This window comes from Sminthopsis crassicaudata, chromosome 2 (genome assembly GCF_048593235.1).
Source record: "Sminthopsis crassicaudata isolate SCR6 chromosome 2, ASM4859323v1, whole genome shotgun sequence".
Lineage (NCBI taxonomy): Eukaryota > Metazoa > Chordata > Mammalia > Dasyuromorphia > Dasyuridae > Sminthopsis > Sminthopsis crassicaudata.
Window position 1 is genome coordinate 498017105 of NC_133618.1, and position 138511 is coordinate 498155615.

At 45.6% G+C, this 138511-nt stretch overlaps 8 protein-coding genes across 30 annotated transcripts in view; 4 read left to right on the plus strand and 4 right to left on the minus strand.

Annotated features, from left to right (window-relative positions):
• Positions 1–208: 208 nt before the first annotated feature.
• On the minus strand, positions 209–14011 carry PTRH1 (peptidyl-tRNA hydrolase 1 homolog). Of its 6 annotated transcripts, none has more exons than XR_012486866.1 (8): positions 13214–13439; positions 11607–11826; positions 11279–11378; positions 11027–11072; positions 10123–10446; positions 1648–1834; positions 916–974; positions 209–398 (listed from the first exon to the last, which is right to left on the minus strand). XR_012486866.1 is itself a non-coding variant. In XM_074293716.1 (5 exons), exons 1-5 carry the CDS (start codon positions 13301–13303, stop codon positions 10255–10257), a joined length of 648 nt encoding a protein of 215 aa, XP_074149817.1. In that variant the 5' UTR covers positions 13304–14011; the 3' UTR covers positions 7882–10254. The 6 variants fall into 6 exon arrangements, 2 of the variants coding, with proteins under 2 accessions (XP_074149817.1, XP_074149815.1); XR_012486864.1 differs by adding an exon at positions 6840–7312 and having other exon boundaries at positions 209–974; XR_012486863.1 differs by adding an exon at positions 2410–7312 and having other exon boundaries at positions 209–974.
• Positions 1175–10030, plus strand: LOC141557684 (cilia- and flagella-associated protein 157-like). Its single transcript, XM_074293712.1, has 9 exons — positions 1175–1379; positions 2271–2542; positions 5787–5940; positions 6330–6597; positions 6962–7092; positions 7544–7694; positions 8909–9090; positions 9526–9676; positions 9823–10030. The coding sequence occupies exons 1-9, from the start codon at positions 1234–1236 to the stop codon at positions 10006–10008; spliced, it is 1641 nt and encodes a 546-aa protein (XP_074149813.1). The 5' UTR covers positions 1175–1233; the 3' UTR covers positions 10009–10030.
• Positions 13552–28055, plus strand: TTC16 (tetratricopeptide repeat domain 16). 11 transcript variants are annotated; one of them, XM_074293704.1, is made up of 14 exons: positions 13552–13681; positions 14893–15045; positions 15388–15478; positions 15862–16005; positions 16411–16511; positions 16615–16741; positions 18199–18413; positions 20400–20647; positions 21949–22090; positions 24664–24829; positions 25323–25459; positions 25741–25855; positions 26518–26641; positions 27695–28055. In XM_074293704.1, exons 2-14 carry the CDS (start codon positions 14903–14905, stop codon positions 27769–27771), a joined length of 1830 nt encoding a protein of 609 aa, XP_074149805.1. In that variant the 5' UTR covers positions 13552–13681; positions 14893–14902; the 3' UTR covers positions 27772–28055. The 11 variants fall into 11 exon arrangements, 9 of the variants coding, with proteins under 9 accessions (XP_074149805.1, XP_074149806.1, XP_074149804.1 ...); XM_074293705.1 differs by lacking the exon at positions 13552–13681 and adding an exon at positions 13875–13962; XM_074293703.1 differs by lacking the exon at positions 13552–13681 and adding an exon at positions 14256–14349.
• TOR2A (torsin family 2 member A) lies at positions 28018–34114 on the minus strand. Its single transcript, XM_074293713.1, has 5 exons — positions 33853–34114; positions 31214–31479; positions 30068–30243; positions 29319–29446; positions 28018–28983 (listed from the first exon to the last, which is right to left on the minus strand). Exons 1-5 carry the CDS (start codon positions 34097–34099, stop codon positions 28733–28735), a joined length of 1068 nt encoding a protein of 355 aa, XP_074149814.1. The 5' UTR covers positions 34100–34114; the 3' UTR covers positions 28018–28732.
• Positions 34115–38852: 4738 nt separating this feature from the next.
• SH2D3C (SH2 domain containing 3C) lies at positions 38853–65799 on the minus strand. Of its 4 annotated transcripts, XM_074293697.1 has the most exons (12): positions 65674–65799; positions 61925–62462; positions 53995–54034; positions 49539–49667; positions 48183–48631; positions 46769–46893; positions 44355–44923; positions 43816–43931; positions 43232–43403; positions 41854–41965; positions 40758–40964; positions 38853–39696 (listed from the first exon to the last, which is right to left on the minus strand). In XM_074293697.1, exons 1-12 carry the CDS (start codon positions 65708–65710, stop codon positions 39521–39523), a joined length of 2670 nt encoding a protein of 889 aa, XP_074149798.1. In that variant the 5' UTR covers positions 65711–65799; the 3' UTR covers positions 38853–39520. The 4 variants fall into 4 exon arrangements, with proteins under 4 accessions (XP_074149798.1, XP_074149801.1, XP_074149799.1 ...); XM_074293700.1 differs by lacking the exon at positions 61925–62462 and having other exon boundaries at positions 65674–65772; XM_074293698.1 differs by lacking the exons at positions 61925–62462; positions 65674–65799 and adding an exon at positions 60554–60686.
• A 20817-nt stretch (positions 65800–86616) lies between these two features.
• Positions 86617–94345, plus strand: CDK9 (cyclin dependent kinase 9). Its single transcript, XM_074293717.1, has 7 exons — positions 86617–86803; positions 87713–87794; positions 89357–89447; positions 89836–90002; positions 91789–91960; positions 92548–92696; positions 93171–94345. Exons 1-7 carry the CDS (start codon positions 86712–86714, stop codon positions 93537–93539), a joined length of 1122 nt encoding a protein of 373 aa, XP_074149818.1. The 5' UTR covers positions 86617–86711; the 3' UTR covers positions 93540–94345.
• A 7232-nt stretch (positions 94346–101577) lies between these two features.
• FPGS (folylpolyglutamate synthase) lies at positions 101578–124497 on the plus strand. Of its 5 annotated transcripts, none has more exons than XM_074293723.1 (15): positions 101578–101726; positions 111386–111514; positions 111638–111691; positions 111782–111846; positions 111926–112040; positions 112333–112410; positions 112698–112759; positions 112971–113073; positions 114935–115012; positions 115817–115964; positions 116695–116784; positions 121038–121188; positions 122004–122079; positions 122609–122675; positions 123275–124497. In XM_074293723.1, the coding sequence occupies exons 1-15, from the start codon at positions 101706–101708 to the stop codon at positions 123691–123693; spliced, it is 1656 nt and encodes a 551-aa protein (XP_074149824.1). In that variant the 5' UTR covers positions 101578–101705; the 3' UTR covers positions 123694–124497. The 5 variants fall into 5 exon arrangements, with proteins under 5 accessions (XP_074149824.1, XP_074149821.1, XP_074149825.1 ...); XM_074293720.1 differs by lacking the exon at positions 101578–101726 and adding an exon at positions 101954–102180; XM_074293724.1 differs by lacking the exon at positions 101578–101726 and adding an exon at positions 108634–108832.
• A 1295-nt stretch (positions 124498–125792) lies between these two features.
• ENG (endoglin) overlaps positions 125793–138511 on the minus strand; it is a 36841-nt gene continuing 24122 nt past the window's right edge. The window contains exons 4-15 of the mRNA XM_074293718.1: positions 135495–135660; positions 134162–134324; positions 133887–134025; positions 133219–133396; positions 132750–132892; positions 131852–131992; positions 130292–130330; positions 129715–129831; positions 129290–129538; positions 128719–128776; positions 126839–126940; positions 125793–126557 (exon numbers count right to left, since the gene is read on the minus strand). Coding sequence (XP_074149819.1) covers positions 126439–126557; positions 126839–126940; positions 128719–128776; positions 129290–129538; positions 129715–129831; positions 130292–130330; positions 131852–131992; positions 132750–132892; positions 133219–133396; positions 133887–134025; positions 134162–134324; positions 135495–135660 — 1614 coding nt within the window. The 3' untranslated portion in view covers positions 125793–126438. The remainder of the gene's footprint in view (positions 126558–126838; positions 126941–128718; positions 128777–129289; positions 129539–129714; positions 129832–130291; positions 130331–131851; positions 131993–132749; positions 132893–133218; positions 133397–133886; positions 134026–134161; positions 134325–135494; positions 135661–138511) is intronic.

Below are 138511 nucleotides of genomic sequence, written 5' to 3' on the forward strand. Positions count from 1 at the left end.
CCTCCCCCCCCAAACACTAACTGAGCTCCTTGCTAACTTTCTGGGTTCAGTGGCAGTCTAGCAGACATGCTCTAAAATAATCTCAGAAATTAATATAAAAATATTTAAAATTCTCTACACTTGAACTCCCACTTTTCCTCATGGGCTGGCTCCCTCCTCCCCACCATCTCCAAACCCCCCCCCAACTCTTGGATTACACAAAACACTGTTAATAGTCATATAATTTATTAGCAGTTTAAGATAGTATTGAAAAGTAGGCATTAAAGCAATGTATAGCAAGCATTCCTGATAATTTCTTTCATTCCCTGTTCTCCAGCACCCTTCCTTCCCATTCATCAGAGGGGGATGAGAGGTGGTCTGCTAGATAAAGGAGGCCCAGAGATTCTTGGTTCAGAACCCTGGGAAGGAGCGGGGAGAAAGAAGCCAGAGACTGGACATCAGTAATTCACACTGACCAAAGCTGCTAGTTGGACCTAACCTGCCCCCAGCCCTACCACTTGATTCTGGTCTGCGCCTGTAAAATTCTGTGCTCTCCCCCAAATCTCTTCACCATGACACTGCTACCCCACCAAGGAACACCCAGTGACAGCTGGCTTTCCCTGCCTTGGATTGTAAGAGGTAACTCACTGATCCCATAGCTTCCATCCTTCAGTAGAAGCTTGGAAAGCACCATGGTCTGTGGTCCTCTTCTGTCTCAGAAATAATGTGCAGAAGGAGAACCAGGAAACTTGTGCGCGTTCTAGTCACATGTCCCCTCTAGGAGGCTGTCCTGGTCGGGAACACGTATTCCCATCCCTGTGAGAGGAAGCTGCAATTCTGGTCCCACTGTAACACATCCAGGCTGGGTGGGCCTGGGCAAGGCCTGGCACTGACAGGGAGTTCCCTGAGACTGCCGATTGCAGGGCAGGTACTGACCTGTGGCTGCCAAATGTTCTCTCTGGGACTTCCTTCACACCAACGAAATCACATTTGAACTGAAAAAGAAAGAAATTTATGTAGCACTTTAAGACTCTCCAAGTCCTTTCTTCCTTACAATCCTGTGAGGTCAGAAAAGGAAAAGGGAGTAGAGCCAAGGTACTGTTCTGGGAAGGGGCAGGGCTCCTTTAAATCCATCTCCTCACTCTATGCCTGTTGCTATGTATAGAACTCGGTGGGGGTGGGGAGCAGCTTCCTTAGCAACAGCTTGGCCTTTTAAAGGGGCAGCAGTAGCCAAACCTCAAGGCCCTAGCCGCCATGGGGCCCAAAAAAGGTGGGGAGGGTGGGAAAAAGAAAAGCAAGAAGGGTGGTCTACTATCACCTAAAGTAGAAGAGGTCATCACAGAAGAGATCCGAAAGTTTTATCAAAACCAGATCCAGGACCTGGAGAAGAGGATCATTCAGTCAGTGAGCTGGGAGGCCCAGACAACAAGCAGCCAGGGATCCATAGTGTGTTAGGGCACAGGGGCAACAGACCCCTACCCCGAGAGGGAGGGAGTGCTCTGGGTCCCCAGTGGCTCTGGTGGGAAGGACTCTGGATATGGAGCCGAGAGACCTGCGCCTTAAGCCTAGCTCTGCCTCCCACCAACTCTGTGATCTTCAGCAAATCTACTCCTGCTCCCACCCCAGCTTCCCCATCTGTAAAACTTATGGGGTTGGGATAGGTGGTACCTCTGGGTCTTCTCAAGTCTAACAGTCTGAAGAATAGACAGCTTTGAGCTCCAGGAAGCCAGAGTCCTCGGTCATTGTTCAGCTCTTTCTTCTCAGTCCCTCTGTCTCCTCTGCCCAGAGTCATTGAGTAATCTCAGCTTTCTGAAAAGCTTGGATCCATAGAAGTGTAATGGGCCTCCAATGAGGGCTGGAATTGAAAGGGTGGGGTGTAAGTGGGGTGGGGATGCTTAAGCAAAAGAGCTAAAAGGGCCTCTCAAGATATCTGGGGGAAGGATAGACTTCTGGGTGCTGTCCTCAAATACTATCACCTAAGTGGCTGCTTGATAGTGATGTGAATCCGATTTAGCTCGATTCTTTCCAAACATGCTTCTAAAATCTATCCCTGAGGCCTCCCATCCACCATTAGTATCTGTTTTGTAATTAATCATAGCATGGATTTTGAATGCCCCTAAAGCAGGAATCAGAGTAAGCTGATTTGCAATTTTCCCAGAAAGGTAGTCAGCGGTGGTTCCATTCCTTAGACTTTCTGCTCAGATCTTAAACCTTTTTTCCAGCCAGCTCTGGGGGGGGGGGGGGGTCATCCAATCCAGCCCCCTGAAACTTCTGACCCTTTACTACCCCAGCTATCAAAGGAAGTGGGATGAGTTGGTGGCGAATGATAGACTCTTCCGGGCTAAGTTTGAACAGCTGGCTCAAAATAAAAAGGAGATTGTCGCCTTCCTCAAATGTTCCCTCAACCAGCGAGTGTTTGAGATCACAGACCTCAATGAACAGCTGCAGGGATTACAGATATCCAAGGAGATAGAGAAGGATGCCTTTGAGTCCCAGCTGGCCCAGGTGCGCCATGAGTTCCAGGAGACTAAAGACCAGCTCGTCTCGGAGAATGTTTTGCTGGGTAAGGGAAAGGCCCAAATCATTCAGTACATCAACACATCTTTACTGAGCACCATCTATGTGCCCAACTCTGGCTAGGCTACACTCTGGAGGAGACAGGAGGAAGAAGGAACATGTCGATGCCTACCTTTGGTGAGCTTAATAGTTGAGGTGGGAGATAAGATGTAGCTGTATTGTACTGACTAGGCAAGAAGATTATGGAATTGATGATTATTTAACAAATTAACCAGAACCTAGATGTCCCACAGTGTTTTTTTTCCCTTCCCTTCCTTCTTTGCTTCCTCTCTTCCTTCCTTCCTCTTCTCTCCCTACCTTCTTTTCTCACTCCCTTCTTCCTTCTTTCCTTCCTTCCTCCTTTCTCTTCTTCCTCTCTTCCCTCCCTTCCTGTCTTTTCTCCTTTCTTCCTAGCTCTAGTAGAGCTGTTAAGACAAATACAGAGTTCTGAAATCAGATGAAAGAAAAGGCACTTCCAGCTGGGAGGGATGAGACATTTTCACCAAGGTGGTATCTGACAGAACCTTGAAAGAAGGTTAAAATGTCAACAAGGGGAAATAAGGTTAAATGAAGTCATACTTTGTATAAGGAGAAAAGTGAATAAAGATGAAAGACAGGAAGACATATTTACAGGCCAGCAACTGTCATCTGTTTGGAGCATAAAGTACATGAAGTGTGAATTAGGCCAGAGAGATAGGGTGTCGGACCTTTACTGCCAGATTATGGACTGAGTAGGCAGTGGGTAGTCCATGAAAGCATTTGAATTAAGGAGTGTATGATAAGACCTATAGGCATTCCAAAAAGGCAGCCTTTGTGCAAAACATTTCCAGATTCCTGTTTGGGAGCTGCAATCAAGAGCCAGTTTATGAGTCAGAAAATGAGCTTTAATGATGAGTCACACCCTATTTGTGATCCAGCTTAGTCACCCACATTCATCATCAGACTTGGCTGGGAATGACTTGTGGCTCATTCCAAAAATCAAATCTACCATCCAAGGAAGCTCATATATTTCCTTTTTGCTAAAAAGTCAAGAAAGCAGAGGCAGAATAGGGTTCTTCTGATGCAACCTCTAGTATGGTAGTACCTGTCCTAAATAAAGATGTCAGCCAAATTGGAATGTTTTTTAATCTAACTACAGATATAATCATTTCAGTAAAAATATTATATGAAGCTTTGTTTGGAAGGGAAGGTGATATGGTGTATTGGAGGGAGTGGTAGAGTTTGGAGGCAAGAAGACCTAAGCTCAAATGTAACCTCTGAAAACTAGTGTCGCAGAGGCTCAGCTTCCTCATCTATGAAAGGGGGCTAATATGAGTTTCTTCCCCACAGAAATATTGTGAGGCTCAAATAAGATAATGTACTAGGAAAGCATTAGACAGGAGGGAATTCTTTTTTTTTTTTTTTTTGGATGAGGCAATTGGGATTAAGTGACTTACCCAGGCCAGGGTCACACAGCTAGGAACTATTAAGTGTCCAAGGCTGGATTTGAACTCAGGTCCTCCTGACTTTAAGGCTGGTGCTCTCTCTACTGAGCCATCCAGGAGGGAACTCTTCAAATGTACTTCTGTATCTCCTTATGCTTTCTGCCCTTAATAACTTTATTGTCTCATGTCACTTTGTGTAAATTCCTCTCAGACAGATGGCTCTTTAAAGGAAGGAACCATGTTAAAATTTTTTAACCTTTATTTTCCAGTTCCTAAGATCAATGCCCTGTATTTTTTTTTTCTTGAGTACATGTCAAGAGGACATTGAGTCAATTAACATTAATCACCTATTATGTGCCAGGCACTAGGGATATAAAGACAGAAATTAGATAGTTCCTGACTTAAAGGGGCTTACAATCTTAACAAGGAAGACAGTGTGTACATACATAATACAGGCCATCTCCAGTCATCCTGATCTACATCTGGCCATTGGGATCCAGATGGCTCCAGACAAGGAAGTGAGGTTGGTGACTTTGCCCAACCCCCCCTCACTTAAATCCCACTCACTTGCATGTCATAGCCTCCTCTCCCTGATATTACCTTTTTTCTTTGAGAATGAAGGATCAACAACAACAATATGTACAGAACAACCACAAGATCATTTCAAGAGGGAAGTACTAATTACCAGGATGGGGAAAGATTTCAAGTAGATGGCACTGGAGATGGAGGAACAATTTGTATGGAAACTCCCTCTGCCTACAATTCATCTGTAACTTAATGGTATTATGGAGGTGGCCTGGGAGCACTGACCTGCTCACAGTGGAATAGCCAGTATGAGCTCAGGAGGACCTGAGCCAAGATATTCCTGGCTCTGAGGCTAGTCCTCTATTAGGCTGAGGTATCACTCATTTTGGCCACAGAAGGAACTTAATATGTATTTATTGATTTGATTGTTGAAAGGATGAAGTTATTTAAAAAGAATGGGTCACAGACTTTGAAGGTTATTTCCAAAGAAAAGTTCCCCAAATGCCTTGAACTGCTTTAAAGGGAAATAGTCCTCATTTGGATATCTAAATTATGGTCTGTTTGTTAAATAGTCATTCCTATGATGTTATAGTTTTTACATAAATGCTCTAGGATTTCTTACAAGGGAGACATCAATGTACAATGGGACAGACAGGGAGGCCTTGGCAGAAAGAGGTGGGATTTGAAGTGGGTCCTGAAAAATGAGTAAAATTTAAATAAATTGAAGGAAGGAGGGAGGGTGATCTAGGAGGAGAGCTCTTCCTGAGCTCAAGGGCCCAGAAAGGTTCTCACATGGAGAGTACCATTGTTCCATGTAAGGAATATTAGAAGCAAGCAGCCTAGATCAGAGACAAGCACCTTGGACTTAGTATCCGTATACCTGACTTCAAATACAGTTTCTGATACTTACTAGTTGTCCATGGATAATTCACTTAGATTCTCTGTTAGTTTCCTCACAGGCAAAATGGGGATAATATGACTTAAATTTCCTACACTACAAGATTGTGGGCAGAGCACTGTATAACCCTTGAAGTGCTCTATAAATGTGAGTTATTAAGAATGAGGATGATGACCTAAGGGAATAAAGCTGTGGAAAATAAGCTTGGATCCATAAGTTACAGGTCACAATAGAACTTGATGGAAGGGGGGAGGGACTGGGGGTAGTTTCAAGAGATGGGGGCCTTAGAAACATATGGCTAGAGGTAGAGCACTGTACATCCCTCTCATGCAATCCCTCCAGGCCTGCTGAAGTCCTCTGGGAGTGTTGGGGGTCTGCTGGCTCACTAGGACTTCTCTGGTCAGGGGGAAGGCTAGCTGCCCTCGATGAGTACCGGATCCAGAAGGAAGAACTCATGGCCAAATTCACGTTGCTGGAAGAACAACTGAAGAAGGAACAGGACGAGTACAAGGACTGGATTTACTCCCTGGAGAAGAAGGCTGTGTTAGAGAAAGACAGGTCTGAGCTCCTTACTATCAAGTCCATTCCCCAAACTGGTCAGGGCTGGGAAGGCCAATGGTGTAAGGGATCACAGGATCTCCCGAGGATGCAAGGATCATTCACTCAGAAGCTATTGGAGGGATCTATTAGCCATTTGACATTGCCTGTGTCACTTCCCCTCTCATGTTCTCAGTTTCTGATTCTGTACAAGAATGGTGTGGGATTAGATCTCTAAACCCCCCTCCAGCTCCTGCTGTTGTCATTTATAAAGCTGAAAGGCTTGGGGGAGGGAATAAATCTGATCCACTATCAGGGAATGTGATTTAGGAGCAGGAGGGTTTGGGAAATTGCCTTCTGGGGAGAGCTAGAACTGACCCCTAGGAAAAATCCCCCTATCCAAACCCCAGAATGAAAAAGGAAATTGTCCAGCGAGTGAACAAGGTGGCAATCGAGTTTCGCAAGATGTCCGCTTTCCAGATGTCGGAGACAACTAGGAAGGTAATCCAAGAGAACGTGGATATGACTCAAGAGTTGGCCAAAGTGTCCAACCAAAGTGTAGGATTGTTCAGTGAGAATGAGGAGCTGGTAGAGGATACAAGGCAGATGAGCAAGCAGTTGGACATGCTGAAGAGCAACAAGAAGATGCTGTCTAAGGATAAACTGAATCGCCTTAAGGTAACATTGAGCCCATCCGAGTACCTAGTAGGTAATGTGCCTTTCCCAAGGGAGGAGTCACACATCCTGAGATTGGAATTCACCCTTGTAGATATGGGGAGACTGTGGGGAGTGGAAACACTTTTGGTAAATAAAACATTCTCCTCCTACCCCCTCATGACTTGTTTCTGAAAATGGTGGGAAAGTGGCTGGAGCATGGGAGTCGGGAAGATCTGAGTTCCAATCCCATCCTAAATACTTACCGTGTAATCATGGGCAAAGCACTTCAGCTCTGCCTGTTTCCTCATCTTCATGGATCTCTCTATGTAAAGAGACTCATAGGTCTTAAAGTGCTGTGGAAATGCTACTGTTATTGTCACCCCAGATGATATGGTTTCTGGTCGAGAAGTGTGAGGAACAGCAGCAGAGAATGGAAGAAGTGGAAAAGAGAAGGGTCATGTTGGATCAGGTAGAGATGGCTTTCCAGCAGATACAACAGGACAACCACGACCTCAGGTAGGCTGTCCTCAAGGCCTGGTCCAGGGAAAACTCAATCTGGAGAGTTCAGCCCTCAGCCTCAGGCCAGTGTTGCAGATGTGGCCACCAAGGACACTGACCAAGTCGGGACTCTGCATGTCACCGTGGAAGTACATGTCTTAATCCACATCTGGGGTTAGATGGCCTGTGGCCCTAGTCCTGGCTCTCTAATGCCACCTCTCTGGTCCTCAGCCTCTGTCTGTAAAATGGGAGCAGAAACAAATGGTGTCTTGGGGCTCCTCGTTTGGAAGATCAGAGATTTTAGAATCTTAGTTCTTAAATGTGGTAGAATCTGGTTCTTGGGGGAACAATCCAACCAATTCTAGGATAATACAGTCCTGCCTTAGGCCTCCCTCCTCCTTCTGGACTGATGGGAAAGAGGGGGTTGGGGAAGAGGGTGAGCAGAACCCCATGATCAGACCCTCTCCAGGAATGATGTGGAGGAACTAACAATGAAGGTCAAGTTCAACCAGCTGGAAGCAAAGAAACTGACAGAGGAGCTGGAGAATGAGCAGAAGCGAAAGCAAGATGTGGAACAGGTGCTGACCCAAGCCAGGTTCCTGCTCCGGGACCTGCTTTCGGTGAGGTTTTTCTACAAGGCACAGTGAAGTGACCACAAGCTAATGGCTGTAAGGGGTGGTGGGAATTGAGAAAATCATGCTTTCTGCCTCTTGGCAGAGGTGAAGAACTATAGCAATGGTGTCAAGCTAAAATAGGAAAAAATCCCCCATGGCCTCAGATCTACCTAGAAAAATACAAATTGATATGCCATATTGTATATTTATTTTATTAAACATTTCCCAGTTACATTGTTTCACAGTTCTAGACTTCAGATGCAGGATGATACAGCTAGCCAACAGATATTTTGCTTGATTGTACTTATTTGTACAAGAGAATGCTTTTATACACAAAGATCAATGGAACTTTAAAAAAAAATACTAAGAGAAGGAGGAAATTCAAAGGAACTTCAGACAATTAGGGCAGAGGTGAAACATGTTAAATCTGAAACATGAATTTAAAAAAAAATTTTTTTCTCATATTGGAGACCTATAGTTTCATAATTTCATATGCTAGCCTCTTTTTCTGTTCCCCCTATGGGGAAATGTCTTATTTGCAGATATTTAGAAAGTTCATCATAATAAAGCTTTTTATTTTTGGCAAAGCAGTAAAGCAGCTCCTAATGCTTCACCAGTTCCCGAACTGTACACAGTCCCATCAAGGATGAACACAATGGGGAAGACCTGGGGCACCTAGGCTATGTATACAGATCTTTACATAAGCAAGGCCCCACATTTCCTATAGCTTCCATTTCCAGTAAACATGGTTCCTTGGTAGGATTCCCTGGAGGAAACAAGTTTATAAGCTTCAGAGAAAGGAAATGATGTTCTAGGCTAGACCTTTTTGCACAATAATTCTGTCTATATCAAGGTGCTTCTCTGAATTTAGGAATTTTCACTTCATAAAGTATTCACTACAAATTTTCTTTCCGGTATGGAACTTCTTTAACAAAAATGTGGTTTTTTTGAAAGTCCCACCTGGGAATCGGGACCCTGGGGCTCTAGGCCTAGCTCTGCTATGTCATCTTGGCCAAGCTGCTTTCTCTCTGGCTTTTATTCTCTTCCTGCCTTCACCCCTTGGCCAGGGTGGCAGAGTGGTCAATGGGCTTACATTGAACGAGCTAAATAATTTCAGGGTCTGATTAACCCCACACAATACAACTGGAGTGTATGTGCACATGTGCGCATGCACACAAGCAAGTCTGACCACTTGTGCACTCTTGACTTGCTTCCCCTAGATGCAACCTGAGCGCTTTGAGGATGGCCAGTTTAACGTGCTCTTCCAGATGGAGCAGAAGGAGATACTGAAACAGCTGATGTCCATGCTGAGCCATGCTGTAGTCCTGGGGCCACATGTGGATGAATTCATCAAAATCCAACCAAAAACTCCCCGATTTCCCATTAAGACACTGCAGGACAAGTGAGCAATGACTAATAGCATTATTATTAATTCACATTCATATTTTGTAATGAAATTTGCTCAAGTGCTTTACCCAAAATTCAGAGGTAGATAGTCTAAGTATTTAATCATCCCCATTTTATGAAAGAGGAAACTGAGACCTAAAAGACTGAATGACTTACTTATGGTCACACATCTAGTAAGTGTCTGAAACAGGATCTAAATCCTGGTTAATCACCTGATTCCAAGTCCTGTGTTACAACTATTGTACTTCACATCAGCTTTGTCTAAAAAGAGATCACTTTGGGGATGGAGTGGTGCTGGGAAATCTTCATGGGAGAGGGACTCTCAAGGGCCTTGAAAAGATGCCAAAAGGCAGGTGAGGGCAAGAGTTGTCCCCACTACAGCATCTCTTCCTTTGCTGGGAGTCACAACCCTGACTCGTTGTCCTCTCAGATATGAGAACCTCAAGCCCATCCATCAACTGTGCAACAGAATACCATACAAGCTGACAGGCCTGACTACCACATTCCGATCAGACCACATCCCCTTCAACCCTAAAGACATTCAAATGCTCTCCCAAACCACTCGCCTCAGAAATTTCAAGGTATTCATCACTCCTGAAGTGCCAAGTGGGGGAAGAGGAGGGGAGGGACGATGGAGCCAGTGGCGGTGGCAGTGGGGAGGGCAGAAAAAGACGGAACAAAGAAGAGGTGGCTCAGGCAGCTCTTTCCTCAATTGTCTTTTTTTCAGGTTTCCCTTCCAAACTCTTTCAGACACTTGACACTGCCTGCTATCACCTTGAAGAAGAGACAACTCTCTTCTACCTCCTCTGTGCCCTCAGAACCTATAGGGAAGGAAACAGAGGAGGAGGAAGAGCAAACTTCATTCTTGGAAGAGAAACCTTTATTTCTTGGGCAGGGACAGAAGAGTAATTAAATGGCTCATAAATTAGTGATTACATAGGTGTGGTGGATCTCATGTGGGAGGGTGGGAAGAGGGCAACAATGTGGGTCAGGAGAACCTGGGCCCATCTTGCTCAGTGCACATTACCTCAAGCTTGGACTGTGGGGCTGGAGTGCCAAGGCTCTGCCCTGTGCGCTGCCCAACAAGGCAAGGAGAGGCTGCCCATGCCCACGGTGGGAGAACAGTTCTTTGTGAGTTGTGGCCAGCATGATGCGTACGTCAGGAAGGGCTTGGGTGTGTGGTCCCTGTCAGGCTCCGCTGGTGGATGTGGCTCAGAAGCAGCTCCGTCGCCTGCTCCAGAACCTGGGGCAGCCGCTCCTGCTCGGCTGCTGTGAACCTGTCCAACACGTACCGCTCCACGGCCCCTGGGTGGGTAGGTCGCCCAATGCCCACTCGGAGCCGGGGCATGACCTGTGAAGTGGAGGGGTGAGTGCTAGAGCCCTGGCAGCTGTACGTTACCTCAAGCTTGGACTGCGGCTCTCCCCAGTGCATGCCAAGGCTCCGCCCTGCGCTGCTCCAGGCAAGGAGAGGCTGCCTATGCCCATGCCCGAGGCGGGGGAGCAGTCCCACATGAGCCGTGGCCAGCAGGGGGCGTATGCCATGTCAGGAAGAGACCCTCTCAGCTGGAGCAGAAGGCTCTGCTTATGATGGTGGCCAGCCTAACCCTCAGTCCCTACCCAGATACACTCTGCCAGGAGCCCCTCAAGGCAATGTGAGGAATGGGCCCAGAAGAAAAGGAAGAAGCACTGCTTTAGGGTAAAGCAAACAGAAGAGCAGCCCTCTGACGGGCAGGGAGTAATGCAGTAGTAGTAACTCCCTTTTCCTCCAGGGTCCCCATGTGGCAGGGGCTGTGAATCAAGGAGGACAGAAAGGGACTACAGGAGGACAGATAGCAAGGTCAGGACACAAAAGGGACAGATGGGGCATATGAGTTCCAGCAGAGATCATTAGACCCAGGGAATGCTACAGTACCCCAGTGCGGAAGACTTACATCTGAGTTGAGACAGCTGATGCAGGATCGAACCCCATTGTGACCCCTTTCAAGACAAAACCCAGTAAAAACAAATGTCAATTTCACTAGCGAAACCCCAAAATGACAGAAATGACAAAGGGGGGAAGATGAGGAGACTCATGACATCACAAGGACGTGTAAGACTCATACCACCTCTTTCCAATCCTGCCGTGGCCCCACAGTGAGAATCTTTGGGGGCGATAAGGGACCCGAGGACCCTAGCTTCCTCACCTCGCACTGCCCCCCAGCTTCATGGCTAGTTTCCCCAGTGGCTTGTCCAGCTCGTCATGCACCAAGTAGATGTCTTCGGCTGCCAGCTGATACACCTTGGCTTCCCACAGAAACAAGAGTAGGATGGATGAGGGTGGGCACAGAGAACCAGGATTGCTCCTTCCCCACCAAGTTAAAACAATCCAGCACCCTCAGGAATCTCTGCCATGAAGTTATCTCTAGGGGGAAATCCAGCATCTAATGAATGTCATGGGCCAGAACCTAGAGAACCAGAACCAAGGGGCAGCAATCCCTCCTCCCCCAAGGCTGGGAAGGGGAAACCTCTCACCAGCCTGGGCCACACTGTGCCCATTGACATTCATGAGCTGGCGCGGTTTGAGAAGCACCAGCTCAGCCTCTCCGAGGCAGGCGATGGCCACATCTGCACAGCACTGGCGCTGCCGCCTCCACTGGTCAGCTACATTCAGGCGCTTGGCCAGCTGGTTCAGCACAGCCATGCCCACACTGTGCCGTGTGCCCTGGAACCCGTAGTTGCCTAGACCAGCCACCTGTGGGTCAAAGAAGAACTGGCTGCTGCCTGCTGCTTCAATACTCGCCTGCTTCCTCCCACCCCTCTGTTAAGTTTCCACTGATCTATCGCCAAATCCAAAAGCTGTTTTATCCCCCAGAGCCTCACTCTTCTAGAATTTTCCCTATTCTGACACTGCTGACTAGTCCTGCTGCTCCGGTGCCAAAAATCCTGTTGATTTTACATTTATGTCCCCCCTTCTCCAGCCCCGCTCCGTCTCTCACCTGTACTGCTGCAAGAGCCGCCTTGAACTTGTCTCAGTGTCTCCTTACTCCCATCCACCCTCCATTTAGCTGTCAAGTTAACCTTCCTGAAGAACTGTGGGGCTCAGTGTCACCTCTAGAATCCAGAGCCTTTCACAAGCCAGCCCCTTCCCACCTTTCTAGTTTCTTATTCTCCCTCCCCCTCAAGGTCTTCAGTGATACATGATACCAGCCCTCCTGCCACCCTCCCACAGACCAGCCCCTCCTGTCTCTCTTCACTGAACAAGTCTGAGAAAAGAAGCCTCTCCTGATCCCCCGTGTATGCGCCTGTATGCGGCTCCCTGAGATCAAGGGCTACCTTTTCCCTTCTCTTCATCAGGCACTTAGCACAGCTCCTGGTGCACAGCAGGTGCTTAATAAATGCTCCCAACTGCCTGCTTCAGGAATCACATTTTCTTTACTCAGAAGCTTTCTTATGTTCTATGTTCTAAAACGAACACCCCCACAGTGGGAAACCCTCCTTCATCTTCTGGGAACTCTAGTTGGAACTCAAAGGAAGCCTTCTGGAAGGGGACAATGACTCTGACGTCACAGAGCCCTGTATAATAACATGTTATTAGATCATAGCTGTCATCTGCACTATTACATGCATCTCAGTTTGTGTTCTATCCTAACAGACTGCTCCACATTCCTTCAGGGTGGAGGCCCTTAACTTTTTTTTTTCTCTGTTAAGAACTCTGATGCTTATAACAAAAATCCAGAACTGAAAGAAATGTCGGATTTCGTTCAGAAACTAGTGATAAAAAAAGCTGTCTTTTCCCCCATCCAAATTCGCGGATCCGCTGGAACCCCCGCTTTGGGGCAGGGATCCTCCAAACTTTGCGACAGCCCTAGCACTGGGGGTTTTCTGTTCACCCCCCCCTTTCCCGTCCCCTCCTTGGGGGGGAGGGGCAGCGGATAAGAGTGGGGGAGCGGGATTCACAGCCCGCCCCTGCTAAGCCCTTAGGCGGCTCAGTCGGAGGCCTGGGGGACTTGCTAAGAATACAGCACCCTCCAGAGCGCGGCCGGTTCTCCCGGCCGTGCCCCGGCACCGGTGCTGGGGACCGGGTCCCTCCGCTGCACCCCGCGGCCCCGTCTCCCTCCAGGCCTCCTTCGCACACTTACCAGCCACCTCTTCCCAGGAGGCCGCGGCTCGGGGCCAGCTCGGCTCATTCCCCGGCCCAGCCGGGTCCACAGCAGCCCCGAGACAGTCATGTCTCCCTCCGCCACCTCCTCCTTTTACTCTCTGGCGGCTCCCATTCACCGTGAGGGTCCCGCCCCTCGACGTCATGAGGCGTCCAACCAATTACGGCCTTGCCCCATTGCTCCCGCCCCGGACGACCTCGGCCGCCCTCCCTCCCTCCCGGAACAGTGCGGAGCAGTCGAGGGCGGCGCCTGCGCACTGTCCTAGGCGGGCTGGGCGCGCGGAGGCTTCTCTGCTCTTGGCGGGAATACTGTGTCGGCGGGAGCGGTGGAAGGTCCGAAACAGTTTGTGTGGCCGTCTATACTGCACGATGCCGTCTCCAAGAGCCAGCTGGCCTCGCGCCGGCGTAAGGGCCTCTCCAAGAGACACAAGCAAGTTTGCAGCCAAAGGTGAAGAGCCGACTACTCCCTCAACTCCGCCCTGGGTCCTCCAGGGTGCGGGTCCAGCCCTCGCGCCGGCCCCCTCGCGGCGGGACCGGGAGGCGCATCCCCGGACATCCCCTGCCCCTGGCGGGAAGCCGGGTGGAGATCCTCCCCCAGCTCTGGGGCCCGCCCGCCCCTGGACGTGAGCTCCCTAAGGTCCCTCCTCCGTAAAGAAGCGAGCGGGGGCGGGGAAACGCTTCCTTCTTCCCAGGTTGCAGTTTCAGGCTGAGACGTCACGGTTCCTTTTAGTAAGTGGTCACATAGTCCGGGACCCACTTCTTCCCAGTCTCGCCCTTTGGGTCCTTCCTGGTCCGCGCGGGCACCCGCCACGCCTCCGAACTCCGCCGGCAGCGGCCTCTGTGGGCTGGAGGACTCTCTCCCGAAGGAATCACACGGTCCTTGGGGCGGGCACAGGTTTTCACTTCTGACCTGGTACCGCCGGCGCGCGACCGAAGCTAGCTCTTGTGGTGCTTTAAGATGTTTAGTGGTACGAAGCTTCATTTGCGACCCCGACTGCAACAGGATCTCGTAATTCTTTAGGGTTTCATGACAATATGATGGATGGCGAAGGGAAGGGGGGTGTGCGCATGCGCACCACAGAGGAAGACTACCCTAAATCTCTTGTTAGAATGAAGGTGAGATATGGAAAAAGTAAAGTCAAAAAAGTGCTATAAAGAGTTTCCCCGCTAGCCTGACGAGCCGCGTTAGACGCCAGACGCCATTACGTCTAAACGTGTGGAATTCGTAGGTGTGGCCAGCGGGGGGCGTGGTCTTCTGTCCTGAGCTTGGTGACTAACTGCCCTCCATTGGGGAGCCGGGCTTGGAACTGGGAAGTGAAGTCTTTTCGGGGGACAGTTGGTTGTCCGGAGTCTGAAAGCCCAGGAAGGCCAGGATTGCAGGGAGACAGTGTGGGGACTAAGCAAGGTGTCCGGGTCTGAGAATCGGGAAACCCGAATTCAGGTTTGTCTCTACCCGGCTGCCCTTGGGATGCTGACACGCCCCCTTCCCCCTCCTGCGGCCGCCGCCTCTGGGACCGGACAGTCGGCTGGCCTGCCGCAGAGTCTGTGCTTCCCAGAGGCTGGAAAGGGGGCGCCTGAAGGCCACGTGATGACGCAGGGCCTTGAGCGCCAAGCTGGAGTTCAGGGGGTCTCCAACGCTTAAGGTTCTCTGCTTCTCAGGTTCAGCATTATGGCCCTGGAGAAGCTGTGTGAGGAAAACGTCGAGGACCCAACCTTGACTCGGATTTTTGGGACGAGCAGTGTTTTCCGGGGACTTGATCAGCCGAAAGTGTCAGTCAAGGGCCTTCTCTTGCCAAATAAAATCAAAGAGCAGTAAGTGCGTTCTCAGGCCCCGCCCATCTCCCCCGGAGCTCCTCGAAACCCCCGGATCTCCAGCCGTCTGGAGGGCTGGGAGCCAGGCCACAGGTTACCTTTTGCTGTGTGACTTTAGACCCTTTTCTGTACCTGCTGCTTTGTTAATGAGGATATCTTGCCTACCAGAAGACGCTTCCCTCCCGAGTTTCGTGATTTCCCCCGAGAAGCCATTTGCCCTTCAGAGTGCAGCTCTCCCTTTCCTGAACCCCCATCGTGTTAGAACACTTCCACTTCTGCCTTGTACAGTTTAATCTTTCTCTTGCCCCCAACCCACCTGTCTGCCTAATTATCTGTCCACAGCTTTCAGCATGGGCAGGATGCCATAGCCAAAGGGGAATGGGAAAAGGCTGTAATCTCTTTCTCCAAATCCATCAACCTCAATCCCCACATGGTGAGAATGGGAAAAAATGGAGAGGGCAAAACTCTTTCCTCCCCCACAAAACCCTTTTGCTCTCCCCTCCCAGCCAAGGATTGGGGCTGACCGTGGGCCTCCCCAGAACCCTAAGGATAAGACAATTTTCTGCCAATCCCCCTATTGGGCCCATGGATTCCTTGGTACCTTCTACACTGGTCCCCATCCCCTATTGGACTTTGTTCCATCTCCTAACAAATCCTCTAGACCATGTTAGACCAGAGGATCTCAGAAGTTCTTCTTTTACGTGGGATTCAGTGAGCCTGGTGCAAATTTTGCAATGTGGGCTGGACTAGATTTGCCTGAACCAAGTAAAAACCAGCTTTCCCTGGGTGTCTTCTCTTCCCTTCCCCCCCCCACAGGTGGAATCCTATGTGTTTCGGGCTGAGGCTTTTCTCCAGCTATGTGACTTCGCTTCAGCTGCCCAGAATCTTCGAAAGGCTACCTTGTTAGCCCCACACCAACAGGAGTTTATGGAGCGATTGTGCTTTGTCCTGTATCTGCAGGTGGGTTGCCCAGTCCTCCTAGGGGACAGGGAACCACCTCTTCTGTCTCCTTCCTGAGAGGCAGAGGGTGCTGGGGACTTCAGGCTTTCTGGCTTGCCTCTCTAATCATCAGTTTCTGTCTCACTCTGTCCTGTGCTTATCACCCTGTTCCACCTCTCACTCTCTCTTAGTCTCTTTCCCCTGTACCAATATGTTTCTTTTTCTCCTTTTCTCGATCTCTTCTCATTTCTCTCTCTGTGACTCTCCTGGTCACCTCTTTGTCTCTCCCCATCTGAGTTTTTGTTCCTTTCAGTCTCTGTGTCTCCTTGCTTCTTCATCTCTCTTTTTCCATTTCATACACCTCTCAGTATATCCAGCTGTCTGGGAGGAGAACAGAGCACATGTGTTTGCCTGTCTCCTCACCAGGGCCAGTGTCTCTATGAACATCATTCGTACATGAAAGCCTTAGACCTGTTCACCCAGGCTTCGGAGCTGCAGCCTCTTAACCCCTCCTACCGCTTTCGCAGGTGACCCTGGGGTTCTTCAGGCCTTGAGGGAGGAGGGAGGCAGGGAATAGGGCCGGGAAAGAAGTCTCCCTCACTGTGGAAGCCTCCCTTCACCTTATTCTAGCATTGCTTGCCTTTTGGCCATGAAACAACATGAGCAATGCCTCCAGATGATCACAAAAGAGTTGAAGCAGAATCCCAATGCTGATGCCTTCATCTTCCGAGCTCGACTCTATAACTACTTCCTAAAGGTAGAACCCAAACCAACCCTCTCCTCCATAGGTGGGATGAAACATCACTTAGCATTGGATGAGAATGGCCCTCAGCCCTCTAAGATCAGGATGGACAGGGAGTTCAGGGACTCTGCTATTCCCAAATCTTTCTGGAAAAGTCAAGGAAATCAATCCCCAGGACCACAGCTTTACTCTCAGCCCCCACCCCAGCCAGTTTAGAATGTAGTTAGCTTGAAAGGTAGTAATATTAAGTGAGATTAAGCTTAAATTAAGCTGAGGAGTTGTAGTTTGTCCTAAAGGCAGTAGGGAGTCAATGAAGGCTTTTCAGTAGGGGAATGCTATATACTCAGACCTCTGCTTTGTAAATAAAAATTTGGCAACGATGTAGAGGAATTCAAGTCAGAGAGGGAAGAAACAAACTTGGGGTCTGATTAGGAAGTTGTTGCAGTAGGTCCACAGTAGGTCTGAAAAATGAAGTCTGGATTAGAGTAGGAGGCCCTTTAAGCAAAGGGAAAGGGACAGATTTGAAAGGTATTTTGGTAGTAGAAGTGACAAGATTTGGCAACTGAGTGAATTTGAAATGTAAAGGAGAAGTGAGTCAGGAATGACTCCAAGGTTATAATAGCTTACCCTTTCGAGGTTTACAAATCACTTTAACAACAATGATCCCCACTTTATAGGGGAGGAAACTTAAGACAGATTTCTGACAAGTTCAGTGATCTTTCCACTGCCTAGTGGAGTATTTCTAAATTACTGTGGGTTGGGCTATGGTCTAAGATGCAGAAGATTTGCTGGACCAGGGATCAGGAGTCCTGAATGTAATCCTGCCTCTGCCCTGAACTCAGCATGACTTATGGGCAAGCTGCTGTTCCCCATTGCCTTCTTTATAAAACCAAGGTGCTGATACTTGGTGGTCTCCGAGGTGCCATCCTTCCCTAACATTCTGATGAATCAGCTCATTGTGATTCTGATTTGCCTCATTCTGAGGCAGCAATGCAAGGTATGGTGGCTGACCAAAGTGCTGGACAGACCAGAAGCTCAAGAACCCCCTCAGATCCTAGCTGTGCCAGCTTGAGTCATTTAGCCTCTTTCTGCCCAAGTTACCTAATTGATTGATTGGGAATTATAAAAGCACTTACCTTAGAGGGTTGATGTGACTGTTTGCCTCAGTTTCCTCATTTGTAAAATGAGATGGAGCAAGAAATAGCAAATACTTCAGTATCTTTACCAAAAAAAACCCAAATGGGGACACAAAGTTGGATACAGTTGAAAAACGACAACAGCACTTTATAACGAAGAGCTATATAAATATTAGCTACATTCTAACCCACGAATGTCAAGGATAAAGCCATTCCTATAGCTCAGCCCAGCTGGCACTTTGGTCAGAGTACAGGACACAAAACTGGGGTATAGAGAAAGCATCCCTGACCATTCAGGTGAGTGATTCTTGCTCCACTCCCCACCCCTGCTGGCAGCCGAATCAGTGTTACCAGGATCTGCATAGAGCTCTCAGCATTCAGCCTGAGCACCCCGAGGCCAACACTTTGCTGGAAAAATTGTTGGTTCAGGCCAAGAAGGTCCAGGAGGAAGCAATGATAGCTGCCTTGAAGGGGAACTTGGAGGATTCTTTGATCCGAATCAACTGTGCCATTGAGAACAACCCAATGGACCCTGGCTACTACTTATTCAGGTATAATTACAATAGTGGTGATAGTAGTACAAATTAATAATAATGATAATTTATTATTTTAATAATAATAAAGGGGGTAGCTAGGTGGTACAACGGATAGTATGTTGGGCCTGAAATCAGGAAGATAAGTTCAAATCTGGTTGAAGGCACTTCCTAGCTGTCTGATTGTAAGCAAATCACTTAATTATGTCATTAATCTTCATTTTTTTCTCTGTAAAATGAGCTGGAAAAGAAAATAACAAGTCACTTGAGTATCTTTGCCAAAAAAAATCTTCCCCACCAAAAAAATGGTTATGAAGACTCAGGTATGATTGAAAACAACTGAATGACAAATAATGGTAATGAAAGAATGATGGTAGCTGGCTTTTGGATATAGCTCTTTAACTTATATAAAGCCCTGTGCAAATATTACTTCAGTTTATCTTTATAATAACCTCATGAGATGAGTATTCCCATTTTATAAATGAATAAACTGAGGCAAACAATGCTCAAGTGAATTGTCTAGAGACTATATACATGGCTAGTAAGGATCTATGGTAGAATTTGAATGACTCCAGGTCCCACTCCATTGTGTCACCCTACTGCCAATAACAATTGCTGGCATTTATCTAGTGCTTTATATGAAGTTTTTGCTAATACCTTATATATATTTTGCATTTACGTATACCTGAATGTGTTATTTTCCCCCTAGTTTTAGATACACACACACATACACACACCCCACTACTACCTCCTTCATCCCTACCTCCATAAAATATAAACATTTTTCCTAATTTAAATTTATTTAATATTCTCCCCAGTTGCATTTAAAACAATATTTTTACATTTGTCTTTTAAACTTTTGAATTCTGATTCTCTCCTTTATCCCTACCCAAAACCTTGTTAAGAAACCACATGTGAAGTTAGACAAAATATTTCCATAAGAATTATGTTGTAAAAGAAAACATAGATCTCCCACACTAATTTTAAAAACCCTCAAGAAAAATAAAGAGGGAATGCATCAATCTGTATTCAGATACAGTTATTTCTGTGGGTATGGATAGGATTTTTCATCCTAAATCCTTCCGAATAGTTTGGATCATTGTACTGCTGAGAATAGTAAAATCAGAGCTGGCCATCCCAGAATATAAACATCTTGAGGGCACTGAGTGTTTTTGTTTTTTGTCTTTATATTCCCAATGCCCAACCAGAATATAGTAAACACTGGCTAAATGATTGCTTGTGGACTGGTTGACAAGGGTGCCAGGTTTACTTAGCCTGACAACAATCCCATCCTTATTCACCCTTACAGAGGAGGAAACGGGGCTGAACATGGCCAAGTGGCCCAGCTGGTCTGTATATGAGTGACTCTGCCCACTGGGCCACAGTAAGCCCAAGTGCGGTTTTGTCAGATGGGGAGGAAGGGGGAGCAGAACTCCCAAAGACCCCAGCGCATTTGTGCTGGGGAGGAATCCCTGGGATATGTTGTCTGATGAATCCCTGGGGCTGGAGGGGAGGAGAGGAGCACAACTCAGGCAGTTGTTGTAGAGCCCCTGGCCAGGGAGTCTACAAAGTCTGTGCCTTTGCCACTAATGTCCTGTGTGACCCGGGACCAAAGGTCACATCATTGATGGTCCCTTTACTCCTGTATAAAATGAGCAGGTTGGGCTCAGTTCCATTGAGATGAACAAACATTCTGCTCTTGGGCCTACCAAGATGAAATCTGATAGTGCACCTCCATCCCAGGTCCTAAAGCTCAAAGCAAGGTGGTGGATACATTCCATCCCCAGAGAGAATAAGATGGGATAGAGGGGGAGAAGGCAACAGGAGATCTGTTACTCTGGGCCAGATGAGTCACTGAGCCCCCTCCAGCTGTGACAGGCTGGACTTGGTGCCTTTGATATGGAAAGATGAGGGCGAGTCTGAGGGCCTGTGGGAGATGGATGGTTCAGAGAGGCCTGCTGCCTGAAGGAAGGTGAGTTGGCTCCCTGTCTCCTCTCCTGCCAGGGGCACTCTGTTTCGGAGACTCAAGGACTTTGATGCAGCCATTGAAGACTTTGTCAAGGCCCTGGAGTTAAGCCCAGAGAGTGAGGATAACGAGGTTGCCAGGCAGGCCCAGCGCCAGCTGCTGCTCACGTACAACGACTTTGCCGTCTTCTGCTATACCAAGTGTGCCTACGAAGAAGGCGTGTTGCTCCTCAACAAGGCCCTACGGGGTGAAAAAAAAGAGAAGGGGATCTATATCAACAGAGGGGGTGAGCTGAGGATCCTCCGGGGGGCTGGCTTGGAGATGCAGAATTCAAAGGGACTCCCTCGTTACAAATCTTGAGGACCTAAGGGCCCAGATAAGCAGAGGGGGCTCCAGATGCAGTTCTGCTAGGCCCAAATCCAAGTCACTTATATGCTGCTAACTGAACAGGCAGCTCTCGCCTTTGTAAAGGCCCAGCTCTTTGGCCTCCAGGAGATAGCTGTCTCCCCGCCTCTCTACCTTGTCCTTGTCCTTGCTAGCAGGCCCATTCCCTCATCTCTCATCCCTGGAGGAGTTCACCCTTACTTCGCCTTGGTTCCTGACTTCCTCCTCTCCTAGAAAGTCCTTCCTTCTCCCTTCTTCTTCTCTTAAGTCTTACAAGGCCCAGCTCACAATCTACTTCATCTAGGAAGCCCTCTCCAAGGAACCTCCTAGTTCTCCTTCAGAATTATAGCACTTAGTGGCATGCTATTGGGGGCTTTGCCTGCTAGTAGTGTCTTCATCACTGTGGGGCTCCCCGTTGTAGTGAACAGACTGTGCCTGTCACCTGGAAACCAGCCCTGGGTAGGCCCTCTCAAAGACACAGAGGCGCTGCAATTTGCATCCATGGAAATGGCCTGGATAATGAAATCACAGATCCCGAGAGTGCGAGTAATTTGCTCTTCCTTATCAAAACATCTGTCTTTGGGGATAGGTGTTTAGAGGGGAAGAGGGTGCCCACACCCAGAGCCTTTTCAAGAAGAAAATTCTCTCTAATAATCAGGATTGATATTTGCTCTCTAATTTATAATTTTATAAAACTAAATTAAAATTGAGAAGTCACCCAGCCAGGATATCCCTGCTCCCAAAGCCAGCTCTTTGTCAATTGCCTCTTATACATACAGCTTTACATTATTTGCCTTAATAGAAGGAAGAGATACACACAGTACAAAACAATAGATGATCAAAAAATCAGTTGTATTTGGCTTTGGGAATGGGGCTAGGTTCAGATATCACAAGCCCTCAGCCTACACTTAACTTTTTCCCTAGCTGACCTGCCCAAGACACCCCACAGCTTGATGGAATCTGAGGGGGGAGATAGGGGTGACAAAGGCCCTCAGGATGATTCCTATGGGCCAAGTCCAAGTGGATGGAGGGGTGGGCAAATAAGGCACTAGGAAGAGATGAGCAGAATCCCAATTGGGAGGTGAGTGGATTATGCTTGAAAGGGCTGAGATGAGCTGCTCAGTGTGCGAAGGAGGAAGATGTGGCACATGGGTCAGATGAAGAGATCAGGTGGTTCCCTTCCCTCTCTGCCTTCCCTTCTAGATTGTTTCTTCAAACTTGGAGAACTGACCTTTGCTGAAGCTGATTACCTGGAGGCACTGACACTGTGTCCTGGGGACCAGGGTGCTCGATACCGCATGGGAATGGTTCAGGAGAAGCTGGGGCTTCGCAAGCTTCAGCTGAGGTGTGTGACAACATCTGTGATGATGCTCAAGGAAGAGCCATTGGCCAAAGGGTCTTCACAAGCCCTCTCTCCAGGACGATTCAGTCTGGCATTGAGTTAGCCAGGCAAATACCTAGGTAACCTTTGAGGTGTGGGAGTAGGGGCCTAGCCACCTGCTAACTTTTAGTGGTTTCCAGTAACTGCTTAAGGCACAAGAGCTTGCTGTGTCCCCTTCTCATTCTATACTCACTCTTGCAAAGGTGCTCAACACCTGCTTGAGAAGCCTAAACTTCAGCTTTCTAGTTCAACTAATTTGGGATAGTGTGCAGGACTTAAAGTCAGGAGGACTTGGGTTCAAATCCTGCCTCTTATTTACCAGTGGGTGAATGTGGACAAGTCATTTATCCCTGCTTAAGCCTGTTTGCTTATCTATAAAAAGAGAGGGCTGGACTTGAAGACTTCTAAAGTCCCTTTCAGCTCTAATAAATATGTGGTCTTCTAATTAAGCAATAATAAAGCCTCATTCTGGAAGCTGGAGAGAAAAAGATGAAAAGTGAGATAATCCTTGCCCTCAAGGAGTTTATCATCTATTTGCTCCTGTGCAGGATAACTGCTTCTTCCCTTTTTACCCCTTCCAAATTTCCATCTGTTCCCTTCTCCTTTTCTTCAAGGTTTCTTCCATGAAATCTTCATTGAAACTACCCTTTGATTTCTCTTGACATTTCATTAACTCCCTTATGTTACAGTTTATGTATGTACTTGTTTTTCCTGCCCCTATCCTTACCAATACCATCATTGGATTCCAAGTTTCTCAAGAGCAGAGCATGTGTCATTTCTGTCTATATCTTCAATGTTTAGCACAATTCATGTGCTAGCATAATGCTTTGCAATGTAAGTAGGCAGAATTTTAATATTTGATTTGAATTGAATAGGGGGGATAAAACAAAAAATCACAAACTGGAGTGTAGTGCTCATTGACTCTCTTCTCACTAGAGTCAATTATAAGGTTGAGAGAGAGAATATTTGAGAAAAGCTTCTGAGTTCCTGAGGCAGAAGGTGCTATAAAAAAAACTTGGGGACCATTGAGTTGAAAGCCATCCTAGAGATTATCCTATTCAACCCATCTATTTCAGAGAGGAAATAGGCTTAAAGAAGGGAAGAGATTTGCTCAGAATTATAGACAGAGCCATGAATAGAATCTCATCTCCCATCTGTCACTCGAATATATTTCCTCCCCCCCCCCTTTTTTTTTTCCCCTGAAGCACTTGGGGTTAAGTGACTTGCCCAGGGTCACACAGCTAAAAGTGTTAAGTGTCTAAATCCTGACTTGAACTCAGGTCCTCTTGACTTCAGGGCTGATGCTCTATCCCCTGGGCTAGCTAGCTGCCCCTCTTTTTTTCCCCCCCTCTTAATATGTTTTTTTTTTTTAAATCAGTCCTACATGTCTCTAACCTGGCCAATAAGAGTCCTTCCTTATAATAGATAAGACAGTGAAACAAACTAGATCAGCATATTGATCAACACATTGATCAAATCTGAAAATAGGTCTTCATTCTGTACTTATTGTCTTTAATTTCATTTTCTATGCTGCCATTTTAATGTTTCTCTCTCAAAGCTGTGCACAGATCTAATAAAAAGATAAACAAAAGGGGAAAAATATGAAACCGAACAAACTTGGGGAAATTAGAGCTACAATTAAGGTGTTAACTTTTTTTTTCTTTGTATTCTTTTTTATTATTATAGCTTTTTGTTGACAAAACATATGTATAGGTAACTTTTCAACATTAACCCTTACAAAAATTTCTGTTTAAGGTGTTAACTTAAAATTCTCATTATTACATGGTACTTTTTCTTATAAAAGTAGACCATGTGCTAAGGCATATTAAACACATTCTTTACAGATTATAGTATAATAAAAATAGCATTTAACATAGAAATCAAAAAGATTTAGACCTAAATGAGACTTGTGAATGACATCCTGTGTGTGTAAAAGAACAAATCATATTTTTCTTGTGCAGCATGATAAATGTGAAAATAATGTTTAGAGGAATTGCATATTTAACTTAATAATGAATTACTTGCTGTCTAGGAGGCTGGGGTGGGGGGGAAGAGGAGGGAAAGAGAAAGAGGAACACAAGCTTTTGCAAAGGTGAATGTTGAAAACTATCTCTGCATGGATTTTGAAAAATAAGAAGCTATTAAAAAATAAGAGAGGAGTGGACTTATTGGCCACTAACATCTCTTCTATCTTAAGGGAAAAAAAAGAACAAATCATAGAAATGGTTTATAACAATGTGAGAAGGAATAATATTAAAACCACAGTTTCTGGGATTTGTCTAAAGCATTTCTCAGAGGAAAGAAAATATTAACGAAATAATAGAGGACAAATTAATTTTTCTGCTACCTACCAAGTGATGCTGCTACTGATGATGATTCTAGGACCAGGGGCTGAGGAGCCTCCTGTTAGGCCTAACAGTTTCTTATATCAGAGCTCTCTAGGTATGAAGCACACAGACTAGGGTTAGTATTCATGCTTGCATTCAAACATGCCTCCACTGGCTCTCACAAAGATTGATTCTTCCCACTATTTCTAGGCAATACCACAAGGCCGAAAAACACTTCACTTCAGCCATTGAGTACAACCCAGAGAGGGCAAACTTATACCTCCTCCGAGCAAGGAGCCGCCTAGTGCTGCAGGATATCTTTGGGGCTCGCCAGGATGTTGTCACCATGCTGCTCCTCAACCCCAAACACCCTCAGGTGGGCTGTGCACACCTGCCTGCCTCCAACCTGGACTAATTCCATGCTCTTCAACCACTTAAGGCACTTAATCTGTGCAAGGCACTGTAGTTGGTACTGAGAATACAAAGATTTTTTTTAAAAATTATATAAATTGTATCCTTAAAGTGCTTATACTCTTAATGGGGAACATGACCATATTTAAATAAGTATGAGTGATCAGGAAAGGAAAAGATGTAGGAAAGTGTTTTATGAAAGTTTGAAGAGGGAAACTTTTATTCCTTCATAGCAATTGTGATTAGTGGAGGAGAACAAAGGTGGAGATTAGTCACTAAAACAATGTGCATTTCCTATAGATTTTAAATGTTAGATATGACTGTTCTAGTAACACTTGACGATAAAGGATTGTTCTTTCAAGTTCACAAGTTGTGCAGGAAGAGTCTGATTTCCTCAGGCCAAACTTGGAGAACCCAAATCTGGATCTCTCAGTTCACCCTTTCTCTCTTCCTCATAGCTGGTCCCTATGATGGCAAACCTATTCCCTGGGCAGTCTACAGAGTCCGTGCTGAACAGCAAGACAATGGTGATGGCCAAAACTGTCCTGGAGCGGGCGATGCAGAACCAGCTCCAGAATGTCCAGGATGTCCTGGGGTTAGTATCAACTCTGGGGAGTTACCCATAGGGCAAGGCTAGAGGGGAAGGAGGTGGTGTAAAAGTGGAGGAATTGGGTTTCTTGCGGGAGAAAATGGGGGTCTTGAGCTCATAATTAGACATTTTGGGGACATCTATAAACTGAATAGCAGGGCTAATTCCAACACCGTCCATGTTTATGTAGATAAAATCTGGTCCAAACACATGCCTAGGCGAATCTTGAGTGGGCAAGAGGTGGCCAGTAAACTCTGTGAATGTCACTGACCTTTTCCTTCCTGCAGATTACTGAACAAGAGTCCTTCCAGGGAGGAAGTTACAGGGCCGTGTCCTAACACTGAAGAAGCGGAGCTCCAGGAGGATGTTTCTAGGATTTCCATAGTAGAGACCCAGGTGGAGGTGGAAGGCTTTGCTCCCTGGGACCTCACACCTTACAGATTTCAGACCTTGGGAGGGAGGATGACCTTTGTTTCCCAGCTCCATCATTCATCTAGGATTGGGTTGGTAGAGGTGTTGATACACTCCACTAACATCCCACTCTCTTAACTGGTCATGGTGTGGAAGTGACAATGGGCTCTCTGAGGCTGACTGGCAGGATCTGCCAAGCTGGAAAGATTTCAGTAGAGGCCCAGCAGCAGCCTGTCTGCCTGTCATCCAAGGGCTGGTCTAGTTACATTTCTAACAGCTTAAATACCAGCTAAAGTAAAAGGCATTTTCAAAATCACTGCATCTGTAAGTCACAGTGGATTATCAAGTCATAATTTTATGCCATTAGTTTAAACTCCACCTGCTTGGGGAGAGATTAAACACACATAGTTGCAGAACTGGAGATCCTTGACACAGACATTGAGAGGAGGGTGGCCAGAATAGGGAAGGCCTGAAAACAAACAAAAATCCTCCATCTGGGACTGATGAAAAAAGAGAGGACTTAGCTAGGGACATGGGGGGGGGGGAACCTTCAAATATCTGAGGGCTGTCACATGGGAGTATGTCCCCCTGCCTTGGGGAAGAGGGTTGTGGGACTAGCTGGTTTTCCAGCTAAGACTCTGTGGTTCCTTAAGGATGAGAATTTGACGGAGGGCAGCCTAAAGCAAGCAGTGAGTCAAGAAGTAAATCAAGAAGTGAGTCAAGAAGTGAGTCAAGAGGAGGAAGCTAGAAGCTCCCCAAGGGACCAAACTTCTCTAGGTAAGCCCTGAGCTGAGGTCTTCCTTACAAGGAGGGATGGATAGTTCTGAAAGATGGATGGAGCCCTTGTGTCACCAAGGGTCGGTCTGCCCAGAATCAGGCTTGTCCCAGGCATAGTGTTTGCCCCCAGGCTTGTACTTGACTCACCAAAGCATGTGGTCAGTGGGCCCTTGGCACAATCTCAAATCCCCCTCCCAGACCATAGTGGGGCAAGAAATGGAGACAATAGAGCCTGGTTGGCTCTACGCATGTTGCACTGCAGGTGGTGAGGCTTTTTGACACACGCTGCCTCATTTGATCCTCACAGTAATTTTGTGGGAGGCCAAGGAGGGGTTCTTATTCCATTCTACAGATTAAGAAATTAAGGCCCAGAAAAGGAAGATGATCCCAGGTCTTTGTGGGAGGCCAGGGAGGGGTTCTTACCCCATTCTACAGATTAAGAAATTAAGACCCAGAAAAGGAAGATGATCCCAGGTCCAGTGTGGTCTCCACTGTGCCTCACTGTCCCACAAGAAAAGGGACAGCTGTAGTGCAGAGGGGGCCGGACCTGGGTCCAGAGACCACCACCAGGGGAACCAGGCTCCCTGGGCCCCCGTTTACTCAAGGAATCTATAAAATGTGACCATAGGACATTTAGGTGTCCAAGAGCTCTTCCAACTCAATCTACAGCCCTCTAAGGTAAGTGCTGCCCATGTTCTCTTTGCCTGACCTTGGTGGAAACAGCCTCAGAGTAAGTGAAGGGCTGGTCAAGTTTCAGAAGGGGAATTGGAACCCAGCAAGCCTCCTGACTCCAAAGCTGGAGAGCGCTGTGTGGGAGGCCAGTCTGGGGCAGTGTCCAGATTTTGAGCTGGTGGCAGGGACTCCTGGGTCTTCCTCTGAGCCCTCCTTCTTAAGATGGGAATTCCTGGAAGTCATCTCTTCAAGCCAAGTAGGGAAAATCAGGTTTGAATGAGGCCTTAGCATTAAACAGAAACTTCTCCTTCTGAGAGACTAAGTGGACCACCAAAAAGAAGCAAGCCTCCTTCACCTGAATGTACTTTAATGTCTTCCTAGGGCAGACATCTTCCTTGGAGACCAAGATTGCTGACTCAGACCAAAGTGAAAGCAAAACCACAGTGGTCTTTTCCTGAACTAGTGGGTGACAGCCCTGGCTTCTCTTTTCCCCAACCCTAATGGGGGCACCGTCCATATCCACCCTTGCATTTTGGAAGGAAAGGGGAAGGTCTGCGAAATAGACCCCTTGACACTGAATGAAATCCCTCAGCTCCTTTTGCCCTGGGCCTCCAGCCCATCTTCATACCCCATCAGTCCCTGGCCCTTAACCTCCTTTCTCGAAAGAGCCAAGGTTTCCTTAGAACAAAAATGCCTACACATGCTTTCCTTGGTCCCTTAAATAAATTTATTTTGTATCTTCCCCTCTTTTCTTCATTTTTTTATAATTTTGTAATTTTTTAAATTTTGTAATTAAAATCATTTAAAGCAGGGCCTGTTAAAGAGCAAAGTTTGCTGGACTGAGGCAGCCCCAGAATCTCTTTGTGCCTGTTGGAATGAGAAGCTGGGAAGACTGGAAGAGGGGGGGAAGGTGGAAAGGGGTTTGTGTGTTTATCTCTTCAGGAGACTGGAGAGGAGGTGAGCCTCAAAGGGGGGATACTGCGAAGCCTCTAGTTGGGGCTGGGGAAGATGACTGACAGATGTGATCCCTGAGTCATTGTCACAGCATCAATTTAAATAAGGCTCAGAATTAGATTTGGGAAAAGGGAATTGGACTTGGCTCAGATGAAGTTGTGTTTTGGCTAGGAGCTTTGGGCCCAGGGTGAGGGAGGGCAGAAAGGCAATGGAGACCAGCATCCAAATCTTCACCCACCTCTGCCACTAACAGTGGAGAAGGTACTTCACGTGGCAGAACTTGGAACTGCCCACCTCCGCTTCTTGGGCTACCAGGCCAGCCCTGTTTAAGCTTTCCAGAAGCCCTGGGGCAAAGGTCATTCTGCCAGCAGCAAGTCTGGACCAAAGCTCCCACGCAGATTCCCCAGATAATCTGAAGATCAGGTAAAGGGGTGGCACAGTGGGAAAGGAGTTGCCCCTGCTCACTCATAGGAAAAGAGTGATTCGAGAAGCAACAGTCTTGCAACCATTGGAAGAAAAAAGCTGTTCCTCTTCAGGGAAGAAAGCAGTCCCGTCCACCACAGCCTGGGCCACCTCCTCTTCCTGCTGCTGGGCCAGGCCTAGCTGGGCTAGTTCATTGGTCACACAGTGCCGGACATGGTGGCGCTGGAGGGGCAGGAAGGGGACCAGCAAGTCCAAGAGCTGGTCTTCTACAATTCCTGACTGCCAGAAACCATCTAGGGGGAGGGAGAAGTGGAGAGGGCTGGGTCAGGGAACAAGGCACCAGCTGAGAACCCAGGCAGAGGAAGGGGACCATGGGGACTGAACAGGGGGATCCCAGGCTTTGAGTTTAAAGTTAATGAAGAGCCAAGGGGGGCCACTTAGTGGAGAGAAGTGGTTTTTCAGGCCTGGGTGGTCCATCCTAGAACCCTTCAAGGAAATAGTGGGGAGAGGGGACAGGGAAGATTGGAGGCCTGAGTGCCTGGAATTTTTCCAATTCCAAGCTCCGACTCCCTTTCTGGATGGGGCCTCAGGGAACTGGGGTGAGTAGATAGATGGGCAAAGGACTCACGATGGGGGTTGTCTGTGATGGCCTTAGAGATGGCGGGTTCTAGATCCCGAAGCTGGAGCTCCTCTCGGTCTCTGTGGGCACGCCAGGCATCCAGTGCCACCTGATTGATTTGTTCTCCACCAGCATTGCTGAAATCCCAAAGCAAGGAAGGCAGATGGTCACAGATCAGACAGGAGGAGAAGGTCTGGCTCTCTTCTACCTAAGCATGGACTAGGAGGCGGGATACGTGGGTCTGAAACCTACCTCTGCCCCAGATGCACTAAAAGGAGGCACCTTGTCACTTAAGGGTTTCTTTAGCCTCAAATGTAATAATCATCAGATTTAGAGTAGACCAAGCACATGTTTACCCCTAGGATCACTGGATCCTCACAATCACCTTACAGGGCAAGGAAAGGGGGCTGTGATTGCCATCTATAGGTGAGGAGGTCATAGGAAATGGCTAGAGTTACACCTATTTCAAAGCAGACCTAAGACCAGACCCCAGGTGGTTGGTGTTGCTTTCTGTAAAAGGGAATTCTTAACCTGCTCCCTCATTTCCCAGTATCATGAGATAGGCCAGTAGGGTTCTTGGAGATCTTCAAAGGACAGTGTCTATAACGGGGATTCAAAGATCCTGAGGACTTCCCTTTTTATAGGGCTCACATAAGTGGTTCTGGCTAGTTCAGATTGGTGGGATGACCAGCACTGATAACTGGGAGAACAGAACTCAACCCTTCCAGCCCCAGCCCAAGGAAGTCCTTTCCCCCTACCTGAGGAAGATGAAGATGGCTTTTCTGTAGTTGGTACCATAGACCACCCAGGAAGGTCCCAGGAAAGGACGGAGTACCCCTAACAGTCCCGGGTGCATCTTGTCCACCTCATCAAAGAGGAAGAGGGAACGACCACAAGCTGTGAGGTTTCCCAAGATCCACTGCTTCAGGTCACTCTGTTAAGAGGAACATGAGGGGGCAAAGCAAGATAGCATGGGGACCCAGGACAAAAAAAAAGTTAAAGGTGGGAGGAGGGGTGAGAAAAAGCCAGAAAGGTCACTACTTTGTGATCCTTCAGTCCATCCAGCGTGAGACAAACATGCCCCATCCCCAGAGGATGCACCAAGGAAGAGCTGTTTTCACTTGGATGTGCCCTTTTCAGTGATTTCCCACAGCTGGTAATGGATTTCTATCGACTCACACTTTTACAATGTCTTACCAATTTAATAGTGCTTTTTACTTCTCAAAGCTCTTTCATGTACATTCTTTCAACTTGACTCTAATTCTCTCCATTTTATAGATGGTGAAACTGAGATGTGCAGAGACTTGTTCAGACAGTCACTTGACCACATGAACAAGGCAGCTGGCTAGGGGTAGCAGTGCAGGTTTGCTTAGGAGCAAAACCTAATGCCCAGATTTTGTCCTTGAACTCGTGGGCACTGAGTTCTAAAGCAGTAGGCCACAGATGAGATCATAGCTTTAGAGCAAGAAGGGAGTTCATAGGTCAGATGAGATCTTGCTTTAGGACAAGAAGGGAGTCCATAGGTCCAACTCGTCTCTTTATAAGGATGTAGTCCAGGAAAGATGAGTTGCTTGGTCACAAAGGGAGTAAGTAGCAGGCCTGGGATTCAAATGAGATCCTCTGACTCCAAAGTGTTTTTTTTTTTCCTCCATTACATATTACACTACAGTTGCACTCAACACCAAGCCCCTGGGAATATTTAATAAGTATTCAAAAATGCCAGTCAAGTGTCTAGCATGTCACGCTGGTTCAAATTAGGCCAGAGAAGAGAAGGCCAATTTAGAGGCAGAGAGGTAGGAAGCACAGCTTCTACCTGCTCTTAATAAACTCCCAACTTGCTCTGTGGTCTAAAGCTAGCTGATTTCCCATTCTGTGCTTTGGGCCCCAGCATTCAGCCGGCTTACCTGGTATCGCTCTATCTGGTCTGCGTGGGGGAAGTGGATGACAGGAGAAAAGTGATGCACGTGAGGACTGGCCATCCCATCTCGGAACAGGTACTGGACCAGCATGGAGCTGACATAGGATTTGCCTGTGCCAGTCCAGCCATGGAAGGACATCACTAAGGGTTTGGCTGGTGCAGGATTTTCCACAAAAGCCTTCAGCCCCTTCGTTACCAGTTGTCTTACCAGATGCTGCCCAGCCAAGTGCTGGGCCAAATCACACTCTAGGCCTGGAGAAGAGGAAGAGGGGGATCCAGGCAGGCTGGCAAGGGAACACTTGGTCCCCATGGGAGTCTCTGGTTAAGGGGGGGGGTGGGTCTCAGTCCCAGAAAGGGGATCTAAAGACCCAGTTCCTCTATCCCCACTGGAACCCACTGGTCACTCTGGCTCCTCCTTCATCTACCTAAAAACAAACCCCCACAGATAATACACCTCAGCCTGCCCAGACTTTGGCCAATTAATACCAACCCTCTCCCCAAAATCTTTTTCATATGAATTATTGCTAAGTCAAATACCCCAATTTGTACTTGATAATTTGCTTTTTGGAATCAAGCATAAGACTTTAAAAATTTCATTTTATTTTAATTCACATTTCTTTTAGATCTTGATTCTACCATCCAACACATTAGCTCTCCTCCCCCAATCATGTAATGCACAAAATAACTATTTACATATGAGTCACTGATAAACAATGTTATAGAAAAGTCTTGTATAGGTTATTAGATACTAGCTTGTATCAATTAACCAGTTGGCTGGCATATTTTCTCTATGTTAGGCCTTAAACTCAATGTTTGTTACCACCTTTATGGTGCTGCCATCCAAACTCAAAAGACCCTCTTCAGCTTCCTGCCAGAAATTCCCAGACCAGCTCTCCCCCTCTCAACACCAACCAGAGAGGGCCTCTTTCATCCCCCTAATTTCTGTGACTCAATCCCAGTTCCCAATAATCCTAAATCTAAAGAAATTACATTTATGGAGTGCTTCAAAATTTGCAAAGCACTTGACATTTCTTTTGATCCTTATAACAAGCCTTTAAGGAAAATGTTGATAGAGTTTTTGGGAGCAGGAATGGTGGGGTGGAAGCAGAGGATCTCCATCATCAATGTCTCTGCTTTTCCATTCCAAATGTTTTTTCCCCCTTAGCTTTGACTTTAATACCAACCAATCCAATAAACATCAACCCATCATCTACTATATTCAAGATGCTACTAGAAGCCCGTATACAAAAGTCAGCCAGTCCCTGCCTTCAAGTAGCTTACATTCCATCTTGGGGGGTTGGGTGTAGAGGGCTGGAACCCTGAAAAGGTATACTTGACAGCTGGGTCAGCAGGGTGCTTATAGTTAAGCACCTATTCAGTGTAAGATAACAATTCTCTAAACATATACTTAATGTGATATGGTGATGTAATGGGCAGTTGGCACATGCTCAGTTGTTGTAGTGATGTAATCATACTGAGGTGTTTAAGGGCTAAGAGGAGGGAACTGAGAGTGTCTCAGCCAGGGACACTCCATCTCTGACCAGCCTGTGGTGGCCCTCCTGCCTTCTTCACTTATCCACTTAAAGACCAAGGCCCATCAGAAATCCTCCAGAAAACTAGCCAGGACATTACAGTGGGGAGGAGGGAGGGTAGCTGAAACAAACACATTTACAGAATAACCTGAGGAGAAAGAGGGTTCTAACAACTACAGGGATTTGGAAAGACATGTGAGATGGCACAGCGGTTTAACCATGAAAGAATGGAGGAATTCTAGGTTCTCAGGATAACAGATCGGAGAGGAGGAAATGCATCCCTTTGTCTACAATTTAAAGTGCATGAGGGGAAGAGCAGCATGCAATGAATCCGGAAAGATGAGCAGGAGCCAGGTGGGCTTTAAATGCTACACACCCTGAGGTCGTACTCTTTCCAGCAGAAGTGCAAGCTCCTGAAACTTCCGAACAGGGGAGAAACAGGCTCACCTTGTACTCCATCCAGCAGATGGATGGAGAGGATGCCTGCAAGCTGGGACTCCCATTAGGAAGCTGGTGGGATAGCCTAGGCTAGAGTGAAGGAGGCCAGACTTAGAGGAAGCGGCCACGTGAAGGGAAGGAGGCCAGAGATGTTGTGGAAGCAAGGACCATTAAGTGATGGTCACGGGAGAGGAGCCGCCGCTCTATCCCTCGGGCCTGACCGCAGGTTCGAGAGACCTCCAGTCGGAGGTTTAGAATAACAAAGGACCCGCAGGGCATCTATTCCAATGGCCCCTGCGGCCCAGGTAGGGAAAGTGGTAGCCCTAAGCGCATCCTCAGCTGAAACTAGAGCTCGCCTCCAGGACTCCAAATCTCCATGCGGGGCCTACCGCTTCCCTGGCCCTGATCCCAGGTCCAATCCACAAACTCTTGCTCCCGGCTGATCTTCTTTTCCAGAGCCCCCGGCCCAGTTCCCGGCCCTTTGGTCCCGCACAGCTCCCAGTTCCTAAGCCCCGCGTGCCTGGCCACAGTCCGGTCTCGGCAGCACCGGGTCCAGAAGCCCCCACCCCAACCTCCCGGGCCCGCTGCTCCCCGCCCCGCAGAGCTGGCCCTCGAGCGCCCGGCTCCCAGCCCCGCAGCTCCGTCCCGCGCTTACCCCGGAGGTCGGGTCGGAAGTCGCACTCGCAGAAGGCGCGGAAACCGCAGCTCAGGGAGCTTAGGTCCCAAGTGGCGACCGCGGCAGCTACCAGCCTCAGCAGTCCGAGGCACCAGAGCACGCGGCCCCAAGCCGGCTCGGCTCCTGCAGCCATGCCGGACCGGCAGCAGCTCGAGCCCGGACCGCCACCAACGATCCAAACCTCCCCTCCCCGTAACTCGGGTTCGCGGACTACAATTCCCAGCATGCACCGCGGGGAAGGGAGGGGCTGCTCGCTCACCTGGGTTCACTCTCAGGCCCACCCCCTGCTCCCTTTTCCCTAGGAGTGGGACAGAAACCGGGGTGCCCTGTGGAAGAGAGTCCTAAGGGAATTTGGGGATCAGGCATCGTCTGAGGGTTCAATGAGGAAGAAAGAACCGGACGGGTTCTTCTAAGCGTCTGGGGTGTCTCGGCCCGCAGGCAGAGCCGAGAAACGGCCACCAGGGAGCGCTGTTTCACTACCTAAAGTGCCCGAACTCCCGGGGAGCGCAGGGCGGGGGGCGGAGGCGGCCCCCACGGGAAGCTGCAAACTTGCAGTGAGAGTCAGAAGCGTGAGGAGCTGCCAAAAACGAACCGACTAATAGTGGCTCGGTGGCAGAGGCAGCTGGATGGCTCACAGGAAAAGGATCGTCCTGGGGGCCGGAAGACCCGCTTCTGCTCCTGCCTCAAATGTTTCCCAGCAAGTCACTAATCCCAGCCTGTTTCCTCAGATGTAAAGGGGGATAATCATCGCACTTCCGAGATTCCTTGTGAGAATCAGATGAGTTACTTAATATTTGTGTAGTTTTTGAAAACTGCCTTTTCTAGAAGCTGGAAAACACAATTCAAATAACTTGGAGCCAGTCAGGATCACACAAGATGTAGCAGCTTCCACGCTACAGGAACAAAGGGCTTGGAATAGGACACTATGGAGACCGAGGAGCTAGGATTACAAGCCAGAAGCCTTGCGAAACAAGACGGGTAATAACCCTTCAGGAGGAAAAAAACGTATATCGAACGAAAAGAGGATTTCAAGCATTCCTGATAAACCATCGGAGTTCCATTTTAACATCTTGGCCTTCTTTTACAAAATTCCCCAAAAAAGCATCAAAAGATAAAAGGGAGAACTCCTAAGGGACTCAGAAAGGTGAAACTTCACAACCCTCCACGGGAGGTGACTCCCAAGAACTTTATTGTTCTTGGGGTGGCTGGAAGGATTCTATATAGAGGGCATTATGTGAGTCAGTTACATTGGGACCATCTCCAAAAAAGTGCTTCTTCCCTTACCCTTATCCCCACCCCTCCCCCACATCTGAAGAATTGAATTGCGCTCAGTTTTGGAGGCCGTGGTTTAAGGAGGGCAGTGATAAACTGGAGAGAGATGTTCAGAGGAAGGAGATGCTGACAGTTCTGGTGTTTAGCCTAGATAAGTGAGATTTGAGGAGGAAGGACATGTCAACTGTCTGTAAATACAGACAAATAAAGGCAAATGGAACCGGGTTAGGGTGGGTTTTGTTGGGACCCAGTGAACAGTCAGAAGCAATCCATGGAAGTGCAAAGAAGCGAATTTAGACTTGATGCCACGAAAGACCTTGTAGGTATTAGAACTATCCCAGAGTCCGGTGGGCTGGCTGCCTCACGAGGCGGTAGGGACCTGTTAAAGTTCTTCCAAGAGGTGAGCTAACCGTTCATCTGCTATTATAATGAGAATTCCTTTCTAACATGGGGTAGTTTTGAAGGCTTATGAGATCCCTTCCATGGCTAAAATTCTGTTCTTTAAATTGAACAATGTCAAGAATATCAATTTAGAAGCAGCCACAGACCTCTGGGGACTGGTCAGTTTGAGCCTCTTCCCCAGGGACTCTTCAGCCTGCGTTCAGTGCTCTCCATAGTCTGCTACTACTTCTCCAGCCATACGTGGAGGTCTGAAATTCAGCCCTAACTGATCACCTCGGGTGGATACAGAAGGGAGCAGAGGGAAAGATGCTGAACTCAAATCCTCTTTCTGCTACTTTGTATCTGTATGACTCAGACACCTAGCTTCCCCAAGGCTCTATTCTGGGCCCTTTCCTTTTTTTTTTTTTTTTGATACATTTTCTTTTTATTTATCCTTATCAGGTGCCATGGATTTAAAGATATCTTTGTAAAGGATTCTAAATCTACGTATCCTGCCTCATTCTCTCCTGCCTCATTCTCTCCTAAGCTTCAAAGCCACACCACTAACCACCGTCGGGACATGTCAAACCAGATGTCTGCTGGGATTGCAACTTCAAGCTGTCCAAAGCAGAGCCCATTATCTTTCTCCCCAAATCCACTGCTCTTTCACATCTCCCTATTTCAGGAACACTACCCATTGAGGTTCACAAACTTGCTGTCATTGACTCCTCACTCTCCCTTACCAGTATCTGATCAGTGACAGTATCTTGTTTCTATCTCCACATCTACTGCATGTGTACCATTTTTCCTACTCACAAGCCCCTCCCCCCCCCAGTTCAGGCCCTTATCACTTTCCACTCAGACTAGTGGGAGGGCTTCCTGTTTGGTTTTCTTGTCCCCAGTGTCTCTCCAACTCCATCTTTCACACATCCACAAGTGAAATTTTTTTCTTCTCCTCTGACAATCCCAACTCAATTCCAGCACCTCCCTATTAGCCTTAGAATCTAATGTCAACTCCTTTCTTGGGCATTCCAAGGTCTTCTCTTTCCTTCTTTACCACCTTCCAGTCCAGCCACGCTGAGCTACTCAGGCAGTGTTGCATTGTGTGTGAGGAGCACACCTCCGTGGCCTGACACTGCCCATCCCCATGCCTGAGATGCCCTTCTCACCTGAACTTCTTGGAATTCCTAGTTTCCTTTGAAGCTGCTTCTGCTGAAGGCCTTAATTCATGTCTCTGCTAGTACCTTCCTATCCAGTTACCTTGTATTTGCTTTGTCTCATATATTCCTATGTAAATTGATGTTTTCTTCCCATTAGAATGTAAGCTCCTTGAGAACAGAGACCATATGAGCCCTTAGCTCAGTCCTGACATTTAATGCTTCCGTGTTTCTTGTTTGTTGATTGACTAATTTCCTTATCTGTAAGATGAGTGGATTGTACTTAGGTGATCTTCAAAGTGCCTTCTGTCCAGTTCATTTTCTCCATTTTTCTTGTCCTCTGCTTAGGTCATGGGCCTGCCAGTGGGCCCCATGGGTGTTTCTCAGTCCCATTGGTGACCATTCTTCCCTCTCAAGGCCCTCAGGACTCAGTATAATGGGGCAGAACATATATTGCCCTGAGAGGACCAGAAAAATAGTTTGACCAGAATAAAATTTCATTTGGAAAGTGTGAAGTAACAAAGAGAAAACAAGTCAAAAGCTTCATGGTGTCTTAAAAAAAGAACACTGAGTTCAGGGGCAGAAAACCTGGTTTTGACTCCTACTACTTACTTCCTATGAGATTGTGGACAGATCAGGTCCCTTCCTTTGGGTCTCAACTTCCCCCCATCAGTAAACTGAGATTGAATTAGATCATCTCCTCATTATGGGCCAAAACTTGAAACAAGGTGTTAAGTCAGTGGAATTGATAGAGACAATGGTTGTTTAGCAGGGTGCTTAACAGTTCTCTAAATGTATTTAGTACTTATTAGAATTCCACAAGAATTCACACCTTTAAGAGAATATATATAAGGAGGAGTTCTCAAGCCCACTAGAGAAGCCCACTAACCCACAAGCCCATTCTCTCAGAGGCGGAGTCAGATTCATTCTATTTTCCACGTTTGTGTGGGCTGGAAGCTGAAGGACAAACCTTTGCATTCGGAGACATTCAAAGGGAGCTCTTGGAACCAAGGAGAGAGATATAGACTGTTATTAAAGCTAATCAGGTGCAGGAAAAGATTCAAGACTTTGAAGGAGAAAATAAAGGATTTGGACTTTAACTCCTGGCTGCATTTGGGGTGATTGAACTGAACTGAAACTAAGGCTGTTCCCAGAAGCTCCCCAAGAAACCTGCTCCCAGAGAACATTATCATTTAGAGAAGAACATTACATCTCCTATTATAAAAGATGGTCGTCTCTGAAAGGTTTTGTTTAGCCCTAAATTCTAGATACAAACATTCCATATTTTTATCTCTCTGTAGCTAACATAATATGAAACTTAACAATATGGTTTTTCATCTAACTAAATTATATAAAATAAACATTTCTTCTGCAGAAATGGGTTTAAAGTAATGTTAAAATTGTTTTTACATGTAATTGGGGAAAGATAAAATAAAAGAAGAAATGGGTTTAAAGTAATGAGGAGCAGGAGATTTATTAGAAAGAATAATAGGACCAATAAGAACAGATTACAGAAAAAGATCACAAAGCATCCCTTCTCTATGAGGGGAGATTCTTGTATAGAGTCCTTAAGTAGAAGGGGGCCAGTGTATTAGAGTCCAAGTAATAAACTCCCTGTCTCCATTTTTGTCTGGTAACTTTCAGTGGTTTTTAGGATCTTAGAAGCACAGATTTAGAGCTGAAAAGAACTTTAGGGACTGTCTAATGGAACCCCTTCATTGTATAGATGAGAAAAATGAGGCCCAGAGAGATTCTACCTTTCCCAAACTGGCAGGTAGCAAGCTGGGCTGAGCTAGGACGTGAATCAAAGCCTTCTGACCACAAATCCAATGTGTTTTCTGCTGTACCATGGATTTCTCCCAACTTGTAAAATAGAAGCATTACAACATCCTCCTTTGAAGATGAAAATCAGTTCCACCCTTTCCCAGGGCCTTCTTGGCTCAGGACCCAAGGAATTATTGGACTCAAGACCAAATCAATAACCAGTAGGCACTTAATGCACCCCAACCAAATGGATTTGGAGGACCAGTGACCACAAGTAACCTCTTTGATGCTGGCAGACCCCACTACCCAAGAAGCTGCAGGTGAGAGGAAGCTGTTTGAGTTTGACCATTGTCCAAGGAAAAAAACTTCCCTTCCCCCATCTTTTCTCCAGGCCTCAAGGAAAGATGAAGATCCAGAAAGGTTTATTGTATGAAAGAAAGAACACAACATCTGTACATCTATTTACAAAATGAATTGGACTTATTTACAGCAAAATTGAGTCTCTTCCCAGCAGAGGAAGAAGAGAGGGAGGGAAACAGAGACCCAAAGTCAAGAAGAAAAGGCCTCCAATGGAAATATAGGGCACCGGGGGGGGGGGGGAAGAATTGGAGAGAGAAGGAAAAGAATTAAGGGAAGGGGCCCTGGGGCCTTCTTCTCAGGAGGCCCACCAAACACGTAAGGGGAAAACCAGGGGAATAGGTTGGGAGCGATGTCAAGGACCATCACAGGTGCTCAGGGAAGCTGGGAAAAACACCAGAGGAGAGGCTAGGAGGTATTCCTTGAACAGTGTCGGTCAGGGGTACCAGGGAGGGAATAAGGGCTTAAGTGGGGGACTGTGCTGGGCACTACACGGCCCTTTCCAAGTCCCAAAGGCTCTAACAACCCCATGTCCCTCAGATGATGCCTCCAGTGTATTTGGACAGTCTGGCTGCTTTTTGTATTGCAAGGGTTTTGGTTTGTGTTGGGCCCCAGGCCTGCAGGGGATAACTGTCTCTTCCCTTTTCTCCTGCCCCCAAATGCTGCCTGCAGCCATGAGGGTGGGGAGGATTGGGGTGATGGAGTGCTCAGGAAGGCTACAGCTCACTGGAACGGACTGCGGGCTCCAGTTTGTGGGAAAGAGCAGTGAGGACCTTGTCAAACTTCTCGTAGCGAAGGGCCTGACTGCTGGCGGCCCCCTGGCTGCCCCAGAGGAGGCGCATCTGGAATTCCGTGCTGAACACTTCCAGAAGCTCTGGGAGGGCTTGGAATCCTGTGGGGAGAAAATAAGGTGAAGTTCAGCCCCCAGGATCTCATCCCATTCCCCAGACCTTGAACTCACAGCCTGGAAGCCTGAGAGCCTGCCCTCTGACTCTGGGGAGCTAAATCCTATTCATCTCTCAGGGCCCAGCTCAAGTTCTCCCTCTGCCATAAAGCCTTCCAGGGCCATCTCCCATCTCTGGACACCTGTATCACCGAGTCTCTATACCCTTCACTTGGCAGCACTTGTATGATTGTCTTTGAAAGAATGAATGCAAAAGCATTTATTAAGCACCATACTATATACAGAGTACTGGGGATTATATTTGTTATCTTAAAAATTTCACGCTGGTGCATATATCTCTTCAACCATGCTGTAAGCTTCCTGAAGATAGGGGTTTTATCTTTATTTTTAAAAATCCATGGAGCATCTATCACCTCATCAAGAATGCTGAGGAGTTAAAAAATCTAGTTAAGATACAATTCCTCCCTTAGGTAAGTTTATAGTCTAATGGAAGTAGAAAAATATACATGAGTAACCATAACATGATATGACATGTTAAGTGTGAGGAAGAAATACAAAGGTAAAGGCTCTGGGAGGTCCAAGTGAAGTCTTTACTGCCTAGAGAGATCAGGGAAGGTTTCTTAGAGGAGGTGACATTTAAGTTGAGCCTTTAAAGTTGGTGGGAATTCAATTGGTTTATTTTGCAAAGAAATGAATGTTAAGCTCTACATAGCCTATGTTAAATGAAGAAAAGGGAATAATGGAAATGGAAAAGGGAGAGAGATGGAAAACACAGAGAGAGGAAAGACAGACTGAGACAGACAGAAATAGAAACAGAGCTAAGACCCACCAGAAGGAAAGTGAGAAAATTAGGAAACAGGAAAAGAACAAGACCCAGTGAAAAAGGAGACTGAAAAGGCTGTGGTCCACAAGAGTCAGCTGCTCCAAATTGCTCTACCAGCCTTGATGGTGCTCCTGACTCAGGCTGGGCATCCCCAATGTTCCGGGATCCCTAAGACTCTGAAGTCCCAGCCCGTGTGATTCCACCTTTAGGCTCCACAGTGCCTTACCTTGAAGCTTGACCTCAGCATTGGTGTGGTAGAGGCCCCCATGATGGGCGACAGTGCGGGCAGCCTCCAGGTGTGCAAGGACGACCTCCACGCCATGCTCCGTGCTCTCCCAGGGCTCCGGGCCCTCTGCAGGAGCAGTGTCACACTCCAGAAGGGTGATGAGGGGGAGCACGTGAGGGAAGGTTGTGTTGCTCAGTGGGGGGCTATCTATAGTCGGGAATAAACAGAAAGGCAGCTCAGGCTTCATCCCACTGCACCCTCCTGGTGCTTAGGGGTGGATGGAGGGATGTCAGGGCCATGTTGGATCTGGGCTCCTAAGGCTCCTCCATCTCCATCCCTGCTACATAAATACCCCTGTCATCCTCTTCATTATGGATTAGTTAATCAAAGAGAGGGCTCAGAAAAAACCACAGAATGTCAGAGCTGGAAGAGACCTTTGAACATGAATTGCCACAGTCCAAAAGGAGCCTTACAGATCATCTACAGTTGAAGAAACAGACCCAAGTCAGAGGGATAACTTACCTCCCAGATGATACAGCCAGTGCATGACAAAATCGAGATCTAATTCAGATCTCTCCAGATATGGTAGGTACTCTTTGTAACTGCATGCACTAATTGGGGGCTTCCCTGCCTTCTCCTTATACTTCTTGGTCAAATGAGATAACTATAACGTGCTTAGCACTGTGCCTGGCACATAGTAAACACCGTAAATGTTTGTCATTCAAGTATACATATATTGTACTTAATTTATACTTTAACATATTTAACATGTATTGGTCAACCTGCCATCTGGGGATGGAAGGAAGGAGGAAAAAATTGGAACAAAAGGTTTGGCTTTTGTCAATGCTGTAAAATTACCCATGCATATATCTGGTAAATAAAAACTATAATTTTTAAAAAAAGTTTGTCATTACACCTAAAGGTGCTGTAGGTACCACAGAGAAGAGGACCCTCCCTTGGCTTGGGAGACCGGTCTGTGCCAGCCCTTCTCTGAGGCCTCAGGAGCTCTCTTCCTGTAGCTGACAGCTCAGGCCCATCAGGGTGGGAGTGGGGGGCTAGCCAGGCCAAAGGAGGTACTGGGGAGCAGTCTGCCTACCTTTGCCCTCATTGAGGCTTTTCAGGAAGGGCTTCAACTTCTTCTCATAGAGGATGGCCCCTTCTGTGTGCCGCTGCCGCAGCGCCATCCAGGTTTGCTCTAGTCGTGAGATCTGGGTGTGAGGGAAAGGGAAAGTGAACACAGGACACGAGGAGGGGTGGGTGAGTCAGAGGAGAAGGAAGGGCGAGGGTCCTTGCTGGCAGCTTCAGGTATAAGCCTAGAATAGGAAGCCCTCCATATTTTATCAACATGATTTTTTCCCAATTCAACGTGCCATCACCGAGTACCTGCCACTATTTTGGGTCTAGATTTGTTGTTCCTTCAGTGGAGGGCAGTTCTTTCATCATACAGGGCCACAACTACTCTCTAATTTATACTCTGAGGCAGACATCTTGGGCCTGAACCAGAGTGAAATGTAATTGAAAAAGAGTGAACAATATATATATAAAACATATATTGACATAAAAAATTGTTGACATGTGATTTTCTAAGTCAATAAATGGCCCACAGGAATCCTTATTTGTGGTTTTTTCGGCCTCTGTTTCTCTTCGAGCTTGACACCCCTCCTTTAGAGTTACCCAGGGCACTGGGAAGTTGTGTAGCTTCTCCACATCACCCAGTATGTATTAGAGGGTAGATTCAAATTCAGGGCTTTCTGATTCCAAGATCAGCACCTTATCCAACTCTGCCTCTCAAGCCCTTAATATCATGAAACCCAAATTTACAGGAGACAGGCAGGAAAGAGAGGGAAGATTACTTATCACTTGTGTCACAAAAGTATTTTTCTTTTTGACCAGAAGATTCTGTTCAAATTTCCTTTAAACAAGAAGACTTGCTCTGTAGGGTGAATTTTTTGGGATAAGGAGCTCCCTCTACCAATCTAGTTCTATCCTTTATTTTATAATTTTGGAGGAGCTGCCTGGGACATTAAGAGGTTATGTGATTTGTCCAAAAATAGGACTTGCTTATGGTCAAACAGGAAGACTTGAAACTGATTCTGTCCACTCTACCAGACTGACTTTCTAAAGCACATTTCAGTGCATTTAAAATGTTTAAAACAGGATTTACAGCTGCTCCTTTAACTTCAAATCAATTGTTTTTTTCCCCCTTCTCTAAACTGGTCTCATTTGATTTCCAGATGATGGAGGAATTGGTCGCTCCCCGAAACCTAACTCTGAGATCCCAGCTAGTTGGGTATTTCTCCTAGGCAATGCAGCTACTCAGCTGCTCCTGCTCAAGGTGGACCAGGAATCCAGAGTGCCCTAAACTAAGGGAGCCCTCACACAGCCATCTAGCCTGCTATGGGGCAGAGGGTGGGAAGGGGGATCTTGACTGTCAGCCATAATCCAAAGGGAGGAAGGGGGGGAAAGGCCTCTACCTGGGCCATGTCCAAGGCACTCATGACGGCAGCAAAACTGAACATGTTGCCCATAGTCCCTCGCAGCTCTGCCGCCAGCTGGATGGTCTTGTGCAGGAGAGCTGCCCGCTCCTCTGTGGAGCCTGTGCAGCCCAGGATGTCCACAGCCAACATGATGGACATGGTGTGGAACCTGTCAGAGGATGAGAGGAGGGGGTTCAGAGAAGAGAGAGGGGGTGGGGAGGGGCAGGAAGGGCTACTTGGAAGCTAGGATTGAGTTGAGAATGCCTGAGATTGACCAATTGAGTACAGGGGGTGGGATTAGGGAAATTAAAAACTCAGGATCCTGAGACCAAGCATGAAAAAAGACCTTGGGGAGTCATTTATAAAGAAAAAAATAGAGTTACTGATTGGCCCAAAGTCCCCCAGGTGGTGGGGCACAGGAATGGAATTCAAACCCAGTGCTCTGGACAGGAGTGAACTGCCCCTGACACCTGGAGGTCCTTTGGGATGTGAATGGCCTCAATGGTCCATCCATATTTCAGGGAATTCCCCCATGAGCCCCACCTCTCCTCTCCCCAGCAGCCTCTGACACCCCTTCTCACCGTTCCAGTAGGTCCAGTCGGAGCTGCCGACCGTGGGGGAGTGTTAGCAGCTCCATGCCCGAGCGGACTCCCATGAGCCCTTGCATCTCCTTGGTAACACCCAGTATCCTAGCAACCTGCCGGGATGCCCAGAGAGCTGATTAATCTCCTCTCTTTGGGGAAGGGGCCAGAAGCAAGGGGTCAGGGGAAGAGGAATCATAGAATTATAGAATGTGAAAGCTGGAGAGACTTTAGAGGTCACCTAGTCCACAGCCTTCATTTCACAAATAACTTACGAGTGAAAGGACTTCGCTGAGGTCCCACAGCTAGTGAGTGGCAGAGCTGGGCTGCCCCTGCTCAATCATAGGGTCATGAGATTTTAAACTAGAAGGACCTCAGGAGTGGTCTGATTCAACCCCCTCATTTTATAAATGAACAAACTAAAGTCCCAAGTTAATTCCCTCGCCCAGGGTTATACTGGTTTTCTCCCAGTGGGAGGGGGAGGGGGATAAGCCCCTCTTTGAGTTCTGCCCCTTTCCTGTCCCTTTCCAAGCCCGTACCAGACAGTCGACTTTGGTGACGTGCCGGGCTAATGTCTTGGCGTCCACATCAGCCAGCAGTTCTTTCACCTTCTTAAGGATGCTCATCTCCAAGGGTTTGTTGTCCTTGGGAATCAGAAGTGACTGGAAGGTGGTGGGGTTGAAGGAAGAAGTCACCTCGATGACAGGCACTATGAAGCCTCCGCCCTGATCCCCTTCATGGGGTCCATTCTCCGGTGCCCGCCCACCCATCAAGTGCTGTCCTTCCTCCACTTTCAGCCGTTCTACATAGCTCTTAACCCCCCCAAGGCGGGTCGGGGGCTCCGGGGCAATGCGTTCTCTGCTGCCCCTCATGGGTGGCTGAAGCTGGCAGTAGTGGCCAGAGTCCGGGTCGCTGTAGCTGTTGAGGGATGGGGATGGGGAGGCCTGGCGGTAGCTGTGACAGGGGGTGGGGTGGACGCTGTTGCTTGGCTCACTGGGAGGCTTGCTGCCATTCCCTGGGCACAGCTGTGGCTCACTGGAACGGCGGATGACGGGGGAAGCGGGGGTCATGCCCGCCGATGGAATGCCTGGAACATTTGTGCGGGTCACTAGAGAGAGAAGAGAAAAACTCAGAATCAGAGGGTTTGGAACTGAGAGGTACCTAAGAGATCAAGTGGCCAAATCTTTTTATTTTACAGATCAAGAAACTACTTCCCATAGGAAATAAGTAGCAAAGTGAGAGCTGAACCTAAGTCCTCCGACTCCAGATCAGTGCTCTTTCCACCATTATTAGTTCCGAAGGCAGAGAGCCATAGGCAAGGACACTGAGATCCAATGTCCTTTCCCTCACTCTTGTTAAGGTCACTTTGGTCCCCTCCTGGGTGAGTCTGCCTCCTTCTGTGGCCACCACGGGTATGGCCAAACTGAACATGCTTCCTTGGTTTCTGACCCTGAAGAGGGACCAAGCCTGCCATTACCCCCTGAAAGCTGACATCCAATTATCGATGGTGCCCCCAAGGGACTCAGCAGGACTGAAGAACACTCAGAAACGTCAGAGTGGTTTGTATTTCAAAGAAGAATGACTATTTTCAGAGGCTTATTTAAGAACAGCAAATATCATTCATTGAGTCATGAAATCTTTAAGAGAGGACTTTGAGAAATAGTGTGGCTACCTAAGAGTAAGGAGCACCTGAGTTCAAAATTTGCCCCTGAAACATCTCTAGATGGGCATTCACGGAGAAATCCCCAGACAACTAACCCTTTGAAGACCATAAATTACAGACAGGATGGGAGTTTTCCTACTGGTAGTTCCCTGTTGCAATGAAATCCCAGGTCTGGAGGTATAAATTTTCTTACATGAGGGTTTTTCAAAAGGGAAGTTTATCTGCTGATTTCCCTTTGCATAGGGCCCAGGGTAGTCATCCACAGCAAAGTTAGGTAACATGCAGTGGGTGGGTGGCAGGAAGGCTGCCCTTGTTACCAGAAAGAGCAGCTGTGGAGTTCTGGGTCAGTCACCTACGCTATTGCCTTCCTAGGATAAGAAAGAAATTCCTCACCAAGGGCTGCAAACGCTGGCTAAACCACAGGTTTCATTCCAAATGTGCGCTGCCTCCTGAGATCCTTGGTCCCCAGGCACATTTCCCCCCAGGACTTTGCCTCCCCTTCCTGAACTCTGAAGACAAATTCCCCTAAACACTTCCACAAGGAGGCTGCTTTTTTGAAACCCAAATTTTTCTGCATTGAAAATTACTCACTGGACCCCTTTGCCTAGGGACAAAAAAGCATCCCATTGCAAGCATACCGGGTCACAAATAGTTACAGCCAATAAAAGTGAACAGGCTTGCTACACAGCCTGAAAAAACAACAAAAATCATGGCACAACAAAGGACTGCAGGTAATACCTTGGAAATAGCTGGCATTTATATAGAGTCTACTATGTGCTACACAGTACTAAGTGATGTACAATTGTTATCTTGCTTTCTCACAAGAACCTTGGGAGGGAGAGGCTATCATTATCCCTACTTTACAGATGAGGAAACTGAGGCAGATAAAGGCAAGTGATTTGCCAAGGATCACACACACAGCTACTGACTATCTAACGCTCGGTTTTCCTGACTCCAGCGCTAGGAGCTCTATCTGCTACAACATGTGAAGACTTTCTTTTTTGAACATCTCTCCCCTTCCTGTGGGTATTTTATTTACTGATTTAAATGATTTCCACTAGAAGTTTATTGGTTTGGTGGGTGCACACATTCTGTACTCCTGAAAGAGCATCAAGAACAAGTCATTTTGTTACATCAGCTATTTCAAGGAAGGTTACATGCAGATCTAGAGATAAACCCATCTATTCTCTGACCAGAACATTCACAGAAGACTGAGGCAAGAATACCTGTATGCACCCCCCCCACAGTCAGATGCCCTCCCCACCCTTGTCCTTTCCTGCAGGGCCATACCAGTGCTATAGGCTGGAGATCCAGGACTCTCAGAGATGGGAGACATGGGGGAGTGCAGGTCTGGGATCTGGTCCATGCTAAGGGCACAGTTGCGGATAGCATCACGGTGAGGGGGCAGAGACACGCTGCAAACCGGAAAAGAGCAGAGCACACGCCCTCAGTTCAGTGCCTGGCTCACCTGGCCAACCCCACTTCTTGTGCTCCTGTGCTGGGTCCCTTCCCCACCCTGCCTCCTACTTGTGTTCCCCATGCTTCCAGTCCAGGTTTCCCAAGCCTACGATGTCTTCCTTGCCCCATATCCCCCTCCTCTCCTGTAAGTCTGAACTTGTCGTTGTGAACATTAGGAGGTTTGAAGTCAGGAGGCTGGTTCATTCAGAGACCAGTGGAACAAAAGCATGTCAGGCTGACAGACAGATTCCTCCCCTCCCTCCTCAATGTAAGCCCCTTTCTAGGATCAGGCTGCAAGGTTTCTCCCTGATCATGTGCAGAGTTTCTACTCCTCAGAATGATCCCAGTTGACATAATCCCTTTATTCCTCCCTTTCTTCCCTTTCCTTACCCCCTCTCACCCACAGAAGCTCTCTTTCTGAAACTGGCCCAGTTAGCAGAGTTTTTAACCCTGACAGTGTCTGGCTTTCTCTTTGGAGAACAAAACCAGAACCCTTCCCAGGGGAGATATGTGGTGAGACCAAATGCATCCTTTGCCCCAGCTGCTCCAGGGTGGAAAGAGCTCCTTCCGATGGAGAGGGCAGAGAAGCAGGCAGGGCTGGGCAGGTGGCACAAGTCTGGGCTCCCCAAGCCCATCAGGGCCTCCATGCTATCTAGCCCCTGGCTTTTCTGCATGTGCTGTGGTTCTTGGCACAAGTCTGAGTCTTTGATTCCAGGCCACAAGCATCTCGGCAGCTGCCCACCCAGGATTGATCCAGGCTCAAGCCACACCAGGTCCTTTCCAACTTTTTCAGGCCAGGATGAAAGAAGGTTCTTCTCCCTGGCCTGGGGGCACAGGGGGAAATGACCCAGGTCTGTGCCAAGGGAAAAGTCTCAGTGGAGTAAAGAGTTGGTGGCTCTATGATAATAAGCTTAGAAAGAAGTTTGAGAAGAAATCAATACAAATATGTTGGAGAAGAAGAAGGGGCTCCTAGGATCCAAGTGCCTGGGTCATGCCAGAGTAAGGGCCTTTTAGGAGAAGGTTATGTCAGTGACGAGAGATCAAGGACAATCTCCTCTTAGCTCAGTAAGGTCTAGACAGACAAGGAACTTCTCTTCCTGGCCCCAAAAGAACAAGGTGGGCACACCGTCAGGCAGCATGGAGCCACTGAACGTGGAAGGGCCTCAGATACCATTGGGTTCGGCTATAATATTTTAGAAAGGGAAAAACAGAGAAAAGAGCAAGCGGTTTGCTGCAAGCACCCTACCTGGTGGGGCAGCCCTCGCCCCGGGTTATCTTGTCTGCTGTCAGCCCGTCGGTCATCGTGACGCTCCTCCTCTTCATGTGGCCTCCCTTCTGGCTGGAGGGGCTGGCAGGGCCCCCCGACTTGCCGTGAGCGAGCCCATAACTGGCCTCCAGGTAACGCAGGGGGAAGGTGCGATTGATGGGACAGTAAATAATGGCTCCACTCTGCTCGGACACGGCCTTGCGGCTTCCCACATAATAGCGGACCAAGGCGGGCACATGGTCGAAGCTCTCCTGTTCAAAGAGGTATTGGATGTGGGTATAGTTCTCGCTGGCCTTCACCATGACCTTGTTGACCTTGAAGTGCAGGGGCTGGTTGTGCCAGCGACAGGTGAGGACGTAGTCACCGAGGCTAGTGAGGGAGTCTCGGATGAGGAAGTCGCCATTCCGCTGGACCAGGCTCTCGGAGACCTGTGGAGAAATGGACTCAGAACCTGGCCCTGGGGGGGCAGAGAGGGGAGAAAGGCAGGAGCACCCCGAGAGCAAGGTCTGAGGGTCTGGGAGTCCACGCTCTCACCACCCCCATTACCAGAATTGCTCCTCAGTCCCAGTACCTCTGAATCCCACCATTGCCGCCACCCTCCTCCTCCCCACTCGCAGTCATTCCACCCCTCACCTCGCCGTCTCCATCACCACTGTTCCCCCCCTTATCATTCCCCAATTACTTCACAGCATCATCACTCCCATTCCCACCATGACCATCACCGCTACCCCACAGCATGGGAGAATTTCCCTAAGGAGATACTCTTGCGGGCACTTGATACAAAGCCACTGATTCCTGATCACACAAACCTCACGTCGGCCTCTGTGGAAGTTGTCTACACCGATGAAACTACGAATCCTACTTTTTAGGTCCCCAAGCAAGCTTGTGAGGGTGACCTACACGTCGGGCTGGGCCCCAGCATTAGGCTGAGCGTTTGGAGCATCACTTACTAACTCCTTCCTCTTCTACTGATTCTTAAGCTTTAGGAAATAGTGGAATACTGAGACCCTTTCTGTCCCCAGCCACAGGAATGTGATTATCATCACTTTTGCTCTCTGGGTCTCACTGCCTCATCTTTAAAATGAGAAGGCCTCTGAGATTCCCTTCCAGCTCTAGGCTATACCCTATGACTCCAGACTGTGGGAAAGTCTGCATTTATCTCACCCTTCCACACAGCTCCCACAATCATGACCCTCAGACTTTCATCTCTTCTCCAGCATCCAGGCTGAGGCAGCTGCAAGAATCATTTGCAAAGCCCCAGAAGCTGGGCTCCTCTGGACACAGGGGCACTGGAGAGCTGGAATCAGGGCCCCTGCCTCAGGACCCCACACTCACCTCTCGGGGAATGCGGCCATGGTACCAGGCGTGGCTTCGGAGGTCAGTGCTGCTCAGTTTGAGTTCCTCCTCCAGTTCTTTGTGAAGTTTCTCTGGGGAAGAGTCCAATATGTACTTCTCCTTTGAGAACTGGGAAAAGAAAGAGAGAGTGTGAGCCACTGATTGGAAATTCCTCCCATCTAATCCCTTTGCAAATGGTTTCCTCCATCCCGGGAAGTTCCAAGGCCCGTGGTCTAGCAGATTTCCCCAACAATAAGGAGAATTCCTTAAATATCTCTGGACAGAGCTTTCCCGTTCCTAATGACAGTCACCTGGTGATATAATCGGTACAGAAATGAGTATTTACATTTAAAAGATGAAAAGGCAGAGGCGCAGAAAAAGAAAGGGATTTCCTAAGATCACAGGAGAGTTAGTGGGGAAGCCAGGATTTTCTAATCCCACAACTCCTGAATGCCAATCAAACCTCTTCCCACTCCCCCTATATGATGCTTCCTTCTCTCCAGTCTTTGCAACCTTGACACTTGATGCCACATGTTCCCTCCTCCCTCTTCTCTTGCCACAGGTGTGAACTTGACAGTTATTCTTAGCTCTTCCATCCCTAGTGGGCAGGAGGCTGACGGAATCCTGGAGAGACCCAAGGCCTGAGAGAATAACCAGGAGGGAGGGAGATGAGGGGTTGCAATTTCCTTTATCAGGATAGGATTTGAAGAAAAGCAGCTGCCCTGACTTAGCTTGGAGGATTAGACACAAGAGAAATTTATGCCTTATTGACAACCTTAGTTATTGCTTTAAGCAGACCCATTCCAAAATAGAAGACCCAGACACTTTAGGGAAAGAATGCATTTAAGGAGAAAAAAGCTCTGGACAGGGCTATTCTACTGGTGGGCTGTGTCACCTTATGCCATGGCTCCACTCTGAACCTCAGCTTGTCCTGGCTCTGACATTCCCAGTGAAGAGTTTGAAGGGGGGGCTGAGAGACCTAGCTCAGGCAAACTACAATTGAAAAGATCACCCTAAAGCTTAGAGTGGGAAGACATCTGGGTTTCTATCACCTCCTTGTCCTTAGGGGTCCCTACATTAAACTCAGAGGGTTTATGTCCCTGGGGTCCAGAGGAGGAGGGGATGCTAGAGGCCTGACTGGATGGATGGAGGAGAGTCCCCGGTGCTGCATCCGCTCTCTGCCCTGTCATTGGCCAGAGATGATCTCACTGCTTCCCAGCTTGCTGGTGTGTGATTGGTCGAGGCCGCAGGGATGCTGTTGTCAGCTGGATGGGGGCCAGTCATTCATGCAGGGCTCAGGGATGAGAGTGTGTGAGAGAGAGGGGGAAAGAGGGAAAGAGAAATGATCAGCTCTCTGTCTCCCTGAAAGAGGCTGGAGCTTAAAAAGCAAAGTGAAGGCAGGGTGGCAAAGCAATTACCTGGGGTGTGTGGCTACTCTCCTCCTGTCTAACCACCCCTTTCCACTTGGTTTCTCTTTTAACCCTTTCTGTGCCTCAGTTTCCCGACCCTATGGAAGCCCAACACATCCAAGATTGATGCTCATCCAGGGAGGCTGAGGTCCTCCCCCTCCCTTGCCTCCTTTGCTCTGGGTTAACTCTTTCAATGCTAGGATCTAGTTCCATAGCTGCACTTGCCAAGCTGGGTTCAGAGATCCCTGCCTCAGATGTGACTGGGGCAATAGTCCAAACCGAAGCCATAACCCTTGCCCAGGCAATTCTCCAAAGGGCAGGTAAGGGGTGGTTTGCACTTAGGCACCAGCCCAGTCCCAAGCCCCATAGTTTTTCCTCACCAACACTCCAGCATAGCCCAGGAAGGAAAATCAGAGATCAGGGTCTCCTGGATACAATGGAAACAATTCTCTTCCCTACTATACTCCCTTTTTCCAAGTTTGAAGGGGCTCAGAGCTCCAGGTTGACTGTGGAGGGAAAGGGGCTGGAGCAAACAGGAACTCCTTGTGGGCATCAAGAGCCAATTGTCAGGAGACAGTGACCCCACTGCCTCCGTCTGACCCACAGAGCTCTAGCTCTGCAGGATGAGCTGGCACTGGGGGAGGCACAGACCAGTTTTCTGAAACCAGAATTGGAGATGCGGCTGCTCCCTTTAGCTCCTTCATCCACAGGGGAAGGGGGTGGGGGGAGGCAAAAGATGGAGGGTGTTCCCTCTGTCACCCAGAAGTGACAAGGACAGTGAGCTTAGGAGTGGGGGTCAGGGAGAGAGCATCCCCTTTCCTTTCTGGGTGGGGGCAGGTCCCCCTTTCCCTCACCTTGCGGCAGAGCAGCCAGCCCCGCAGAAGGTTCGCCTACCCAGCCTCTTACACTCCAAGAAGGCAGCACCCATTCGTCTCTTGTGACCCCAGACATGAAACCAGTAGGCACAAGACCCGCCACACAGACTAAGAATGACACGGTCCCCTGCCTACTGCCACTGTCCCCTTAGAGAAACAACCCTGAGGTGCCCCCAGCTGCCCCCGCTCCTAGACAAGTGGCTCCTGGCTCAGGGTATCCCTCCGGCTGACCTTCTGGAGCCCGGAGGCAAAGGGCATCCTCCTGCCCCCCTACCCCCAGCCCCCAGCCCCTCACCTGCACGAAGGAGCCCCGGTAGAAGCAGCATGCCGCCGCTGACAGGGCACTCCACAGGCTGCAGCGCTCCGTCATCACTGGCCGCTCTGGGCTCTGGGCCCGGGGACAGCGGGAGCCGAAGGACTCACTTGGGCTTAGCAGGTAGTAGGGGGCTGGCGCACTGAGAGGGGCTGAGCCGGGCTGGGACCAGGGCTGGGGCCACCAGCAGCCGCTCAGCTTGGGTCTGTGCCTCTTCCTCAATTACCTCATCTCCTTGTTAGGGGAGGAGCAGGGAGGTGGGGGGAGGGAGGGAGGGGCGGGGAGACCCCACCCCCCTAGCCAGCCAGGGAGAGGGGAGGGGGCTATTGTTCCTCCCTCAGCCTGCCTCCAGCCTCGCCCCCTCCTCCCTCCCCACTCTTACATCCCCTTTCCCTTTTCTCCTTCCTGGAGTGCTGGCCAGCTCCATCCCAGGTCTCCTAGGCTCTGCAGTAGGAAGGTCTGAGAGAGAAAGGGTCATGTCCCTAGTAGGAATTAACCACGTGGGGAGGGCTCGGGGTGCGGGGGGTGGGGGTGGAGAGCTGACGACAGAACCCCCTGAGAGAACTTTATAGTGGGGTCCTAGGGGGAGAAAGGGCTGAGGACATCTCGTGTTCTGTGTTGGGGTGGGGGTGGGGACAGAAGCAGCGCTAAGATTCCCCTACATAAACAGACTCCTGGCCCTGAACATCTTGTGGAAGGAGAGAGTTAGGAATTAATCAATTGTAATGAATTAAAAAATGCTATTTGTATTAAACGAATAAATTAAGGGACTCTGCCTTACAAAGGGACTCAAAATAGGCCTTTTAGACAGAATTTTAGAACATTAAGAAGCATAAAATTTTTAAATTCCAGAGTTGAGGTCATTCAGTAAACCTCCCTTTTAGTGTGATTATTATTATTATCATTATTAATTTTATTTAAGCTTCTCTTTTGAAGTAGCCCTTCAATGACAAGTGATATTTGACAGACGTTACAGTGGAAAGAATGTTGGATTTGGAATCAGCTAATCAATAAACATTTATTAAGCACCTACTATATTCTAGGCACTAGGCTAAGTGCTAAGAATATCAAAAGAAAAAAAAAAAAGAGAGTTCCTGCTTTCAAGAACCTCCTTCAATCATATCCAGCCATTTTACTAGCCATGTGCCTTCCTTTCGAGCTCAGTTTCCTCAATGGTAAAAATGATGGGGTTTACCCAGATGACCTCTGAACTGACTTCCGGCTCTAAGCGTGGGATCCCATTACCTCCAGGACCACTGCCCATTCTACTGCTGGACAGTTCTAACCACCCTTCCCCCTTTTGAGCTGAAATCTGTCTCCCTGTAACTTCTGCCTTGGTTTTGTCCTGCCCTCCGTTTCCTCTCTAGAGTGATGAAGCTTTCTCCCGCTTCCAGACTATTGCTCATATGATATGTCTTCCACACTTTTCATCATCCTGTCATTCCTTCCTCAATTCATCTTAAGGATAAAGAACAAGTTGGCAGGTGGTGAAAGGAGCCTGCAAGTTTGGGAGTAGGAGATCTGGGTTCCAGTCTCAGCTCTGAGGTTTCACAAGAAGGGTACAAATCTAGAGGCGGCAAGGACCTCAGAGAGCATCTCATCTAACACTTTATATATCAGAAAACTGAGATCCCCGGGGGTTAAGATCCCATGGAGAAACCCAGAGGCCAGACTGGACTGTAGAGTTGCCCACTTCTCTGTGCTTCTGTGTTTTCTCAAGTATTCTTTGAGGCCCCATAGTGGGCAAAGGTAACCCAGTGCTAAAACCTATACAACTTCTTCAAGCTGCATTCTATCACCAGCCCCTTCCTCACTTTCAGATGATGGGGAAAAAAAGAGAAAGACAATGGAGTACTCACCTTCACATAGTCCCCTCCTGACTCCAGACCACTATGGACACTGCAAAGAACAGAGGAGAGTGAATGTTCCCAGTCATCACCACTTGGGCATCCACCCAGACCCCACCTAGCTATCCCCCTTAGTGGGCAAGAAGAGGGACTAAGGATGGCAAGAGGCTAAAAGGTGTCCTTCTGTAACCAGGACTGTATCTGGGCTACATTTTCTCAGTAACCTCTCTTAAAACACGGGTGTAAAGGCACCACATTGGGTGTCAAGACACCTGGGTGCTAGTCCTGCTTTTGTGATGACTCTAAAGCCTCATGATTCTATTTACATGCTATGTGACCCGAGCCCATCCGTTTCTGGATCTCCGTCCTCTTCCCCACATATAAGCCAAGGGAGAAGGCCAGATTTGTAGCTACATTTCCCTTTTGCTCTTATCATTTTATGGTTCAAGTGACCACTTGCCACCATGAGCAGCAGCAAGAAGTCCTTCCCAAACTTTGACCCCATTTCTTTATCTGTATTAGCCACAAGAGGAATCCCCTGCTGGGTTCCAAATCCCCTCTGGGGCATAGGGTGGGAGACAGAATAAAGCATTCTACTATCCCCCCCCAGCCACACCCTGTTTTTCCCGGGTGAGGTGGTTCATCCTACAGTTTCCGGCCATTGAGGTCCGGATATCCTTCCACTTCTGGGAACAGGGAGGGCCTGGGACATTAGGATCGCACAAGTGTTTCCTCTGGCTTTTCCTGCCTACGTTCCTCCCACCTAGGGTCTGCTGGCTGAAGGGCAAAGTCCTGGGGAGCTCAAGAAGGCAGAAGGGCAGGCCAGGCCAAGAAACAGTTGTTAATTCTGAGGGTAAGGCCCCATGAGGCTGCAGAATGAGTCTGGCTAGCAGAAAGAGCAGAAAGAAGAGTTCTGGACTACAATCTGCAAAGAACCCTCCTTCCAGTCTCAGCTTAGTCCACTCACAGGCTTTCCCCTCACTAGCCTCAGTTTCCTTGTCTTTAAAAAGAGAAGGATGGAACTAAATGACCACAAAAGCCTCTTTTTGTACAAATACAAATGTGATTTATCTAGATGAATTCAGTTGCTGTATTTTCACCTGATTCTTCTCCAGCATTATCAAATCCAGTAATAAAAAATGTTTATAAAAAAAAAATCAGCTCCATTAATTAAGCATATTAATTATTTAAAATATCTAGCTCCATTAGTATATTTTATATTTTTATTTTGTAGGCTCAAAAGGTGCTCAATTATTCAATAATAGCAAAGATTGAGATAAATCAGTTCAATTAATTATTTGATTAATCAGCATTAATTACATTAATTGATCATATAATCCAATCTATTTTGATTATTAATGCTTAATTACTTCATTAGCTTAAATAATTATGCTCATAAGTAGTTTTAATAATGCATTTCTTCCTTTTTCAGAAAGTTCATGGCAGTTTTCAATATGATGTTCCTCCTTCAGCTTCTAGAGTGAGATGCATCTCTACATGGATGAGAAGGGGAAAAAAGAGACCCAAAGGGGAGGAGGAACCCACCCCAATTCCTCCGGCAACTTGGTTGCTGACTTGGGAAAGGGGAGACAATGGAAAGAGAGGATCTTCCTGTCCTTGTCCCATCTGGACTTAGACCAAGGGGTATCAAGGGGTGTTTACTTCCTGTTCTTGTTCCTAGTCTTTGAAGAAAAGGGTCACTAAAGTATCCAGAAAGTTATTACCACTCAGGGATGACATCTCCAAAACTTAGTGAAGGGGATAAAGCTGAGCCTTCTGGGAACAGCCAAGATCTTCCTTTTGGTAAAACAAAGAATCCCAGAAACGCTAGGTTTCTCCCAGTGCCCATCTGCCAGATTCTGAGCAATGGTGGCAGATATTCTAAAATGACTGTGAATTTTTTATCCAGAAAGAAAGTTCAAAAAGGGAGCTTTTCTCTGGAAAATTTGATGCCTCCTTCATTCATTTATTTATCAGAGCACCCTGGGATATGTGCCACTTTAATAATGTTCCAGAAGCTTCTGGGCTGATGCTTATCTACCTGCTTTTTACTGGGATAGTCACTGATTATCCACAGAAGAGGAGCTTCTCTGAGGCAGACTAGTGTGGCTCTGTGGGTCTGAATGACTTCTTCTGCATCTCTGTCACACTGTGGGACTGTGCTGTAGGGGTGTGTCCCTGGGATAATCTTGTGCTCCCAAGTACACCGGGAGCTGTCTGAGGGCTTGGCCATAGGGAGTATCTCAGTGGGACATAACTGGGTCTGCCACTGCACCCTCTGAGCTCTTCCTCATTCTCTGCTGTGTCTGTATCAGACATTCTGGGGCCTTTGTATTTAAGGGTTTGTAGTTTGGAAGCTTGACAGCTGAGAAGTTCGCTCTGACCATTGCCCCAGAGACCAGATGTCGGACTCATCTTGAGCCAAGGGAATAGGAATTCCTTGAGAGGAGGAAATGTTTTTGTTTTTAGCTTTGTAACTGCAGCACTCAGCATCATGCACAGCACATAGAGAGTACTTTATCAATGTTGTTGATTGGCTGAGAGAGGAAGTTCAGTTCTGCAAGTGGCTGGCTTCCCTGTGAGGTCAGAGAAACCCAGAGGTACAGCAGTTTGTGGTCCTTGTTCAGGACCGCCTAGCCCTTTTCTGACTGCCACGCTCCTTAGAGCTGAATCTTTCCCTTCTCCAGCTGGAAACCCAGAGGACGGCAATCACTCCCAGTGGGTGAAGTTATAGTTGCTACTCATACAGACCCCAGTCCCCCAGCACTACAGGAGACCAGGGGAGAATATCAATAATAAATGCCTTAGTTTGTCTAGCACTCTGAAGTTGGTGATGCACTTTTGCATCCATTATTTCATTTGACTTAACCATCACAAAGATCCTTTGAGGTCAACAGAGCAAGTGCTACTATTCCCACATAATGGATGAGGAATATGAGGTCCAGAGAGGTACCAATTGCAATTTTAAAACTGTCCGAACAAACCAGAGGAATTGAGAGATGGCATGGACATAGAGGACTGATGACCACAGTATGTCAGAAATGGAAAGGAACAAAGAAAGAAGGCAGCTCCTCCCTATTCCTCTGGTTTTTTATCAGGAGCCAACATGTAAATGTTAGTATTGGAAAGTGCCTTAGAGGTTACACACCCATTTTAAAGATGGGAAAAGTAAAGCACAGCAAGTTGAAGTAATGTTCCCAAGGACACATAATAAATGGCAGAGTTGGGGCTAGAATAGCAATAATTGGCATTTACATAATGTTTTAAAATTTGCAAAGCACTTTTCATAGATTATTTTATTTAAGCCTCCCAACTGAAACTGAAACTGAAAGGCAAAGGGATCAAATATGTGACCACAGGCCACGTAGAGCCCACAACACTTTCTAGTGAATCTAAATCATTAAAATGTAATTGGGAAATATTTAACACAATAAATAAAAACGCAATAGAACACAGATAATATTACATTTTAAAACTAAGTTAATATGCAAGATTCAAGGATCCTTATTAAGTATGGATTGGAGGCCTTTCTCAATTTGACAGCACCGGTATAAGATATTATATCCCCATTTTGCAGATGAGAATGCTGAGATGCAGAGAGTATGTGGCTTGCCCAGGGTTAAATGGCTGGTAAGGTTTGGGGGTCACAGATCTTCTTGACCAAGTCTAGCCCTCTATCCACCACTAAAGTACATTGTTCTCCTGACTGTCAGGTCACTGTTCCCTCCCTTTAAGCACCATATTAAGATCTCAGGCAGCTCAGTTTCCTGGAGCCTGCAGCAACTCAAAGTCCCATGGGAGAAGTGAGCCGGGTCTGGAGGTAGCTGCTCCCAAAGCAGTAAGTGTGTCTGTGGGTTTAGAAGGTGTGTGTATTGGCAGGGGAGGGGGGCACTGCAGGGTCTCTGCCCTACTAGGAATCAGGAGAAAGCTGACCAAGACTGGGTCCCCGGAGGCTGGGATCCATGTCACCAGCTTAAGTGGTTCTAAGTGGAGCCAGGACTAGGGGAAGCCTGAATGCCAAGGAATCCGACTCCGGAGTCTTTCCACCAGCAGGACAATTCCTCCCCACCCCAGCCCGAGTCCTTAGCCCGAGATTCCCACAGTCAGAGCTGTCATGAGGGTCTCAGGGACTGTGAGAAAGCCGAGGAGGGAGCTGAGGCAGGATGCTGGGAGCAGAAGGGCAGCCGGCTGGGGAGGCAGGAAGGAGGGCCGGCCTTCCAGTTGACAGGTCCCAGCCGTCATGCCCCTGAGCCCTGGGCTGGGGGTTGAGGCAAGGAGGGCTGTCTTGTGGAACATCCTCCCTCCCTTCAACACCCCCAGTCTGGGGACAGGATGGCTGGAAATAGACCCTCCTCTTCAGTCCTCCCCCCTCCCCAAAAGCTGGTAATCGCTAACAGATGCCCCGCTACTGACGTCATCCCAAGAGACCAAGAGGGTCGGGACCGTGGGACTCCAGGGGCTGGGGAATTCTTGGACAGGAGTCAACATTCCAAAAAGCAATAAAGGAGGGGCAAGCAGAGCTCCCCTGGCCCCTACCCCCCCCCCCCAGCCTCCTGAGGTAGGAGCTGTAACAGGCTCTGGACCTCTTCTCAGGGCCCCAGGCAGAATCTGACACACCAGACCAGGTCTCATTCATTCCTCCCATTACCGATGACCCTGCCCTTCTATAGATCCCCGATCTCCCTCTTAGTCCAAGTGGGTCAGCCTTCCTACCCTGGTTTCCAGCTTAGGAAGAACTATGGGGAACTAGGTCTAGAACATAAGCGCCTTTGATGAAACCCAAGGATCCCTTCTCAGAATACTACTTTTGAATGCATAAAATAAAATTAGTAAGATAGTAAGATTACAAAGAAAATAAAACATTTTGAAATAAAGATACAATTTTTCCCCTTCCAAGTTCAGACTCCTTGAAATCTATTGTGCATCCCAAGTTAATGACCCCTGGACTTGACTATACTTTGTAATATAATATAATAGAACAATCACTAAATAAGGGACACAAATCAAGGGTTCAAATTCTAGTTTTAAACTGAGACTTGCTCCTCGGTGAGCCTCGGTTCCCTTCTCTGAGGGGAGAGTTCTTCCAGCTATTGCATTCTAAAATTCTAAATGTTCTTTTAAAAAAATACCCAATACTGGTCCCTGGATCATTCTGTCCAAGAGAAGAGAAATACTTCTCCTGGGCATCCTCAGCTTCAGGGATTTCTTCGAGGGCTGAGCCAGGGCCCAGCTCTATTTGGAGGCTTCCCCCCTTGTTCCACCCCCCCTCCTCACTGGGTGACCTCAGCGGCGAATTCCGCTGGGACACTCCTGGAGAGGGATGGGGAGGAACTTCTGGAGCCCTCACCTCTTCACCTTCCTTCCTCCCCAGCCAGGTGCAGCTCAGCCTCAGGGAGGAGGGGGAGGAGCAGGATGCAGAGGGACAAGACCAGGAGGAAGAAGTCCGATGGAAAAGGAAAGAAAACTGGCTTTGGAGACAGAAGCTGGGGACGGCCAATGGCTAGCTGACCTTGGCCCAGCTCCCGGCCTTTTCTGGGCCTCAGTTTTCTTTTTCACACAGACTTGGTCTTGATCTCCAAGGTCCAGATCATGGGATCATAGGATCCTCATTGGGGACCTCACCAGGCAGGATGTGATTCACTGTTCCAGAAGGGACTAATACCTGGGTCCCACTCCCTCCTACCACACCCGAGTCTGAGGCCATAGCTTATCGCCTCAGAACAAGATCTGTGCTGGATTTTAGGACTTGAGGAAATCTAAAAATCATCTCAATCTAAAGGGAGTTTAAGGGAAGTGACTTATCCAAGATCACACATCCACCTCAGCAGTCTGGGACTCTTTTACATGTTGGAAGATGAAGTGTGTTGAGGAGTGGGGGCTGGGGGGAAGCTTTGGTTCAGGGAGCCTGGGCTGCTTTCTAAGGCTAAGATCCCAGCTCCCCCCTCCCCCCATCCCAACCTAAGGTCTTGGTATCCAGCTTTCTGGGCCGTGCGGGTTTCCTCAAGTTCACCAACAGGAAACTAAAGTGAGTTTTCTATTTTCTACACTCTTGGGACTGATAAAATCTTGGGGCAGGACTGGGAAGTAGGAAAGGAAGTGAGGACCTGAGCCCCTCCACGAGCTCTGGACCTGCTACTAGTCCTGCAAAATGACCCCGCCAATCCCTTGCTACAAACCCTTGTTGCTGCAAGAGTGATTGCCTGGGACCCTTCAAGCCAGCAGAAAGTTGTTGCCCCTTAGACAATCAAAGGGTGTTTGGTATATCTGGTTAGGGCATATGTGGACACGTCTGGATGCTTCATTCTCTTGTCTGCCTCCCTATTTCCTAGATTGTCTCCCTCACTCTTTTCTTCTTCCAGTTGACTTTAGATCACCTATTTCTCCTTTTTGAGCTTTAGTTTTCCCGTCTCTAAAATGGGCAGGTTGGCCTGCTTGATCCCCAATGTCCCACCCCACTTACTCCAGCATTCTACTTTAACCCAGTGTCCTGCTGACTTTGTAACCCAGAGGAGTCAGTTGCCTCCTGCTGCCCCTTTCCCCATACTCCCAGAAGTGCCCCTAACTTACTCACCCTCTGTGGCCCAGGGTATGGTACCGCCTGCCCACCTCCGTCATCTCTGGCTCCCCAGCTCCAGCCAGAGCAACCTTCTGGCCCCTCTGTTCAAGTCCCTCTCTCCTGGGCAACTGAGCAGCTGGGCTGAACTTGGGAGGCTGGACTGGAGCTAGAAGCCCTCCCCTCCAGCTGTCCTGCCCATGGTTCCTCCCCCTCACCTCCTCCCAGCTCTTGGAACACTGGGCTGTTGGCTAGGGACAGCTGAAGCCTGAGAAGAGGAAACGATCGGCCCCCTCCGGCCCACCCCCATCCCCAAGCCTCACGGTGCCTGCCTGGGCTGGGATTAGGGCAGAATCACTGAGTAATGGAGAAAGCAGAGCCCTGTGCAGGGAGCCCAGGTGCTACTTGGCCCGTCCCCTTCCCTCTCTAAAATTCTAAGATCTTTCGTCAAATATACAATAGCTCTTAAGGTCTTTCCCCCCTCACCTTCTATGAAATGTCACCTCCTGGGGGAAGCCCACCCTAATTACCCACTCTGCGTATTTCTTGCACACACATGTTGTGTTCCTCACTAGAAAGCAGACACTCCTTGAAAGCAGGAACTGTTTACTTTTTTACTTTCTTCATATCCCTAGCACCGTGCCTAGCATATAGTAAATATTTAATAAATGTTTGTTGACAGGCTGACGGACCAAATGAATGAATGCTGGGCCCTCAGCTGAACCCTAGCACAAACAGGACCACTCCCGGCCCTTGGCGAACACCCCCGCTACCAGATGGGACTGGGTGTTCTGTGAGAGAAGGAGCCACTTCTTCCTTATTACCCCAACCACCCCCCAACTCTTACACATTAGCTACTCAAGGAGTATCTGGTGAATGGATAGCGTTCCCAGAACTCCTTCCATCTGGAATCCTCCTAGAGAGTCACGGTCATTCCTCCTCCCCTGCCCCTACCCAGTTTGATTCAGGATCTCCTCACCCTCTTTAAATTCCAACAAGTGATATTTATATAGTGTTTTAAAGGTTGCAAAGTGCCTTCCATGTGTTCTCTCATAGGATCATTAGGGTAACTCTGTGAGGGAGGGCTATAAAAGATTTTTTTCTGTCCAATCTGTGATTTCATGCTCCCTCTCAGACCCTTCCACCATCTGAAATCAGCATCTATTCCAAATTTTTTAGTGTCGGAGAGCCCTGAGAGCAATGAAGCTCTGGGTGATTGCCCAGGAGCCGGGTTGTTGTGGCCTGGGCAAACCTAGGGGCCCCCAAATGAAGGCTGTCCTCTCCAAGTTAGGAGCAGCCTTGTCTCCATTGCACCAAGCTGTCCCTCATCGGCACACCATCTCTAGGGCGCCTTCCTTCTGCCCACACTCTTTCCAGAAGGGCACCTACCTTTCCAATGGAGGATCCATAAGGGCTTTCTCTTTGGGGGCTTCTCCCACTGACTTTCCAGCCTTCGCACTGGTGTCCGTAGGCTGTGTTCCTGTGGAGGCCTCTGAAGTCTCAAAGTGACACAGGGCAGCAATTCCCCTGGTAGTAGCTGCTTCCTTATCTGTTGGGGAGCCTGGGACTGCTCCATTGGGCAACTCCGGGGACCCCAAGTCAGGGCTGGGAGCTGGGACTTGGGGCAGTTCTCGGGACGCCAGACTAGGGCCTGGGGAGCTGGCCTCCTCATGGGGCCGCCGTCCCTGCCCCCGACTACTGCCCTTTTTAGAGCCAGGCCGAGGCATGGTACCCATGTGGCTGTACATGTCACTGGAGCGGGCATAAGCCCCAGGGCTCTTGGGGACGTTGATCATATCATCCTGCGTGTTCTCAAAGGCATCTGGCTGCTGGCAAGGCTGGTTATTAACTGATGCTGAGGAGCGACGGAGGGTAAAGGTCCGGGGAAGGTTAGAAAGACTTCCGAAGGCCTTAAACTTGAAGAACTCTGGTTGAAGAGAATGGGCAAGAGAGTGTTCAGTGTCTGAGATGTGGGCATCTAGGCTAACTTCTAGAGGCGCAGCCAGAGTGCTGGACCTGCCCAGCACTTACTAACTGTGTGATCTGGGCAAGCCTCTGCCCACTTGTTTCCTCATCCATAAAATGGGGATAATAGTAACACCTCTGACATTCCACCTTAAATTTGATTCCTGGTAGCACAAATAATGCTACTTACTGTCAGGATTAAAAAGCAATGACAAAATAAGATAATATGTGTAAAACTATGTAAAGGCTAGCTACTGCATAGTTTCAAAGTTTGCAAAGCATTTTATAAGCATTATACCTCTGTGAGGGAAAGACCGTTATTGTCCCCAATTTAGAGAGGGGGAGACAGGCTGATCTGGGTGCCCAGCATCACATAGCTCAGAAAGTGTCTGAGACAGAATTCAAACTCAGAACTTCCTGACTGCAGGTGCAATATTCTCTACACAGCGCCGCTTAATTCTACATCAAGTCCTGAGGGGGATGTCAGTATATCCCTGATAACCCATGGTCACCTCCCCATCGACCAGCATTCACTGGGGAAAGGAGGGGGAAGTACAGGTGGAGGCTAAAATCTTCTGTGTGTGTGTGTGTGTGTGTGTGTGTGTGTGTGTGTGTGTGTGTGTGTCTGTGTGTGTGTGTATGTGTGTGTGTGTGTGTGTGTGCTGCTTGTAAGTGTGTGGGAGACTGTGCACTTGGTTAGGGGTGAGTGAGGTGGTTTTGAAGGCTTGCATGGGCAGCTGAAGGGTCCATCCACTCATGAGCATGAAGGTTTCCCCTCCCTTTCCTGTTATTGGGGGCCCCCAAGCTCCGCCCAGGCCATTCACACCCAGCAACCCCTGCTTTGGGTGATAACATCTCCCCACATCCTGGGGCATGGGAGTATAGACTCTGGCTCCCAGGCCCCTCTTCACCACCACAGCACTAAATCTAGGCCAGAGGCAAGCTCCTCATTTTCTGCTTCCTTTCCCTCCCCAGAGCTCCAAGAATTAGCCAAGCTGATCAGTTCCTACAAGCCTCCATATCCTCCACTCTGACCTTCTAATTCTTGACCAGGGATAGCATTAGCCAGCCCAAAACCCGAGTCCAAAAACCATCATAAGTCAAACACACACACAAGCACTCATCTCAATCTATACCAAGCCGACCCAGCTCCACAGGCATCCAAGATGTTGGAAAAGTGAGAAAGCTCCCGACCAAGAAGATCACTATCTGACTATTAGGAAGTCACTTATCTCTGGGCCTCAGTTCAATTTGTCAAAAATGTATTTGTACATGAGGCCATATGGTAAGTGGGGAAGATACAGAAATAGAAAAGAAAATCCTTGCTCTCTCAGAGCTTACTTTCTTTTGAGAAGATATAACAGGTAAGAGAGAAGTAAATATAAAGTTATTTCAGGATGGAAAGAATACTGCTAATAGCTAGAAAGAATCAAGAAAAGCTCCACAGAGGAGGTGGCAGATCACTGAAACTCTGAAGGAAGGAATGTTTATGAAAAGCATCAGGAAAGTAAAGAGCTCTATGAAGAGGAGCTGAGGGGTGATTTTGGGGTAGAATAGCAAAGTGGAGGAGGGGTGATTAGCCCCATGAAGGCCAGACTCTCCCAATAAGAGTACAGACACACGTACATTTCAATCAGATTACCACCAGAAGATTTGGTGGCTGTTTATCTTTCCCAGCCAGACCCTGTGGGGAGGCTAGCCCTGACAGCCTGATGGTCCTGTCTATCAGAGGGGAAGCTAGCCATTATGACCCTTGGAGTCTCACTATACATAAGCTCAGGGATGGGAGAGGCTTTTACGATGGAGGAGGAGGAAGGAATACTGGAAAAGGACTCACTACCTGGGGTCAGTCATTGAGTCAACAAGCATTTAAGTGCCTCTGGTGTGCTAGGCAGTGTACTAAACTCTGAGGTTATAAAGAAAGGCAAACCCAAAAATTCACAGCTTTATGGGGGAGACAACGTACAACAATCATGTACAAACAAGATACATCCAGAATAAATTTGGAAATAACTGAGAGAAGGCACTTAAACGGGATTGGAAAGGCTTGCAGAAGATGGGATTTTAACTGGGATTTGAAGGAAGCCAAGGAGGCCAGGAACCTAGTTCCTGGGGGGTGGATGGGGCTCAGAGAGAGGGGGACCTTACAATAAGGCTAATATATCCTTAGAAGGGAGAGGAGATCCTTTTTGTTTCTGTAATCCTCTACCCCCATCTCCTAGCTTCTACACACTTTAAAAGGTCAAGGTCAAGGGAGATTATCTTTCAGAAATTTTCCTGAAATTTGGTGAGCACCTTCCCTAAAATCAAAGTGCTCCTTCCTCTAAGTTCTCCAAGCATCTTTGCTTTGGAAAGCATGGACTCTGCTGTTATTATGAGTATTTTTGCTGTGGTGGTGATGGTGGTTGTTACCTCTCTTATAGTATTTCCCAGGTGGTAGTTGGTTATTGTGGGAGTGCCCTATCTCCCCCGAGAGCAGAGATCAAGTCTTATCAATTTGTATATCCCCATCTAAACTTAGCACACAAAGCAGACATTCAGAGTAAATATCTCTCTTATTTAGTTCCAAGCTGAATAACCTGATTATTTATTAATCAGTTAATAAATTGAATTGAATTGAAGTTCAATCAACTAACTGTTATTTACTGAACAAGAACCTACTGCTAGCAAGATAGCATATTAGGGTTCCTTGACATACTGAGACAAAACAGACTATCTCCCTGCCCTCAAGGAGTTTATAGTCAAAGCCTATAACAGAATTCTCTTCAAATCTGGCTTCTGGCTACCAGAAAGAAGCCTGACATTACCCCTTCATTCTGCCGCTGTAGTCCCCCAACTTTGCCTCCCCCCACAAAGTACAGTCAAAAGAAAAATAACTCGGTAATTAAAAACCCTAGGTTCAAGTTTCACCAGTTATGATCGATATGGATCAGTCACTTGTTATCTGTAAAATGCGGGAAATTCGATCAACTGGCCCCCGTGGCTCCTTCCAATTCTTCACCTAGGCTCCTGACCCGCCATGAGGCAGCCACATCTGTCTCTTTCAAGAGGGAGGGAGGCAGACATCGAATAAACAGCTTTGGGGAAACCCATGGTAGAGTTTGGAACTGAATGAATACAATCAAATTCCCCCTCCCTGAACACCCAAAGTGGGCAAAGACCCCAACACTCACTGAATTTTTTCCCGGTCTTCTTGGGAGCCTCAGTCATTTTGGAAGGCTAAGAAGAGCCAGAGAGATGAGAAGCCTCTTGAATATCTTCACATCAGCTCGGGGAGCCCTCCCCCTCGGGCCTGCCCCTTCCCCTTTCTCTCCCCGTCCCCTCTCTGGCTCTCTCACTTTCTCAGCTCGCTTCCTCTGTGTATTTTTAAACAGTGAAACTCCCACAGCCCCACCCTCCTCACCCTCTCAGCAGGGGAAGGGGGGGAGGGGAGTTAGACCTTTCCTCCAGCCCCTGGCCCCTGCCCGCCTCCCCCGGGCAGCCTCCTCGGCTTGGACCGGCAGAAGGGGAGGGAGGAGGCAATGAGACCGCAGCATCCTCAGGGCCTGGAAAGGACCCAGGAGTAACCACAGGGTCTGGGAACCTGGCTTTGGCATCCTTAGCCATAACAGCTTCCCTGGTCCTGCTCTGGAGGGAATGTCCAACCCTGGGAAGAGGAGGAGGGGGCTCCTCAGATGCCCCCACCCCCCACTCATGGGAATTCATGGGAAAAGATCAGACGGCTGGGATCTTGGACCCACAGTTTCATCTGACTGAGAAGAAATCTGAGGCCCAAAGGAAGCCAATCGCTTTTTCTGAGAATTAATGAAAATGGTTTGAAAACCCAGGTGTTCTGCCTTCCCAGTTCTTGCTCTCAACTTGGGCTCTTCTGGGAAGTAACACGTCCTAGAACAGGGGTTCTTAACCTAGGCTCCATAGGGTCTGTGCTTAGATTTCAGGAGGGAGGGATTCCTGGGAACTTGGGGGGAGGGGGAAAGGACATTTTAGTTTCAGTATCGTTGATTTCCTTGGTAATCCTCTGCATTTCATTTTATGCCTTTAAAAACATTATTCTAAGAAGGGGTCCGTGAAATAAAAAAGGTTAAGAATTACTGATGGAGACTCGATATAAATCAACACATGCTATTTTCATTTTTTCTTCTTTTTCTTCTGTTTTTTTTCTCACCTAGTTTTTCCCTTTTGTTCTAATTTTTCTCCCAATGTGATCCATAAAAGAAATGTGTATTTTTGAAACAATTAATGTATATGTATAACCAGAAAAAAAAAGAAAACAATTTTTAAAAAGGGAAAAAAAGACTTCCTAAAGGTCCTTAGGAATTATAAGATCAGAGATTTAAGAGCTGGGAGGAACTTTTGTGATCCTTTATTCAAACCCCTACTTCTACAGAGGAGGCCACCAAGGTCACCCAGAGAGTGTGTTGTGTACGTGATAGCCAAGCTCCAAACTCAGGCTGCCTTAATTCCAAATCCAATCATCTTTCCACTATGCAAGGCTATCAAGCTGGAAGAGACCTTGGAACTCATTTAGTTTAATTATTTAGTTTTTACAGATAAGGAAACTGAGGCCAAGAGAGGAAAATTATTTCCAGCTTGGTAGCCCAGAGGGCTAATCTTTTGGGGAGTGGATTGACTAGTGGTCCCATCATACTGAGAGCCTTTTTTCCCCTCCCAAAGTGGAACTTAAGGCCTTTGACTGTCAGAGATGAGGAAGTGAAAACTTTCCACTACTTGCTTCTCAAAATCACCTGCCACTAGACTGCAAAGAGTTTAATGGGCACTAAAACCTAGGCCTGGGAAAATACCTGGGGAGAGAATCTGGACCTTCCCATCACCAGCTGTAGGGAAGAAGGGACCTACAGAATCAGATTTAATGCCAAAATGAGTGTTTCTTTTAGGGTGCTAGATTCTGCTTTTGACCCCATGGCCTTCCCATAGTTCTAGCTTAAAAGGCTGGGTTTTAGGCTGATATGAGAGCAGGCCAATTATGGTCTTGACAGGGAATGGGTGGGCTACTCCAGGCATGGGGCATAATTAGTACCTGAATCCCATAAAGAAGAAAAAAACAATGACACATAGCACAGTAAAGCATAGAATTCAGGAATCCCAATTCTCAGCCTAGTGCTTTTGGTAATTGGTTTACTATTTTATTTTTCTACTTCCATGCTCTAGACTCCTTAATCTTTCCTCTATTTGGCTACCAAAATATTCTTCAGACAAAGGTCTGAATATCTTACTTCCTTACTCAAAAATTTTCAGTGGCTATTGAAAATACAGTCTACTCAGATGGACACTCTACAATCTGATTCCCACTTACTTTTTCAGACTTAGTTTATTTCACTCCCTTTCGTACGCTTGACATTCCAACCAACCTGGTCTTGCTGTTTCCTGATCTTCACTTCCAATCTCTCATCTTTATGCATTTATACAAGCTGTGTTTCATGCCTGCAATGCACTCCCTTCTTACCCCAGACACTTAAAAAATTCCTAGCTTTCAATTTGGAATTATGTTAAGGAAGTGACTAAAATATTCATTCCCTTTGACTTGGGGATCTCTGATCTTGATTTCCAATCTCTCATCTTCATGCATTTACATAAACTGTATACCTTGCTTGGAATGCATTCCTTTTTTACTTCAGACTCTTTAGAAATTCTTTGCTTTCAATTTGGAATTATGTTAAGGGGACAAAAATATCCATTACTTTTGAACTAGAGATCCCACCTCAAGTTATGTATCTGAAGAAAATCAATGGCAAAAAGATAGGCCCAGATATACCAAAAAAAATCATAGTAGCACCTTTTTGAAATATCAAAGAACTAAAAATAAAGTAGAATCCCATCCTCTGTGTAATGGCTAAACAAAATTTAATATGTAAATATGATGGATTGTTATTACACTGTACTAAATGATAGAAATGATGAACAGAGAAGTCCAAGAAAACTTATGCAAACTGATACAAAGTGAACTAAGTAGAGCTGGTACACAATGGCTACAGTTACATAAATGGAAAGAGTAACAACAAAAAGTAGAAGCTGAATGCTATGAAATCATAATGAACAAACTTGAACCCAAAGAAGATATATGAAAAGACAGTGCTTTCCCCTTTTGCAGGAAATATAGGTGTGAACCACACCATACATATTTTTTTGATGAGTTGGCTAATTTTTATGATTTTTTTTTATTGTATTAGTTCTCCAGGTGGGGAGAAGGGAAGGATGCATTGGGAAATGTATGTGATTCAAAAGCAAAAAAGAAAAAATCAATTGAAATTAATTTTTTTAAATCCCTAGTTTCCTCCAAGGTCAGACTTAAGCATCATTTCCTTAGTGGAAAATATACTGAACTTTTCAGTTATTAGTATTCTGCCTCTCTCTAAATTATCTTATACTTACTGATCTGGGTATGTGCTATATTCCCTAGCATAACATAAATTACTGGAGAACAGAGACAATTCTTTTTTATCCATGTATTCTCGGTGCCTGGCATAGGTGTCTGAACCTGTTTTTGCTCTGAATACAGCAGGCCTTTAATGAGAATTTGTTGAATTTAATTTAATTTCTAAAGTGGTATTTTGGAAGAGAAGGGCAGGGGAATGGGCACTGTCAGTAGGGATGTAGATGGCAAAGAGGTGAAAGGAGAAACCTTGTTGGAAGGGAATAAGAATCCAGTTCTGCTTCTAACTCAGGTATGTCCCCATGTCACTACATCCTTAGGTCTCTGTAATAGGAATGGTTTGGGCAGAATCAAAGAAGTTAGATTCCCTTAAGAGATGAGGGAATTGAGTCCCAACAAGCTTAATCAGCTTACCCCAAATCACACAAGTTAAGAAAATAGGAGAGGCAAAACTATGATAGTGAATCCAGGACAATTTCCACTACAACTTGGATTCTTCAATGTTCTCTGTGTTTCACTGTTTCTCCAATTAGATGGATAAGCAGGCTGAATTTGGAATAAAGAATTAGGTTCATGAGTATGGATCACAACATAGCATTTTCACCCTTTTTGTCGTTTGCTTGCATTTTATTTTCTCATTTTTTTCTTTTTGATTTAATTTTTCTTGTGCAGCAAAATAATTGTATAAATATGTATCAATATATTGGATTTAACATATATTTATTGTGCTTAACATATAATGGATTACTTACCATCTAGTGGAGAAGAGGGTAAGAAAAGGGAGGGGAGAATTGGAACACAAGGTTTTGCAAGGGTTAATGTTGAAAAATTATTCATGCATATGTTTTGAAAATAAAAAGCTTTAATAAAAAAAGAACTGAGTTCAAATCCTGCCTTAGAAATTTTTTAGGTCACAAATTTCTAACCTCTGTAAATGTGCTTCCTCAGCTATAAAATGGGGATGATAATAGAACATACCTCACAGATTGTTATGAGGCTCAGATGAGCTAATGATAAAGTTTTTTTCTAATAAACCTTAAAACACTATATGGATATAAAGTATTTTTAAAAACTATTCAGCTCTACGGAACTCTGATAAGCTCAGATTTTTTCACTTTTATTCTATTCGAATCGATCTGTAATTCAAAATTCCCTCGGCATCAGTTCTTGAGAAGGACACAGCCTCACTTCTAACTTCTAACTGAAGACATGGGGGTCCTTATATCCCTAGTCCCAAAGGGCCCTGTGAAGTTGAAGAAGAAACAGCTGAGCTTGAGTTCCTGGTCCCTCTGCTACTGGCAGGCGCCTCCACAGCTGTCTGGAGCTCTTGAAGAATGAATGAAGTCTCAGTGCTGGGGAGGTGGCTGCAGTCAGAGACTTCATTGTCTGGGCTCAAGTGGCCGTTGGCGAGGCTCAATGCGTGTACCTGTTGGGAGCAGGCCGGCGGCAGCCTTGCCTCTAACAGCCGGCTGGTGGTTACAGGAGCCAGGCGTGTGTATGCACGCAGGCAGAAGCCACAGGAAGGGGAGGGGAGGAAAGAAAGAGAGAAAACAGAAAGGAAGGCATTAGGGAGGGATAACAGAATTGTAGGGTGGGCAAAGGACTTTGAAAACCCTCTCCTTCAGATCATAGCTGAATAAGAATTCCCTCTGTCAATATTCCTGATACGAGATCTTCTAGCATCGCTTCAAGACCTGCAGAAAAAGGAGACCCAACTATTATTTAAAAGACTGAGCCAACAGTTCATTGGGGAGGGAGGATCTTTGTGACAAACTTCTCTGATAAGATATATAGGAAATTGATATATTGAATAAGGATATATTATATAGGATATGCAAGATATATAGGAAATTGATGCACACATAAGGGCCATTCCCAAAGAATAGGAATTTCTTAAGAAATGAAGTGTAAGACATCAACAACTGTATGGAAAAAATGTTCCAAATGGATAAAAATAAGGAAAAGGCATATTAAAATAATTTTGAGATTCTATCTCACACCCATCAGATTGACAAAGGTGGCCAAAAAATAAAATAAAATAACAGTTGTTGGAGAGGTTGTAGGAGGAAAGGTATATAAATGCACTATTGGTAGGGCAACGAAATGGTTCAACCCATTCTGGAAAATAATTTGAACTATATCCCCAAAGTAACTAAAATATGTACTCTTTGATCCAGTGATATCACTAATAAATACATACCCAAGAGATCAAAGAGAAGAAGCACTCATTTGAATGAAAAATATTTATAGCAGTTTTTTCGTTGTTATAGTAAAGAAGCAAAAGAGGTGTCTACCAATTGGGGAATGACCAAATTATGGCATATAGATATAATGGAATAATATTGTGCCATTAGAATGAGGGAGGAGAATGAAAGGAAAAGAGCCAGAACAATTTATACAATCATTACAATACTGAAAAAGAAAACAACTTTGAAAGTTATTTTTTGAAAAATGCAATAAGTAATCATAATTCCAGAAGACCATTCATTGTTTTACTCCTCTTTGCAGAAGTTATGGACTAGAAATGCAGAAAGACACATACATTTTCAGACACGGTCAGTGTGTGTGGTTGTTTTGTTTTGACTATGATGATTTGTTACGAGAGGGATTCTTTTTTGGGATGAAGGAGGAGGTGGGAGTTATGAGACGACAAGCAGAGGTAGACATACTGATGTCCCAAAAAGAATAAAAGAAAGAAAAGAGCATCAGTGAAACATCTAAAATGCATTTTAGATATTTCCTAAAGTGCACTGAAGAAAACAGATGAAAGTTGAGAGACATAGAAAAGTAGCATAGTTTGGAAACATTGCATTATATTTATTATATCATATGATAGAGATTCAATTTCATGTACAATCCTCTTTGTCTATCCTTTATATACAGAAATGGTCATGTTTGTCAAGTACATAACAATAAAATAAAAAACTCTACTTTGGGACATCAATAATGAGACAGTTTTTCTCCCTCTGCAAATTCTACCCATTCCACTATGTCTGACCATGACCTCCCCTAGTCAATAAACTGCTCCCTATTACTTCCAGCATCAAATATAAAAACCCCTGTTTGGCTTTTAAAGCTTTTTCACAACCTAAGAGCATCCTTGTATCTTTCCAATCTTATATTTGAATCTCCACTATGTGAATTTTGCAAGTCAGTGACAGGGGGACTCATTCTCCTTAATAACACTTTCATTATCTGCTGACCATGACTAGAAATCGTTTTCTGTTCATTTTCTGGCTTTCTTGAGGTCTCAGCTAAAGTCTCACTTATTGCTAGTACATACATTTTGTTTGCCCATAATTGCTTGAATGTTTTGTCTCCCCCATTAGATTGTGAAGTTCTTTAGGTCAGGAACAATTAATGCTTTTCCTTCTTTCTTATTCCCAATGATCAACATGGCTCCTGAGACATAATAATGAATAAATGGTTGTTGACTTGACCTTGTGACTTGCTTCTAATCTTGCTCCCTTACATTAGGTAGAACAAGGTTAATACCTTTTCCATCCTTTTCCTCAATTACCTGAAGTATGGTGTCAAGTTTCTTCACCTTGTGCTGTGGACCCTTCTGGAAGTCCAGTGAAGCCCATGCATCCCTTCTTGGAATAAGAAACTGATTATTTTGAAATAAAGATGTAATTTTTTTCTCTCATCTGAATCTGTTGACCTTTTGAAATCCATCTATGATCCTTAGGTTAAAAATCCTTCCCTACGTTTTCTCTTTTGCTGTTCAAACTTCACTAATTCTTATTTCCCTACAATCCTGGTCACTTGTGGTTATATTCCAGGTTTTCAATGTAAGCACAGATCTAAGTATAAGACAGCCTAATCTGGAATTCAAGGTAGCCTATTCTACCTTTCAAACCATTTCTCTTACTGATCTCCTACCTACAGCTTCCACTCTATTCACGCTGACCTTCTCATCCTTCTTCTAACGTGCCTTTGACACTTCTGCCTCTGTGACTGCTTGCCCTCCACATAATGTCCTAGTTTTTCCTCTCAAGTCAACAAGCATTTATTAAGAACCTACTATGTGTCAGGTGAGTAGACAGTTGCACAGTGAATAAAGCACTGGGCTAGGAATAGTTCAAATCTGGCCACAGATACTTACTAATTGTGCAAATCTGGTTAAGTACTTGACCCTGTTTGCCTCAGTTCCTCATTTATAAAATGAGCTGGAGAAGAAAATGGCAAAAGTATTATTTGCTAAGGAAACACCAAATGTGGTCACAGGTTGTTGGACATGACTAAAAAAAAGACTGAACAACAAATATGTCAGGTATTGTGCTAAGTGTTGAGGATACAAGGAAAGGTAAAAGTCTCTTTTCAAAGACCCCACAGTCTGATGGTGAAAACAACTGGAAAACAACATATATACAAGATAAACTGAAGATAATCAACAAAGGCGGCCCTCGTTTTAATGGAAAGGCTTCTTGCTGAAGGTGGGATTTTAACTGGAACTCAAAAGAAGCCAGAAAAGTTAAGAGGCTTTAGGAAGATCAGTTTGATAGGTGAGGGGAAGATAGGCTAGAATGGAGACAAAAAGAGAGGTCATTGCAACAGTCCAGGTCTGAACTAATGAGGGCAGGAATATGGGAGAGGTATTGTAAGGCAGAAATGAGAGGATTTGGCAACTGATTAGATATGGGGGATGAGACAGAGGAGTAGGAGACATGACACCCAAGTTGTGAGTCTAGGTGTTGGGAGAATGTGGGACGTTCAACAGTAAGAGAGAAGTCTAGAAGAGAGGAGGAGAAAGTTAATGAGTTTGTTTTGTTTTAATGAGTTTGTAAATTGAGTTTAATATGTCCATAGCAATCCTCTTTTTCAAAGTTCACCTCTGCTTTACTTTTTCTCTGAAATCTACATTCACCTTTCCTCCTTCTGAAACTCCCACAGTCCTTTGTGTCTTTGGTGACACCACATTCTACCTCATATTCTATTTAGTAATGCACACGTGTGGATATACACATATATGAATATATGTATATATTTCCCTCTAGTAGAGTGTAAGCTTATTACTTTATTTGTGACCCTGGCAAGACAATTTCTCTAGCCTTTTAGTTTCTTCATGTGAATGTAATCCAGACTCCTCTGAGCTCACCTAGTTAGGTTAAAATGGAGATGTTTGAAAGGACTTTTTTAGAGCATGTCCAGATTGCCTAACATGCAGGCCCTTCGTGCCCTACCACAGGGGGAAGGATGACCTCTTTGATTGACTGCTTGGAGCTTTGAAATTGGCAAGATTGGGCTGATCACTCTTTTCTGCTACATTCAGAAAATGGAGATTCCTAGTCCCTGGTGGGTGACCAGATTATTGATGACTTTCATTTGGAAGAGGATTAAAATGGCATCACTGTGTTATAGTCAAGTTACAGTGTCTGTGGCTGATCAGACTAACCCAGGCTCAGAATGCTCTGCCACAGGTGGGACACAAATAGGCCTCATGAACATTTTGGGTGGATTCTCTAACTTTGAGCCTCTCATGGTTCTTCTGAGCTAATTCAATTCTGCTTTGTCCCTAAAGCACAGGACCTTCTCTGATGAAGGCACGCCATGCTGGGCAGTCTTGGGCTAATGTCTCCCATATCATGCAATCAATTCTAAAGTTCTCATGAGAGACCTTGAGAGTGTCCTTATATCACTTTTTCTGACTGAGTGAGAGCTTGCCCTGTGTGAATTCTCCATAAAATAGTCTTTTTGACAAGCATATATTATCATTGGAACAATGTGGCTAACCCAAAGGAGCTGCACTTTCTGCAGTAGGGGAAGGACTTTCCTTTCCCTGCTCCCTCTCTTTTATGATATATTGTTCTAAGAAATAGGCCCCAGGGTATTTGCTTCAGCTCTGTGTTGTTTGTCCTCAGTTTCAGGTGTCAGAGGCTATCCTTACAGAATGGGAGAGTTTGACCTATGGTAACCCTGGAGCTAAAACCACAGGCAGGTGTATCTAGCCACCCCAAAATGGGAGCCCTGAGAAGACAGACTGTCTAGAACTCAGGCCCCAGGCCAATTTGGGGCTTGGAATTGGAATTATACTTTATGGAAATTGAGCTATGAACTTAATCCCCTTGGTGAAGGGTGGAAGTGGGGAGCAGGATTATCTCTCTCATGTGTTGAATGAGTAAATTTGTATAGTTGTGCTTGGAAGTAAATATTTTGTGTAAAACTAATCTGTCAGTGGTTAACAGAGAGCCTAGAAACATTGGACTCCCATCATCTCCTTAAAGAACCTTGAAAGGGAGGGTTGTGAAATCTAATACACTTGGTATTTTGGTAGTGAAAACCAGAGTAATCTGGGTTATATGCAAAATGGGGATACCAATATCCTAAGTACTTCACAGGTGGTTGTATGTATAAACACCGTACATCTTAAATCACTAGATGTGTCAGCTACTATTGGTTATTATTGGGAACATGGATTACATACTATATCTTTACATGACCTTTCACCTGTACCTAGTAAAGGGCTTTGACCCCAGTAAATTCTTGTCAATATACTGATTATATTGATTATATTTGAACTCCTTTTTGTTTGAAGGTGTTTTTATGTAGGCTCAGTAGCCTCCTATCTTCCCCTTCTTCAGATAACACAGGGCTTTTCATAAAGAAATTTGTATATATATATATACATTATATGTACGTACATATATACAGATATAGATATGTATATATACACACATAACACACACACACATATTTATGCACACACTCACAGAGATGCTAGAACCAACTTGCACTGGCTTTCAAGAGTTAATTGTTAAATTTTCAGTGTGAGTATTTTTACCTCCAAAATTGGCATATAAACATCAATCAGGGCAGCTAGATGGCACAATAGATATAGTGCCAGGCCCAGAGTAAGAAAGACCTGAGTTCAAATTCAGCCTCAGATTTTTACTAACCCTGGACAAGTCATTTCACCTTGTTTGCCTCCGTTTCCTCATCTATAAAATGAGCTGGAGAAGGAAGTAGAAAGTCACTCTAGTGTCTTTGCCAAGAAAACCCTAACTAAGAGTCATGAAGAGCTGGACTTGATTGAACAACAACAAAAGTATTTGATTTATTGCTTTGTTGAGTATCTGAAATTAAGAATGTAATGAAATAAGTATTAATATCAATTAACCACTTAAATTAAAAGGATATATTGTGCTTTTTGGAGAGTCTGCTGTTAAACAGTATGTGTAGATGTGCATGTACATATGTATATAGGTATCATAAGATTATATATTTAGAAGGGACCTTAGAAGTCACCTAATCCAATCCTCTCATTTCTAAAGAGGAGGAAACTGAGGAACAAGGGGTTTAAGTGATGGTGCAAAGTCCACAGTGTGAGGTTCAAAGCCCAGTCCTCTGAGTCAGGATCCAATGCACTTGGGATCTTTCCACCGCCCTTAGACTTTTGTTTGGACCAGAGACAAGCAAAAGAGTAAACACAGGCAGAAAAGGGAAGTCATTAACTTGCTGTGTGATCTTAGCTAAGCCCCTTTCCTGGGGTGACCTAGGTTTCCTCACTGGTAAAACAAGGGGACCTCCAAGAACGTTTTCAGCTCTGATATTCAGTTAATATTTACTGTTGTGGGGAAGAGGTCACATATTTTCTAAAAGAAGGGAAGACTAGAGCACAAAACAATACCAAAGACAAACTTAAAAATATTTAAGCTTTTGCTTCCAACTTTCAATGAGTGGAAATCCCCAGGCTTTTGGGATAGATGCTGAAGGCCAAATTCTCAGCTCAGTGTTCTCTAGGCCCATCTCCAGCCTTCTCCTTCCTTCCTTTTCCCCCACTGGAGTCTTGAGTCATATCCTGTTGGGCCATAGTCATCGTGTTTTGTCATTCCCCACCAGAGACAGTGGTCTCCCTCACACCCTCCAGGAGGTGTCATAAGTCACTTCCCCTTAGTAGGTCTTGGTTTCCTCATCCTTTTCCTCTGTAGGGAGCATGAGATGGGGAGAACTGGCTTTGAAATGACCATAGAATGAATGGAAACCCACATGCTAGAACCCTGAGAAAAATTGGAAGTTGGGGACTCCTCCACCCGGGGGCCTGAAATATTAGTGGCTGAACCAGTTATTCCTCCCAAGGAATTAGCTGTGAGAACCTACAAGAAGTAGGTAAACTTTGAACTAAAATGGCTCTCTACAATAGTAGGATCTCAGACCTGCAGCACCTGGAAGGGAAAATAATTTGGGTAAAGGGGCATTCCCCATACCCCTTTAAGTCGCACCAACAAAAAATCTGGTCCTAAGCCATTCAATGCCCAGTCACTTCTGGGATGGTGAGCAAGCAGTGCAAAGAGATGAAATCCTTGTGACCTTGCCCAAGGTTATAAGTTAGTGTCCACAGTGGCACTAGAACCCAAGACTCCTCTGTGAGGTCAAACAATCCAACTAGATGACAGCTAAGGTCTGTTCCAGTTCTAAACATTCTAACATGCTCTCAAGTTCCTCCCAGAATGAATATTCTTTATTCTAAGGCCACCTTATTGCCAGCCTTCTGTTCTTAGGCCCTTAAAACATTCCATGTTTTAAGGCTCCTCCCAGCTCCTGCATTCCCAATTCTAAGCTCCCTCCCAGCTCTTAGCATTTAATGACTCTTTAATGAACACTTGGCTACTTCTTGAGGTCAGTTAGCTGTTCTTGTCTTGTTGGCCTCCATCCCACTCCGAGGCAGGACCAGAGGGCTGAGCCCCACAGATCACAAAGCACCATTTATCCACTGATGGTAGCTGATGAGTTGGCCAGAGATGCCCTGGGGAGTACGCAGGATTCAGGTCTGACCCTTGTAACAATCAACAAATCAACAGATACTGAGTGCTAGAGGTCTATACAAGGATTTCTGTGAAGTGCTAGAAGCAGTTCAGAAACAAATAAGCCTCCTGATTCTTGTCCTCCTGCTCACAGCCTCAGAGTAAAAGCAAGACATAAATACAGATAACTACAATTCAAAGCAATATCTTATAATAAATAGTAGATTAATAGAAAAAACATTCTCTAGGCTGGTAGGGTACAAACATAGATACATACATACATAGAGTATGCATATATATATATATACATATATATTATGTATATATAGAAAATATATACATACATAGAGTATGCATATATATACATATATATTATGTATATATAGAAAATATATACATATATAGAATATGTATATTTATATATATATATATATATATATATATATTAGGACAGCTAGGTGGCCCAGCAGATAAGAGTGTAGGGTCTGGAATTAGAAATACCTGAGTTCAAATGCAGACTCAAATACCCTAGACAAGTCACTTAACCCTGTTTGCCTCAGTTTTCTCATTTGTAAAATGAGATGGAGAAGGAAATGGCAAACCTCTCCAGTATCTTTGCCAAGAAACCCCCAAATGGGGTCATGAAAAGTTGGACATAATTGAAACCACTGAACAATAATAATATACATTTATAGATACAGTACATAAAATTGACTTTAAAATTTTATGCATGCATATCATTGTAAATGTAAATACATGTAATATATAATTACATATTTATATAATTTTGGAAGCAGTTAGGTGGCATAATAGAGAGAATACTGGGCCTAGAATCAAGTGGACTCCTCTTCCTGAGTTCAAGTACAACTTCAGATACTTACTAGCTGTATGACCCTGAGGGAAGTCACTTAACCCTGTCTGCCTCAGTTTCCTCCTTTATACAATTGGCTGAAGAAGGAAATGGTAAACCACTTCAGTATCTTTGCCAAGAAAATCCCAAATGAAAAGTCAGACTAAACAACTAAGTAACAATGTAATTTTCAAGCCAATTCAATAAATATTTATTAACATCTACTAAATAAGAGGTACTGAAAGATTTCCTATAATGCATCATAGAATTTATTATCTGCTGAGGGATGGGGGCAAAGAGAAGACTGGAATACAGCATGTACCCAAATAAGTAAATTCAAGATAATTTGAGGAAGGAGAAAACACTCACAACTGAGGTAATCAGGGAAGGCTTCCTAGAAGAAGCCTTGAAGACTGACCAGAGTAGAGGAGCAAGGTGACCTGCTTGAGTGAATACAGAGAGATGAAAGGGAAGGACAAGTTTGGGGAACAGATGACAGACTAGTTTGGCTGAGACATAGAGAAGAGTGATATAGAATAATATCAGAAACATAGGTTAGAGGCAGATACTTGAGGGCTATAAAATGGCAGACTGATAAGGGAACATTTAATAATACTTGGTGTTTTTATAGGGCTTTCAAGTTTGCATCTTAATACTCACAAAATCCCTGTGAAGTAGGTGCTTAGGTATTATCATCTCCATTTTATAGATAGACAAGCCAGTTAAATGTCTTGGCATCTCAGTTTCCTCATCTGTAAAATGAGAGGCTTGGGCTCCATAAATTTTAAGGTTCCTTCCTACTCAGGCTAGGCTTAGAAAGATTAAATGACTTTCTTTTGGTCACACAGCTAATAAATGTCAGAGGAAAGATTGAGACCTTAGGTCTTTTGGTTTTCCAAGTCCACCATGTATAGCCTTGTGTTTCCCTGGAACAAAGAGCCTGTGCTATCTGTTTGTGTGGGTATGGGGGGTATTTTTCAGGTCTAAGGCTCTGAATCCCCACTCATAATCCCAAGAACACCCCTGAATTGGACACCATAATTCTGTCTTTGCAAAAACACTATCTACCCATCATCAATCATAGACAACTTTATTGTACAAGTATCACTGAAAAGGGCACAGGTAGAACAATGGGACAGAAATACACATTTCTAATGCCTTTCCTTGATGATGAGTTCTGGGAGAAGACACTATTTAAATGCCACAGTCAGTGCTCCAAAACAACAGGAGATTGTGCCCAGAGACTATAATACTCAACTATACAATAACTTATTAGTGAGTTATAAGACAAAAACATTATATGGGAAGAAGTTTCTGGAGAATTTGTGGTTTAAATTTTAGAGACTGGGGTAGGATGGGGTAGGGATGGGGTATAGATTATATTATAAGAATTTTGGGTAGGAATTCAGAAAGTGAAGAAGGGGAGGGAGGACATGCTAAGGCTTAACCTGAGCAAGAGTGTGGAAGGTTAGACAGGTGTTTGTAGGGTATGAGGGAGAATCCCCAGTTTGACTGAAGCTTATAATCCATGGCAGATGTAACATGACATAAGGCCAGCAAAGTGAAAAGTTGTTATTCAGTCATGTCCAATTCATATCCAATTCTTCATGCTCCCATTTGGTATTTTCTTGACAAAGATAATAATAGAGTGGTTTGCCATTTCCTTTTGCAGATCATTTTACAGATGAGAAACTGGGGCATATAGGATTAAGTGATTGCCCAGGGTCACACAGCTATTAAGTATCTGAGGCCAGATTTGAACTCAGGGAGAGGAGTCCTCCTGACCCTAGGCCCAGTACTCTAGCTATTGTAGCACCTAAGTACTCTATAGAACGTGTTGAATACCAGAAAAAGATATTTAGACCTTACCTGATAGATAGTAGGGATCAAGTGGAAATTTTTTGAGTAAAAATGATGTGTACACAGTGCCTGGTATGCAAGATATTTCTGGAATACACTCTTTAAGTAGTTAATGCTTTTTAAAATCTAATCTTAGATATATATAAATATTATTCTGGCAGCCTGATAAAAAATAGTTTAGAGGTAGTAAAGGAGAGAGTGAGACAGGAAGATGTATAAGGAAGTTGTCATAGAGCCATTACAGTACCTCTGAAACATTTCAAAATTATGCATCTTGTGTGCCACCATAAACTGGATGACAACTTTATCAGGAAGGCCTCTGAAAGTCCTATCTCAATGCTGCTTATCTGATTCTACCAAAGAATCTATCTTGGGGTACAAGTGGTTCCTCTAAGTCTCCTGAACTCAACAAAACTTCCCACAAACAGTTCCAATTTTGGCCCTTGGTGACCAATTCACTTAAACAAATGTCTTTTCAAGACTCCAGTGTATTTTACAACTGCCATGGTCTGGCCAAAGATCATTGTTGTGGTTGTTTAGTCATTTTCAGTGGTGTACAATAATTTGTAAAACACCCATTTGGGGTTTTATTGGCAAAGAAGCCAATTGGTTTGCCATTTCCTTTTCCAGCTCATTTTACAGATAAGGAAACTGAAGCAAATAGGGTTTTAAGTGACTTGATCAGGGTCACACAACTAGTAAATGTCTAAGGCTAAATCTGAACTCAGTTTTCCTGACTTTGGGCTCTATCCACTACATCACCCAGCTGCTAAAAAACCAGCTCCATGCATTTGTCTGTGTCTTAGGGAAATTCTGCCTGATTGGAACAGAAAAACTCAATGTGCTTTCTGTTCTCACCCTCCAAAGTGCTCTCCTTCAGGAGTGAGTACCTTGGACAAGGCTTCAAGGAGCTGTAGACTGGGGGAGCAGACACTGAGCTACAAGATTTGGAACTGAAAGGAAATTTAGAGAACATTCATTACAATCTTCTTAAACTAATGTAGAAATATGAATTCTTATAATATAAACTTTGGTATATCCCTGATCCATCCCTACCTCCTCACCATCCTAATCCCCAAGACTAGATTCCAAGAAAAGTCTTGATTCTTGAGGTTGATTCAAGAAGATAGTTACTTTCTTTGGCTTGTTAGTCCCACCTGAATTTACTCCAAAAAACACTCTTAAAATGCTTATTTTTGGCTACTGTTCAAGGTTTCCAAAATGTGTGCAATAGGGCCCTAGTTTACATTTATACATACGGATACATATAGATAATAATAATAGCATCTATAGACCTACTATATACCAGGCACTTTACAAATATCTCATTTGATTGATATATGGCTAAAACAGCCTTTGTTTCACCTCAGAAAATACTAGAAACTACAAAGACCTCATAAGAACCTATAAACAGATAAGGGAAATATAAAAAGCTGCTATTAGGAGGAAGCTCCCTTGGGGTTGCCATGGGGGCCACTCTTTAACCTTCTGAGGGGCCCATAGCCTTCCCACAGGATCATACAAGGTCCTTCCCAGAATTCTAGCATCACTGTGATTTGAAGGCAAACAGTTTGTAGCTAATGAATAAGCAACCCCTTCTCATCTAAGGACAGTGCTCAGGAACTTTGTGCCTAGTCCTCTTCTTCCTCCAAGGTACAGGTGGTCTGATCTCTAAATTCTCAACATTGGGAACTTTTGAACCTAGAGTTACCCACAAGGTAAACCCTAGGGAAGGTTCTGCCCAAGAAACCTCTTTTCTCAGGCCAGAAGGTGAGATTCCAGGATTACATTGCTTAGGGTACACATAACACATGGAATTCAAATTCATCCACACAATATACTGGGGATCATAAACATTGTCCATGGACTACTCTTGGTCAAGTGGACAAGCACATGACTGTTGGCCATGTCCTTCTGCAGAAAATGCCCCACTTGCAGCTGCTTTTTGAGTGGACAAAGTCTAATCTCAGGATATTTCCTCAGGCCACTTCAGACTCTCATACACAACTCCCTTGTACCCTGTTCCAAAGTGCCTTTCTTGCCACACAAACACAAAATTTCTCTTTTCTCAAGGACCAGACCTGCCCTGCCTTTTCTTCTGGACTGGTGAAGGCAAAAAGTCAAAAGACAGTAAACTAATTCTCCCTGCAAAAGTCCACATCCTCCTGAATCCCACCTTATATTTCCCTGTAATTTCTTACCTATCATCTAATTTGTCTTTCCTATTTAGGCCCTTCCAAGCTTCACAGGAGAAATGGTGATGGTAGAGCCAATCACTTCACTTGAGCCTCTGTAAAACAAAGGAAGGGGTGATCTCTAATGACCCCTCCAGCAATAAATCTGTGTATCAGAGAAGGATCACAGAGAAGGATCCTTCTCTGATACCTCTCTTCCATCACTTAAGATATCTTCTCTTGATACATGGTTCTGGACCCACTAACACCTTATGAGTCTCTCCAGGGCAAAATTTTCGCATACCTCATTATATTCTTACAGACACCAAGCACAAAGTATGTTAAGTCAGTTCCCCTGCACCACTTCTATTTTGGCTTGAGTTCCAAACACATTTTTTATCTTTTATCTCGTTAGCAATTTATTTTGTGACTAGTTAAGTTCCATGTATTAGAGTGAAGGTTAGAAAGTCTTTGATGGACCATAATATATGGAGTACAACTGGTATTCCTTATCTATTCCAGTTCCTATAGCACCAACTATTACATATTTTCAATTGGATATCCTGTAAGGCATCAAAAACTCAACAACTCTAGAACAATACTATCTTTTCTCCAAAATCCTCCCCTATTCCTAACGTTGTTTTTGTTCTATATTACCTGGTTCTCAGTTTCATTCATCTTCCACTCTTCCCTCTCCTTTATTCTATACCCCCCATATGCAAGCAAATTGCTAAGTCTTATCTATTGCATCTCTATGACCTCTCTCAAATCCATGTCCTCCTTTCCTTCACCTTCCTTCAAACCTCCATCACTTTTTACCTGGACTATTGCAATAGCCTCTAAATCTTCAAATCCAACCTATTCCTTCCCTCATAACCTATCAAATAGATATCATTAAAATACAGGCCTCATAAGGCCATTCCCTCCACAAGACATCCCAGTGATTCCTCATTGCTCCTGGGACAAAATACAAATGCATTTTGCAGTTTGGCTCCAGATTCTCTTTCCACACTGAAGCATCCAGAAAAATGGATATGCTTCCAGTTTTCCATCCATCTCCTGCTTCCTGTGTCTTTGTCCAGATGGTCCTCATCCCTGGAATGCCCTCTCTCCTCACCCTTTCCTCATAGAATCCCTAGCTCCTTTCAAAGCTCAGCTCAACTGCCACCTCCTACAGGAAGCCCATTCCGACCTCCCCCAGGTGCTAGTGCCCCCTACTTAGGAATAATTTTGGTATCTATTTTGTATTTAATTTTCTATTTATGTTGTTCTTTTCTCCCCAAAAAATATAAGTTCTTTAGGAGTGGTTCTTTCATTTTTATCTATGCCACCACTCCTATCCTATCCCCGTGATTGGAACATAGTAAGTACTTAGTAAATGCTCATTTAATTGAATTGAATTGCCTATGTAGGATGTGCCAGGCTCTGCTCTCTAGGTAGGGGAAACACTGCTGGCAAAAAAAAAAAGAAAGAAAGAAAGAAAGAAAGAGGGAGGAACAAGGAAGCAGAAAAATCCTAGGGATGTTCCCCAGGTTCAATGGGAAACCAGTCTTCACAGAGAATTCATGGAAGGCAGTGGAGGGCTGGAGAGATAGGGTGAAAAAATATTGAAGGCAAAGTCAGAGAGGTACTACAGAAAGCCCCAAATGCTAGGCTAAGGAGTTTGGATTTATTGCTGGAAGCAGTTGGAAGCCATTTTGTGTTCTCCAACAGGGAAATCACATAGTTTCAAAGAGATTAATCTAACAGTCTTTATAGGAACAGGATGGAGGGGGAGACCATGAAGGAGGTTGTCTCAATAATCTAGGTGAAAAGCAAAATTCTCTAGTGGACTGGATATCAGGAAGTTTAAGTTCCTTGCTAACTCTCAGATTCTTTTTGCAAGGCCAGGGCAGTCAATTTAGAGCTCCTGGTGAGGGTGCAGAGAAAGAATCCACTGAACTCCTGTAGAAGTCGAGGATTAAGGGAGGGAAAAAGCCTAGGTTCTAGAGGCTGTCTCACTAATGACACAAATATAGACAAGTCCCTTTGCTTCTCTGACACCTTTCCCCCTTTGTACACTGACTTCAAGGAGCTGTGGGAATATGTTTTGTAATTCACAAAATACCACATAACTGGGAGCTATTGCTTATTGAAATAACTGATCAATAGCAGTAAGATAATAACTAGGATTTCTGAAAGGGCTTCAAGGAGAATCACATGGGATGAGGGACTCGTCTTCCCTCAGAGAGAGTACATACACTGTCCAATGAAACAGGAGAACTGACTTAAATATTGCTGGTTTTGCTGTGGAGGTATTGTGACATAATGATGGTGGACAGCAGGTTTTGGAGTCAGGAAGACCAGTTCAAGCGCTTCCCTCTAACACTGACTTTTCACCGTGGCAAAGATGCTTAAGCATTTGGTAACTTTCTAAAACCAGAAATTACAGGTCAGTTGCTGATCCGTATTGGAGAGAGCTTACACATACCCTACAAGTACACAGCTGGAGACAGCACAGGTCCTGACCACCACACTTGTTTTTATTAAGAATTCCTGCCTAGGTCCGAGCCAGAAAAGAGTCCACCTTGAAGGATGTGAGAGAGATGGGAAAGTCTGAAAGGGCAGCCCACTTTGAAGGAGAGTGAGGTCAGTTTTGGACATGGTGAGTTTGCAAAGTTAACAATGTTAACCTGCCCTAGGGGAAACTGAAGTGACAGAAAGTAGAATATTACTTCCCCGCCCCCACATCCACCCTAGAGAAAGGAGAGGGCCGGCTGGGAGCTCGGGTCTCCCGGGTCTTTAAGTCCCAAGGACAAGTGAGAAAGAGCCCCCCAAGACTCTGCCCACCTGCACCCAAGAGGCCTTCCAGGGCTTTTCCTCCCACCCCGGGCCGGTCCCTCCTTCCGCTCCTCTGGTCTCGCTGCTCCCCCTGGCGGCGACCGGTTGCCATGTCAACCAAGGGAACCCGGGGGGCCGGCGGGGGGAGGGCGGCCCCCGCCCCCCGGCTCGGCCCCCGCTCACTCCGCGCCTCCTCCGTGCGCCTCTCGGCCGTTCTCCCGACTCGGAGCCCGAGGGGTTGGGGGAGCAGGCAGGAGAGGGCTCGGCTTGCTCGCTGTCCCCACGACGGCCAAGACCCGGGGGCGCCCTCAGTGCCCCGGCCTAAGGTGCAGAAAGGGAAACTGAGGCACGGCTGGGCGGCAGACGGGACACGCCGGGCGGCTCCCCGTCGGCGAACCGAGGGCTAGATTCCAGGTTCCCAGGCGTCCGGGTTCCTGGGCCCAGACGTCGCTCTTCGCTTTCCTCTCCCGGGCACTAACGGGGGCGAGGGAAGGTGGGCACCGGGACCCTCTCCTCGGGGGAGGGGCCGCGGTCGGGTCTGGTGACGCACCGAGACACCCCCTCCGGCGGGCGGGTCCGGGGCGGGGCCGCGGCAGGTGCACCCGCGGAGTAGGCGGGCGAGGCCGGGTGGCACCTCCCCACCCCCCCTTTATAACGCGCCCCCAGCCCCTCCCCTCCAGGCTCCCCCCATCGCCCCCACCCCCTCTCGGTGTCCTCTCCTCCTCCTGTCTCAGCCTCTCCTTCTCTTCCTGCCCCAGCCTGGGCCTGGGAGAGGAGGAGGAGAGGAGCAAGCGTCCCCGGGCCCGGCTCTGGCTCCGGTTCCCGGGGGCGGCTCCCCCCGTCCTCCCCTCCCCGCCCCCAGCCCCGCGGCGGCGGCGGCGTCGGAGAAGCCGGAGCCGAGAAGGAGGAGGAGGAGGAGGAGACTGCGGCTCGCCCGGGATCCGCTCCGGAGCAGCTCCACGGGCTAGCTGCCAGGCCAATGCAACGGGACGGGCCGCCCCGAGCCCCCGCCCCCATCCCGGGACCCCGCCTTCCCGGCCCGGGAGGCGTCGGTAGTGTCGGCGGCGGCGGCGGCGGTGTCGGCGGCGGTGGCGGCTCTACAGCCCCAGCAGCCCCCGTCCTCCCGGGAACTACAAGTCCCAGGGGCCCCGGCGGCGGCCGCAGGGCGGAAGAGGCGGGGCCGGCACCTCGGGGCCGGAAGTGGCCCGGGAGGCGGAAGTGGCGGGGTCGAGGTGGGGGCTGGAGCGTGGGGGGCGCGGCGGCGGCGGCAGCGGTAGCGGCGGCGGCGGCAGCGGCGGCGGCTGCAGCGGGGCCCGGGCCAGGGGCAGCAGGGGCAGCCAGTGGGGCGGCGGGAGGCACGGGCGAGGCCGCCATGGCCAAGCAGTACGACACGGTGGAATGCCCCTTCTGCGATGAAGTGTCTAAGTACGAGAAGCTGGCCAAGATCGGCCAGGGCACCTTCGGGTGAGCGCCGGGCCGGGCCAGGGTGGGGGAGGAGGGGGGCCTGGGGCCTAGGCCCCGGACTGGAAGGGGCTTCCAGGGCCCAGCTGGGGTCGGGAACCGGGGGTCGGAGCTGGGCAGCTCGCGGGACGCTGGGAGGGGCAGAGGCGAGGCCTAAGCGGAGTCTTGGGGCTGAGGCCCGAAGGTTAAGTGGGGATCGCCGGGTGGGAAGGGGCCTGGCTCTGGAAAGTTAACTGACGGACTGTAGAGCCCGGGAGAGCCACTCTTAACCGGACTTGGAGGCTGAGGGAGGCTCTTTGGGCTGGGTCTTGGGCCCCGAGGCTGTCCGACTACGGGAGGCTGGAGGGCTTGAGGTTCAGCTCCCCGGGTGAGTCTGCCGGGGACCCTGGAGGTTAGGGCAGCTTGGAGGCCGGAAAGGGAGCTCGGGTCGTGGTGAGAAAAGAGAGGCAAAGTAGGGGAGCCCTCGGGCAAGGTGAAGGGGCTTACATTTCTGGGGGGGGGGAGATTCTGATAGGGGAAGAGTTGAAACAAAGGAGGCTTAGAAAGAGACCGAGAGTCTTAAGGAAGGGAGAGCTTTAATACAGGAGTTAGGGATAGGTCTGAAGGCGAGGTTTTTTATTGACAGATTTCTCATTTTGTATTTCAATTAAACTGGTTATGATTTGGTGGCAAGAAAGGGCCTGGGTTTAGTTATAACTCTGCCACGAATTCATACTGTGACCATGGGCTAATCTTTCAGTTAGCTCACCTACATAGTGAGAGGTTTTTAGACTAGGTGGTTTCTGAGCTTTCAGCTCTGATCATTGATGTTAGAAGTGGTTAAAGGGTCATTGCCATTTCTTGATAAATTCTGGGAGGTGCTGAGCACAAAGGGAGTCTGAACAAACAAATGTCCCATTTCTTGGTTTTTAGTGAAGTCTTTAAGGCCAAACATCGACAGACTGGCAAGAAGGTGGCCCTGAAGAAAGTGTTGATGGAAAATGAAAAGGAGGGGGTAAGTGAAGGAATCTGGGCCTAACCTGGAGGGGACTCTGGGCCCATTGTCCTCTCCGTTAGCTCAGCCTGGAATATGCTGATGTGACTTCTTTTTTTGAGACTATAGAACTCAGATCATAGGCCTTTCTTTGATTGTTCACACATTTCCTCTAGTTCTCATTATAGTACCTTAAGTTCCATTAAACATCTTGTTAACATTTCCCAGCCTTTTCTAGTCCTAACAATCTGTAAACTTGCTATATTGAGTTTTACCTATCAGTGCAGTATAAACTTAAAACTCCTCTTATCATTCCCCTTCCTTTTGATAGGGCTCATCTCTCCTTAGAAAGGTTTGGAGGGAGAATGGTAGATGGAACAACAGTTCTAATGCCTTATATTGATAAATGAATATTCTAGAAAAATTTCCCAAGGAGTAGTTCAGAACTTTTATCAGCAAGAATTGAAATATGATAAGGGTTCACTTACAAGTTCACAAATAGAAGGATGAGCATCTGTGTTTATGTTGTCACCATGCAGAAGGAAATTATTGTCAAGAATCCTTTATACATCATATGTTTAATTCCAGAGGAATGATTCTAATCTTACTAGGCAAGGTGGAAAGTGAACTACTAGAGTGTCTTAACTAAACTTTTTCTCTTAGCCAATACCTAGCACAGGGTTCTTAACAAGGTGGGCCATTAACGAATATTTGTCAAGTTGGACACCAGGAAAAGGTCTGAAGTCATCAGCATTGGAATGATTGGGTGGGATGTTCCGAATCAAAGAGCAAAGACTTGTATTTGGTTGGCACTTTGGGCCACATTAGAATACTTATAAATTCTCTTAATTTCCCATATTTCATTTTCCAATCTAAGTGCAGATTTATGACAAATTTGGAGCTTCTGGAAACACTGATCTAAAATCTTAATATTTATTTTCTGGGAATAATCTTTTTCAACTCCTTCATATTAGAAATGAGGGAACTTTTTATCAAAGTAGTGACTTGCTCAAGATCACAGAGTTGGTTCTAGAACTTAAGTATCAGAAGACTTCTAAAGGCCTTTTCTCCAATTCAGATTCATCCTAGGTTTCTAATAGTTTTATGGGGATGGAAAAACTTTCCAGAAACTAGACTTTTATTTGGATGGTAGGGTAGAAAATCTTGTTTTTTCCTCTCCCCACTCCCCATTCATTAATTTGGAAAGCCATCCTCCCACTTATGTAGGATGTGGTATTTAAGCTGAACCTGGAAAGTCTTGCAATTGCAAGGGATATATATAAGGAAGGGTAGCCTTCTACCAACTGAAAATATGGAGGTGGTAAATGAAATGTTATATAGATGGGGGGGAGAGCAAGTTTTCTGGAAGAGAAATAATGAAAGTTGGAGCCAGGTTATAAAAGACTTTTTAGTATTTTATTCTCGAGACAGTAGAGCCATTGAAACTGTTTGAGAAAAGAGATATTATTAGATCTATATTTTTAGGAATAAATCGCTTTGGCAGCTGTATGGAGGGTGGATTGAATTCCAACTGCCATAAGTCATGTTACCTTTGTTCTTCATTCTTCTTCTCTCTTGACCAGTTTCCCATCACTGCCTTAAGGGAAATCAAGATTCTCCAGCTTCTCAAACACGAGAATGTAGTCAACCTAATTGAGATCTGTAGGACCAAAGGTAATTTGTGTTTCTATCTTGGTATAATTTTAATATTTTTTCCAACTTCTGTGTCTGTCTCCATTTCTGGAAACTAAATCATAAATCCTTGTGATGCCCTGTTCCTGAATACTGGTCTGAACTTTTCTTCCTTTTGGTACTGATTTTTTTTCCTTTCCCTATTACTGATTTTCTTGATTTTTATTCATTTGTTTATTTTGTTCCTTTTGCATCAAAAATATTGATGATGGCGAATTCTAATTGGACTTCTGCACCTGCTGCCCCACAGCACAACCCTCCGGATATTGTTGCTGGGGTTGGTAGGGATTTACCTGATGGTTCACTTTAGGACTGGTTGTGGTGAAGAAGGTTCTGGGTTTTGACCATTGTCTCTCTCATCCCATCTTAGCCTCTCCCTACAACCGCTGCAAAGGCAGCATCTACCTGGTGTTTGATTTCTGTGAACATGACCTTGCTGGGCTGCTGAGCAATGCCCATGTTAAGTTCACTCTGTCGGAGATCAAGAAGGTGATGCAAATGCTGCTCAATGGTCTCTACTACATTCATCGGAACAAGGTAAGCCAAATAACCCTTAAAAATGTCAGGAAGAATTGGGAAGGGGGTAGGACATGTTATAGCAAGAAATGCCTGAACAAAGGGTGGCGGTGGGAGTAACTAGGGTATGATGGAAAGACATAGAATAAATGCTTTTTTGCTTTGAACTTTTCAGGAAACTTGTAGGTCAGAAGAAGATAAAGTTGTGGTGATTGGATAGAATCAGATTGTTGGGGAGATCTCTAAATATTAGATTGAGTGAGTTGACATTTATTCTGTAAGGTAACACGTTTAATGTCAAGAAGGGTGTCAAATGCAGGGTTTAGAAAGAGTTTTCTTTCAGTGTGTGCAGACGATTTGGAGCAGCAGAGACCGATTGAGAGGCTGATAGAGTTGTCTACCCACAAAATGTTGAAGGGCTCACTATGGTGGGTAGTGAAGGGAGCCAATTTGTGAGGGCTTCTTAAATGCCAGAAAGTAGAAGGCAAGGATGTGTGGAACAGGATTTGTCCCTGCAAAACAAGATAGGCATATATGTATATTACTATGTTCCAAACCTTGGGAATGAATATAAAACCAAAAGTCAAAACAGTCCTGCCTTCAAAGAACTTCCATTTTATCCAAGGAGACAAAAGCATATAAATCTCTAGCAGGAGATTTTAACCTGAGGTTTTTGTTGGTTTCCTTAATCATCTTGTATATTTTATTTTATACTCTTAAATGCATTCTGACAAGGGGTCTATAGGTTTCAGCAGACTGTCAGCAGTCTGCAATACAAAAGAGGTTATTCCTTTTTTCAAAGTATATGCTAAATGAAGGCAGGTACTAGGTACTAATAGCAACTAAAGGCATGAGGAAAGATTTTATATAGGAGACACTTAAAGAGGAAGAGGTGAGGAGAATTGGCTTTCAAGTGCCAGAGGTAATCATGCAAAAGAGCTGTCATAGAAGTTAGTGTGAAGAGCACTTAAAGAGTATGTGAAGGGAAATAGTATATAATCATGCTAGACAGATAGAAAGAGCCCAGGTTTGGGAGTGCTTTAAATGCCAGCCTAAAGCATTTATATAGATCCTGAAGGAGGTAGAGAGACACAGGAGAGTTTTATAAAGTAGAGGAACTACCAGATCAGGCTTGTTATTTTAGAAAATTACTTGGGCAGCTACATGGAGGATGTATTAGAGAAGGGAAGAGACTTGAAGCAAGGAGACCAATCAGGAGGCTGTTATAACAGTCCAGACAATGGTGATAAAGGCAAATATAGTAGAAATTGCCTTGAAAGTCCTAAAGCAAGTGATAGCTAGTAAGTGCTTATAGGAGTTCAAAGGAAGGGTTGCAGTAATTGGGGAAGAGCTGGGAAGGGGTTGGATTTGACCTTGGTCTTGAAAGGCAGTTGGAATTTGTATAGGAGAACTGCTTTCTAGATGAGTGACAGCTATTTAGACAAATAGCCCATGAATTCTGCTATTTCTAATTTCAAAAAATTCATTGATTTGACCTGGAAATTTCTTACTTTTACCGCCTTCCTTTAAAATGTCTGTTTTTTCCTCCAAGTCAGAAGTTCTTCTGTGATTAGGAGGTGAGGAGGAGAATAGAATGCAAACAAATAACTAGGAGCTTGGAGAAAAACAAATATGTGTGCCTAGACAAGGCAGAATATGGACCAGAGGCTTCCTAAGGATTCAGTCTTAAACTTTGAGTTCCTGTGTGAGTTCGTGTCCAATGGACACAAACCAAAGGGCACATTCAGGCTCTAACTTTTTATGTTTGTGTGTGTATGTGTGTCTCTTTGTGTCTGTTTATAAACAGATTTTACATCGAGATATGAAAGCTGCTAATGTTCTCATCACTCGGGATGGAGTCCTGAAGTTGGCTGACTTTGGTTTGGCTCGGGCTTTCAGTCTGGCCAAGAATAGCCAGCCAAACCGCTACACTAACAGAGTGGTGACCCTCTGGTACCGACCACCAGAACTGCTGCTTGGTGTGGCTTCATTTGGCTTAGATATATGGGGACATTGGGTGCTTGGGGAGGTGCCCAGATGATCTGGTGATTATGTGGAACAGATGACATGGTCTTGGTTATTAGAGAGTATGCTTGGTATAATGGGAAGAGCTCTGGGAATCAGAAAGCTTGGTTCCAATCTGGACTGTTCCACTAACTAGCTATATGTCACTTTTCTAGGTCTAGGTTTCCTCCTCTGTAAATTGAGGTCAATCATAGCTAACTATGTGGTACTTTATATATATTATATCATTTGAACTTCACTGCCTCTGTAAGGTAAATGTTATTCCCATTTTGCAGATGAAGATACTGAAACTGGGGTTAAGTGATTTATGTAGGGTCATACTGCTAGTAAATATTTAAGATAGGATATAAACTCAGTTTTTCTAGCTTCGGCAAAATCTACTATGCCACTTAATTGCTTTGGGGGAGTGAATCAAGAAGAGATTAGTTGCCTTGAAGAGACTGGAAAACTGACATTTTCCCAGGAAGTTTGGATGAGAACTAAGGGGTTCCAGGTAGAATAGCCTCATAACTTCAATTGTTTCTTTTGCTCTTGTCCACAGGAGAGCGTGACTATGGCCCCCCAATAGATCTTTGGGGTGGAGGCTGCATCATGGCAGAGATGTGGACTCGTAGCCCTATTATGCAGGGTAACACAGAACAACACCAACTGACCCTCATCAGTCAGCTCTGTGGCTCCATTACTCCAGAGGTAAGTTTCTCCCTCACTAATCCCATAGTCCTTAGGTCTTGGCTTCTTTATTCTGCTAACATTCTTACCAAGTACCAAAGCATTAGTCACCTAAAAATGCAGTTACAGCTGTAGTCCATCCGGAGCTCTTGTAACACCTTCTATATCTCCATTTTGTAGATAAAAATGGGTCTAAGAAGAAAGGGATCTGGCAGGTGACAGAAAAGCTCTTCTGGAGTTCACAGCTTGTTTGCCTCTGCTGTGTGGGGTAACCTCAGGCCCATAGCTTTTGTTAGACAAGCTTTCTCCTTATTCTTCAAGGAGGAACAAGAATGACAAAGGGGACTTCATAGTTCTGTGAGAGACAATTAGGTTAAAATCCTTGGTTTTGACTCCTTTATCCTATTGGCTAGGGCTAATTCAATCAACTGGGTTAACACCTAAAAGCTACTTTGCTCCAAACTAACCTTGTAAGAGCTTTCCTCTCCCTTTTAGGTGTGGCCTAATGTGGATAAATATGAGCTGTATGAGAAACTGGACCTGCCTAAAGGACAGAAACGGAAGGTCAAAGAGCGGCTCAAAGCCTATGTTAAGGACCCTTATGCACTGGACCTAATCGACAAACTGCTGGTGCTGGACCCTACCCAGCGTATTGACAGTGATGATGCTCTCAACCATGACTTTTTCTGGTCAGACCCTATGCCCTCGGATCTCAAGAACATGCTCTCCACTCACAGTACTTCCATGTTTGAATACTTGGCTCCACCTCGACGGAGAGGTGGTGGGCACATGCCCCAACAGCCAGCCAATCAGAGCCGCAACCCAGCAGCCACTAATCAGACAGAGTTTGATCGAGTATTCTAAGGTCATACACAAGATTGGTCTTTGTGTTTTTGTTGTTTTTGTTTTTATATATATATGTATGTACATATATGTGTGTACATATATATATGTATGTATACATGTGACTTATGTTGCTGAGATCATGGGGCATTTTTAATTGTTTCCCATTGCACATATATATATATATTTTTTTAAACTTTTGCTCTGGCACCAAGGATCCCAGCTAGCATTATTAGCCTAGACTGGCAAGCTAGCTGGTAAGGATGGAGCTCAGACTAATGGAAGGACATTGCAACATCTGGCTACTTCATCCTCAGGACTCACATTTATGGATGACACCTGGCACTGTCTTCCCTTCTAGAAGAGATTTCTGATTTTGAAGGGAGCAAGCGCAAAGCATTTTCAGACTATTCTATTTCTGGGTCGTCCTAGAAATTCTACAGGTTTCTCTTCCTTCCTCTATTAACCAGAGGATTAGATAATTTTGGATAGCCCTGGAGCCTCTGGTATTAGAAAAATCCCTGGAAGCTTCTTTGGGTCTTGCCTTTGGAGAGTGTACCTGTTGACTGATGGGAAGATCACCAACCCTCTTTGAATCTCATGGTTCTCTCAACACCTCTCATTGTACATTCTGAGACATACCCTTCCATGGAGTGAGCCCCTGGGAATCCAAGAGGATCAGTTGGGTCTGGTCCCTCCTTGATCTCATTGCAGCAGCTTGGAGGGCAGAGGAACAATTTTGGTTTTCTTTTTAGAAAAATTGTATCATGTTAACCTCTTTGATTTTTGCTTGACAACACTGGTTATAATTAAAAGTTGACTTTTCCTAGCTGGCTGACTGTTCTGTATTTCTTTTTTTTTTTTTTTTTTTTTTTTTTTTAACTATTTTAAAAATTTTTTATAATTATAATTTTTTTTTGACAGTACATATGCATGCGTAATTTTTTACATTATCCTTGCACTCACTTCTGTTCCGAATTTTCCCTTCCTTCCCTCCACCCCCTCCCCTAGATGGCAGGCAGTCCCATACATGTTAAATATGTTATAGTACATCCTAGATACAATATATGTGTGCAGAAATGAAATTTTTGTGCACTGGAAGAATTGGATTCAGAAGGTAAAAATAACCTGGGAAGAAAAACAAAAATGCAAACAGTTGTCACTCATTTCCCAGTGTTCCTTCTCTGGGTGTAGCTGATTCTGTCCATCATTGATCATTTGGAACTGAATTAGATCTTCTCTTTGTTGAGATATCTACTTCCATCAGAATACATCCTCATATAGTATTATTGTAGTAGTATATAATGACCTCCTGGTTCTGCTCATTTCACTCAGCATCAGTTGATGTAAGTCTCTCCAAACCTCTCTGTATTCATCCTGCTGGTTATTTCTTACAGAACAGTAATATTCTATAGACTGTTCTGTATTTCTGTGATATAATGGTAGCTTTCACACTCCTACATTGCGGTAAGGTTTATAGACCCTGTTTGTGACACCAAGGGCATAAAGTGTGTTAGAACTAGCTCTGCATTAACTCCCAATCTCTATGCCTTAGACAACTCTACCTCTCTGCATCTGTTTCCTCATCTGTGAAATGTTTAGTATTTTGTGTACTGAAGGTTAACAAAAATGGACTTAGCCACATTGAAGGAAAGATCAAAGTGGAGGTGGCAGCCCCGTTTCACAGGACAAGATGAAACTGATCAAGAGAAGGCAGAGCTGCTCTTGCATCTCATTTTGCTTCTGTGTGATTTGCCAGGGAGAATGATCTTTGTAAAGTAGAATAATTAGTAATTGAGAATCAACTAAGATAACGGAAATAGTAAGAAAGGATTTGACTGCCTTTATGTCATTTCAATTGACTTCAATGACTATAAGTTACTTAAAAATCTGGAAAATGAAACCACTGAGGGACTATCATTGGTCTTTAAAAGGCAGAAGAGATGCTGAGGAGTAAATGCTCATTTTCTTTTTTTTAATAGCTTATTTTTCTAAATGTGTGCAAAGTGATTGTAAAACCCTGTGTTCCAAATTTTTCTCCTTCCCCCCTCCCAGACAGCAAGTAATTCAATAATAGTTAAATTAATCCCCCCCCTTTTTTTTTTTTTGCTGAGGCAGTTGGGGTTAAGTGACTTGCCCAGGGTCACACAGCTGGGAAGTGTTAAGTGTCAGACCAAATTTGAATTCTGGTGCTCTATCCACTGTGCCACTTAGCTGCCCTTTTTTTCCTAAATATTTCCATGTTTATCATGCTGCAGGAGAAAAGTCAGATCAAAAGGGAAAAAGAAAAAAATAAAATGAACAGCAAAAAAAAAAAAGTTAAAATAGTGCAATTTAATGCTCCAAAATGGGCTAATTTTCAAAAACTAGGAAAAGACCAGGATCTGCAAGATGTAGATAGGTCAATGAACCTGTCTTAAATGTTTTTTTCCTGAGGCAATTGGGGTTAAGTGACTTGCCCAGAGTCACCCAATGTAGTAAGTGCTAAGTGTGGCAAAATGTTTACTTATGGAAGAGGTGGATCAGAATAATGGTGTATGAGTAATACCAATATCCCAACAAAGTTTTTGCCAGTCTTTTGTAAAAATTGGAGCTATGGACTAAAAAATGGCCCAGAGATGATTGGCTGGACAAAGAGTAGTCATTTATTGTTGATGTCATCTTGGAGAAAACAATGGAGTGTCCCAGCAACCTGTGCTTGATTCCAATGCTGTTTGTCTTTGTTGACTTAGTGAGGGTATAAATGCATACTTTTTAAACACAAGGCTACACAAAGCTCGATGGGACAGCTCACATGCAGGATGATTTAAATTAGAATTTTAGAATATCTTGACAATAGGATACAGAGTGTAATCTAATAAAACTTGAAAGGACTACATATAAAGTCTTAGATCTTAAAAAAAAAAAAAGTTATAAGTATGATAGAAAAACATAACTAGATAAAGGATTTGCCTGAGAAATATAGGGAGTTGGAGGGAAAGAGAGTATTGATAATGAATTGTAGGCTGAGTCGTATGATAGGGCATCCAAGAAAGCTTATACAGCTTTTAGACCATGATAAGATAATGGCAGTGTTGGAGGGTGGGAGGGTCCTGCTGCCCTGGTCATCCCAGATTTGAAATCTGCTACCTTTTGGGAAGGATGTTAGCATCCAAAAGATGGCATCTAGAATAATGAAGAGCATTAAGTTCATGCCAAACAAGCATCATTTAAAGGAACCGGAAATTTTTACCTTGAAGAGGAAACAGAATGGTCTTCAGGTAATGAGGATGACTTTACATTGGAAGAGGGATTATATCCTATTAGGCCCATAGATAGCATTAGTAATAGAAGTTGATTGGTAGCAAATTTAGGCTTTAAGTAGAGAAAAATAATTAGAGCTGTCCAAAAGTCCAAAAAAGCTAACTTGGGAATAGGGTAGTGACTACCTCAATGTGGAGGGATTTCATGTATCACTTAGACCTAGATGGCACCTGAGGGCCCTTTTAATTATGAAGTTCTGTCATCAGAGAAAATTACCATTGCTGTTTCTCAATAAACTTTAAAGTTCAAAAGAGATAATAGGAGGCAAAATGTTCTTAAAATTCTCAAGGTATAGTTTCTACCCTAGATCCTGATTTTTTACTAGTATGCTCAGAAAGTTCTTTTTACATAAGGAGTCTGCAGACCCCTATGAAAAGTAATTGTTTATGTATGATGAGTTTGCTCCCTTGAAGCCCAGGGAGAGGAGAAGGAGGAGATGATGATACAAAGAAACATCTGACATCAGACCAGCTACTTGAGGTAGAGGGTGAACTGAGTGGAGGAGAAGTAGGTGGGTGGGCAAATTAGGGGAAAGGTGGTCTCTTTAGGTCAAGTCTCAAGTTAAGCCTTTGATCAAAGGTGACAGTCTATCTGCCTTCACTAGGAGAGATGGGGGTTTTTGTGAGGTCTGGAAGGTTGAGGAGCAAGACTGAAGAGAGCATAGTAATGTACTGTGAAGTTGACATTTTTTAATAATGCCATTTTCAAAATTCTTTACATAGTCGATTTTGCCAAGTATGAGTTTACATAAAGCAAGAATTGCCTGTATATTGTTTTAATATTTGCAAAGCACTTTATAAACAAATTTCATTCTCAAAACAACCCCAGTTAGGTGCTATTATTCTCATTTTACAGATGAAGAAACTGAGGCAGATACAGGTTAGATAACTAGTTGAAGATTCTATGTCTTGTATGTGTCTGAAGCCAGATTTTAGCTTGAGTTTTCTTAACAACAGCTTTAGTCCTCCAACCACTGCACCATTCACAAGTTTTGCACTTCAAAGCTAATGGCTGTAATGCTTCCTCTCTCCATTAGTATATCCCCTCACATTTGTGTAGAGGTGAGGGGGCTTGTTTGTTGTTTGAAGACTCCAGTGTGCTGGGTATATTCTTCGACAGAGGAAATAATGTGTTCTGTTTTAGAAGTGATTGCATTTTTACCCTAGTGGATATATAAATATTCCTTTAGTTTTAAAAAGTTTTTTAATGTTTGTGGCAGCCCTTTTTGTAGTGGCAAGAAACTGGAAACTGAGTGGATGGATGTCCATCAACTGGAGAATGGCTGAGTAAATTATGGTCTATGAATGTTATGGAACATTATTGTTCTGTAAGAAACGACCAACAGGATGATTTTAGAGAGGCCTGGAGAGACTTACATGAACTGATGTTAAGTGGTTGAATAGGACCAAGAGATCATTGTACTTGTCAATAAGAAGATTATATGATGATCAGTTCTAATGGATGTGGCTCTTTTCAAAAATGAGATGATTCGGGCCAGTTCCAATGGTCTTGTGAGAGCCATCTACACTCAGAGAGAGGACTGTGGGAACTTAGTATGAATTACCAACATAGCATTTTCTCTGTTATTTGCTTGGATTTTATTTTCTTTCTCATTTTTTCCCTTTTTGATCTGATTTTTCTTGTGCAGCATGATAATTGTAGAAATATGTATGGAAGAATTGCATATGTTTAACATATGTTGGATTACTTGCTGTCTCTGGAAGAGGGTTGGGGGAAGAGAGGGGAAAAAAATTGGAACACAAGGTTTTGCAAGGGTGAATGTTGAAAATTATCCATGTATAGGTTTTGAAAATAAAAAGCTTTAATAAAAAAAAATTTTTTAATTATGAAGGGACAATTTTTGGGTTTTTGGCCTGCTTGTTGCCAAGCAGGCCTCAGCCGTCATGCTCAGTTTTAATTTGGCCTTCCTAGTGTGTCATCTGTGAATACAGACATGTTGTGAGTCAGGCATGTGTGAAAAATGTTGAATCTTAGCAGATCTCTACTGCAGCATGAAACCTGCTCCAAACCATGCATCAGGTTTTGCAGAGTTTTGTGTGGTAAATTGTGTGGTATTTTGTTTTGTTTTTATCTAAAGACTTTTGTTTAAAAACCCCAGAAGAATCATAACTGGAAGCCTGTCTACATAGTGTTATCAAAATAATATCCCACTTGTGCTTCAAGAATGAGGCAGAAAGTGGTATCTACGGAAGGGACTACCCAAGGCCTCAGGCTCATCATCTTTGGTGATTAATTTGTGCTTCTCAAATTTTCTCCATATCCATCTTCTTGCCATTGTTTTGTTGCTGTTGAATCATGTCTGATTCTTTGTGACTATTTAGCAAACATATTGGTGTGGTTTTGCCATTTTCTTTTTCAGCTCATTTTTTTACTGAAACTGAGACAAATAAGGAAAATGACTAGCCTAGGGTCACAGCTAGTAAATATCTGAAGCTGGATTTGAGCTCAGGAAGATGAGTTTCTCCTGATTCCAGGCCTGGAATTGCATCCACTACAATCACCTGGCTGCCCCCCTTAAGATCCTTTCAATAACTCATTGGATAGAATAAGATATCACATGTGGAGTGTCAGGCTGGCCAAGGTCACCATGGTAGAACAGACCTAGATGCGGTCTTCTGAGCCGTCCTTTCTTGATTTACCCAGCTCACCACTGTTTCACAGCAGCCCTGTGAAGGACAAGGAAGGGTGGGCCTCTTCTAACACCAACGGCAGATTTTTTAGTAATGAGATATTCCCTCCAAGGAGTGGGTCATGGTGGGGTTTGAAGCACAGGGGTGCTAAGGGTTTGTGGGAAGCTAATAGCTACAGCCATATCTAGAACTGAGTGAGGATTCAGGTGACGAGGAATACCTGTGAGGAGGGTCTGGATCTGGTCTGGGTACCTGTGAGAAGGAGGCTCTTAGAAACAAGCTAAAAGTCTGAGGCTCCTGGGGCACTGCATCCAACATGCTCACGAGGGCGCCCCAGGACATTTTATATTTTGACCCAACTTCTTAATGAACAGAACTGTTAGAACTCATCTGATCCACGGGTGCTGGGAAAAAGTTCGTGAAGACACTGAAACCTACAAGTTCGGAAACTTCTGCTGTCCAGCACTTTTTACCTCTCTGTCAGGATTTCTCTGCTAGGAATTTTTTCTGTCAGGACCTTGCCATGAAGGAAGTCAGTCTTCCTAGAAAAGGCTGACTTCTCAGTGCCAATAAACTTCTTTTTGACATTCTAACTTTTCAGGTTCGCAAATTCTTTTACCAAGGACCTGTGACAACCAAAAGGGGTTCCCACAACTCTCTGCCCTGCGTCTAACCTCATCAATATCTGTCTCTGATAAGAATTGAAATTAGAATGGAATATTACTGTTCTATAAAAACAATTAGCAGTATGATTTCAGAGGAGCCTGGAGAGACTTACACGAACTGATGCTAAATGAAGTGAGTAGAACCAGGAGAACATTGCACAGAGCAACAATAAGATTATACGATGATCAGTTTTGATGGACATCAGTCTTTTCAATAATGAGATATGATTGATGCTAGATCCAATGTTCTTGTGATGAAGAGAGCTGTCTATACCCATAGAGAGGACTGTGGGAACTGAATGTCACAACATTCTCACTCTTTTTGTTGTTGTTTGCTTGTATTTTGTTTTCTTACTTGTTTTCTTTCCTTTTTGATCTTTTTCTTGTGCAGCAAAATAATTGTACAAATATGTTTACATATATAGGATTTAACATATTTTAACATGTATAACATATTGGATTGCTTGCCATCTAGGGGAGGAGATGGGGGGAAGGAGGGAAAAGTTTGGAACACAAGGCTATATAAGAATGTTGAAAAATTATCTGTGCATATGTTTTGGAAACAAAAAGCTTTAATGAAACAAAAGGGGGGGGGGGAAAGAATTGAAACTACGGGATTTTAACCTGTTTTGTTCCATGGTGATAGTCTGGTGAAATCCAAAGATCCTTCCTCAGAATGATTAAAAATGTATAAAATAAAATACATATGATTACAATGGAAACCAATTATATGGAAAAAGTTACCAAAATATATTATTTTTAAGTTAATGGACCCCACTTAACTGTCAGATTTTTAAACCCAGGAATCTAAAACTAGGGTTAAGAATAAATCTAGATTAGAGACCAGAAGCCTTCCTTGCCACACCTGAGCCGTGAATTTTTGTGACAGGTTATCAAGGATGGGAATCTTTTTCCTTTGGTTATTTTATATTACTAATAATAGCCAACATTGTATAGGCGGTATGCTAAGCACTCTATAATTATTTCATTTGATCCTCAGACCATCCTGGAAAATAGGTGCTTTTATTATGCCCATTTTACAGATGAAGGAAACTGAGATGAACAAACTGTTAAGTGACTTGTTCAGGGTCACACAGCAAGTAAGTATCTCAAATCTGGACTTGAATTCCAGTCTTCTTGACTCCTCCAAGTCCAGCATTCTATCTACTCTATTAACTAAACTCAAAAGGAAAAAAAGATTTAAATGTAGTCTCTTAAAGTTACTTTTAAAAGGTTGTGAGATTGTTAATATGTTTCTTATGTAAATATAAACTATCAAGAGTGGAAACTGATTTTAAACTAAGTAATTTACTGAATGCTTTCTCTGTCCTTGTACAAGTCACCTTTGTGACCATAAATTTACTTTCAGAGCTCTTCCAATGGGGCCCTCTCTGGGTAATAGTGCCCAACCCCCATGCTTTGGACACTTGCCCAATTTCTTCACCCTAGGTGGATAATCACCTTCAGTCCCTTCCGCATTTGTCCTTTAACCCCTAGCTATTCCAGAAACCAGACAATGGGGGAAGAGAACAAGTTGAATTATTCCAGCCTCTGAGGACTGAAGAAGCATGAAAGAAGAAACGCAAGAGGTGAGACTGCATTGTAATAATTCTGGGCTGTTGGTAGTGGGGAAAAATCAAGTGGTGAAAAGTTTTGGGGAGTGGATGAGAGCCGGCTGCTTAAAAGTGTCAGGCAACATCTGAAATGTCTCTTAGAGCCTAGAGTTCGGAGTTCTCCCTAGTCTAACCTGCCTCGGAAAATCCCTCCGCTTCCAGCTTCCCTTAGCTTTAGTAACTTTGGGTATATCACATTGAGAAGGGGGTCGGCCTGTGCAGGGGAGGAGTCAGTTTTTAACCCAGGAGGTGACGGGAGGAGAATTTCCCTGTGGATTCATTTGGGCACAGCCACACGATGAGAAAACTCCCGAGGCTTTGGCCAGCATCTGGACTGGGCCTTGAAGGACTCACGGCATGGTTTACATTTTCTATGATTTGTCGGAGCATTTCTACTTCTCTTAGGTGGGATGAAAATGCTTCCTTTGAGGTATGTAAATTGAGCCCTCTACATTTGGATGTGAGCCCGAGGGACCCAGCTTCCTAGATCATAATAAGTGGTTAAAAGTCATAACAAGAGACCCTTTCAACCCACCACTGTCTGACAGCAGCATCCTAGTGTTAGTTGGGGATCCCAGTTCCTCTCTTTCCAAAGTTCTTCATAGAGAGTCGATGCCTCCCTACACTGATACTGAAGGTGGTAACATCCAGAAATTATAAATGTACAGTGAAGGGGGAGAACTGCAGTGACAAAGTAGCCTGAGAGGATCTTCTGGTGGGACCTCTTGGAATTAGTTAGGCTGAGTGGTTTATTGATAATCCTACCGGTTTATATATGTAGTGAAAATTCAGCACCTTGATTTCCTAAACAAAATCCAAATCACAGAAAACTTAAAACTAAAAATAATTTTAAAAGTACATTTGGCTTTAGAATGCAAAGGCATGCTAAGGCAACACAGGCACACCAAGCTCTGTCTCCAGGTCCTTTCTGGGTCCTACTGTCTTGCCAGCTGAGGGTGGAGGGGGACCCCCCCCAAAGGTTAGGCAAGCCAATCCACATGTCAGTAATGGCGACGTGACTACAGCCTGGATCTTAATAGAGGGAGTAAGATTCTTCTCCCCCAATCTCTGCATGGCGAAAAATCAAACCATCAGATTTTCTACTGTTTAGGTTGACCCTAAAATTCTGTGAATCCATCTTTGATGGGAGGGGTTATTATTTACATCTCAAGTGTTTAAGGTCATTTGCATTTCAGCCTGGTGGAGAGGTGAAGTCTTTGGCACCCTCTCTGGGTTTTAGTTTTATCCTATATAAAGGAGATTTAACTAGTTGACCTCTAAGGTTCTTTCCAACACCAAAGAATTTATATATATTTCTATGAAAATCAAAAGAAACTAAACAAAGGGATTTATGTTTGTGAATAGGGATCAGCCGAAGTTTATTGAGATGGGGGAGGGAGTTAATATGGTTAGGGCTGCCTTTGGAAGAACCTTTGGCTGTGGAATAAATGGGAATAGATGATTCTCTTCCTTTAGTTTGTAAGTTCCTGGTGTGGGCAGGAATCGTCTCTTGCCCTTTTTGAATCCCTAGTACTTAGCACAGTGCCTAGCACTTAGTAAGCACATAATACATGTTGATTGATGACTGGAGTATGAGAGCACTGAGACTGAGAGACCAATCAGAAAAGATTGTGGACGCTAGCACTGCCCTTTCAGAAAAAGTCCTCAATTTCCAAAAGTAAGTTTTAAGTGGTGAGCCCCATTAGTGCCTCTCATTAACCATCACAAGATCTTGCTGTTATAGTGTGCAGTGTTCAAGGAGCTTACATTCTTTTTTTTTTTCCAACCTCCTTTTTTTTTTTTTTTTTTTTTTTTTTTAGTGGGGCTTTTTATTTACTTTATTTATGGGTATTTATTTTTTATTTATTAATTTATGGGTAATTTTTCAACATTGACTCTTGTAAAACCTTTTGTTTCAAATCATCCCCTCCTTCCCCTCACCCCTCCTCTAGACCATTGGTAGTCCAGTACATGTTAAATATCTTAAAAAAAAAAACTGGGAAAGAACAAAATGCAAACAAAGAACAACAAAGAGTGAGAATGCCATGTTGTGTTCCACACTCTGTTCCCATGTTCTTCTCTCTAGGTGTAGATGGCTCTCTTCATCACTATACAATTGGAATTGATTTGAATCATCTCATTGTGGAAGAGAGCCATGAAGGAGCTTGGATTCTACTGAAGGAAAACAATTAGTTCATATATAAATATATTCATAATAATTATAATTTAATTATTATAATAATTTTACTTGTTTTTGTAAAATATTTCCTAATTATATTTTAATCTCGTCTGGGCATTTGGGAGGATTTGACATTTCTATTCTCCAGAGAACTTTTCTCTGGAGAATAAATATAAAATAATTTGAGAAAGGAGGGCACTAGCAGTTGATGATGTCAGGAAAGGATACACTTAGAAGTGTATCTTGTATAAAGATACAAGCTGTATCTTGAAGGAAGAGAAGTTCTATTAGTCAGGTAATGAGGAGGGATTGCATTCCAGACACTGAGGATGACCACTGCAAAAACCCGAAATGTGCAATAGTTTTCTGGGGTAGAAGATAGGAATCAATTTGGCTAAACTGAGGTTTTAAAGCTGTCTGCCTTGGAGAAGCTGCTGAGCAATATCTTCCAGAAGGAAATGAATTGACTCCGGACCTAGGGAAGTGGAGTTCAGCATGATGGGTAGAGACAGACATACTGGAGAACCATACCTTCTCTTGGAGGAATAAGTGGAAGATCATGATGGTAAGGCAGTGGAAATAAGGGGGCATGCTGACACAAGTGCCATCCAGAGGGCAGAGAGATAACATCAAGAGAGGGGAAAAAAAGTCCAAAAAGCTGAGAGGTATGTTTATTGGATTCTGTATATTGCATAAAGGTCACAGTAGACACTGACTACAACCATGAAATTAAAAAATATTCTCTTCTCCGAAGAAAAGCTGTGGCAAATCAGGATAGCATACTGGGTTTATCCTGGGGGAGGTGTGAAGTTCTGTGGAGTTCAAACCTAGCAGAGCTGCTGATGGAAAGACAGCTTTAGAGGCTTAAACTGAGTTTACATTTTTTTTCTAGAGGTAATAAGTCAGTGGAGTTTATTGAATAGGCAAATGGCATTAGTCAAGTCTGTGTTAGGGAAAATCACTTTGATAATAATGTGGAGGATGGATAAGAAGGTAGAGATCTGGAACCAATTTGGACTCTCGGTCAATAAGCATTTATTAAACAACTATTTGCCAGACACTGTTCTCAGCATCGGAGATACAAAGAGGCAAAAAACAGTCCCTATCGTCGAGGAATTCATAATCTAATGGAGGAGATAACAAGCAAACAAATATGTACAAATAAACTATATACAGAATAAATGAGAGAAAAAATTAACAAAAGGAAGGTACTAGGATTAAAGAGATATTGAGAAAGATTTTCTGAAGAACAGAAATATCAAATCCTCCCAAGTGCCAGAACAGACACAGGGTCTTGTCAGTCCAGTCTATCTTTCCCACCCCTCACCCCCCAGCATTACATCAGTTTTTTCCTCTCCAATTTTCCACACTGCTGCCAAGGTCATTTTCCTAAAATATATATTGGACCCTGCCATTTTCCTACTCAGAAACCTTCTGAAGTTCCCTATTGCCTCAAGGATGAGAGAGAGAGAAAGAGACCCATTTGGCCCACATTTACAGCCTTGCACAATAGCCTTCCAGCCCTTAATTCACTTTGTTTCCTTAAGGACTTTTAGCTCCACCCAAACTCGATTTCTCTTTGTGCCCTGAGGCATTTCACCTCCTACATTTTCATTAGCCATTCCCTGTTCTTGGGATATAAAGCTTCAACTATTCTCAGAAGCTTTTAAATTCCTTCTAGGCTCAGCTCTGGCTGCTCCTTCTCTGTAAAACCTTTCTTAATCCCTCCAACTGTTTTAGGGTTCTCTACTTGTCTACCTATCTGAACAGGCCTCTAACCTGTGGATGGGTGGAGCTTAATTGAGCTAAGCTAGAGGTAGGAGAAGCTTAATTTCAAAGCAAGCAAGGACACATGCCAGAGCCCCTCTCCTAGTGAGGGGACCTGTGATTAGTGTAGTCAGATCTCAATATTTAAGCCAATGACTGGGCGGTGAGTTGTAGCCCTGATAGTGAGGGGACCAACAATTATAGAACAAGTTTGATTCATAATAGGGCTTCATGACCAGAATATGGATACAAACAGGTGCTTGATTGAGTTCAGAGAACTCTGCGGCTGGTCAAAGCAATAAAATAGGTTATGTGATTTGCTACAGAGTAAGTGCAAAGGATTGTTGTTATACCAGGCTTAGGACACAACTTGCTTGTTGGGCCTTAGCTCTGGAAAGCAGAGTGCCTCCTAATGTTTTGACACGATCGTTTTACCTTTCATTTATTTATATGTATTGCCCTTTTGTGACCCTTCCCTCTACAGAATGTAGACACTTTTATTTTTGAATCCTCAGCCCTTAAAACTGGGTATTAACCTTTTCTGTGTGTGTCATGGATCCTTTTCCACAATCTGGTGAACAATATGGGCCTCTTCTGAGAATAATGTGATTTTTAAAAAAATTCATAATTGAATAAAATGCTGAATTGAAGTTAGAGGTTTATGAAAATAATAGATGTAATTCTTTTCTGTTCAAATTCACAGACCTGAAATCTATGTATCCTAAGTTAAGAATCCCTGCATAATACACAGCAGGAACTTAATGTTTGTGGAATTCATTTTAACTAAAATAGTTCTTCCCAGACTAGGGCTTTCAATTGGGAGCAAGCAGGTCTCCTCACAACATCAGTGTCCTGTGGATTGCAATATGTTTACAACTCCTATGAATCAGCAACAGGATTTAATGAGACAGGCAGCTTGGGAATTGGTACGCTGCCCATTCAGAGAGCCTCTGAAAGCTGGCTTCACATTTCCCTGGGAATGTCACCAGGAGATGACAACAGAGGCCTAGAGGAGAGGGGTTTTGTTCTTAGGAAGGAGCAGTGTTATCAAACCCAAATAGGAAAGTGGGGTGAGATAGTCCAAGCAATAAAATTCATGACAGTCAAGATGTTTGTAATTTTTAGAGTGTTTATTACTGGTTGGGATGGACCTCTTGGTAGAGTTCCATCCCAAACAGAAATAGAGACAGCCTTATAAAGCATTCTAGTTCAGCCTCAAGGTTACATTTGACATTAAACATTGACTCGATTTCCCTCTTACAAAGAGAAATAGGGGGCTTACAGGATGTAAGGAGAATACACAATGACAGATGTTGCCATAGATTACCTGGATAGGTCTGACATTGTTCGACAAGCATCCTATAAAACGAATACTTCTCAGAGCTTGATTGAGCAAGCACTTTCCCTTAATCTAGTTGAGCAAACATTTTTCTGCAAGCCCAAGGCTCCTTGACCCAAGACTGGGAAAGGGGAAGGGAGGCCAATCTTTTGTCCATTTCAGGGGGTAGGCACTTAAGAATCAATATTATCTATGTTTCATTGTATTTTTATTTTGTTAAATGCTTCCCAAATATACTTAATGTTGGTCAGGCCACACTGGGGAATGTTGACATATCTGTCTCTCTGTATATTGGACTAAAAATCAGGTCTTCAGGATTTTAGTCCTGACTCTGCCACTAGTCAGTTGTTTGACCTTCAATAGGACATTTAACCTGTGGACTTGTTTTCCTATCCATAAAACAAACAAATTGAACTAGATGATCTCTAAAATCCCTTCCCACTCCCCTTTTACCTGAAAAAATCCTTAACTTTACCCCTTTTAAACTTTAAAACCCTAGACATTTGTAACTTCTCTGCAGTGAGAAAGGCTGAGGTGGGAGGGGGAGTTAAAATATTAGCCTTCTCTGGCTGCTTTTCTCTTCATTCTGTAATAATTATTACAATAGTACACAAAGCATTTTCTTCACCACAACCTAGTCGAATAGGTGGGCAAGTACCATTATTCCTGTTTTTACAGATGAGAAAATTAGTTTTGAGACAGCATGAAGTGAAACCTGGGTCTTCTGGGCCTTACTCTGCTTACACCTCCCGCCCAGGAGCTCCGTATTCCGGTGTGAGAGTCAAGTGCAGTCCTCTCACCGGTGCCTTCCTAGGCAGGTTCCTAGGTTGGGAAGCTGTTCCTCAAATCTCATTCGCATTCTTCCAGTAGAAGTTGAAGGCTTACATTCCTTAGATGTCTATCCTTGATATACTCTGAAACTTAACCTTTAACTTAACCACCTTCTCGCCCCTATGAATATTTGCTTCTTAAACCGACATTTAAAAAAAATCTAATGTCGGGTGGGCACTGTGCCAGGTAAGCCTTGGGTACAAAGGTGGAAATGCAAAATAAATACATACTGATTTTAGGTAAAGGGAAGCATTAGTAACCGAGGGGGTGATTGAGGCAGATAGATCTCTTGGACCGAGTTTGAAAGGAATTTTAAAGAGATGGACGTTGTGTAAATGGCCCTCATTCGCAGGATTTTGAGCAGAAAAACACCCTAGAGATCTAGTTCAAGCCCCTCATTTCACAAGGGGGAGAAACTAAAGTCTGCAATAATGAAGTCTAAGGTCATCAATAAGAAAGCGGGAAAAGTTGGGCAGCCTAACCTTTCTCCCCCTCCCCTTCCTGAAAATCAGGCCTTGATATTTAAACCTTGTTCCTTTAAATGAGGTTAATGCTTGGTGAAACCCGGGGTAGAACAAAGAAAGGCACAGTAAAAGTAGGCCCTGTTTCCTTGGGGTTTTCCACCTTTAACGTTCCCCTGGTTGGCACCGGGTGCAATTAGAACTAGCCTCATTGTTCGGAACTGGGGGGCGGATCGTTCCTTGGGGTCACACGTCACTTCGAAGTCCACAAGTTGAGGATCAATTGTTCTCAGTCTGGTGCTTTCTGCCTTAAAAAAGGCCGGGCTGCCGGCAGGCAGGACTGATCACTCCGTCCCCACAGTGACCGTAAGGGATGAGGAGGTCACGGTGGGGAGGAGCCCAGGAAGATGAGACCAGAAGTGAGCCGGCCGGGCAGTGCCCCGCTGGGTTCTACAAGGGGGGCAGAGGGGCCGGCTGCAGGGAGCCCGGCAGGGAAAGAATGGAGGTAAGCAGCAGCCTGCCTGGTCCCTCTGCCTCGCGGAACGCCGGCTCTTCCATCACTCACAGTAACTTAACAGAAGTCATTCGGGAGCGCAGACGTGCCGCTAGGGGGACTGCGAGCACCACTAGAGGGGGTGAGGGGCTCAGGAATCGAAGTGACTTGCTCTGAATTTTGTTGGAAATCAGCGCTCACTGGGTGTGCCAGTCGCCGTGCTAAGCGCTGGGAAACCGGTACCAACAATAACACATAATTCCTTGCTTCCACAGCTTCCCACGCTGTCTCAGAGATAGGCTTTGGGCGAGACCAGGGCCGGGCCTCTGTCCCCCTAGACCACCATTCTCTTGGCTCCAAGCTCCAGATCAGCACCGTGGGCCCGGAGGAGCTGCTCTCCTTGGTGGGCGGTGTGGACAGCCCGGCAGTGCCCCCGCGGAAGGGGAGGTCAAGGGTTTCTGTGGGGCAGGGAGTTTTGAGCTACAGCCGGGTTCTCAAAGGCGCTGCGAGGCCTCTTTCCCGGTAGCGACATAAGGGAGCTTCGGTCTCATTCGGAGCAGGACCAGGAAAAAGTTGGGAGCTTTAAGAAAATGGCATCACTGGTTTTTCGCACCGCCTCCCGGGCCCCCAAATCCCGTTAGCTTCCGCCCCGAACAAAGATGGCGCTCGGAGGGCCCTTCCTCTCATTGGTGGAAAAGAGGCCTCCAGGTCGCGGATTGGGGGCATTGCAGGCAAATTGTCGTAGGGGCAGGGTCGGCCCCACGTGGGGTCAGGGGCGGGACCGGGGAGGGAGGGGGGTGACGAGCTATAGCGGCCGGGAGCCTCGGTCCTGGCTTCCTTGGCGGGATGTCTTGGGCTCGCTGCCGAGCGCTGCACGCGGCGCTGCGGCTCGCGGCGGGGCCTCCGCTCCGGAGCGGGCCGGCGAGGCGGGGGCTGAGTGCACGACCGGTGCCGCAGGAGCCCGGGATGGAGTACCAGGTACCGGGCCGGGCGGACACGTGGGCAGCGGCGCGGAGGCCGCGCAGTATCCTCCGCTCCCAGATACCGGCGCTGCTGGAGCCGGGGGGAGGGGCTGTGGAATTGGAATCAATGGGTTCTAGTCTAGGCGCCTTGGGGTTTGATGGGATGGGTGGGGGGCGTTCAGGATGTTGGGGATTCGGCGGGGCTGGGGCTCCCAGGTTTGGGGGGGATCAGGGGTTCGGAGGATGCAGGAGTTCTGGGAAACTCAGGAGCCCAGGCTTTGGAGTGAGGGAGGGACCGACAGACCCCATGGGCACCATGGGGGTGTCGAGGAGGAACTTTGCCAACTTCTCTGGGGGTTGTCGCCTTTGTCTCTGCTCCTTCCGGCTTGGTTGCCAGGGGTAACAGGGTGCCCAGGCCCCAACTTGGCACCCCTTGGCATGGTCAAGGATCATGTGACTTCACAGGGCAGAACACCCGGTCCCCGCCAGAGGGGAAACTCCGCTTGCAACTTGCCGGGCCTGGTGACTGGCAGCAGCAGAGTCCTGTGAATGCCCCAGAGACACTGGATCTTGGGGGGGGGGAGGGGGAGAGAGGTATAAACTGCCGTCCCAGAGTCAGCACCTTTTCTGTACAGACCGGGAGTTTATGGCTCCGCCCACCTTCTTGTACCTCTCCCGCCTCGGGTGGGTTAGACTAATCTCCTTCCTCTGGAGAAAGAGCCTCACTTTCGGGTGAAACCTTTAATGGCTCTTCCTTCCGCTCAGGTGGACTAGCTCTTAACCTGCTCCTGTGGGGGCTACTTTTGACAGCTGGAGTGCCAGGAGTAATAGCGGGCAGGCTCCTGTCCAGCACTTCTTCCAGCCACTGGGTGACTCCTGAGCCCCCATTTCCTTATTTGTAGAATAAAGATCCCATCTAATATCACCTCTCGCTTTTCTGAGAACCCCAGGCATCCTGCCCTGAGTCCAGTACAGTGGGACGGGCCATCGGTTGGTACTGTGGGGTAAGCGAGAACGCGGAGCCCTCAGTGCGCAGGCTCGTTCCCGGCTGGATGGGGCGAGTGCAGAGAGTGGCAGAGAAGATGTGTGGTGACTCAGAAGCCTCTGCCGGGGCTGGAGGGAGCACGTGTAACTGGACTGATTTGTCCCTTTTCTTGCTGAGCTTCTCTTGCATGTGGCGCAAGATTGCAGAATGCACAGGCTTATCCTCTCACCTATCTGGGACCCTGCTGGGTGGAAGAAAGTATTAAACTGTGGGAGTGGTGGTTAGTGCAGAGATCTGTATGGGAGATCTTAGATAAGTCAGGAAGGGCGGCTTGCATTTGGGGCTCAAATCCTCCTCTGATGTTTACTGTCTTTGGGACATTGGGCAAGGCTTTTTTAACCTCTGACCTCAGTGTCCCCATCTGTATAGTGAAGGGGTAGAAATAGGTGCCCTCTAAAACCAGTTAGCTCCAAATCTATGATTCTGTGATTCCCAACGAGCTCAAGTTTGCTCATCTGTAAAAGGAGGTGATTGCAGAGGGAGGTGATCTCTAAGTTGTGGACGTTTCTTCCTCTGATATCCATTGTCTGACTGATTCTGACCATCTGTGGTCCTTAGGATGCTGTGCGGACCCTCAATACCCTTCAGACCAATGCTAGCTTCCTAGAGCAGATCAAGCGAGAACGGGGAAACCCACAGGTGCAGCTAGAAGCCATGAGGGATTATTTGGTCCGCAGTGGGCTGCAGGTAAGTAGAGATAAGAGCCTTCTCCTGCCCCATCAGCATCCCATAAGTGTCATCAGTAACCTGGAACCAGAGCGCTGGCAGGGCTCCCTCCTGCTGAGCCAGGTATCTTTCTGTCTGTTTCAGATAGAGGACTTAGATCGACTGAAGATCATCCATGTGACTGGGACCAAAGGGAAGGTGAGGTTAGGGAGCTGTGGGGTTTTATGTTATGGTTAGGACCCAGGCTTGGGAGTGTCTGAGCCCTCATCCTTCTCTCTGTCTCTTCAGGGCTCCACTTGTGCCTTCACAGAACGTATTCTCCGTGGCTATGGCCTGAAAACTGGATTCTACAGGTATGGGGATTCAAGGAGGAGGAGACCCAAGGTTCTTGGTGGTGGAGAGTGCCTCACAAAGGTCCCTCTGTCCCCTTAGCTCTCCTCATCTGGTGCAGGTCCGGGAGCGAATCCGTATTAACGGTGAACCCATCAGCCCAGAGCTCTTTACCAAATACTTCTGGCGGCTCTACCATCGGCTGGAGGAAACTAAGGTAGGGGAGACTTAGAGCTGGATTGGAGGGGGAGCTTGGTCCCTGACCTTCTCTGGTTCTCAGCCTCAGTGTGCACCCAAAGCCTCAGATCAAGGGTCAAGAAGGAGTAAGGTTGGGCCCTGGAATTTTATTCTTAAGGGATTCTGAAACCATTATCACCCAAATCCCTCATTTGTAGATAGGAAATCAAGAAGTTATGGTTGCAAGTTAGTGGCAGAAATGGGATTAGAAACCAGATCTCTCTTCTCCTGTTTTTTTCTCCCCTCTTCTGATTCTGTCTCTCTGCCCTCAGGATGACACTTGTGTCAGCATGCCCCCTTATTTCCGCTTCCTTACCATCATGGCCTTCCACGTGTTCCTCCAAGAGAAGGTATGGTTCTCCAGAATGTCTGTCTCTACCTGTCATCCCAAACTCCACCTCCTTAGGCCCAGAGCCTAATCACCCCGTTCTGTAATGTCCTGGGCAAAATTGCCCAGCAGCCTCTTCAAGGTTGGGAGCCTCAGGACCATAGTGTGCCATGGTCTGTGTCTGCTCCCGAGTGTCAGCCAGGGTGGGAGTCGGAAGAGAGGGGACCTGTTCTTGGCCATTTGAGCAGGAGTACATGTATTAGGCAGAGACCCACTCCAGGACTGACTGATGTTTTGGCTGCTTTTCAGGTGGACCTAGCAGTGGTGGAGGTTGGCATTGGTGGTGCTTATGACTGTACCAATATTATCAGGTGAGAAGCCCCTGGTTCTAACTCCAGATAATGGAGTGAGGATGGAGGGATAGAGATCCCCAGTCTCTGATTGTCCACAGCAAGAAGAGAGGGAAGGATTAATGAAGGAGATGGGTAGGCAGAAGCACCTTCCCCAGACCTCGTGAGAGTTCCAGAGAGGAATGTGGGGCCAACATTGACCTTTCTCACTTATTCCTGACCCTTTTCCCAGGAAGCCAGTGGTCTGTGGGATATCCTCTCTGGGAATAGACCACACCAACATCCTGGGTGACACTATTGAGAAGATTGCATGGCAGAAAGCAGGCATCTTTAAGGTAATATGTCCTGTTGGAAACGAAAAGATTAAAAACCAACTCTGACCTCACATTTCTATGGCACTTTACCCTCCATACTCCCAAGGTAGTCTTGTTCCTGTTTCCAGCTGAGAAAACTGAGGCACAGAGAAAGGAATGGACTTTCCGATGGTCACAGGGCTAATAAATGTCCATACTGGGATTCCATCTCAGGAATTGAGAGTTAATGTCAATTTTCACTTTGTTTTTCCACTGAGTTGACAGTCTGGGACAAGGAAAATTGGGCTTTTCCTGGTTTTGAGGAGGGAACCACTAAGTGCCTCCAGTCCCCTCAGGAACCTTATGATAAAAAATAGATATACTGTACATGTACAAGAGCATTGCACATTTAGGTAGCAAGAAAATTGAAGCTTGGTGGGCCAGTGAATGGAGTCCTGGGTCTGGAGCTAGGAAAACTCAGTTCAAATCCAACCTCTGGTACTCACCAGGTATATCACCTCAAATAAATCACTTAACCTCTGCCTCAGTTTCCTCACCTATAAAGTGAAATAATAGTATCTACCTCTTAGGGTTTTTGTGAGCATCAAATGAGATAATAATTGTAAAGTGCCTAGCACAGTGCTTGGCACATATTATATAGGTGCCATCTAAATTCTAGCTGTTGCTGTTAATTGACTGGATAGTAGGAAACTTAGGTTGTAATCCTTTAACTCTGCTGCTGGCAGTTCACTTATCTCTAGCTGTGTCACTGTACTAGATCTCAATACTTCGTATTGTTCAAAGTAGCTAGGTCTTTTCATAATTATCATCCTTATAAAATTGCTGTTAACTGTATACAACATTTTCCTGGTTCTGCTCTCTTCACTTTGCATCAGTTTTCATCATATTTTATAGCACAATAGCATTCCACTACAATTATATACCATTACTTATTCAGTCATTCTCCAGTTGATGGACACCTTTCAGTTGCTAGTTCTTTACCACCATAAAAAAGAGCTTCTATTTTTGCACATATAAATTCTTTTCCTTTTTCTTTGATCTCTTTGAGATATGGATTTAGTAGTGGTATTACTAGGACAGAAGCATTTTCTAGCTTTTTGGGCATAATTCCAAATTATTCTCCCAGTGACAGAAAGCTGCATAGTTTAGATAAGCTATAGCTTTGCCCTTAAGAAGCTTGTCTAGTTTAGGGGAATAAGGCATAAAAACTAATTACTATGCAATATAATATATTATAGCAAGCATTTATTAAGATCTTGCTATGTGGCAAGCACTGGGAATTCAAAGACAAAAATGAAATAGATCTTGTCCTCCAGGAGCTTCTCTCTGTTGGGAGAGATGCCTCACTGATAACTTGAAGGATAGAGAGTCCCATATGTATGAAATAGATACATGGTGAATACAAGATAATTTTGGATCAGGAAAGGCTTCATATGAAGGTTGTCATTTGAGCTGATAAGTGTGTTAGATCATGAGCCAATTATTGTGTGAAGTCTGAGGAGAAGATTGGTGTAAAGGAGATGGATTAGATCTGGATAGGTTGACAAGTGAAAGAGAAAGAGGACATTGCCTTCATAGACATGGTGTGAACAAAAGCATATTCCAGATTCAAGAGAGCCTATGTTGCCTATTGAGAAACAGAACAGATAGGTTTGTCCCTGATGTTAGAATTCACAGGTAGTAGAAATAGGAGATAAAAGTAGAAAAGTAGGCTGGGAAAATAGACATTTAACTTTGACTATCTACAAAGGGAAAATGCTTAACTGGATGTTACAATAGGTCCTGAGAGGCCTGGGCTATGGGAAGCTAAACAGGGTTAAAGAGAGGACTTTGGGATTAGTCCCATCTCCTTCCTTCCCCCCACAATCCTCTTTTTCTGTAGCCTGGAGTTCCAGCCTTTACTGTGTCCCAGCCAGACTCCCCCCTGGAGGTCCTGAAGGACCAAGCCCGACAGTTGCTGGTGAGTAACTGCCTTTGGATTTTGGTACCTTCCTGGGCGATATGTACCATCCAGAGCACGTCTTCCTTGCTCTGCATTGTCTAAGGTTGGGTTTGACGATCCATTGGGGGAGATATAAGCCATCCACCTATCCATCCTCTTCCAAGCCCTAACTGACCTTAACCTGCCATCTTGATCTGTTGTCAATAAATGGCTCTAAGCCATGTCCCTGGAAGCAGTGTGGGCTGACCCAGGAGACTGGTATGGTCGGCCTGCTTCTGCTACTGTCCAACAGTATGATTTTGAGGACTTTGTTTCATCTCTATTAGCTCCAGGTCTTTTATTGGTAGAATAAGGATGATGATACTTGACCTGCCTAAAGTCAGGAGCCTGGAGCAGGTGACTTCTGGAAGACTCTTTCAGTTCTGAGAGCCAGAATTAAGTACAAGACTCTCACAAGGCAGCATATGGGAAATGTCAACTTTTACTGACCTCCAGAGTCTCTTAGAGCAGGCTGATAGTCATGGGGAGCCTTAGTGCTGGAAGAGAACTGCAATCATCTAGTCTTAGCCCTTCATTTTACAAAGGAAGAACTGGAGTCCTAGTCAATGGCTGGATCAGGGTTCCAAAGGCCTCCCAGGACAGAGCTGGAAAACACATCAGTGTCTTTCCAGAGAGCAAGCGGGATTGGAAGGTGGAGCTGGAGGAGCTGGCTAGGGTTTGTCAAGGGGAGAGGAAGCAGGAGGGCACTTTGAATTCCCATCTCACTGATAACTTGGAGGACAGAGAGCCCTGTTAAAGCCTTTGCTTGCCTTTGCCCTGCAGTGTCCACTGTACCTGTGCCCCTCCTTGGAGGCCTTCGAAGAAGAAGCACAGCCACTTCAGTTGGGGTTGGCAGGTGATCACCAGCGGAGCAATGCTGCTCTGGCCCTGCAGCTGGCCCGGTGCTGGCTCCAACAACAGGGCCACAAGGGTAAGGCACCGTCCTGAAACGGCTTCCTGGAATACTGCTCCTTTCTCCACTGGGTCTGGTCACCTTCTGGATTCAATTCAATACATGTTCACTACATTTAGCACCTGCTTTGTTTAGATTTGTGAATACCTTATTGAGGTGCCAGGGTATCAATCGGCTGGAGAGAGAATAGCTTTTAACCTATCCAGAGTTTGGAGGAATCCTCAGAGTTCAGCCCTGAGCAAAAATTTTCTCTACAGCGTTAGTGGTTACCCAGATGCAGCCTAAAAACAGTTCTGCCCCAGTCACCCTTGGAGAAATTGAGGAGGAGGAGGAGGAGGAGAGAGGATGGAAATGGGAGGAGTAGTTGGGCAGATAATTTGTCTAGGGTTGTTGAAGGAAGATGACATTGTCTCTGTCTAGCTTTGTAACTGTTGCTTTCTTCAATTACCAAGTAGAGTGTAAACTCTTAATTCACTTGATTTAAAGAGAAGTGTTTCCTGTCCCTACCAGGCCAGAAATGCTGGGGAATCTGGATACCTCAGGGTCTGGGGGGAGGAGAAGGGGCGGGATTGATGGGCCTTATGGAAAGGGCCTTTATCCCTGTGAATCTCTGGGGGTGGAAGTCTAGGAGAGAATGAGGAAAGCTGTCAGGGAGTCACCTATATGTGTTGCATATCTCATCCCTAATGCTGGAGGAGGAGACAGGCAATAGGCATAGAGTTTTCACGATGCTGGTTTTTCTCTTCAGGTATTGGGGAGCTGAAGGCAACCAGGCTGACCTCCCAGAGATCTCTGCCCTTGGCTCCTGTGTTCCATCCCACCCTGCCTATGAAGCAGGGTAAGTCCCAGAATGCGAAGGTCCGGGCTAGCTCCTCTGAAAGGCTCAGAATAAGTCCTTGTCAGGATAAGCAAAAGTCCTTGCCCCACATTGGGCGCCAATATGTAAAGATTTGTTGTCTCCAGAGACTGCCCATTGCTCTCTGGGAGGAGATTTTCTGTCGCAATTCAATCTCTCGGCTGCCAACTCTGACCTAGAGTAGAGACTTTTCCTCCAGAGAGCCGCCCCAACTCTGGCCCAGACAAGACTCTCTCCTTGCTCAATGGTGTCTTCTTTTATCCTCCCAGAGAATGGGCGTGGGATAATGCAAGGGCTTCTGGGAAAAATTACTTCAACCAATGAACTTGCTCCTCTTAAGCATCCAGAACTAGAGAATTGTTAAGTACCGACTTAGCACTTAGTAAGAATTTAGCATTTCATTATCTCATTAGCACTTAGTAAGAACCTAACACCAGAATACCTCCTGTAACTGGGGAGGGGGCTCTGCTGTCCTGGAGGAATCCCATTGAATGTCTGAGAGATCTTTCACATCCAGTCCTCATTCTGCCTCTCTATCCTCCTTACACATCCCGTTCTTCAGAGACTGTTCCAGGCACACTTGTCGGTCATATGAATAGCACACACTGCAGGAGTGCCATTTTTAAAGCTTGTCAAATATTGTTATCTCCAATTTGCAGATAAGGACACTGAGATTAAAAGACTTGTTTAGAGTCCCAACCATGATTTGAACTCATTTTGCCTTTTTTTTTTTTTTTTTTGAGGCTGGGGTTAAGTGACTTGCCCAGGGTCACACAGCTAGGAAGTATTAAGTGTCTGAGACCAAATTTGAACTAGGGTCCTCCTGAATTCAAGGCTGGTGCTCTGTCCACTGTGCCACCTAGCTGCCCCCGATTTGAACTCATTTTGAACTCAGTTCTAGCAACCCTAAAGGAAGGAGGGATTTAATAAGCCTCTGCTATGTATGCTAAGCACTTTTTACAAGGCAATTGCCATTATTCTTCCCCATTTGAACAGATGAGGAAACTAAGGCAGGCAGAGTTTGACTTCCCTGGGATCCCACAACTAGCAAGTGATTAGACCGTGGGTCTTCCAGATGGCAGATGCAGCATCGAACTGGCCTCCTTTAAGGTTTCATCCTCCCTCCCACCTCCCTCTCTGGACTCTCCCCGGCTTCTCTGACCCTGCTCAGGTGCCACCTTTTCTGGGGGCCCTTTCCTGCTGCTAGTGCTTTCTCAGCCTAGGTTACCTTGAGTCTATGTATGTGTTTTGTAAATTCCTCTGTGTAAATGTTGTTTTCCCCCATTGGAATGTAAATTCCTCAGGGCAAAGACTGATTTTGCTGTCTTTGTCCCTGGTGCTTAGTACAATGTTTGCCTCATAGAAGATGCATAATAAATATTTGTCAATTACCCCTCTCCATAATAGTCCTGTGCTCAGGTGAACAGTTTTGGACTCTAAACTGTTGGTAACCATCCAATTTTCTCCCTGGCATTCCATCTATTCCCACTTGTGAGTTGGCTGCTTTTAATCTCCTTTCCACTTTCACCCCTATGCTAAGGTAGGTTGTTTCATCTAGAAAGTCCTTCTCCATTCCCTCTATTTTTCTAATTTCTGTTCAGCCTTTTAAAACTCAGCTCAAAGCCCCGAAATCTTCCCTGACTTTTCTTCACTTTGTGATCTCCATGTACCCTCTGATTTTTCACTTAACTATATTCTTAGTACCATATCCTTTGGCCCTTCATGGTTCTGTAGACTTGTCTTGCTTGTGAGGTTTGGCTTCACAGCTAAACAGAAAAGGCCTTGAGGAGGAAAAGCAATGTCATAGGATCGTAGATTTTGATGTCTCATTGCATGTTTTTTGCCAAAAAATTTTTTTATCCACAAAACAATCAAATTCTAGTAAAACCATAAACTATTTAGTTTGCTAAAATGACAATAAAACTAATGATCTTTTTGTCTTTTTACCTTTCAGCTTTTGTTCTTTGCCCATCGTGATTTTGTTGCTATTTTCCCTTTAATAATCACAGTCATTGAATGTTTTCTGTTTCTACTTTCATCCTTCACGTCTTTTCACATAAATCTTAGCACATTTTCCCTGTTTTCTTCATATTTATTATTTCTGATGGAACAGTAATATTGCATTGATGTATGACCAAATAGTTCAGCCATTCTCCAATTGTTGGAAGCTATTTTCTGTTTATTTGCAATGACCAAAAAAGCCATTAGAAATAATTTTTTGTGCAGAGATCTTTTTCTTCCCCTTAACAACAGCATCCTTAGGGCACAGTCCTGATAGTAGGGTACTTATGTTAAGGGTACTCCTTATCAGTTTGGTGATTGGCCTTGCATTGCTAGATTATCATCCCCAAAGATCCAGCCAATTCACAGATTTGCCAACTGTGTAAGACTGGCTACTTCCCCATAGTACTATGTGGAATTATATCATTTTGACCATTTTTGTCAAGTTAATGGGGCACAAGAGGTATAATTTACCTTAAGATACAAGGGATGCCAAGATAATGAAGTCCAGCTCCTGTACTCAAGGACCTTCCTTTCGGATGGGGGGGGCAGGGGAGTCTGCATGTGTAGCATATGCATTTTGAAGAGGGTCAAGTCGGGACTCATAAAAGTTAGCACATGTGAATTGAGACTTGAAGGCAATTAAAGATTTTAAGAGGTAAAGAGGTAGAAAGGGAAGGAGTGCCTTCCAGCGGTGGGAGATAGCTTGTGGAAAGGCATTCAGGTGGGAGATGAAATGTTGAGGTCAGGAAACAGTAGATAAGCCAGCTTGATTTTGAAAGAAAAGTTACAGGAAGCAAAGACTAATGGGAAATAATGTAGGCCAGAGCTAGACTGTGAAAGATTTTTTAAATGTCCAGGATTTAAATAAATCCTAGCATTGTTCAGCCAAAATATTTATAAAAATCTGCCTTTCTTAGATTATTAGAAAGTTTGAACAGTTTGAGTGATATAAAAATTTGTGTTCTTTGAGAATGTCTGCCTTTGCATAACTTTTGCTTGCAAATGTATATATATTTTTTAAAAGTTTGTGCCAAGTCCTCATAAATTTACTACAATATTTTCCCCAGGACTTAAAAGATATATTTGATTTGTTCTTTCCATAGTCCTTTCCCAATCCCCCCCCACCCAGAACTCTTTCTTTATGCTAAAGAAACACAGCAACAATGACATTCAGCACTCATGTCCATACCCACCTCTTAAAAAGCAGGAAGTATAATTCATTATTTGTCTTCTAAGATTAAATTTAGTCTGTATTTAATTTGAGATCAGCTACTTTTTCAGGGTAATTTTCAATTACATTAAAGCCTTCTCTACGGAATAATCTCTGTACTTTCTATATTCTATCAGTTTTTATGTCTTCTCATGATTCTCAGAATTCCCTGTATTCATTGTTTCTTACATTGCACAATAGTCTATTGCATTTATATGCCACAACTTGCTCTTTTATTTTTGGATATACTTCTTATGGCTCAGTGTATTTTATATTCTCCTTGTTGCTATTAAAATGATGATCCTAGTGAGGAACAGTAGCTGCCAGATGGACATCCATCTGCCCTTAGATGGAGTCATCTCAGGTCCTGGAGAGCCAATGTTCAGTATGACATGTTCATAAATTCACCCGATTAAGTTCTGGGCAGTTTCTTCATACCACCCTGTCTCACTTACTGATAATGGGACTAGAGTAGCAGTTGATTAATTTTTTTCACTTGTATCTGACCTATGAATCAGTGCCAGTCACCTGTATTTTTCAGCCAACTTTTTAGATGGTTCAAGGCTTATCCAGAAGACTAATTTGCAGTTCTGAAAGTTACTTGGTGAATATAGAGTTTTAAGTAAAGAGATCTATATTTTTATGAGAGATTTCCACCAAACTGTGTTCCTATAGAGGCCTAAAGTACTCACCTTTTCTATGCTATTTCTATTCTATACTATACTAATTTAGTGTTATTTGTCAGAGGAATTCGGTTCTAATTCTTATTCTGCTACTTACTATATGGACAAATCATTTAACCTAACCTTGCATGTAAAATAAGTATCTCCAAGGTCCTTTCCAGTGCTAAATCTTTGCTCAATGGCACTTATGAAGAACTATGAATGTTAGGGGTTCCTAGGATGGAGAGAGTATTTCTACCCTGAGGTGGGTGAGAGTAGGAGGCAATGGAATCATGACTGCCTTCATGGAACAGATTACATGCAATAATTGAACTCCCTGACTCACTACTTTGTTCCAGGGCTTCGGCACACAGAATGGCTAGGCCGGACGCAGGTATTGAGACGAGGAGCCCTCACATGGTACTTGGATGGAGCACACACCACTAGCAGTATCCAGGCTGGGATAAGGTGGTTCCACCAGGCAGTACTTAACCAGGAGAAGCCTATCAAGTGAGTTTCTTTATCAGGGTGTGAGAATAAGCATCATGTTTTTTTAGGAAAGATGGGAAAATTATGTTGTCTTGGCTTCTTTTTAGGTTTGTTCACTTTTCTTTTAGATCAGCTATCCAGTTCTTATACATATCTATAGCTAACATTTATAGGGCACTTACTATGTGCCAGACACTATGGTAAGCACTTTGCAATTCTTAGCTCCAGCAACCCTGAAAGGTAGGGGCTGTAATTATTTTCATTTTATAGCTGAGGAAACTGAAGCAAACATGTTAAATAACTTGACCAGGGTCACAGGAATAGTAAATGTGAGGTCAGATTTGAACTCAGGGCTTCCTGACTCTAGGATTAGCTCTTTCTCCATAGTACCACCTAGCTGCTCCATGGTGTGAGATTCTGAACCCAGTGGCCAGTGGTAAGATGTGAGTCACTAGGTGATCATCCTAGGAATTGGGAAGCAGTTTCCTTTTCCTTCCATACCTGGAAGTCCAGTATATTTTATTTCTTATAATCCTCTTCTTTCAAGGTACAGCTTAAGTGCTACATCCTACATGGAACCCTCTGTGACCCCAGCAATTGAAATTCTCTCTCCTCCTTTCATACTCTCCCACTCCTCTTCTCCATCAGTCTGTCTTTTTGCCTTTCTGTCCTCCTTTCCCCTCTCCTCAGATGTTCCCAGAAAGTACTTTTTCTGACTTTACTAGCCACTAGTCTGTTAGAGCAGGGAGAACCTTTTTTTCATCTGACTACCACAGAAAACATGGCAGGGGCTTTAATGAATGTTTGTGACGCCGAATTGGATTTCTCCTCCACAGTGGCCCCGAGGTTCGGGTTTTGCTCTTCAATGCCACTGGAGAACGGGACATAGCAGCGCTACTCAAACTGCTGCAGGTAAGCTGGCCTCTGCAGGGTTTATCAGGGATATTGCTGGAAGCCCCTGCTGATTAGGACTGTGCGTTTCTCTCAGTGACCACTAGGTGGGGCACTTTCCTCAGAGGGGAGCCTGGTCTTCACTCAGAAGAACATCAGCACTGTAAAATGACCAGGAGGGTTTTCCCCTTTCATTTATTTCTCACATGTCCTAATTGGAGAAACTGAGGCTTCCTCCTCCTCCCTCCACCTCTTCTCTCTCCTCTTCTCCCCTCTTCCCCCTTCCTCCTTCCCCCTTTCCCTTCCTCTTCTTTCCTCCTTCCCCTCCCCTCTTCTTCCCTCTCCTTCTCCTCCTCATTCTTTTTCTTCTTCTCCCCTCCTCTTCCTTCTCCTCCTTCCCTTCCTTCTTCTTTCCCTACTGAACTTGCCCAAAGTCACACAGTTAGTCTCCAATTCCTAAACTGTAGTCTCAACATGGGTGGGGGGCTCCAGGAGTGGGAGTCACTATTCTTCTGCCTGATACAACTCTTTCTTCCTGTGAATCTTTCAGCCATGCCAGTTTGATTATGCTGTCTTCTGTCCTAATCTGACTGAAGTGTCTTCTGTAGGGAATGCAGGTGAGAGAACTGAGGCGGGGTGAGGGTGCCTGTCCTATAAGAATCCTCTAAGGGAAATAGTCATTCACCCTCAACATTCCCCTTTCCATACAAATCCCGTCTACCCCCTGGAGGTGCCCTGTTCTGTGTTGGATTTGCAATCAGTACTTCACCAACAGCAATGATGGGAGAGAAAAATGTTTTTCTCATCCCCTATGTGCTCTCCCCTTTCATTAGGCCTCATCCCTAACTCCATTCTGGCAGGGGTATCTCAAAAAGGGGCTTTTCCCTTTTTCATTAACAGTCAAGGGTGTGAGAAAAACAGGAAGGGCCTTGAGAGATCATCCAATTCTACTTATCTCATGCTACATGTGGGAAAACTGAAATCCAATGGTTTATCCAAGGTCACAGCCAGTTTAGTGCCAGAGCTGGGATTAGAATCCAACTCTTGATCCCTAGTCTGGGGCTTTTTCTGATGTACTGTGCTGCCTCAGTTGAACTTGGATGACTTTTCCCCGTGATCCTCGGTCTTCTCCCCATCTGTTCCTCCTAGTTGTGGTGCTTATAAGGTCTCATCCTACTGTTCTGTCTCCCTCTCTTCTGACTCCTCCACCTCCTAGACCAGCAGAACTTTACAGTCACCCTGGACCACATGCTGACACGGTGTCTAGAAAACCAGAAACAGTGGAACCAGCTGGCAGAGGGGAAGGCAGGACAGGATCCCTGGTTGGCCCAGGCACCAGAACCCAGCACTGGACCCCTGCACGGGCCTCTTCTCCTGGCCCCCCCAGCTCCTCGGCCTCTCAACACCAACTCCCTTGTCTTCAGCTGCATTTCCCATGCCCTGCAATGGATCAGCCAGGGCCGGGACCCCCACTTTTGGCCCTCTAGTCCTCCACGGGGGCTTCACTCCCACCCTGTGGCCAGTAGTGGGGCTGTCCTCCTCAAGGAAGCCTCCTCCATCCAGGTGCTGGTCACTGGCAGTCTTCACCTGGTGGGTGGGGTCTTAAAACTCCTCGATCCCACCCTGTCCCAGTAATGGGGCTGGAGCTTATTCCTAGAGGGGAACAGTTCCCTCTGCCTGTGGCCTTTTCATTCCTATTCTCTTCCCCATTTTTCCCAAACTCCTCCACATCCGACAGGTGCCTTTTTCCTTCTGCTTTTGAACTTTCCATGGCATCCTGCTTTGAGGAAGGGGAGGTGTGGAGTGGGGAGGTGAGGGTAGGGATGAGAAGGACCCTCCCCTTAGAAGGGAGCTGTGTGCCCTGGGCCCCTCTCCTGGGAGGCCAGGTCAGGTGGCCAGGCTGTTTGAGCCAGGCCAGGCTCAGATGGCCACAGCTCATCTCACCGGATTAAGACTGAGCAGGATTCCTGGGTTTTAGGCCCTACACATCCTTCTGACTAACAAGCTGTGCCGACCTGTGCGAGTCCCTTGAGGCAACTCACTCTGTGCCTCAGTTATCCTATCACTGGAAAGTAGGAGGGTAAACCCCTCCAACTGCTGCTGTTACCACCCTCCTCTCCTCAGTCCCTAGCACTGCCCTAGAGGGCAACCAGACTCTGACACCCCAGCCCCCGCCTGGGTGTCCTCGGGAGCCCGGAAGCTGTGGAGCCGGAGGCCTTCCTGGCCTGGGCCCAGTGCATTGTGTGAGCAGGCTGGCTGGAGGCCCAGGGCCCTGCTGCTTGATAGATTTCCTCCTCCCTGAGGGTTCTGGGAAGGTGGTGAGCCCTGACCCTGGGTGGGGTTTGGCCCTAAGAAGGGGGCGGAGCAGACTCATGGAGTGCAAGATGATAATGAGTTAAAAGCTTTTTTTTTTTTTATTAAAAATCTTTTTCCAAGAGACTTATGCCTCAGACTCCCCTGATGGCCCAAACAAGAAGGTTGAGATCTAAGAAATGTAGTTTAGGGAGCCCTATGTTCCCTTTGGACTTGACCACTCAGAACCTCGGTTTCCCCTGTGGAAAATGCTAAAGCTGGATTACATGATTCAGTCTCTTCCAGTTCCTGGGTTCTGTGACCCATCCCCTCTCCCACATCCTTTTATCCCCAAAGCTAATCTTCCTTTCTGATCCAAGAGCCCAGTCCAGTTTTTATCAGATGTGCTCCAGAATCTTAAGGGTTCTGGGCAAAGGATCTAAATGGGTCTTGACATCCTTGTAAAGAAATGCTCTTAGAAGTCTTGGAGTGATTAAATTCACTTTTCCTACCCTTAAATCTGGCTGAGAAGGAACTCTTGATGTTGGAGGAGGTATTGAGAAGAGCTGGGTTCAAATCCTCAGGCACTTAATAATAGCTTAGCTTAGTGACCTCAGTTTCCTCAATTATAAAAGGGGGGTCGTGATAGCTCTTCTCCCCAAGATTTGTTGTGAGGATCAAATGGAAGACTTTGCCAATTTCTCTGCAAACCATAAAGCGCCTGCTAATTTATGCTAATTTCAATTAAGTGGAATGAGATGGTTCAAATCCTGGCTCTGAGTGGCTAGTCCTTAGTTTTGTTAGTCATAGGTGCTGATCTGCTTCCCTAATTACCTTTAAAGTGTGATTATACATCACGTGTGTATGCATGCAGGTAGAAGCTGCTATCTTCCAGCTTGGCAGCAGCTAGAACAAGGGATGGGGGCCTTAGGATTTAGGGATCCCATCCGTTGGGCCCAGGCCACACCAGGAAGCTCATTTTCTTGCATCCCAATTCCCTGTGGCCTTGTGGCCAAGAGGAGGACAACAAGGACTCGTTCATGGTCATTTTCTTTGCTGGCATATATGCAATAGGAACCCTGCTGATCCGGAGTCCCTTTGGCTGGCCAGAGATGCAGTCCCCTCTTCCCCACAGCTGCGTTCTTTGAAGAGGGCCTGGGCAGATGGGCACTGGGCCCTATGGGTGAAGTGTTTGGGAAGGATGAGGGGAGGGGAGCTTGTTGGGTGGTAGAGGGAACATACCCTGTGGGGCTGTGGGCTAGGGGAAGTGCCTTGGGGCAAGTCCAAATACGGAAGAAGGGTAGGCCCCCTGCCTGTGCCATATGACTGTGGGATCAGTTTGGCAGGAATGACCACTGGAAAGTGAGAATTCAGCTTTGACCTCTCTCCTCCACCCCCCCAACCTTTAATTTTCCCAGGAGCCAATGAAGAGGGCAGGCTGATTTCTGGATACAAAATTCACTCATTCCCTTCTATCAGCAGTCTCCAGAGTTCAGAAGACTCTGGACCAATATTAAAAGTACAAATACATTTTAGACAATAACAGAAATATTGTGAGGCATATGTACAGCTTGGGACTTATGCCTCTCACCCCCAAAAGGCCATGACCAGTTGAGAGGTTGGGAACCCAGATTCGCCATGATGATATCAAGGTGCTTTGAGGTGGATCCCCTCTGGAGAGTTGGAGGCAGAAGAAGGGCTTCTGTTCACAACCCAAAGCTGTGACTCCTTGGGCTCCGGCACACGGATTGTCCTTAGGGCTGGGCTCCTAGTTATCAGCTGTGCCAGTCTCCCTTGCAGACACTGCCAACACCCATTCCTGTCCTTGGGTGTGTGGAGAGGGTGTAGTTTGTCTCTGAAGGTGTCAGGCTGGGGGGGGGGGGAAGCCCGGCCCTGCCCTCCATCCCCACGCCCCTCGGCCATGTTTGGTCCAAGAAGGCCAGGCCCAGGCTGGCTCCTCCAAAGTCCAGTGTGGAAAAAAGGCAGGCACGGCTCTGGAAATCTGGAGGTCCAGGCAGAGGGTGCCCAGGAGCACTTCTCAGGCTGGAGACAGCATGGGCTGGGCCGGTGGGGGTGGGTTAGGGTGCCTTACGCCATGCTGCTGGTGGAGCAGGGCGTGCTCTGAGTGCTGCCGATGCTGTGGTTGGTGCTGCTGCTCTCAGAGGCTGGCACTGTGGCCATCACTGGCTGCCTCTTGCCTGGAGGACCTGGGTGGGGGCCGGTGGTTGGAGAGGTGATAAGCCACCCCACCCCCTGTAGTGAGTTCCAAACCAGCTGCCTTCCCCCTCCCAGCCTAACTGGGACTGGTTTCCATGGGACAGTGAGATAATGGACCCCCGCCCTCCCTTGGGCTGCTCCCTGATTAGCCCCTGGGACTGAAGGAGAAAGCTTGAACTCAGGCCTGGATGCCCTCGCTGGAGGAGTAGGGCTCACCCATCTCTTTGGGAAAAGGAGGGGGATGCTGAGCAGGAGGGAAGCGGGTACTCACGGGTATGGGAGTAGATGTACCAGAGGGCAGCAGTGAGCAAGGCGCCGATGATGAAGGCTCCAAATGTGATTCCCAGGACGGCTGGCATGCCCAGGCCTTGGGCTAGTGGGAGATAAGTGGCAGTCAGAGGAGGCTCCACACTACTCTGCAGGCTCTCTAACCTATCATTGCCCCTCCAGGTCGCTCTCAAACCCGGACTCCAACCAAAGTCTTGGGCGGGTCAGCATCCCCGCTGTCCCCTGGGGGCGAAACAGGGCCACCCTCTCCATTCTCTGGCCTAACTTTCTCATGTAGGATGGTTTCCATCCAGTGGATTTTGAGTCACTGGCAATGATCAGTAACAGGTCCCAAAGACCCTCTGGTCGCTAAACAGCCTGGCCCTTTCCTGTGCCTACTTTATAGCCAGATAACCCCAGGCCTTTTTCATTCTGGATATTGTCCAGACCTGATCCCTGAGGATTTTTTGGGTCAGTGATAAATATTTTTTGGCCTGATGTTTTAGCTCTGGGCTCCCCATCCTATTCCAGAAGGAGAATCTGTTTCCTCTGTCTTGAGATAGTGGGCAGGGGGAAGTTGGGGGGGATGTGTGTGAGATATATCCCAGCCTAACCATAAGGGGTTGGTTGCCCCTCTCCAGGAGGTCAGGTTTTGTGGCTAAGTCTTCCACCTAAGGCCTTGTCCTTGGGCTGTGCTCCATCCCATCCTGACCAATCTTGCCGTATGATTTTCACAGTTTTTCGCCCTTCTGGTTTCCCTTTAAAAATGCGGCCAGCCTTCTCCCCGGCAGTGCTGGAGACCATCATCCCCTAAGAGGTGTGACCAAGCATAGCTTTTCTGAGGAAGCCAAGGTCTAAGTTAGCAAAGGCCCCTCCTCTTTCCTGGACACCTGGGTCCCTTCTAGGGAATGTTGGCTCCAGCCTTAAAGGGGAGAGGAGGAGGGAGGGGGCGGATCAGCACTGATCCTGGTGTCAGCGACTCTTCCTGCTCCCTGAGGACAGGGGTCTTTAGGGAGGCAAGCAAACAGAGGCCGGAAGCCACAGGGGAAGGAAGGGGGGAGAGTCATCCATTCTGGGGGCTACTAAGGAGAAAGATGTGTCCCAGGCACGTTCCAGAGAGGAAGGAAGCCGAGCCACACTCCCCAGAGTAGCAGCCCTCTCTGGAGCCCTTTTCTGTAGGAAGCCAGCCAGGCCAGGAGAGCTGCTTTCCAGTCCCACCAGTTCCCCGGAGCAATGTCCCATCCCTTTCTGCCCGGCTCCCAGGAGAGTCTCCTGGACAGAATAGCTCAGAGGTGAAGCCAAAGTCGAGGCTGTGGCCATCTCAAGGGAAGAGGTGTTTTCCCTGCTTAGCAACACTAACAAGTTACAAACACAGTGTGAGATGGGAGATCTCTGAGCCTTTCCCCAGCCCTGACACGCCATGCTTGCTTCTCTGCTCCACGTCAGTGTGAGGGGGCCAGACTGCGCCAGTGTCTCCTCTCAGGCTTTATCTTTGAGCTTTTCCTCCCTTCTCGGCCCCCAGACACAGTCCTGGGCCAATGGCATCTTCCCACAAACTGCCAGTCTGGATCTCCAGCTGAGAGAGCCCGGATCTAGTGATAGTGCTTGATAAACCCAGAAATTCTGGCTTCTGGGAAAGGACTCACTGTCTGAGGAAAATTGCTGGGAACATTGGAAAATAGTATAGCAGAGACTAGGCATTGGTCAATGCCCTGGGATACCTAGATAAGGTCAAAATGGGCTCATGATTTAGACACAAAAGGTGATACTCCAAGCAAATCTGGAGAACAAGAGATAGTCTAGCAGACGTCAGCCTCAGAAACCCACTACCCACATCTTAGTCCTTGGGGGGTTGGGGTGGAGAAGAAGACAGATTCTACTCACTTGTTGCTAGGGGATTGCTGATGTTTAACTTCATAGAGGTCTTCATGAGAGTCTTGGTCTAGTTGTGGGAGGAAAGGGTAGCATTTTGTAGCTCTGTCTCTTAGCTAGCCTCCTCCCTTCCCTCCACCCAGTTCTGTTCTCTAAGTTTCAATTCATGTCACCTCTTCTGGTCACCGGGCTCGCAGCAATGTCCTCTAACTCCCCACCTCTGCAGCGGTTACTGGACAGCACCACTAATCTTTTCCACACCTAATTTTGTATGGTTAGTAACTCTTGTGTGGGTTATATCTCTATAAGTAGACTGCAAATTCCTCGAGGAAAGGGGCAATGCCTTCTAAACTTTTGTACCCCCGTGGCATCTAGTATGGAATAGGTTTCCACAAGTTTGAAACTTAAAGCACTTATAATGTGATATTGTGAAATAGTTATCGGTGTTGATGTTTGATAGTAAGTTCCTTGCTATATGCTACTTACAGCTAGCCAATTAATAGCTACCACAAGATCTCTTTCCTTTCCACTTTTGACTGTGTGTTTGCTGAATTGAATTCCTGCCCCAGAGTCTCCATCTTACCTCTTGCTTGGTCCTGAGCATCAGCTCTACACTACAGCTCAGTATGGCGGCCGTTGGGGTGGGCACCATGTGACCCCGGAGAAGGAAGCTAAATTGGATCCAGTTGGAGTCTGTTGTCAAGAGGCTCACCCTGGGGCTCTTTGCCAACTGGTCTTGGATTAGTTCCACAGGATCAGCCTCTGGCCCCAGGTCCAGGGAGCAGCTGTCCAGATTTGCAGTGACCTCTGGGATATCTGGGCTGACTGTCACCTGGGAGAAGAGTGGCTCAGAACAGTGAGAAGGATGGAGCCCCTTAGTCCAAGGCCAGTCTGAGGGTAGGGCAGGGGGATGGCTGGAGATGTGGAACCCTGGGACCTCCCCCCTTTCGTTCTGGGTAGCACTTCTCGGGCCTTGGGCGGTAGTGGTGGCAGCTGGGAAACTTGTACCTGCACGTAGACCCGCTGACCCAGCTCAATGGTGCTGGAGGTCCGAAGGAATTTCTGGCTTTTGTAGGCATTCATGTGGACAGAGAAGGCACTGATGTTAAGACATTCAACCTCTATCTGTAAGGAACAGGGGTAGGTACACGATCATTAGTCACTCTGGTAAGGAGATCAGAGAGATCCAGGCGTGACAGTCATTCAAGTGGATCGGCACATTGGCTGAGGGGGTGTCTGGCCAAGGAATGTGATGGACCTTTGTATGGATGAATTTTCTTATTCTACAGATACATCTTGAGAAATGGAATTTGACCAGGGTTCCGCAGCAAGTTAGAGAGAAGGAACCCTCTTGCCCCAGAACACAATTGTGGCAGACTCTGCAGACTCAGCCTGTAGTGTGGGCAGGAGAGAGCAGTCATGGCCCCTCTCCTCACACCTCCATCGCCATCCCCTCCAAACCAGTAAGCGAGGGAACTGAGAAATGGCAAGCTCAAGTCTAGAAGATATGGATCAAAACACAGGAATCTAGTGGGGGAGAGAGGCTGGGAAAGGGAGAGAGAAAGGGAAAAGAATTCCTGCTTACCAGAAATGGAACAGGGTCGGAGGTCAAGGTTACAGCCACCTGGGGGAACAAATCAAGAACTAGAACACAGAATGTCAGAGCTGATCAGGACCTTGAAAGGAGTCTAATTCAATCCCCTCAGTTTACAGAGAGAAAAACTGAGGGTTGGCTAGCTAGGGCAGATTAACTGTCCAACCATGATCATAAAGTGAGCTAGTGGCAAACCAGAAACAGTCAGTCATCCAGTCTAGGAATTCCAAAATATAAGGGAATCCTTGAGACTTAAAGAGCTAACTTGAGGATTAGTATAAAGGTCTCAAGAATTGAAACTGCTCAAAATTGGTACATGATTTGAGCATCAAAAGTGACACCCTAAACAAATTAGGAGAGTAAGGAATAATTCACCTATCAGATTTTTGAAGGAGAGAGGAATTTATGACCAAATAAGAACTAGAGAACATTATGAAAGGCAAAATGGACAATTTTGTTTACATTAAATCAAAAAAGTTTTTGCACAAACAAAAACCAACAGAAACAAAACTAAAAGGGAAGCACAAAACTGGGGAAAAAAACTTTTACAGCCAGTGTTTCTGATAAAGGTCTCATTTCTAAAATATATAAAGAACTGAGTCAAATTTATAAGAATACAAGTCATTCCCCAATTGATAAATGGTCAAAGGATAGGAACAGACAATTTTCAGATGATAAAATTAAAGCCATCTATAGTCATCCGAAAAAATGCTCTAAATCACTACTGATTTTAAAAAATGCAAATTAAAACAAGTCTGATGTACCCCCTCCTCAACACCTCTCAGATTGGCTAAGACAACAGGAAAAGATAAGCAGTACCACTACTGGGTCTGTATCCCAAGGAAATAAAAAAGGAGGGAAAAGGACCCACATGTGCAAAAATGTTTGCAGCAGCTCTTTTTTCCAAAGAATTGGAAAATGAGTAGATGCCCATCAATTGGGGAATGGCTGCATAAATTGTGGTATATGAAGGTAATGGAATATTATTGTTCTATAAAAAATGATGAACAAGCTGATTTTAGAAAGACCTGGAAAGATTTACACGAACAGATGCTGAGCAAAACAAGCAGAACCAGGAATACATTGTACACAGTAACAGCAAGAATGTGCAATGATCAACTATGAAAGACTTGGTTCTTCTCAGTAATTCAGTGATCCAAGGCAATCCAAATAGACTTTGGATAGAAAAGCCATATGCATCCAGAAAAAGAACTATGGAGATTGAATGTAAATCAACACATGCTATGTTCACTTCTTTTTTTCTGTTTCTCTCATCGTTTTTCCCTTTTGTTCTGATTTTTCTCTCCCAAAATGATTCATAAAACAATGTAAATTTATTAATTAATTTTTAAAAATTATTGGAACAGCCTGGAATTGTCAGTCTCAAAAAGATGGCAGATTCATGGGAATAGCCTTTGTCTGGCCCTAGGTGCTGGGGTTAGGGAAGGGTGCCTATGGGAAAAAATGGAGCTGGGGAGTCTCCTGTATTTGGACTACTCAAAAAGTGATGCTTGGGTAATTGATTTCCTAAGGCTCAGAGCTTCAACTTACCTCATTGTTTAAAATGACACCTTTGTTCATGTTCATACCACATTCATAGAAGGTGCTGCTCAAGATGAACATATTTTCTGTCTCTTGTGACTGGCAAGTAGGGTCCCGGAAGGAGAGATGTTTGATGTTACAGTTCAGGGCCTAGAAAAGAGCAAGGCACTGTCAGGACTGGGAGACCCACCTAATTTGCTAAAGCATAAAATTAGAGAATGTTGAAGCTAGAAGCAATCTCGGAGATCAGATCTAATTCCTTCATTTTATAGAGAGGGATATTGAAGCCTACGGTGTTGCTTTGTCAATATTCTTCATTCATTCCTTCATCAATATTTTTTGGAAAGCACCATGAGGGGGAGAATTTAAGTTCTGAGAAACCATACACACACACACATATACAAAATAAATTACATTTATTAAATGCCTACTATATGTGAACTACAAAGGATCCAAAGACCAGAAAGAAAGAAAGAAAGAAAAGGAAAGACTTTTTGCTTTCTAAGAGCTTTTATTCTATTAGGGAAGACAAAACATACATGATAAGCATGATTCCTGTCCTTATAGGATTTAAAGTACAGTTGGGAGATTAAAAAGAAACACATAACTATGATATGTGATATTCCATGACGGGTGCATTACAGAGATACAAAAGAAATGGTTATTCTCTGAGACTTGAAGAAAAAAGTCAATATTTGCAAGATAAACCAAGGAGGATTTGATGGAAGAGATAGACATTTGAGTCAGATGTGTTTGCTATTTTTTAACAATCAGATCCAGGCATTCTTGGATTCTACTTATTTCTTCCATGTCTCCAGACTCGACCTCAGACCATAATTATGCCTTCCAAACTCTTTGCAGGGCCTCCCCTCACCACCACCACCACCATCTTTCTATTTGCTCATACCGTGATAAGTTCCTTCTTTAGCACCAATGTCATGCTGTCTGGGGAGCACTGGGGCAAAAGCAGGGAATGTAGCAGAAACAAATGACATATCATCATGGATGGGGTTGTCAGCACTGGAGAAGGTGAGGTTTCTATATTGGAAGCTATAAGAAAAATCAAGAGAATAGTATCAAGAGCCCAATATTTCCAATTCCTTTTCACTCCAACTTCCACCCAGTTGTTCCACATGGAGCCAAAAGGGCCCTTAGAGACTTGGTAATTTTGTAGCCATGGAATCAAAGACTCGAATAAATTTGTTCGAAGTCATGCAGTGAGTTAATAGCAGAATCAGGACTAAAGCCAAGGCCTTCTGACCAGTCCAGGATACAAGACTGTGAATACCCAACTCAAAGTTCTGGATTATGGCTAAGTTTTGGGGAAGAACCAGGAGGTGCCCAGAAGGGATCAGTCTTAGAATGGGGAGTCTCACCACAACTAGGAGCCCATAAGGTAATGTGACTGGCAGGTGGAATCTCCACGTAGGAGCCGATGATGCTAGCATTGAACTTCTGCTGGGCCTCCTGCAGTAGTCCTTGGAGTGTGTCAGAGAGGATGGAACCAGGGATACTCTTGTTAGGAAAGATCTTGATGGAGTATTCACCTGTGGTCTGAGGTAGAGAGAGAAAAAACAAGAGAAAGACAGAAAGGGGGTGATGGGGAAGAGGGAAAGCCGGAATTGAAAGAGGAGGGAAAGGAAGATGCAAAGATGAAGAGAGAAAAGATGGAAGAGAAAGATAAGGGAAGATAGGCAGATATAAAAGAGAGGAGCAAAGATAGAAATGAGAGAGAAGAGAAAGGAATACTATGTAGTGAAAAATACTTTTTTCCTTCTTCCTCTTAGCCACAAAGAGCTGAGGACCCTCTATTCTTTCTCAGAACTTCTTATCCTAACTCATACAAGCCATTTTCCCACAACCTTTCTGATTCTAACAGTCAGTAACTCAATGACTTCCCAAATGTGAATGAGCTATGTGGGAAAAACAAGTTGGGTAAAATAATTGACCTTAACCACATGAAGTATCTAGAACTTAGCTCCCTCCCCCATCCCAACGTGAGAGGAAAGCAGAGAGGGAGGAGGGGGTAGGAACCACTACTCACCCCGATCTGTATAGTGTGCTTGGAGTCAATAAGCCAATTGACGTTGGGAGGTCCCTGCAGGATTAGCACAGGCTCCAGTGTGGGAGCTGGATTCCCCGAAGGACAGCTCAAATCCATCTTCACTTCCACTGTCTGAGGGCTACAAGAACCCCACCCCAATACCCGCATAATTAGACATAAGGAGGAGAATTCCAGCTGATGAAGGTAACTGGCAGAGGTAATGAAACCTAGGTGACCATGAGCCACAAGAAGTTTTGAGCCCTGGGTTATATTACCTGCTTATGGAACCTTGTGTGACCTTCAGAATGTGAGCCACTTTCTTGCCGAGTCCCTTGCTGAAGCGGCAGCCTTTGACTTCTGGTGCAACGGCTTTCCATGTTAGGTGGTTGCCCATGTTGAAGTTAAGCTTTGGGATACATGGGAATTCAGATTCTAGGGCTGGACGTTGATAGAGAAAATAGGATTAAGAGATCAACCAAGCAGCCTTTGTCATACCCACAGTGGGTTCCTGATCTCCCAAAGGAAGACAGATCTTCTGGCTTGGCTACTAGCATTAAGGAAACTTGGGGAACCTCCAGAATGGCTAGTTATTCAAAGTCTTGCCTTCCAGACAGTAATGTCGAGTGTCCTTGAGAAGGAGTCCAAAGACCTGAGTTCTAATCATGACCCTACTACTAATTTGCTGCATAATTTTAACTAAATTGTTTTGACCTCTGTGGATTTTAGTGTCTTCAATCTGTAAGATAAGGATTTATTCTAAAATGTTTATGAAGACATAGTAATTTCTGTGCATTGCACTGGAGAGGCTAATACTCTGAGATCCGAGGCTATTGGGAACCTTGAGAGGGCTAACATCATGAACTTCTGCTGCCGTGGATACTAGATTAGAGTCAAGAGAACTGGGTTCAAGCTCTGACTCTGCTGCTCTCTCTGTTCTTTCTGCTTACAGGGCAAAGAGATCCACGTCAATGCAAATTAGAATATATCAGTTAAGAAAAAGTTTGCTCCATATACTAAGTTACAAGCCCGGGCCAGGAGCAGCAACAGTTGGCAGATATAGAAGTATTTCTCTGTGGGTCGAGTGGGTTTCTGAAAATGAACCGTTTCCCATGAGTATTTGTGCAAAACATACTTGGTCGTGTCAGTTATAAAGATTTTCTAATCTGCCATACTGATATTGTCTCCAAGAGTCTGAGATGGGGTAGACTGTCTTCTGAACCATAATTGCATGAGAAGTGGGGTAAGGAAGGTATAACATGAGGATTAGATGTGACCTGCTGTTTAACATATTTTAAAGAAAAGGAAATTACTCTAAAATAGTATTATTCATGCCCCCCAAAAAAGGGAAAAATAGAATGCCTCCTCTTCACTGCCACCATGTTATGTATTAACTTTCAACAAGTCACTTAACTTTTTTTCCAGGCTCCATTTTCCTTCATCCTTGAAAAAAAAATTGGGGCTGGGAAGTGGATAGGGTTAAAGAAGACATTTCTAAGATCTTTTCCAGCTTTAACAGTTGATATTAGTATTACTACAAGGAAAGGGAATGGGTACTGGAGGGAGAAAGAGGATTGTGCCTCAAGGAGACCTTCCCTTGAGGAAACTGACCTTGGCCCACATGGATTATGATACTCTGGGGGTCTTCAATCTCTGCATAGGAGGTAAGGTCCCCATGTGTTGTCTGGGCCCAGTTAAGAAGCTGCTCCTTTGTGGAGAAGTCTGGTAAGGGACTGTGGTCAACCCCTGTTTCTTTGAAGAAGACCTTTGTAGGATCCTAAGAAGATAAGGGAAATTCTCAGAAAGTTGTTCTTCTGAGCAGAGGCATTCTCAGAGAGGCAGCAAATGGGGAGAACAATCAATCAGGAGTCAGCTTGAAACAGAAGGTCAGTTGTTAAATCCCCATTGTGGGTTTATACCTGGGAAATCAGGAAAAGCTACAAATCAAGGCTTGATTTATTGTTTTTGTCGATTGTCCAGACACAAGAAAATAATGAAGAAAATGTTAGTATTGTAAATTTAATTTAATTTAAAAGTGTGTCTTCATAGAGAGAGTCTGTTGTTAAGCATATCCGCATATCCCTGGGGGAGAAATATATATACATATATATGAATATATATAATATATATCTGTGTGTATATATATATGCAATCAATCTATAATGGTTCATGCCATCTCTAAAGCGAAGAGTCTGCCCCTGTTCTTCTGTTCTCAATTTCCCATTTCCCAAATTGCTCCTTGAGGATTTTCTTTAAAAGTCTCTGATGTTCATTTTAACCTGACCTCATATGTATGTTATAGAATGAATTGCATTGTAGTCTGTAGTCACCCTTAGGGATGGTCCTGAGCTTTGAAGTCTTTCTGAAGAGCTCTGCTGCTCTCTAAGAAATGTCTTTGATGACTCTCTCCAGCCCCTTCCTCCATCTCTATTCCCCAATTCCATAGGGTCTGGGGCCAAGGAAAGATGGGAGGGAGAGACTAGTAAGAGGGCTGAGAATGAGAGGCTATTTCAGTCCTTTGACATCATTTCCTGAGCACCTACTGTCTGTGCAGTGGGAAAACCTTGTGCTATCTAGCATGGGGAGAATCAGAGAAAGAAATGTCCTTGCCTGTGGGGAGCTTCCTGTCCACTTGGAGAGCTAAGAAAAGAACAATACTAGACAAAAGTGACCCAAATGCTCTGTAAGTGTACGGACAGAAGCAAGGGTTCAGAGTAAGCAGAGGTAGCAGTGGCCTTTCATGGAAGGATGAAATTAAGCAGGATGAATGAGATTTAGAAAAGGAACAATGTCACCTGAGAAGGAAATGCTGAGGGGCAACTAGAGTCTTCAGGGCCTTTGGGATCCTCCAGTGAGGAGCCGAGAAGGAAGAGAAGGAAGTCAAACATCAGATTGATGAGTTATTCTTTAAAAGGGGGATAGAGCAACAATAGTCTGAGGTGGTTCAGAAGCAGAGAGATGGACTGGAAAATTTCTGGAGGCTCCTGGTCACAAGGCTATCTCTAGATTTCCCCATTTCCCAACTGGACTTGCTTCCATTAATTTCCACTGTCCCTCAGCCCTGAGTACTTACTTCCCCTAGCTTCTCTCTCCTCCAACCCTAGGGGTCTTACCATTTTCTGGTTTATAGAAGTAGAAGAGGGAGTTCCCATATTCAAGCCCTCTGGTCCACAAAGAGGTAGACAAGCCCCCTTGCAGTGTATCCATCCCTTTCAAGTTAGCCTTAGGGTTTCTCCTTAACCCTCACCCTTACAGCCTCCATAGCTGTTAGATTGGATCAAGGCCAAAGGTGGAGAGGAAGCTGAGGGGGACCTCTCACGGGGAGACCGGGGTTGTGTGGTCTTGTCCTTTCTCAGTCCTGGACAGCTGAAGAAGTGGTGCTCAGGGGTGATGCTCAGGGCCCTATGCGAGTGCCATGCTACATCAAAGAACAGTCACTGCTCCCTTGCCATTGTCTATCGGTCCAGGGTATTATTAGCCACTGAGAGGAAGGCATTTGGCTGCTCCCCCTCCCCTGGGCACCAGGCCCCATAACTTCAGCTGGAGCCAGAGCCAGTTATCACCTTCCTGCCCTGGGCTTCAGGATCCTTCTTATGTCCTTTGCGTCATGCTCGGGTCCCTGTTGGCTCAGGACGCAGATCACTCACCAAGGCAGAGGCAGGCTGCCAGCAAGCAAGGAAATTGCCCAGAGAGGGCTAAGGGGAGGGAGTGGGTAGATCCACATGTCCTAAAATAATCTGGCAAAAGCACTCAATTTATAGCCCTGGGATCTAAGCCTGGCTCTGCCCTAGAACATGCCCATGCCTAAGTCTGGGCTTCAGTTTCCCCATCTAGTATGATAGGTTCAAACTACATGGTGTCCAAGAACTTTACCTTTTTGGTGAAAGATAACAGACTCTGATTTGCTAATTACTGTCTGATTCCCCCTCTCACTCCTAAACATATTTTGACTCTCAGGCTTTGTTCCCATTTTTCCTTTTTTTTTTTTTTTGCCTTCTACCCCCCCTTCCCTTCCTGGCCCCCACCATCTTTCCCTGATATTCTTTTTTTCTCTCTGTTTCTTTCTTTGTGTTTTTCTTCTTTCTTTACTTTCATTTCTCTCATTCTCTCCCTCTCCCTTTCTCTGTCTTTCTTATATTGTTTCATCTGAGAACAACATCTAGTAATATCTGTTGACTGGGTGGGGGGGAGCAATACTAGCTGTGGGAGACAAGGAGTTTCACTGAGCCTGGAGGACAAAGATTGGGGTTCAGTCCAGTTCTTCAAGACTCTCCCTCAGCCCTTGGCTTCAGAGTCTGAACCAGCTGTTCCTCAGTTCTCCATTTTATATGCCACTTGGGCATGTGTCTTGCATCTTCTGAGTGTATTTTCCATGTTATCCCCTATTAGATTAATTGATCCCTGAGGACTGCTTTAGCCTAATGGAAACAGCATTGGACTTTGAGTCAGGGAAGACCTCAGTTTTCAATCTTGTCTCTAATGCTTATCAGCTTACTATGACTAGGACAAATTAGTGAATTTCTTTGGGTCTCAGTTTCCTAAACTGTAGAAGGGGGATAGAAACACTTATGGTTTCTACCTCATTGAAGGATTGTTATGAGGTTAAATGTGATCATGTTTATCAAGTG

What these genes read in the sequence shown, in the direction of transcription:
- TOR2A (XM_074293713.1), bottom strand. Translation starts at nt 34,099, where the DNA reads ATGCTGGGAATTGTAGTCCGCGAACCCGAGTTACGGGGAGGGGAGGTT. An exon ending in GCCATCTTCATCTTCCTCAG is followed by an intron (nt 29,447 to 30,067) that starts GTAGGGGGAAAG and finishes TTGGGATTTCAG; the next exon opens with CAATGCTGGTGGAGAACAAA. An exon ending in CATCACAGACAACCCCCATC is followed by an intron (nt 28,984 to 29,318) that starts GTGAGTCCTTTG and finishes CCCTCCCCCTAG; the next exon opens with ATGGTTTCTGGCAGTCAGGA.
- TTC16 (XM_074293704.1), top strand. Translation starts at nt 14,903, where the DNA reads ATGGCCCTGGAGAAGCTGTGTGAGGAAAACGTCGAGGACCCAACCTTG. An exon ending in TCAACCTCAATCCCCACATG is followed by an intron (nt 15,479 to 15,861) that starts GTGAGAATGGGA and finishes CCCCCCCCACAG; the next exon opens with GTGGAATCCTATGTGTTTCG. An exon ending in AATGTCCAGGATGTCCTGGG is followed by an intron (nt 25,460 to 25,740) that starts GTTAGTATCAAC and finishes TCCTTCCTGCAG; the next exon opens with ATTACTGAACAAGAGTCCTT.
- CDK9 (XM_074293717.1), top strand. Translation starts at nt 86,712, where the DNA reads ATGGCCAAGCAGTACGACACGGTGGAATGCCCCTTCTGCGATGAAGTG. An exon ending in TGGAAAATGAAAAGGAGGGG is followed by an intron (nt 87,795 to 89,356) that starts GTAAGTGAAGGA and finishes TCTCTTGACCAG; the next exon opens with TTTCCCATCACTGCCTTAAG. An exon ending in TGAGATCTGTAGGACCAAAG is followed by an intron (nt 89,448 to 89,835) that starts GTAATTTGTGTT and finishes ATCCCATCTTAG; the next exon opens with CCTCTCCCTACAACCGCTGC.
- LOC141557684 (XM_074293712.1), top strand. Translation starts at nt 1,234, where the DNA reads ATGGGGCCCAAAAAAGGTGGGGAGGGTGGGAAAAAGAAAAGCAAGAAG. An exon ending in CTCGGAGAATGTTTTGCTGG is followed by an intron (nt 2,543 to 5,786) that starts GTAAGGGAAAGG and finishes TTCTCTGGTCAG; the next exon opens with GGGGAAGGCTAGCTGCCCTC. An exon ending in CAGGACAACCACGACCTCAG is followed by an intron (nt 7,093 to 7,543) that starts GTAGGCTGTCCT and finishes GACCCTCTCCAG; the next exon opens with GAATGATGTGGAGGAACTAA.
- FPGS (XM_074293720.1), top strand. Translation starts at nt 102,049, where the DNA reads ATGAGAAAACTCCCGAGGCTTTGGCCAGCATCTGGACTGGGCCTTGAA. An exon ending in GACTGTACCAATATTATCAG is followed by an intron (nt 112,760 to 112,970) that starts GTGAGAAGCCCC and finishes CCCTTTTCCCAG; the next exon opens with GAAGCCAGTGGTCTGTGGGA. An exon ending in CCAACAACAGGGCCACAAGG is followed by an intron (nt 115,965 to 116,694) that starts GTAAGGCACCGT and finishes TTTTCTCTTCAG; the next exon opens with GTATTGGGGAGCTGAAGGCA.
- PTRH1 (XM_074293714.1), bottom strand. Translation starts at nt 13,303, where the DNA reads ATGACTGTCTCGGGGCTGCTGTGGACCCGGCTGGGCCGGGGAATGAGC. An exon ending in AAGCTGGGGGGCAGTGCGAG is followed by an intron (nt 11,073 to 11,278) that starts GTGAGGAAGCTA and finishes TTGTCTTGAAAG; the next exon opens with GGGTCACAATGGGGTTCGAT. An exon ending in TCAGCTGTCTCAACTCAGAT is followed by an intron (nt 10,447 to 11,026) that starts GTAAGTCTTCCG and finishes TCCACTTCACAG; the next exon opens with GTCATGCCCCGGCTCCGAGT.
- SH2D3C (XM_074293697.1), bottom strand. Translation starts at nt 65,710, where the DNA reads ATGACTGAGGCTCCCAAGAAGACCGGGAAAAAATTCA. An exon ending in ATCTCCAGCCTATAGCACTG is followed by an intron (nt 44,924 to 46,768) that starts GTATGGCCCTGC and finishes TTCTCTCTCTAG; the next exon opens with TGACCCGCACAAATGTTCCA. An exon ending in TCACCAAAGTCGACTGTCTG is followed by an intron (nt 43,932 to 44,354) that starts GTACGGGCTTGG and finishes GCATCCCGGCAG; the next exon opens with GTTGCTAGGATACTGGGTGT.